This window comes from Hyperolius riggenbachi, chromosome 2 (genome assembly GCF_040937935.1).
Source record: "Hyperolius riggenbachi isolate aHypRig1 chromosome 2, aHypRig1.pri, whole genome shotgun sequence".
NCBI classification, from domain to species: Eukaryota; Metazoa; Chordata; class Amphibia; order Anura; family Hyperoliidae; genus Hyperolius; species Hyperolius riggenbachi.
The window spans coordinates 154,176,917-154,321,095 of record NC_090647.1 but is presented as its reverse complement, the minus strand read 5'-3'; the positions used below and the strand labels follow the sequence as shown (position 1 = coordinate 154,321,095).

At 44.5% G+C, this 144,179-nt stretch overlaps 2 protein-coding genes across 4 annotated transcripts in view; one reads left to right on the top strand and one right to left on the bottom strand.

Annotated features, from left to right (window-relative positions):
• The window catches only part of RB1 (RB transcriptional corepressor 1), a 292,700-nt gene extending 252,265 nt beyond the window's left edge, over positions 1-40,435 (top strand). The window contains exons 18-27 of the mRNA XM_068267730.1: positions 7,632-7,750; positions 8,619-8,755; positions 12,838-12,983; positions 13,443-13,547; positions 17,172-17,285; positions 20,264-20,430; positions 24,460-24,490; positions 27,628-27,764; positions 30,694-30,743; positions 40,216-40,435. Coding sequence (XP_068123831.1) covers positions 7,632-7,750; positions 8,619-8,755; positions 12,838-12,983; positions 13,443-13,547; positions 17,172-17,285; positions 20,264-20,430; positions 24,460-24,490; positions 27,628-27,764; positions 30,694-30,743; positions 40,216-40,292 — 1,083 coding nt within the window. The 3' untranslated portion in view covers positions 40,293-40,435. The remainder of the gene's footprint in view (positions 1-7,631; positions 7,751-8,618; positions 8,756-12,837; positions 12,984-13,442; positions 13,548-17,171; positions 17,286-20,263; positions 20,431-24,459; positions 24,491-27,627; positions 27,765-30,693; positions 30,744-40,215) is intronic.
• A 15,624-nt stretch (positions 40,436-56,059) lies between these two features.
• Positions 56,060-131,630, bottom strand: RCBTB2 (RCC1 and BTB domain containing protein 2). 3 transcript variants are annotated; one of them, XM_068267726.1, is made up of 13 exons: positions 131,381-131,629; positions 116,236-116,412; positions 115,075-115,230; positions 110,771-110,921; positions 109,399-109,565; positions 103,436-103,594; positions 83,572-83,679; positions 82,936-83,078; positions 68,188-68,378; positions 66,391-66,517; positions 65,906-66,045; positions 61,150-61,280; positions 56,060-59,211 (listed from the first exon to the last, which is right to left on the bottom strand). In XM_068267726.1, the coding sequence occupies exons 3-13, from the start codon at positions 115,195-115,197 to the stop codon at positions 59,071-59,073; spliced, it is 1,581 nt and encodes a 526-aa protein (XP_068123827.1). In that variant the 5' UTR covers positions 115,198-115,230; positions 116,236-116,412; positions 131,381-131,629; the 3' UTR covers positions 56,060-59,070. The 3 variants fall into 3 exon arrangements, with proteins under 3 accessions (XP_068123827.1, XP_068123829.1, XP_068123830.1); XM_068267728.1 differs by lacking the exon at positions 131,381-131,629 and adding an exon at positions 130,668-130,763; XM_068267729.1 differs by having other exon boundaries at positions 59,125-59,211; positions 61,209-61,280; positions 131,381-131,630.
• Between the last annotated feature and the right edge of the window lie 12,549 nt (positions 131,631-144,179).

Genomic DNA, 144,179 nt, shown 5'->3' with positions numbered 1-144,179 from the left:
TATCTGTTGGGGGGGGGGGGGGCAGGTTTATTTTGCCCTGGGGCCCCATTGTTGCTGAAACCGGCCCTGTCTGGAGGACTCGTACATGCACACGGACAAGGATATTGCTCTCCGGTTGATGGATGCATGTGACTGTGGTGTGTATGGGTCTGGGTGTGTATGGGGGTTGAGGTGCAGTGCTCCATTATTTAGTCAGCTCAGCTTTCCAGGCTACTTTCACACTAGCACGTCGCATCATGGTACTCTCCCCCACTGCAGTGACCATTAATGTCAATGAGACAGGCCACAGTACCCACAGTGTGATGGAAGTGGTTCAAGCAACGGCAGAGGCTTCAGTATATTGCCGATTGGTACTGCACGGCTTATTATTGCTTGAATCCAATTTTTGTATCCAATTAGCTCCATGCTAATTTCTTTGAGGGGTGGGGGGGTCCGCTGTGCTACTTTGAATGGGAAGGCAGTGTGCTGTCTTTCTTTTGCAGCTTGGAAAGATGGTCATTGGATGCTCTCAAAGGCGACCAAAAAGACAGGGAAAGGGGGGAGCGCATTTGGTTTTGAGTTTGACAGCTGTGGCCTAGCATAAGGCATGGTTTTTAAGGTATCAGCATTCTGATTTTTTTTTTTGTGCAATGTAAACGTAACTACTACCTGTATCCATTGTCTTCCTCTGCCACTCATTGAAATATTTTGTAAGATATGGAGTTGGACTTGCCTATGCTTGAATTCCACCAGGAGATAAGTGTACAGATGTCTGAATAGCCCAGGAAACTGTAGGAAGGTTGGACTTTGTTACTTCCGGATTGAGAAATGTAAAGGAGTTTCTCAGACATGAGTGATGGCTCAGGCCTGTGGCCTCTTGCACAACATAGGAATGAAACGCTCTGGAGATCCTCTCTCTGAATTATGGACAGTCCTTGTTATAAGAGCTCATGGGGCACACCAGGGTTCACCACAGAATCCAGTAAGCTAGTTTACTTGCTGCTAGACTGGCTGATCAGACTGATTGCTGTGTTTTGCAGTGAGATCTTTTGATCTACTATAAGCTTTAGGGGCCCTTTCACATTTAGTCCATTGCATTGCTACACACTTATATTTTAATGGGGCTTTCACATTAAGTTGGGAGAACAGGGTTCCGATGCTGTAACACACTGCATGCTGTCTGTGAACTGGGTACGCCTGCATTTACAGTGGCAGTGAGGCATACTTTCATTGTACTGTATGCCTCACTGTATGGTCGCACTGCAACGGGTACCGCACAGAGTGACTATTGTGCTAAGCTGTGCTACGATCTTAACGCAACTTACATAGTGTGAAAGGGTCCTTAACAGGAACTGGAAATTTTATATGCATTTGATAGAACATTGTTTTTCATGAATTATAATTAGTTTTGTAAGGAAAAAAAAAAATATTGCAATTTTTTTCAGACACAAAAACCAAAAACTGCTGCACCATTTTCTAGATTCTCCTTTCCTCCTCGGCAATCTGCAGCTGCATTGCCTCTCCCTGAGTCGGTCTTAAACCATGACAATCAGTAGGGAGCTTACATAATAATTGCTTTTCCCCATTCATGCCCATGTGACTAAGGGTGCATACACACATACAATTTTGATTGGCCGATAACAGACCAATTTAACCACCTCCATGTAGTTTTAGGACCAACAGATTTTGAATGCTATGAGCAGATTATGTAGGTAAACCCTCATACTACATGGATGTGGTAAAATTGACCAATCAAAGATGGATGTGTGTATACACCCTAAAGGAGGTAGTTTTGTGGGCAGATTGGGAGTGAGCAGGCAGCTGTCAGTTCTCATTCCATTTTGCAAAAATTACAGTGCTTTTTACAAAACTTTTTATGCATCATTACATTAACAGGACCTTTTTTTTTATTCAAATTAAAACACTAGTTTTCTCAGGAAATAATTCAGTAGTCTACTAAAAGTTGTTACATTAGATTCTGCTGTTGTAGTTCAGATATCACTATGTAAATGTTTAGGATCTGCATCACATTTTCATGTTGACATCAGATTCACTTTGTGAATTATGAAGCAAATGTTATTATGAATTAAGGGCTTGTTTACACTGCAGGCGTTTGAGGCTTCTTTTCGCCCGCCTGCCGTTTTTAAAAACGCCCCCAGACGGCGTGGACAATGAATGTCTATGTGAAGGTTCATATCAGCGCGGGTCATTGTATTTATTCTTTTCCGGGTCAAAGAGTTCACTTCCTGACTTGTTCAAAACCGCTCGCAAAAAATGCTTAGAAAACCCGCTAAGCACAAAAACGAGTCACCCACCCAAGCACCGGGAATCGAAAACAAAATGCGCGTCAAATGCCCAACGCGGACGGACACACAAATGGAACGCACTTGAATAGGATAGGTGAAGATATGGAGTAATATAAGACTTAATTTTAATAAGAAATTCAAAAGCACTCAGTGACAATAACCTAACAAAAAAGAGGCTCAGAAGTGGTGGAGGATAGCGGATCTGCATTCATTTTGTAGCCAAAAAGCAGATGTTTTTACCTAAATCCAACATGTTTCGCCCCCTGCAGTGGGGGACTGTCAGGGGTGACAGTGCAGGTGCGAAACACACATTAAAAAACAAATCTTTATTTATTTAAAAGTTAGTCGCATATGTATAGCCCTACAGCCACAGATTAGGCTTATGTGTCTGAACTAAGCATGTATTCTCCCCCCTCCCTGTCCACCAACTAGAAAGTTTGACTATCAGTTGCAGACCTTGTGCAGGTTTCATAAACACCTTGCCACTGCAGTCATATAAAGTCAAAGTTCTCTCAATCAGAAAGTGAAAGAATGAAGCTGTTTTATGATGTTTGTTCTTAACAGCAGCTTTGTCATTTCAGCCTCAGGGACAAGTAGGGGAAGTGCAGTATCATACATTTATGAAAACTGATATATCTTGAGGAAAGTCCCACAGGTCATAAAATACAAGGCAACCCAGTTTTCCAGGTCCTTTGAATCATTTTAAATTAATGGTTCAGGTTTGACAGCTCTGATCTATGCAAGTCCTCTCATTTGGTTTAATTAGTGTGGTATTGTTTGGTTGTGTTTGGCCTTCTAAACATTTTATATGTTTAAGAAATGCAGATTTGCTTCCTTCATCTGTCATTTAGAGACTAGATCTGATCCTCTAAGGTTATACTTTTCATTTAAACTTCTGTGTCTGGCATGCTTTTCACATACTGTATGTCAATGCAACACAAAAGAGGGGATTTATTCAGAAGATTTGTTCAATGCTTTTACCGGTATGTTCTTTTGATTTCACATATCTGGTCTATGGATTAAAGAGAACCTGAAGTGAGACGAATACTGAATCTATCATCTTCATTCTGTAATAAACCATGCCATTTGCCTGATCTCTGTGCTGATGCTCTGCTTCAAACTTCTTAAAGAGGAGCTGTCAGCCATACTATGCCAGATAAAACAACGGCATATATAAGTAGATGAATACTAGCTCTACTTGCATAACGTGTATTGCAAGGTCCAAGTGTTGATTTCAGTGAACTTTATAAAATAAAAAAAGATAAAAGGAGAGAATTCTGTTCACTGGCAGGGGCCATCTTTACTCCCTCCAGCTGAAGCCAATGGTGAGGTCATTTCCTCCCTTACTCCCCCCTCCTCCCTACACCAATAGCAAGCGTTGATTGTAAATGCAGGGAATCCCTAAGGAAATGGTAGCAGGGATGGGGGTCCCCATGGATGCGATGCGGTGGTGGCAGCCACTGCCCACATGAATTAGTGGAGATGCCTGTCGGGCTGGAGTGTGGGGAGGGGGCAGGCACGGACAGTCATGGGAGGCAGCCAATCAGAGGAAAAGGAGTGAGAGTGACACAGGCTGCAGCCAATCAGGCTGAACTAGCTATGTGTGCAGAAACTTTATTATGCATTGCCGTTGTGCATTGCCTTTTTAGCATTCCTTTTATATGATCAACAGATAGAAATAGAGAATTGATTTTGTTTTTCATGCCTAACAGTTACTCTTTAAGTCACTGGCCCTGAATGAGCATGCAGGACTGATGCTGGCTACAAGCTTGTTGCAGGTTCAAGCACGTTGCATTCAATAAACAACTTACCAGTAAACAAGCCTTATGTTTTAGTCCATCCCCCTAACAATAGGAGGGAAGGTTTGCAAGGAAAATTGTAGACCAAAAGGTATTCAAACTGCCACTCCAAGGACTATAAAAGTATAAATTGTATTATTGAGCAACTAGTTGTAAAACATTCTTAGATACCTAACCCTTAAAAACAACACCATTGGAAATTTCGTGGAGCGCTCCCACTCACTTCCTGCACACCTGTACTCATCACATTTGCCCACACATACATAGTTTGGAATGATTTTCAATAATGTCCACTCTGCTGAAGTAGCCAAAGCTTAAACCACAGGTTCCGATGACCGTACTCTGTTACCAGCAGCGCAAATGACAAAATGACCATATGCATTGCAGCATTTTGGTAAAGAGGTGATTTTTGCTCCCTTCAACAAGAATTGCAGCACAAGTGACCGTACATGTTGCATGAAGCATTTTGGTAAGGACAATGATGTGGTTCTCATTCCCTTAAACAAGAATCACAAAGTACAATCATCTTTAGCCAGTTCCAGATCCCTGCATCACATGTATACAGCTCTGAAAGCTTCACTTCAGCATCAGGGACGTATACTGTATATACTCAAGTATAAGCCTCATTTTTCAGCACAAAAAATGTGCTGAAAAGTTACCCCCTTGGCTTATATGCGAGTCAGTGGAGCAGAACACATGGTGGAGCAGGTTTTGTTACTGGTCCCTTGCTGTGTCTGTGCCCCCCACACCCTGCAACATGGTGTGCAGAGTGCGCTGCTCAGTACTACCTGTGTCCCCTGGCTTGTGGAGCAGAGCGTGCGAGTAATGTGTCAGCGGTGCAATGATCAGGGATTCTTTGTGTGGCAATCGCTGTGTATCATTTCTATGACACCATGTAGTGGGGCCTTTAGACACAGCTGTATCATGGTTGGGGCACATCTGGCTATGGGGATGGAGGCTGACTTGTACTGGGGGCTCGTCTGGTTACTGTGGAGGGGGCTTATATGTGCTTACATGTGAGTCACGATTTCCTGGTTTCTGGGTGAAAAATGGGTACCTCGGCCTATACTCTGGTCGGTTTATATGAGGGTATATGTGTCCTCTTTTGTTTTGGTGCACTGCATGCGGTGGTGCGCCCCTGACGCCATCCTGTTGGACACTGATTGGTGAATGGGAACGTGTTCACAAAGCCGATTAAAGCAGTAGGATTAGCCATACTATGCCAGGGAAAAAAACACATATATAAGTAGATAAATACTTGATCTACTTACATAACACATGTATTGTACTGTCCACATTTTGATTTCGGTGAATGTTTTATATAGTAAATAAAGAGCATTCTGTTCCTGGTAGGAACCATGTCTTTTGCCCACATTTTAGGTTAAAGCCTGATGTTATTTCTGCCCTTTACTTGTTTTTCTTTTCTCCTCCAATCGCTGAGTCACCTTAGCCTTATTTGTAAACACAAGCAGGGCATCATGTTTCAGATAGGCAGCTGGGCAGGGAAATAAATGGAAGAGGAGGAATATATTCTAGATAAAAAGAACTCCCAGCACGCAACTGTTTGGCACTGACTATTAAAGGGCCAGTGCTCCTTAAAGGGAAGGTTCAGGGTTAGTAAAAAATAAAAATCCACTTACCTGGGGCTTCCTCCAGCCCGTGGCAGGCAGGATGTGGCCTCGGCGCCGCTCCGCAGGCTTCCAGTGGCCGACCTGACCTGGCCAGGCTGGCTGCCAGGTCTGGCTTCTTCTGCGCTCCATTCTGCGTTTCACGCAGGCGCGCTGTTGTCATCAGACATCCTCCGGGCTGTACAGCCCGGAGGTTGTCCGATGATGTCATCACGCCCGCGTGAAACGCAGAATGGAGCGCAGAAGAAGCCCGACCTGGCAGCCAGCCTGGGCAGGTCAGATCGGCCACCGGAGACCACCGGGAGCCTGCGGAGCGGCGCCGAGGGCACATCCTGCCTGCCACGGGCTGGAGGAAGCCCCAGGTAAGTGGATTTTTTTTTTTTTTTTTTTTACTAACCCTGAACCTTCCCTTTAAGTATGTGATGACTCCAAATCATAACAGCAGAAAAAGTAAACCTGTGATTTTAAAATATAAAAAAAAACTGATACTTGCCTCTGGAGAGGGGAAGCCTCTGGATCCTAATGAGGCTTCACCTGTCCTCCTCCTCAGCTAGCCCGGTCCAGCACTGGCAACCCCCGACCACAACAAAAACAGTGGCTCGCACCTGCGCAGTAGAGTGGACCTGTTCGGGTTCTGCTATTTCCACCATGGGGCAAGGGCCCGTGTTCGTGGACATTCAGGGGTCCCAACGCTGGGCAGGGCTTAGGGGAGGATGTGGGAAGCTTCTCTAGAATTCGGAGGCTCTTCCCTCCCAAGGTAAGTACCCACTAGGGGCACTTTTTTCACTTCAGGGCCACTTTAAAGCCACAACACAATATGACAAGATGATCACAGCCTTGTTACTGTGAATATATCCCAATTAAAAGCAGTGTTAATTGAAAGGTAAAGATTATTATTTTTAAATAAGAAAAATAAGAGGTGAATAGTGTATGTGTAAATAGTGAGCTTTGTTTAATGGCAGATACCAAAAAACATTTATCTATAGAAATATGCTTAATTGGGTACGTTTTCATTAACCCTAGTTATTCAAATCGCACACGTTTGGTATCCTAGAAGGAACGTGAGAACATGTCCTAACACTTTCCCTCCCCTAATAATTGGTTTAGTTCGGCTTTAAAACAAACCTGAGCTAAGTTTTCCTCAAATTCATAGTCCGTCCGTATTGTACCAACAGAACTTGGGGCCAGTCCACCTTGCATTTTACCACTGAGGAAAGCGGCAGACAAATGGACATGCAAAAATGCCCATGCTTTCCCACATATTCATTGCAGTACTGTCCATTCAGTCCGCTGCTGAAAATACCAACCTGTACAATTTTACCAGCTAGTGGATTGCCTTACCATTCATCTTATTAATGTCACACCTCTAACAGACTCTGCAACAGACCCTTAGGGCCCTTTTCCACCAGCGCGTTTGCGCTGGCTGAATCGCAAAACCGCAAACCGCTAGCGATTTTACAATCGCTACAGTTTGCTTTTTAACATAGGAATCGCGGTAGGTCATTTCCACTACCGCGATTCGCTTTTGTCGGGAACGCGAACGCGCGGCGGAGCGATAATTGCCGCGATTTTGCTATGCAGTGCATAGCATAGCAAAATCGCGGCCGCAAACGTCGGGGGAATCGCCGGTTTTGCGATTCAGCAATCGCTAGCGTTCAGCATGAACGCTAGCGATTGCAGGTGGAAAAGGGCCCTTACAGTGCATCTGTACAATATAGTACTTTTTTTTTTTTTCTCTTTGGTTCATCTGATAAACAAAGGAAGAGTTACTGGTCAAATTGTTTCACTTTTCTATATAGTCAAGAGAAGCCCAGAGGAAACCGAGAAAGATTTGGAAATTCAATAGAGCGTGTTTGTGCCATGTGACCTATTTATTTTCTTTGCTTAGATTTGCTAAGTGTGAACATTTTCTTTTCTAGGATTCCCCTTTGTTTGAATTGATCAAGCAAACTTGGGATCGCGAAGGATTACCAGATCAGGCAGAAATAGCCAGCACAGCACAACAGCCCTCACAGCACAACCCCACTGCTGCAGATCTGTAAGTCCATAATGTTGTTTTCCTGCTTGACAGTTTAGCCGTTCTTTAGGACAGAAACTACTTTATGAATAGAATGTTAACAGCATTTAGATTTTCCAGTTTTACACTTTAACATTTCGGTTTCTGTAGATATCCTGGCTTTCTATGTATGTTTTTGCTGTCCATTAGCTGAATTCCGGGCTGTGCTTCTGTCTAATTTATGTGGGCATATGTATGAATTCATAATCCTTTTCATTTGTAAAGCATGACAGGGCTGTGCCTGGAATTCGATTTGGCACATACAGGACTCAAAGCAGGAGATGCATAATATACACACTAAACAATATACATTAGAGAGGCAGTCATTCAGTATGACATAGACATAGTTAATCAATAACACCAAAAAGGGGGTTGGGCCTGGAGGTGGGAGGGTGTGGAGAGAGTTCAAGAGGCTGACAGCAGTAGGAAATAGATGTTACTATGACTTGAGGTCTTTGTGGAGATGGTCCAAAACCTCCGGCCTGATGGCAGCCGACTGAGAAAGCCGTGGCCTGGATGTGAGGGGTGATTAGCAATCATCAGCGCTCTGGAGCACAGTCTGGAGTTATAGAGAAGGTCATTTGGGGGAAGAGGTTTCCCAATGATCCTCTCTGGTGATCTGATGACCCTCTGTAGCTTGTATGTGTTGCTAGTGGAGGAGCTGGCGTACCAGACCAGGATGGAAGTACAGAGGACAGACTCTGTAGTGGCGGAGTTGAAGCTTGTCATATTTTGTAAACCTTATGCAGTGCAGTTTGTACTTTTATTTGTGGTGCATGGCCATTGGAAATAACGAACACTTGTTAAACGAAGTAATGTTTCTGAAGTGTCTGTCTGTTTTAATTCTCAGCTATCTGTCACCTTCGAGAGCTACACAGCACGGTGCCGGATCTAATGCACCTGCAGTGGCCAGTACAAATGGACAGACTCCTCCTCCACTCCAGCCCCAGCAGAGGTCTACCTCACTGTCTGTGTTTTACAAGAAAGGTACAAGCATCAGATGAATATGTGAATAGATCCTTTTTTATTTTACCTGTAGCAGCCTGACCGTTCCATTCCTATACCATTAATCCATGCAGAGTTATTTGAGGATTGAATGACATACCTTTTCTCCAGTGACTGTTATTGGAATTGGGCGTCCTATTCAGTCGTTTTTGTAAATGAACTGTTGCATAGGTTAGGAGAGGGCGGGGTTTGAAGATCCTGTGACACTTTGCTTTCCGGTACCGTGGAGACTGTGTGCTGATGGAGATGCTGGCAAAGCCTCTGGAAGTGAACAAAGGCCTAGATGACATCATCACAGTGTGGTTATACTGCATCTTAACTAGGAATGGTGTACTGCACAAGCTCATATGATACCTGCAAGGCAGTTAATCATTTTATTAGGCCTTTTTATAATGCCAGTCCACCCTTGCAGACCTCCAACCTCAAAAGTGACCTAAATTTAGACTTTAGGTCTTTAAAGGAAACCTAAACCGAAAAAAAGTGTTTCACCTACCTGGGGCTTCTACCAGCCCCATGCAGCCATCCTGGGCCCTCGCAGTCACTCATGCCTCTTCCGGTCCCCTGCTGCCAGCTAGTCTAGTTTTTGCCGACTGGGAGTCGGCCGACCGCCATGCATACCTTTTTACTCATTCCCGCTGGTGCAGGAAGCTATCGCGGACATTAACACGTACATTTTTTATGCGTTACGAGTGCCATGCGTAAAATTTTACGCATTGCACCCGTAACACATAAAAATGTATTTGTTATTGTCCGCGATAACATTAATATTTTGTTCACAATGTTCTTCATTGAACAGAAACAAGAAGGAATACAGCCAGATAAAATTCCCAAACGGGATGAACTTTAATCATAGTTTTACATACTTGGCAATTTACCTCTGCATATAACATGTTTTATTTATAAAGTTATCTGCCCATGCTTGTCACAGAACACACAGTAATAGTAAATAATCTAAACTATCAGGTATAAGATCTAAGATCTTCAATTCTTCCCAGTTGAAATTATATTTATGCAACAAATCCTTAATAAAGAGATAAACTGGTCTGTGGGAAGATCCAGCTTCAGCCAGTAAAAGGCAAATTACCGATTTCCCTGCATTAATGAAAAGTATAATTTCTTAAATGCTTTGGGAACTTTGTCATTGGTTGCTCAAAGTTGGGAGCTGTTGTCATTGATAAGCCTGTGGGCTGGTTAAATATGGCCCAGATCACTTACTGTAGAGCAGCCTTTCTCAACCTTTGTACCCTTGAGGAACCGTGCAAACAATTTTTTTATCTCGAGGAACCCTTGCATTTATTTTGCAGTAGGCATGATCTTTAACCACTTGATGACCCACCCTTTACCCCCCCTTAAGGACCAGCGCTGTTTTTACTGATTTGTGCTGGGTGGGCTCTGCAGCCCCCAGCACAGATCAGGTAGCAGGCAGAGAGATCAGATTGCCCCCCTTTTTTTCCCCCCTATGGGGATGATGTGCTGGGGGGGTCTGATCTCTTCTGCCTGCTGGGTGATGCGGGGGGGTGGGCACCTCAAAGCCCCCCTCCGCGGCGAAATTCCCCCCTCCCTCTCCTACCTGCTGCCCCCCCCCCCCCCCCCCCGGCGATCGAGGCTGCACTGGACGCTATCCGTCCTGTGCAGCCAGTGACAGGACGTCCCCTGTCACATGGAGGCGATCCCCGGCCGCTGATTGGCCGGGGATCGCCGATCTGCCTTACGGCGCGTACAAATGTAAACAAAGCGGATTATTTCCGCTTGTGTTTACATTTAGCCTGCGAGCCGCCATCGGCGGCCCGCAGGCTATTCACGGAGCCCCCCGCCGTGAATTGACAGGAAGCAGCCGCTCGCGCGAGCGGCTGCTTCCTGATTAATTAGCCTGCAGCTGGCGACGCAGTACTGCGTCGCTGGTCCTGCAGCTGCCACTTTGCCGACGCACGGTATAAGCGTGCGGTCGGCAAGTGGTTAAAAGTATGTGTGACTGTTTTTCACTACCCCCTATTACACTGCCACTCATTAAGTACAATTTAGTGCTTATTTTGACAGTACTCCCCATTATAATGTGCTCTGTTATACTTCTCCCCCACGATGGGGGAAAATGCCAAGGAACCGCTGCAGAGTCCCCAAGGAACCCTGGTTGAGAAAGCCTGCTGTAGAGTATGTGATTTTCTGCAGTTTCAAAATACATGAAGTAAATCATCTCTGTGTCAAAATCTCAACATTTCAGTAAAAAGTATCCATGTGTGAAGCATTGTTCTTACTTACCTCTGATTACTAAGCTACATTTAAGTACATTAAAGGGCCATGCTTGCTTTTGTACCAGACAGAGCATCTGCAATTAAATTTGGTTTTACAAATGTGCTTAATTGACCAGCAGTTCAGCTTACTGTAAGATGGTTCATACACACGACTGTCTACAAGTATTACAGCCCAGAACTCTGGAAGTCTGAGCTGCAAGAAATGATTAGTGAAGAACTGAATTAAGATGAACCACATTAGGAGCTTACATACAGATAAAAACCAGGGGAACCACCATGTTTTTGAAGTCAGGCTGTACAAATAATTTGAGCCCAAATTTTTTTAGTGTTTCATTTAGGAGATCCTCTATAATTGTGGCCCTCCCAGCTTCATATATAGAGGCGGCCTGACTTTTCCATCTTGGAACCTGATAGTCTTAATGCACTATGGGACCACTACCCTTCCTTGTTTTTGGTGCCAATTTTCTGTGGGAGGGGATTTAAGCTTGTTATATATTTTCTTTTCAAACATGTCTGTCTCTGTCTATGACTGACCGCCTCAGCCATTGTTGCCTGTCCTGCTTTTGACTACTAGGGATGGTCAATGAGATGCAAATGATGTGGAGTTGATGCAGTATTATGCACATTTTGTATGCAGCTTTAAAATGAACCAATCAAATCCTGCTGAGGTAAAATTTGATAGGTCCATTTTCAAGCTGCATTCACCACTTAAGTACCAGCAGTCTCTGCCCCCTTAAGGGCCAGAGACCGTTGGTACAGAAACGTCCAAATGTCGGCGAATTGTCACACATACCCGCCACACGTCGGGACCCTGGGCCACCCACTCTGCCATCTGTATGATGGCATAGTTCCTGTGAGCTGATCAGGAGCCGCTTTTATTGGCTCTTGACCGTGTCTTTCAATGTAAGCCAATGGTAATTGCTTACTTTGAAAGGCACGGCCAGTAGCCAATGAAATCGGCTCCTGACCCACTTATAGGAACTCTGCAGTCATAGAGACTTCAGAGCAGAGTGAGCTGCCATGGGATACGGCGGGGGGAGACAGTGGCAAAAACGGCGGATACGCGCAGCGTCAGTGAGTTGAAATCTATGCTCTGGCAGCCAGATTAGCAGCAAAACAGGGCGTAGATTTCAACTATCTTGGTCCAAAAGTAGTTAATTTGCGCATAAAATTTGCATTATCCTACATCAACTCAACAAAATTATTTGCATCTCATTGACCAATCCCTATTGACTACTAATAAAGAGGGGATTTTTATTGGAGCCATTGGTGTGTTTCAGATTTGCTTCTACTTCCAGTGTGGATCTCCATATAGAGAAAAATATTTGTCTGAACAGCTGTGCCATTTTATGCAGAAAGTCTTGCTTTGTCTCTTGCTTTGATTGCGCTCATGCAGGCCAGTCTTGTTGCAACAAACTGTGTTAAGAATTATATACTTAGAATTTTCTGCAGTCCATAACATTCACAATCTGCCTACACTGATTGTATAGAATATAATGTAATAAAGTATATGAGGCACATATGGCCGGAGGCAGTAAAGTTGCAGTTTGGACGGAGCATTACCATTGCAACATGAGCGTTACCATAGCAATGCGGGCGATGACCTAATGTGCGATGCTAAGGGTTAATGGCCGGTCCTCCCCAAGTGCTAGTAACGTTAAAATTGCCATACGCTCCCTCTGTATGACAACTTTACTGGACTTTACTGCACCAGGCACATCATTTCATGCGTAGTAAAGCTTGCTGCCCAATCACTTATAGCCTTTGTTGTATACTATTGGTGTTGACTGATCTGCAATTTTCTATGTTGTCTAGTGTATCGATTGGCATACTTGAGGTTAAACAGCTTGTGTTCCAGTCTGTTATCTGACCACCCGGAGCTTGAGCAAATTATCTGGACTCTTTTCCAGCATACGTTACAGTATGAATATGAACTGATGCGGGACAGACACTTAGACCAGGTAATGATCTGCAATATCTACAATGCACACACTTCTATACCATAGTATATTAGCTTCTTCTTATTTCTGGTGTATGTCTGCTCAGCACTGCACAATACTGTTGTGTGAGTGTACAAAGTCTAATCAAAATATTCCTTTTATAAACTGCTTTTTTATTTTTATTTATAAATGCCTTTGTATTCTTCCCAGTTGTTTTGACTCGTGTATAGTTTCAGAATTAGATAAGCTGCTTTGTTGCGGTAGCTTCCAGCATTTAGCATACAATCATTGGAAGATATCTTTCGTGTTCCATAAATACATTTGTTCTCTTGAATGTCTCATTTGGCCAGTTGTGTCATATCATCTTTGGATATCTGTATGATTAAATATTTAAAAGAAAAATACTCCAGGCTATTGTTTTCTTTCCAGTTACCATCATGCGATCTGTTAGCACGTTTCATTTGTTCCTTTGTCTTGTAGATCATGATGTGCTCTATGTACGGCATTTGTAAAGCAAAGAACGTTGATCTTCGATTTAAGACTATTGTTACAGCATACAAGCAACTCACAAATACAAACCAAGAGGTAAAACATTTTATGAATTTCCATTTATTTCAACACCTACAGTATATCAATTCTTTGTTGTGATTCCTGAGGATAAATGCATCATTCATCACATACTGAGACTTTTATATTCCGTGCACCAATACAATCTTCTCATGGTTACTGTTAAATAACTGCTTACATCTCCCATAGCCAGCCTTGGAGTCATATCTTATAAAGTACATCAGCTCACTTTTATAGTCATGAGTAGGCTGACTTTATGCATCCTTGTGGAATGTAAACACAATGTGCCCTATTTATTAAATCAGACAACTGATGCTAAGCAGTGTACAGTACATTGATGCCATGGCCTTCCTAGCAAATGGCAGGCTGCAAGGCAGAGCTGCTATCCACTCAGGCCAATTCATAAAACAAAATATACCTGTTTGAGGATTGTATCACAACACAAATTGAAGTCTTTTTCAAGTGTCGTAGTCTGAATGCTCACCCAGATATCACCAGAGCACTGCTCAGGAGGCAATGGATGGCTGCCCCAAGCAAGTGATTGATTCTTTGCTGGTGAGACCATTGGTTCAGTGTCCATGGGATTGTTCCAAGGGAAACTGGGAAGAAGATGGGGAACCCTGCAGTATAGAGAAGTCATAGTAGATGAGAAATCAGGGGTCAGGGCTGGCAGATGACAAGCAGGATGAAGAAGAGTCAAAGGTCTAAGTGGGCAGCAGACTGGCAAGGTCAGGTCAGAAGCTGAGTCTGGTGTCTGAGTAACAGATTGTAGTAAATAGATCGTAATAAAGACCAGCTTGATTTTAAACAGAAGCAGAGATCAGGCATAGTTGAGGAATCATGAGTGATTAACATGAGTGGAGATTAGTAGTCATGAAAACAGTCATTAACAGGAAAATAGATCAAAAGTAGCAAGCTGGGTCATTTACAGGAGTGGAGATCAGGAGAAGCCGTACAAGCCACATCATAGACTGGAATGGAGAAGGTTAGCCAAACAGGCCAGGGTCACAAAAGGAATAAATAATGAGCACAAGGAACAGCGAATAGAGCCCAGTGCTGTCAGAAGGGGGTTTATTTAGTAATCAGACTAGCACTTCTGGCTTCCACACACCTACATGTAAAATCTGATGCAACAATGCACATATGTGTGCACACACCCCCTGTGCCCACATGACCATGCAGTTGATGGTGGAACTCTGCAAGATGTTAAGGATGATAAACCGCTTCTAGGACAGTAGTCCTTTATTTGATAGTATTAGTCTTATTTTTTTTTATTTTTTTAAATCAAAGGTCAAACCTTTAAAAGGAACCTGAGGTGATAGTGATATATTTATTTCGTGTTACCCTCCCTAGCAGTACTGACTGATATACACATCAATACAAAACCTGCTGTGAACAGTATTGACATGCATACACATCAATACTCTCCTGCACTGTATACTAGACCTTTGCTTGACACATTTTGGCAAGTTTCAGGAAAAAATAGTCATGGAAATTAAGTGGATCACTTTTTGCACAGAACTCCTGGGGAAACGCCAGGGAGGTTTAAACAATAACAATTGTGTGCCAGTCCTGCTAATTTTTCTATCATTAGTAGTGTCATATGCTGGATACACACAGTGCGTTCCCGCACTCGATGCGCACATCGATTTGCGTCGACCCGATTATTTCCGAGCACATTTCGATGATTGTTAGGTCGATTTACATGTAAAGTATGCCAAATCGACCTAATGATCCATCGAAACGCGAATCGGACATGTCGGAAATAATCGAGTCGAAGCGAAAATCGACAGGCGCATAGAGTGCGGGAACACACTGTGTGTATCCAGCATTAAACACACATCTTAAACAAGCATGTGGCTAATCCAGTCAGACTTCAGTCAGAGCACCTGATCTGCATGCTTGTTCTGGGTCTATGGATAAGCAGGACATCCAGGTAATGTGCTTTGTTTAAAATAAAATAAATATAGCAGCCTCCGTATACCTCTCACCTCATGTTCCCTTTTAAAGGTAATCATACGTGTATATATTTTTTGTTTATTATGCTTATTTTTATTTAGTATTATAATATGAATTTTAATTTGCTTCATTAGAAACCTATAAAATATTTAAATGGAAGAAAAAAAAATCCCTTTTTATGCTGCTCCTGCCCTCTGTCTACTAAAACATTTAACTTTTATAGTGTTGATTTATGGTTGCAGTAAACAAGTCTCTAACATTACAAGAGCAAATAAGTAGCTCCGGTTCCTTGTAGAGCTACCTTATTGTTAGTGCAGGGCAGCAAAGCAAGGCACCAAGGCTTTGTGCTGATAACAGAACTTGGCAGTCAAACCAGATAGGTGGGATATCACATTTTCATTTGAAGTAATTGTTTTTCTTTATTAAATCTTTTACAAGCCTATTTTTTACTATTAAACCTAATAAATAGAAAACAGATCCCTATACACCACACTTCTTTCTCTAGCTGAGCACAGCTGTGTCACTGGACCAGTTTATTACATTTTTCTTGCATCATTAGGATAAAGCGTTTAAATGACTTCACTCAGACATCCCCCAATTCAGTAAAATACTATTCACTATCCTAGAGCTTGTAACCAGGCCTTTAACATGTTTAAACAGTTTGTCAAAATCTACTTCTAAAAAAGGCAGGGCTGTGGAGTCGGAGTCGGGGCAATTTTGGGTGCCTGGAGTCTGGAAAAAATGCACCGACTCCTAATGAATTTAAACTGTAATTAAAATAGAAAATATGATAAAATGTTCTATTTCTTAGATAATGGTCATCATAAATAATTTATACATACAGTAATAGCTGTGCTTAGTCCACAAAAATGAAATAAACCAATCAAAATCAGTTACTTGTGCTGCTTCAATAAAGTATTTTTAAAGTCAGATATACTGTACACATCTGATTGTGACTGTATATATGATGTGTACACAGGAATCTCTTATATATATAAGAAACAACATCTATGCAGTAAGTATAAAGCCTTTGGTTTGGTGACTACGAATTAAATGGTACCTGAGAAGGATGAAAAGAAAAGTTTCTATACATACCTGGGGCTTCTTCCAGCCCCCTTCAGGCTAATCAGTCCCTCGCTGTCCACCTCCACCACCTGGATCTTCTGCTATGAGTCGTGGTAATTCAGCCAGTCAGCGCAGTCCGGCCGCATGCCTGATAGATGTTCTTTGTTCCGGTTTGTACCTTTTACAAGTACTCTTACCAAGGACTAGTTTTAGTCTATGACTAAAGGGAATAAATATGTCAGTCTCCATATCCTTCTCACTTCAGTTGTCTTTTAAAATTCCTAAGCATTGGCAGTTAAGAGACGAATTTCATGTTACATACTTTCAATCAACAAGATTGTAATATGCTAATTAGAGGAGTCTGAATCAGTGGAATCCTAAACTGAGGAGTCGGAGTCAGTGGATTTTTGTACCGACTCCACAGCTCTGAAAAAAGGTACCTACTGCAGTTATTATCCAGTTTTTGTAGGTCTTCCTCACTTTTGTGATTATATATTTATTTTATATTTATTGTCCAGTAAAACAGAATGTACTGATACTTTATAAATCAAGTTTGATTATAAAGGTTGATGTATGTTGCCAATGGTATTTTACAAAAACAAATGTTTTATTTTACAGACATTCAAGCATGTTTTGATCCGTGAAGGAAAGCATGACTCAATCATAGTGTTCTATAACTTGGTGTTTATGCAGAAGTTAAAAACCAACATTTTGCAGTATGCTTCAACACGGGTGAGAATCAGTTTGTTTACTAGCAGTTTTGTTATTTTGTCTCACTTCTATTGGCTGCTGAGTACCTGATCATTTTTTATGCAGTTATTCCAGTTATGATTTAGATGGTGTTCCTCTGGAGTGCCAAGCATGGTTTTATAGAAAGAAAGCTAGGTTATGTTTTATACCCTTGTTGGCACAAGGCAAATTCTAATAGCAGTTGAAACACACACACACACACACTCACACCCGCCATCGATGTACTCCCAACCTGCCGGCGATCGAGCAAAATCATCTGCACGGACGGATCTACTGGAACGATAGATTTCGGACGGCAATCCATCGTTCTGTCAGCGTTTGCGCAATGATTTCACAGCAGATTCGATCACAGTGATAGAATCTGCTGTATGTCGGCAGGAAAATCGTTAGGTGTATGGGACCCTTAAGATGGAAAAGGCCATCCAAGAGGTTTACAATAGCAGCCAAGGCAATCCCAGAGCAAAAAGATGACCCTGCCCCAAAGACCAAAGCGGGATTGCATTGGCTGTTACTGTAAATACCTCCTTGAATGGCCTTTTCCATGTAGGAGAATTAGTATTATTGTTGGTTCCACTTTACTATTAGGGCTGGTTCAGATGGGCGTTTTTGTGGCGTTTAACGCGGCGTTTCAGACACAGCGTTTTTTGGGATCTACTGCCATCCCATGCAAGTGAATGGGAGCGTTTAGAGCTGGCTTTTGCAGGCTTTCATGAAAGCCTGGCGGTAGATCCCGGGGTTGCGTCTACTCTCGAAAGCAACATGCTGCTTTCAGAGGCGGTAAACGCCAGGAAACAATAGCAGAGACCAGAACTGCTAGCCTTGAACGCTTCCCAAAAGCCTTAAAAAGCCAGCTTTTAAACGCTGGCGTTTGAACGCAAAGCCAAGCGAAAGCTCAGCAGACGCCCGTGTGAACCAGCCCTTAAACAGTTTGTGCTTATAAAAGGGTGAGTGGAGTTCAGTTGACCATCTAATGCATAAAAAAAAAAGACATTCCAGAAGATATCGCTTTTGGTGAAAACTGGGCAGATTTCTTTCAGCCAAGGAGTTAAGGTAGCCATACACTGGTCGATTTGCCATCAGATTCGACCAACAGATAGATCCCTCTCTGATCGAATCTGATCAGAGAGGGATCGTATGGCTACCTTTACTGCAAACAGATTGTGAACCGATTTCAGCCTGAAACCGTTCACAATCTGTGGTGGTGGTGCTGCCGCCGCTCCCCCCGCCCGCATACATTACCTACTCCGCTGGTGCGACTGCCCCCGGTCACCGCTGCTCCGTCTACGCTCTGGTCTCCAGGTCCAGCATGTTTTACTTCTTCCTGCCCGGCAGGAAGTTTAAACAGTAGAGCGCCCTCTACTGTTTAAGCTTCCTACCGGGCAGGAGGAACTGAAGCATGCCGGAGACCAGCGCGGACACGGAGCAGCGGTGACCGGGGGTAGTCGCGCCGGCGGAGCAGGTAATGTATTGCCGCTCTATTGCGCCGGGCGTCGGGCACTCGAACGCCGCTAGCGACGCGCTCCCTACCCGCGGGCGATCGCCGGTAATTTTCCGCACGGAGCGATCGACGGGATCGGACGAAATGGATCGAAATTCGGCGTGTAGCGCGAACGATTGGCAACAGATTCGATCCCAGTGATCGAATCTGCTGTCGAAACGGCGGCAAATCGGGCCAGTGTATGGCCAGCTTTAGTTTATCACTGTATTGGCAGTTGTTCTAGCTGAAACAAATGCAGCGTCTGTGGGATAGTTTGCAGATTGTAGGAGGACCATGCATGCTATGCTTCCGTTTACAGGTATTAAAATGTGAACAGTTTGTTTATACTTTACTGGTGCCTGTGCAGAGGCTGAACAAAGTATGTTTTCTAACATAAGCTTTAAAGAGAACCCGAGGTGTGTTTAAAGAATGTTATCTGCATACAGAGGCTGGATCTGCCTATACAGCCCAGCCTCTGTTGCTATCCCAAACCCCACTAAGGTCCCCCTGCACTCTGCAATCCCTCATAAATCACAGCCATGCTGTGAGGCTGTGTTTACATCTGTAGTGTCAGTCTCAGCTGCTCCCCGCCTCCTGCAGAGCTCCGGTCCCTGCCCCCGTCCCTTCCCTCCAATCAGCAGGGAGGGAAGGGATGCAGGCGGGGACTGGAGTTCTGAAGGAGGCGGGGAGAGCAGCAGACTGACACTATAGAGATAAACACAGCCAGCTCTGACAAGCTGTTTGTCAGCAGCGTGGCTGTGATTTATGAGGGATTGCAGAGTGCAGGGGGACCTTAGGGGGGTTTGGGATAGCAACAGAGGCTGGGCTGTATAGGCAGATCCAGCCTCTGTATGCAGATAATATTCTTCAACCCCACCTCGGGTTATCTTTAAAGGGAAGGTCCAAGCAAAAAAAAAAAATGAGTTTCAATTACCTGGGGCTTCTACCAGCCCCATGTAGCCATCCTGTGCCCTCGTAGTCACTCACTGCTGCTCCAGTCCCCCGCTGGCAGCTTTCTGACCTCAGAGGTCAGGGCCACATTGCATACATTTTTACGCATTCCAGCTAGTGCAGGAACAAAAATTTACGTGTTGCACCACTAACGCACCACTAACGCGTAAAAATGTACGTGTTAATGTTTCTGCACTAGTGGTAATGTGTAAAAATGTACGCAATTCGGCCCTGACCTCCGAGGTCAGAAAGCTGCCAGCGGGGGACTGGAGCAGCAGTGAGTGACTACGAGGGCACAGGATGGCTGCATGGGGCTGGTAGAAGCCCCAGGTAATTGAAACTCATTTTTTTTTTTTGCTTGGACCTTCCCTTTAAACTGACCTTATAAAAGAAGTGTGAAAAACAGGAAGAGAGGGTAGCTGCTGGAATGAATGATTTATGGTAGTCTGGGGAGGAGATTTAACATTACTACCTAAACCTCTTGTACATGTATCCTTTGTGTTGTAATTATTTTTTTTATTTCTTTTTTTAGCCCCCCACCTTGTCTCCAATTCCTCAAATACCACGGAGTCCTTACAGATTTCCTAACTCTCCACTGAGAATCCCTGGAGGAAATAACATCTATGTATCTCCTTTAAAGAGCCCATATAAGTCATCAGAGGGATTGCTGTCTCCAACAAAGATGACCCCACGGTCTAGGTCTGTAGTGATTCACAGATCTCATGCATGCTTGTCACAGAAGGCCCCCCAACATTATACAGGATACTAGAGCTTAGCAGATCATCTGCAGTAACTAAATACACAGAAACAATTATATGCTGTACAGTATTTGTAAATACTTGTTAATGAAGAGGGCCTGTGTCACATTGATACATAAAGAGTTTAGGTAGGTTAGTGAATAGGAATGGCAAAGCTTAGAAGAATTCATGGAGAAGTATGTGATCAGTTTGATCAGCAAATCAGAACCTTACAAATCAGCTGATCAAACTGATCAGATGCTTCTTAACGAGTTCTAAGCACTGCCATCCCTAATCATAACATGTAGAGTACAACGCCTCAAGGATAAGAGCTCTGAGATTAGTTTCAGTGTGTGTACGTGGAAGGGGGGGGGGGGGGGGGGGAGGTGCTACAGGAATCTGAAATCTTCACTCTGCCTGCCATTCCAATCAGTAGCACTTAAAGAAAATCTGCAGAAGTTTTAACCAGTAAATCTAGAAATTCCCTTGGTTAACTGTACTAGTACCTCTTTAACCTCTTAACGTCTGCTCCACGCCGATTGACGCGAGCGTAGCGGCAACCCAAGGACCACTCCACGCCAATTGGCGTGAAGTCCTGGGGCGGGGCTTTGCTGGACATTGCGCGTGCCGATGCACGCTTATATACACTTGAATGACGGAGCGGAGATCTTCCAGCGGAGATTGCTGCTAGGCAAAACTGCCGTCTAATAACACTGTACAGTGCTGCTATCTACGGCAATGCTGTACTGGGGAAAAGCCGTGTGACACGGCTGTCCCTCTGGGCCGCAGGGAAGCGATCCACTGTCATATTCTGAAGCCTATGACAGCAGATCGCAGTCATTGGCTGGCTGTGGGAGGGAGGTGGGATTAGAAAAATAATTATATATAAAAAAAATAGGTTTATTTTTTTTAAAAAAACAATAAATATTTTTACAAAAAAATTAACATCCTGGGAGCATTCATAGCCCACCAACAGAAAGCTCTGGTGGTGGGCAGAAAAGGGGAGGGGGGCATCACTTGTGTGCCGAGTTGTACGGCCCTGCAGCGAGCCCTTAACCACCCTGGCGTTCTATTAAGATCGCCAGCGCGGCTGCGGGAGGGTTTTTTTTAAATAAAAAAAAAACTATTTCATGCAGCCAACTGAAAGTTGGCTGCATGAAAGCCCACTAGATGGCGCTCCGGAGGCGTTCTTCCGATCGCCTCCGGCAGCCAGAAGTAGCACGGAAGGCCGCAATGAGCAGCCTTCCGTGTTTGGCTTCTCCTGTCGCCATGGCGACGAGCGGAGTGATGTCATGGACGTCAGCCGACGTCCTGACGTCAGACGCCTCCGATCCAGCCCTTAGCGCTGGCCGGAACTATTTGTTCCGGCTGCGCAGGGCTCAGGCGGCTGGGGGGACCCTCTTTCGCCGCAGCTCGCGGCGGATCGCCGCAGAGCGGCGGCGATCGGGCAGCACACGCGGCTGGCAAAGTGCCGGCTGCGTGTGCTGCTTTTTATTTGAGCAAAATCGGCCCAGCAGGGCCTGAGCGGCAGCCATCGGCGGTGATGGACGAGCTGAGCTCGTCCATACCGCTAAGGTGGTTAAAGCTGCAGTGGCCCAGTTTGTAAAAAATGGCCTGGTCACTAGGGGGGTTTAATACCGTGGTCCTCAAGTGGTTAAACTGCCTTAAATTTATTTTAATTTGTAGTACCAGTTTTCTGTAGTAGTTTTAAAACTCACAGTCTAACCCATCTGAAGAGAAGGAATGTTGACTTTCACCCAGCTAGTGATATGGCTTCCTGCCGCAAGTGGGCAAGAGAAGCCTCTGTAGTTGGGAAGGGGTAGTGTCCAGCTTCCCATAGGCTTGGTGTACAGAGGCGCCAGAGTAGAATAAAAACGTTTAAAAACCGTCTAAAAGAGGGGGATGTTCAGGTGGACTTACCTCCCTCAAAAATATAAAAGTCAATTGAGTCACAATATATCAATACAATTTTTTTTAATTGAACTCCACTTAGTGCAACGCGTTTCGCAGTGTGATCCTGCTTCATCAGGCAAACAGGAGTATAACTCAATGGGTCTAGATGCAGAAGTGAGCGCCAACATATAAAAAATTATTGTTAAAAAAGTACATGGGATGGCCACCCCGTCATGACTCATCCGTTCACACCTCCAAACACACTGACACGTATACGCCAGTCTCTGAACTAAGTTGAAGCAATATACCAGTTGCAGATTGAATCATATCTGTTGATTAACAGGTAATACGGATTGCTGGGAGCAGTTAGTGGTATATGCTTGTCCCTCAGAAACGCCACAATAGTGCCCTGATATTGTAAATCAACTCGTCTCCAGAAAAGCATTCCTCATGTTATGCAGTTTCAAAGTTCTAAGCACATCAGTATGCAGAAAACAGTGTAAGTAAGCCAGGAGATTGATGAGCAGATTATAGATAGTGTAGCAAGCGGCAGCAATGAGGCAAATGACAATGCAAAGCTGACTCACAGTCCAATCCCAGTTACATCCAGCCAGCGGTGTTAGCACAAACAGGGGTCAGCAATGATGTTAATTTTGTCTCACCAGTTCCAGGCGACAGCTGACTGATCACCAAGCTAGAGAAGGCTGATCATGCCCATAGGGTCCAAGGCGGCGGAGCTCAGCATGTCAGGAGGCGGGAACCCGGGTCCAAGCAGAGGCAGTCAGTCGGCTGAACGGACTGCATGCACGGCAAGGTGGAGATGCCCTTTTACAGACCTGCTAACAGGTTCCGAATGTAACTCAGGGCGGCGTAGCGTCCCATGCAGGAAGCGTACAGCTCCCCCCTGACGTTTCGCCGGCTTCCGGGTTTTCTCAAGGGGGCGTGGTTTTCAACCTCTGTCTAGCCAGTGGGTCTCTCTCTCCCTTTCTAGCAATACTGCATCCCATCCCTTCTACAGTTTTATGTGACAGATTTAAGACAGGATAAGACTGCACAGAAGGGAAAAGGCCACAAGACCTGTATTTTATGTGGTAGCACATTGCACTAGGGTTAGAGGCCATGCAGTAGAAGTGAAAAAGACATGGGTAGTAGGGACTGACACACTGACGGCATGTCCGCTACTGTTTCTGCACCTCATGCTAAATATCAGCATAACTCATTCACACTTTGAGAAGGTCTGATTGAAGCTAAAAGTAACACATGAAACTTGCTTCTAAGGTAAATATAGGTATTCATTATTAAACTGTTATAATGTGAATTTAAACTTTAAATGTCAAGCATTTAGTGTAAAACAAAATGTTGCAGGTAGACAGGAATCCTAGAAGCTATAATAATCAAAGTGTGATACTCCTCACCTATAAGGCAGAGTTAGCTGGATAGTGGTGGGTTTACAATCACTTATGGTGGCCATACATGGTACAATAAAAACGTTCGATTTTCCCATTTATTCGATCTAAATGATCGAATTGAATGAAAGTTGAACTTTTTTTTTTTCGATCAAGAAATTCAAACGATTATCCCGTTTTTTCTGGAAAAATGATCGAACATGCTGGAAAAATCTTTATATTCGATCTAACGGAATAATCAAACTAAATTATCTAATTGAAAAATTGTACCATGTATGGCCACCTTTAGGAAGAGACTGGGAGCCTTCTCTAAAGGTGGCCATACATGGTACAATTTTTCAATTAGATAATTTTAGTTCGATTATTCCGTTAGATCGAATATAAAGATTTTTTCAGCATGTCCGATCATTTTTCCCGAAAAAACGGGATAATCGTTCTAATTTCTTGATCGAAAAAAAAAATAATTTCAAGTTTCATTCAATTCGATCATTTAAATCGAATAAACGGGAAAATCGAACGTTTTTATTGTACCATGTATGGCCACCATTAGTAAAAGGAAAATATCTTATGTTTTTCAAAGGTGTAGTAGACATTACACTGCTCTGTGTCCTATAATGAACTTCCACTGCTGTTTCTCTGCTTTATTACTTCTCTTTTACACTGACATGTTGCCTCTTATTGATTGTTTGCAGAATTCTGGTATCCATTGGCGAATCCTTTGGTGTAAGTTATAATTGTATATATAAATATATACCGGTATTTGTTTTATACATGTAGTTAGTAGTATTATTTACTTTCATTGATTTTTGGATCATTTAGATATTGACATAAACATATCTTTTAATATCAAATGTGCAAAGTTGTCAAAAAAGCATTACGCTTTGTAATTCTAATAGTTTTCCTGAGCAAGGGTCGGTGTGCACTGCAAACGCGCTGCCCGGCAACACAAATCCTTGATCGCATGGCTGGGAATTCTCTGCGCATGCACACTGTGGTGTAGTGTGCCTGCACAGAGTGCTCCCGGCCGGGCAGGGGCGTAGCAATAGGGGATGCAGCGGTAGCGACCGCATCGGGGCCCTTGGGCCAGAGGGGCCCCGAAGGGCCCTCCCTCAACTACAGTATTAGCTCTCTATTGGTCCTGTGCTCATAATAATCACTTCTATATATACATTGAGTAGTGGTAAACATTAACAAGCTCTTCCCCATCCCCTTCTTGCACCTCTGACACTGTAGTTGCCATTGTCAGATTTTGGTGTGCCGTATCAATTGTTATGTATAGAGTGCCTGGGGGGCCCCATTGTAAAACTTGCATCGGGGCCCACAGCTCCTTAGCTACGCCACTGCGGCCGGGGGTGTGCAATTAAGTATGCGCGTCACTGGGCAGCGCCTGCGCAGTGCACATAGACTCTCCCGACCTGAAAGTAGGTTTGCCTCATGACACGCCTCATTTGAGTGACAAAACTTGAGAGCTTTTGTAGAAAATTGGATAAAATGACTGATCAGGAATGGGGAAAACTTAATTTGACCAATTGAACATAAACAGTTGCGTAAATAAGGGGTAGCAGCCCCCGTGGGGAGAGTGGGCCCGGCCTTCTTCCTCCTACACGAGAGCCCCCATCCTGTGCATCCCGGGCTAACTCTGTTCATCCAGACCCACAAATCAGCGACAGTGACAGCCAGGACTCAAATCTTCCACGGTTTAGTCTTTCAGATTCAATGACTGTAGCCACTAGGTGTCCTCTGGTCTCTGCCCCTATCTCGGTGTTCCACACGTCGCGTGAAGTTATGCGATGTGCAGAGAAACTGAATATAGGAAGGGGGCCCTCTAAAAGATTTGCAGCAGGGCCCAGTGAGTCGGTTATAACCCTGAACATTAATCATTTTTCCTGTGTATGGCTGCCTTTAAATATGAGGAACTTGAAGACCAAAGAATAGATGATTCATCAGACCAGGCACTTTCTGCCATTGCCCCATGCTCTGATGCTCATGTGCATGTAGGCTCCTTTGGCAGTGGAGTTGAATCTGACTGGTCTGAGGCTACAAATCCCCATACAGGGCAAGCTGTGATATACTGTGTGATCTTTTCTCTTAAAGCCAGCATATTATGCTTCCCAGAAATTTGTGGTAAATGAGGTCCTACTTGGGACCAAATCAGGTGGGCTAACGTTTGCTCCACCCACATTAATCAATGAACCTAGCTTTCATGACCAATTACTAGTATCTTTTTCTTTTTTTTTTTCCTTTTGTGAATATTAACTGCATTTGACCTCAAGCTATCTATATTTTGCCTTTTTAATCTGTCTCTTCTTCCGTTCAGAGCTCTTTCACATTAGAAGCTGATTCATGCATTTGGACGAATCGCTCCTGGGATGCGGGTAGAAAGGTAACATGAAAGTCTATTTGACTTTCATGCTACCTTTCACATCAGACAAAGCGTTTCAGAGCGTTACATTGTAACACTTCTAGGAGCTTCTGATTGTCCAATGACAGCGTTTTCCCGTCAGTTGAATTAGAACTAGCGCTGCTGATCAGCGTCAAATCGTAACTTCCCGACCTCACGCCATAGGTCATAACACATGCATGAAATCGGTTTGTACACGCGTTATCTAATGTGAAAGAGCCCCCTTACTTGTGTTTAATGCTAGTTCACTACTCCACTTCCAAAATATTTAGCAAACCATTTTGCGGAAGTATTTGAAGTATACATGGTTATACCTTTTACAATAATTTGCATACTTAAAGTCAGACTTTAGGTTCACTTTAATATAAAGACCCTGGAGGGGAGAAGGAGCTGTGCTGCATGGATTAAAATAGTTAAGAAAATGTTATACAGTGTTGTTATCACTTCTATTAGGAATTATTTTCCATTGCAGCAATATGTATAGCGTTGTGGAACTTCCTCCTAGCGGCAATTGTAACACTTCTGTGGCAAGTTCCTATGTTCCAGCAGTGTATTGTGCCACATATCTCCCTACTGATTATTAAGCCTAACACTAAAGTTTCACCCCAGCATCATGCCTAGCACCAATCTACACTAGCCTGACCTTGCCTCCTATTTATGACCAAAAGCGACCAGATTATCCACATGGCAAACCTAGGCAGTTGCCTAGGGCCTGGAGAGACTCTAGGGGCCTGGCGGATGCTAACCCCCACCAACTCTTATTTAAAATAAGCCGGGTCACCATCAGTGGTGGGCAAAAATTGCTATCTTGCCTAAGGCACCATTACACCTTAATCCTTTTCTGACCAAAAGCTTTTGCTGTGGTGCGACCAGTCAAAGGATCTATGCTTGGCCATACATTACACAGAATCACGGCAATGAATGGTTAATGAGCTCTTCCAGTTCTGTAATACATGAAAGGAAAAGCAGACAAGCCTATACATAGAACATTTATATCACGCTTTTCTCCTGGCGGACTCAAAGCACCACTAGAGCGCACTCAGCAGGCAGTAACAGTGTTAAGGAGTCTTGCCCAAGGACTCCTTACTGAATAGGTGCTGGCTTACTGAACTGGAGAAGCCGAGATCCTGTGTCAGACGCAGGGCCCTTAACTAGTACACTATCCAGCCATTCAAATAGTTAACAGCTCAAACCTGTTTTAATCCATTTTGGGCCATTTTCATCTGGGGTTATTTGTTAGAGCTAAAGAATAGATAAAGTGGTGCCTACTAGCGTGCATGTCGGTGCTCAAAAGTGTAAGCAAAGTAAAGGCATTTTTTTCTCTGTGGTTACATTGATGCATTTTTGAATACAGTGGGTCACATTATAATGTTTATTTTGCATCAATCTTTTTGGTAAATCTGCATGGCGTTTTGGCACTGTAGCTCGTTTTACTGATTGCACTTATGTTGGCCTTTAGTCTGCAGAAAAATTTCAAGAAATCAACCAGATGATGAGTAGCATTGATCGGCCTGTGAAGAGGACAGCGCCAGGCGGCACGGCCCCCAAACCACTGAAAATGTTACGCTTCGATGGGCACGATGAGGCAGATGGAAGGTGGGATGAATATCATATACTGATATCTATATGACAGTAGGAACATGACCGCATTTACAAGTTCACATAATCTGTGTTATTTTCATATTTCCTGAATGGTATATTCCTTTTTGGAATTTCCCAGAGTATCGGTGGTTTCATCTAAACCAGCGATGTGAATATACTGTATACTGGGGGTTCTGACTATACTGAACACGTGTCCCCAGAGATGCTCGCACTCTAATGTCCCCATGACAGTTACACACTGTCTGATTTAGTTGGTCACCTGTCACGCTAGCATTGGTATAAGGGAGGAAGCTATAGCACCTGTAGATAACACCTAAACATAAAGCCCTGACTGCCTCCATGCAGATTGGTCTCCTTGGCAGGATTGTAATTCAGGACTCCAGATCTGCAGGGCAGAACCCTTAATCACTTGGTGTATTCTTTATGATAATAGTCCATTACATTCACACAGATTGATCATATGTAATTGTTTTGTCTGCTGGGAGACCATGGTCATTTATGCACCTTCAGCTCACCTAAACAGAATGTTCTGTGCTATGAAGAGGGGAGCATGACTAATATAAATATGTGACACGTTTCCAGTGTGCATCATATATAATGCTGCTATGCATAATGCAGTACACAACAGGAGAGAGAGACCTGCCCAAACTAACTTAAAGGACACCTGAACTGAGAGGGATATGATGGCTGCCATTTTTATTTCTTTAAACTTCTTCAGGACCACAGGCTTTACCCCCCTAAAGACCAGGCTATTTTTCACAAAAATGGCCACTGTAGTTTTAAGGCCAAGCTGCAGGGCCGCACAACTCATCACACAAGTGATTCCCCCCCTTTCTCCCCACCAATAGAGCTCTCTGTTGGTGGAGTCTGATCGGTCCTCCAATGTTTTTGTTTTTTTTTTCAATATTTATTTCTTTATTTTTTAAATATTTTTTTTACCATTTTTTTTCCCCTCTTCCCCCCCCCTCCCCCCTCCCACCACCAGCCAATCAGCGCGATCGGCTGTGGTAGGCTTCAGCCTATCACAGCGGATAGCTTTTGTCCCTCTGCAGGGGACAGCCGAGTGACATGGCTGTCCCCTGTACAGTGCTGCCTTAGATCGCAGCGCTGTACGTACTAAATAGACGTCATGACGCGGCCCTAAAGTGGTTAAACAATTCCAGATGCCTAGCTGTCCTGCTGATTTATTTGGCTGCAGTAGTCTCTGAATCACACCGGAAACAAGCATGCAGCTATTCTTGTCAGATCTGACAATAATGTCAGAAACACCTGTTCTGCTGCATGCTTGTTCAGGGTCTATGACTTAAAGTATACTGCTGGGAATACACGGTACGTTTCTGAGCCATTAAAGAGACACTGAAGCGAGAATAAATCTTGCTTCAGTGCTTATATTCAGCAGGGGCACGCTATCCCGCGGCTAAACGGGGGTCCCTTCACCCCCAAACCCCCCCCCCCCCCCCCCGCAAAATCAAAGACCAAATTGGCCGTAGATTTTGCTGCCGCTGGAGGCAGGGCTAACGGCTGCAGCCCTACCTCACAGCGCGTCTATCAGCGGCGCATCGCCGCCTCTCCCCCGCCCCTCTCAGTGAAGGAAGTCTGAGAGGGGCGGAGGAGAGGCGGAGATACGCGCTGACAGACGCGCGTGGGGCAGGGCTGCGGCGGTTAGCCCTGCCCCAATGCGGAAGCGCTCCCCCGCTGCACGGAGAGGATTTTGAAGGTAAGGGACCCCCGTTTAGCCGCGCAATAGCAGCATTTTAGCAGGGGCACACATGCCCCTGCTAACTATGAGCTCTGAAGCGAGATTTATTCTCGCTTCAGAGTCTCTTTAAAATAGCTCTATTGACAATTTGTAACATGTCCGATCTCCCACCGGATTGATTACGCACTCAATTTTGCATAGGGAACAATGGGAAAAGATAAGGAAAATGAATAGATTAGAAGATAAGAGAATCGAGCGCGGAAAACGATCGGGCGTGAAATCAAGCGCGTAAAACGTGCCGTGTATTCCCAGCATTAGAGGCAGAGGATCAGCAGGATAGCTAGGCAACTGGTAAAGCTTTTAAAAGAGAATAAATAAGTCAGCCTCCATATCCCTCTCATTTCAGTTGCCCTTTAACTACCTAACGACCGTGTCACACCGATGGGCGTGGCCACGGCGGTAGACCCAGGACCGCCTAACGCTGATTGGCGTCAAGTCCTGGAGTTGCAGTTTACCAGGGAATGCGCACATGCGCGATAGTTCCCTGCTGGTTTGTGGAAACAACAAAGATTGCAGCAGCGATCAGAGACCTCCTACAGAGTGTTCCATTAAGGGCAAGAAAAGGAGCTTACATGCATTTGAGTGCTTAGTTGTAGGGCTGTGCCAGCATGCTGCACAGCCCTGTATTGTGAAAAATGGCCTGGTCACTAGGGGGTGTAAGCCTGTGGTCCTGAAGTGGTTAAAGACTGCCTGGCTGATAAAACACAAAACCTCACCAATTTATGATTCTAGTGCTTCAGGCAGAAGTGTTGAATCTTCCTATAAAGATACAGTATAGATTGCTTTGTTTTATAATTTTGTGTTTGTTTTTACATTTATGTCTGATGGCGCATATGGGGTTTTTAAATCCTTTTTCCTTCATAGCAGCAGATGGGATTCCATTTCCAGAGAACGTCATCTTCAGGGCTAACCATCCTGACATTTTCTGTCAAGCGTTGGAAAGTTTGAGGACATGGCTAAATATCCTATAATAAAGCCCTCCTGGTGTAGGCAATCCTCCTGACATATGTAAATAAACAGTCTGCCATGACTAGCTGAATACAGTGCGTCTCTGCACACTGCTCAATTAGACTGATGTCATGTTTACAGATGTTTTGCTTATTTTTTTCCTTTTTTTAGTAAATGAGGTAGTTCACGTGATCTTTGTATTCTTTTTATTTCCAGCAAATCTCTTCCCACTGAATCAAAATTCCAGCAGAAGCTTGCAGAAATGAGTAAGTGTTTTCCATGGATTATAATATAGTATGAGGTGTTTTTAGAGGATTTCATGTCTATCAGCATTTTTGCTAACCACACAGAATAATTGACTTAAAGGGAACCTGAAGTGAGGGGTATATGGAGGCTGCCATGTTTATTTGCTTTTAACCTCCCTAGTGTTCACTTTCTGTTGGATTTCTGAGGAAAAAGTGGTTCAATTGATTTTCATGACATTTTTGAATGGGAATTTACCAAAACGTGCCAGGCATGCGTCCAGTATACATTTTGCGTATAATATAAGTTTCAAACACAAAATCGGGCAAAAAATGTATTTAATTGTCCCTTTCTGTCAGGCACATTTTCCCTATACTTTAGCTTTCTGACAGACAATGTGGTTTTTTTTGTCACATGTGTTTTTCACATTAAAAATGTAGGTTTGTGTGCAAATTTTCACATTCAGGTTTCCAGAGCATGGGGAAATTCACTTAAGAACCCACATTTTAATATGCAAAATGCATGCTGTAAACGGAGCCCTGCCTTAGAACTGCTGGACGAGCCTGACTCATCCATACCATTTTCAGCTATTTTTCCCTAGATGAGTCAGGCTTGTCCACACCACCAGGCAGTCCTGCAGATCTCTTTGGCTGCAGTAGTACCTATATCTCCCCCCCCCCCCGCCCCCTGAGACAAGCATGCAGCTAATCTTCTCAGATCTCTGTATGCTTGTTCAGAGTCTATGACTAAAAGTTGGAGGATCAGCAGAACAGCCAGGCAACTGGTATGGTTTAAAAGAATATCAATATGGCAGCCTCCATATCCGTCTAATTTATGGTTCTCTTCAAGCTCACCTGATCTTTCAGTAAATAAAGCACAGTTAGCTGTGAGAGAAATAGAGCAGTCCTCCCTCTAAGCATGTCCCCATACATGGCTATATGTGGGAGTGGGAGGGGGGGGGGGTTCCTCTTCCTTCTACATTTTACTTTAACCTTCCCAGCGTTCAATTTCCCCAGGATTTCTGTGCAAACAGTGATAAAATTTATTTTTAAAACTTTTTTTTCCCTGTAACTTGCCAAAATGTGTCAAGCAAGGGTCTAGTATACAGTGCAGGAGAGTATTGATGTGTATGCATGTTTATACTGTTCACAGCATGTTTTTTTGAACGGACATTTCTGTCCATACCGCTAGGGAGGTTAAATGTAATTGCACTGATGAGTTTGGTGTATTGAAGACCATACCATATAACTGGGGATTGGTTTCCTGATCACTTCCCATGAGCATTTCACTTGGTATTTTTCAATCCCCATTTAGACCCCACCTGCTTGCAATTAGGCCCCGTTCAGACTATGGCCTCAATTCACGGAGCATTATCAAACACTTTATCAAGCGTTTGATAATTTACCTCATGGGTAAAAACTAATTTTGAATTCACTAAGGTGTTATATTTTAGTAAATCTATAACACCTTAGTGAATTCAAAATTAGATTTTACCCATGAGGTAAATTATCAAACGTTTGATAAAGTGTTTGATAAAGCTTAGTAAATTGAGGCCAATGTGCGTGCCTAGCCGTTTTTACAGAACGCATACGGGCAGACTTTGCGCATAGAAACGGCTACTAATGTTTTCTAATAGCCTCGTTCACATGTATGCGTATGAGACGCATACGTTTCTTATCCGCATTGCTGCACGCAGTTCTGTGCGTCACGCACAGAAACGGACGCAATGAAAGTCTATAGATGCGTATCAAAAACACTTACTATTGCGTTTTTAGCGTACGTTTCACCGCTGCATTTCCCATAATTCTTTTCTGTTTCCTGTGTGACGTGTGTGTGCAAAACGCAATAAAAAATGCATTTGCACGCATAGAAAACGCATGCATTTTTTACCTTGCGTTTCTTTAACCACTTGATGACCCAGCCTTTACCCCCCCCCCCCCCCCCCCCTTAAGGACCAGCGCTGATTTTGCTGATCTGTGCTGGGTGGGCTCTACAGCCCCCAGCGCAGAGCGACCAGATCGCCCCCCCCCCCTTTTTTTTCCCCACTAGGGGGATGATGTGCTGGGGGGGTCTGATCGCTCCTGCCTGCATGTGGCTGGTGGGGGGGGGCACCTCAAAGCCCCCTCCACCGCAGGATTCCCCCTCTCCCTCTCCTCCCTCCCTGCCCCGGAGATCGGAGGCTGCACAGGAACGGATCTGTCCTGTGCAGCCTCTAACAGGCTCCTGCCTGTCATGTGACAGCGATCCCCGGCCGCTGATTGGCCGGGGATCGCTGATCTGGTACGACGCTGCTACTGTTAGCAGCGTTGTACAAATGTAAACAAAGCGGATTATTTCCGCTTGTGTTTACATTTAGCCTGCGAGCCGCGATCGGCGGCCTGCAGGCTATTCACGGAGCCCCCCGCTGTGAATTGACAGGAAGCAGCCGCTCGTGCAAGCGGCAGTTTCCTGATTAATTAGCATGCAGCCGGCGACGCAGATCTGATTCGCTGGTTCTGCAGCTGCCACTTTGCCGACACGCGTTATGAGTGCGCGGTCGGCAAGTGGTTAAATTTATATGCATTCTGCAAACGCTGACAGTCTGAACAGGGCCTGTTTTGATAACGGTTTTTATTTGTCCATTCAAATATGAATTGGCATATTTACTTAGTATGATACAGTTAATAACAGTCTAATTTTGTCAGTTATTGCATTGCACTGTTTGACCTTGATGAAATAAGACGTAATAGAAAAACTGTAGCTGGTTTTGTGCATTAAAGTAAAGCTACTTTAGATAGATTTAGTGCTGTCTGGGGAATAATAAATACTTTGTCCGCTGACCTTGGCTGGAGTAACCCAAACCTCATACCCTGCTACAGGCACTGCACTGAACTCTGGCTACTGCAGGGACTGCACTGTACTCTAGCCACTGCAGGCACTGCACTGTACTCTGGCCAGTGCAGGCAATACACTGAACTTTGTCCACTGCAGGCCATGCACTGAACACTGGCCACTGCAGGCAATGCACTGAACTCTGGCCACTGCAGGCAATGCATTGAACTCTGGCCACTGCAGGCAATGCATTGAACTCTGGCCACTGCAGGCAATGCACTGAACTCTGGCCACTGCAGGCAATGCACTGAACTCTGGCCACTGCAGGCAATGCACTGAACTCTGGCCACTGCAGGCAATGCACTGAACTCTGGCCACTGCAGGCAATGCACTGAACTCTGGCCACTGCAGGCAATGCACTGAACTCTGGCCACGGCAGGCAGTGCACTGAACTCTGGCCACGGCAGGCAGTGCACTGAACTCTGGCCACGGCAGGCAGTGCACTGAACTCTGGCCACGGCAGGCAGTGCACTGAACTCTGGCCACTGCAGGCAGTGCACTGAACTCTGGCCACTGCAGGCAGTGCACTGAACTCTGGCCACTGCAGGCAGTGCACTGAACTCTGGCCACTGCAGGCAGTGCACTGAACTCTGGCCACTGCAGGCAGTGCACTGAACTCTGGACACTGCAGGCAGTGCACTGAACTCTGGCCACTGCAGGCAGTGCACTGAACTCTGGCCACGGCAGGCAGTGCGCTGAACTCTGGCCACGGCAGGCAGTGCGCTGAACTCTGGCCACGGCAGGCAGTGCGCTGAACTCTGGCCACGGCAGGCAGTGCGCTGAACTCTGGCCACGGCAGGCAGTGCACTGAACTCTGGCCACGGCAGGCAGTGCACTGAACTCTGGCCACGGCAGGCAGTGCACTGAACTCTGGCCACGGCAGGCAGTGCACTGAACTCTGGCCAGGTATTGTCATCTGGTGGGTATTGGCACGCGATCCCACAGCACAGCACCCATTATACCCACATAGAGGCACACAGCATACCCCCCATTGTTGTGTGCTGTGGTGCCATGCTGGGTGCTGTGGTGCCTCTACTCTGCCTGGGAGACATCTGGGCCACCCCAGAATAGATAAGGGGCACGTGCCACTGATCTTTGGGGGCTAGCAACGCCCCTGGTTTAAATTTCATGTTTTGCCTTGACTAGTCATTCCAAGTGATGGTTAAATTAATGATAATGTAAAATCCGCTAATAGTAAACCTCAAGGGATATGGCCAAATAGTTTACTATATCAAAATTTGCATACGTTGTAGGTAGACTTATACAGGTATTACTAGATTGTTGGTTTGAATGAGAGGACAAGGGTGGTATAAAGATCATGCTCTTATCAGTATAGTCATGAGGCTGATCTCCCCACAGCTCTGCAGGTGCTGCAGGAACAATCCCAGCTCATGCTGAAACTGGACTTGGCTCTTGTGTTGGCTTTCAGATAAGACTTCCTATCTCACTTCTAATATTTATTCCTAAAAGGAACAAGAAAGTCACAGTGCAGAGAAAGATGCCAGATTCATAATTCTCATTATATAACATTTCAAAGGTCCAAGGTAATCCCCAAAACGTCCAAACTCTGCTAGGCACACAGGGTGACTTTTTCTGCATCCTTGCTCTTTAATGCTGACTGAAGGGCAGCCTGTGTACTGGAGCATTACACTCAGGTTACAGCTGTAGATTGTTCCTGGTGTATTATATATGACAATACATACATGATGTGGCTTCTCCTGAGAGTCATTAGGCATGGTATGCAAATCCTTAACTGTGGCTGGTGATAAGGAGGCAGCTGAATTTTGGCAGCCCCTTCCACAGCTTGCTTGTCTGCTTGCTCTATCCCCTCCCAATTCAGACTTTTTACAAAAAAAGCGCACTGAACTGTGCACAGTTACTCACTTCTGTGGCTGCACATTGGAGGCTTTTGTATAGTTCATAGCATACGTTTTCTTCTGGATTTATTAGCATAAAACTATTGTGGCTGAGAGTAAGGGATCTGCTTAACTGCAGAGGGTAATGTGTCAGCTGGTTTTCTGCCTAAAGACCAATGGGATGTTAAAGCATACGTGAAACAAAAAATAAAAATATTGGATCCTTACCTTTGTAGTAGGGAATCCTCTGGAAAGTCCAGGATCCTTGTAGAGACCATTTTTCCAATGCTGGGTCCCTCTACACCCATTTGACAACCGTATCCAGACTGGGCATGTGTGATTAAGGTTCGCACATGCCCAGTAGAGCAAAGTGGTCATGCAGGGAGGAAAATGCTGGGCAAGAGCGGATCTAACTCCTGCATGCCTAGTCCGGATGCACTTGTATATGGTCAGGAGCACGGCCACAAGAAAAAGATCCGTGCAAGAACAGTGGGCCTAAAGACGATATGGGTTGTCTCTTTACCATCCAGAGGTTTCACACTACTGGGGTAAGTATCTAAATGTACTCTCCGCCTACCCATTACAGGTTTACTTTAATCCAGTCCTGGTAGTACAAGTATCTGAATGTGCCTTCTTCAGTCCTCTGAGTGGCAGTATGAAGAGTGAGAGAAAGCACACCAGTAGAGTTTGCCAATCTCGGAGCAGCATACAGGAGGGGAGACCACATGGCTGACATCTCTGTGCCGGTAATTGGTGCAGTCTACTGACAGAGAAGACTGAGGCCAATGTATTGCATCTGCTTGTTTAGCTTTTGGCTGACAGTTCAATGTTCTCCCCAGGCTCTTTTAGCCGGGTGCTCTACCCGGCTAGTTTTGGTGAGTACCCGGCTGTCATCGGCACACCTCCTCCTATGCTGTAAGCAGAGTTGCACAAAGCAGCACCAGCCTTGCATTCTCTCATCTTGCTCCACCCGGCTACTTTTACATGCCACCCGGCTGGAAAAAAAATCTGGGGAGAACACTGCAGTTTTTAATTCATATAAACTATAGCAATGTTATGGAGTTACCATATATCCTCAAGATACAAGGACAATAGCAGGTTCAAGGTATAATTTTAGGCAGGCATGGTTGGCTTTTGCTGACATTAAAACCCAAGCAATGGAAGAGACTTTCTACTTCTAGGTAAGTGGTCATTTATATACCACATGTTGGAATGCAACCAGGGACGGCACCCATGCAGATCCATCCAACATATCAGTACTTGTGTAGCTCCTCCAGTGTCTGGGGCTACCACCATAAGATTGTGACCTGCATGTAAGTAGTTGTCACATCACAGGGGCAGGTCTGTGTGGACTAAGGTAAAGGCCAATGTTATTGTTGCTGCCCACCCTCTGCATTTATGTAGACTGCATCGCCACTCAATTTAGTCATGGTACTGTGGGTTACACAATAAGGGTATAAGAGGCGCCCTGGTGTAATAAAAGCATCTAAAAGCAGTTTAAAAACGGGAAATAAATTTGAGGTAGCTTACCTCAGTGACGAAAAAATCTTTGTATTTTACAAAGGTTTTTATTAGTAGCACAGGCAACGCGTTTCGCGGGTCAGAGCCCGCTTCCTCAGGCCAATAACAGTGCCTACATCCGTAAAATAAAGGCTCCTTAGCATACCAGAATATTACAATATACATATATATACATATATACAACATAACATTATTATCACATGAATTGCATATTTACATACTTTCATATCCACTTGTGCACACCTACAATGGTGGTCCATATATATATATTATCATTAATTGGGAGTATTGACAACTGATAGTTATTAGTATTCAGGAGGCGTGCATTTTTACTAGAGGGTGTTTTTGACACCCACATCCCACTACATGGTACTGCGGGTGTTACCATACGTGTTCACATGGTTGTGTACCAGATGTGACAGTTTTTTTATTAATTGGAGGGTAATGCTGGGATGTACAAAGGGTGTCTCCAGTGTAGTTGGAAATTTGTTCAGTATTGAAGTATAGGAAAAGGGCCTTGAAGAAGTTCCTCAAGAGGTCCACCATGTTTTGTAGAACAGCCCTTTGGTTCATATGAGTTTCAGGTAAACTAGTGAGATTGGTAGAAAAGCGAATACATTTTTATACAGTATAAGGTGGCTATATTGCCTTTATTATGCAAGCAACTTGAAACGGTGTGCTGCCAGTGTGTGTATAGCTTGTATCTACTACCTTGAGCTGTAATCGCTGCTGGACTGCACAGCTTGCTAATTTCTGTATTACACCTTTTAGAGTTACATTTTGCAGCCGAATAAAAGTAAGATTTTACATTGGTGCCGGATCCGTTGGTTTTTGCTACTTAAACATTTAATATCTCATCCCTGACGCCGGGGTGCCGGTGTCCGGGCTCGTCTGGCACGCGGCGCCGGTGTCCGGGCTCGTCTGGCACGCGGCGCCGGTGTCCGGGCTCGTCTGGCACGCGGCGCCGGTGTCCGGGCTCGTCTGACACGCGGCGCCGGTGTCCGGGCTCGTCTGGCACGCGGCGCCGGTGTCCGGGCTCGTCTGGCACGCGGCGCCGGTCCGACTTCTGTTTTGTATTTAAAGAAGCGGTCCCTCTAACATATAAGCAGCAGTTCTCATCTTATTTTACATTTGTTTCTGGGAAATATTACACATACCTATATATAGGCTGTTGGAAGACACACAGGAAGTCTGCTGTTGCATCTAATAATCATATTGTGCAACACGACTTTCAAGACGTTGTTTTCCTCAGTTCTTGTTTTCCATTCCCTGCATGTCCGTCATTGCACAGTGCTTGTGAAAGGACCGCTTATCTTGACGTGAGAAGACTTCCCATACAACTCTGCTCTCAATTCTCTTATTGAATGTAGTTATATTGTATATGATACAAGTGAACTGTGAAACAGAATATACCTGTGCGCATACAGCTCGGTGTTCAGATTGCCCCATAATGGTAACTGATGATCCCATTCATTCCAGCAAGAGATCTGATAAAATAACAGATTTTCAGGGCACTTTCATTTAATTCTTTGTCTTGCATATGATCAGATTGTGAAATTGTCAGTGCTTTCTAGTTTGATACATTTTCGACTGATTGCTCACAAAACTGGACCTAGCAAGAAGTTTTGAATCAGGAAGATATTTATTGGCCGCCATTTATTACCACTTAAAACTGGGCTTTTTCCCCTCCACTATGCTATAAACTAATGTTCCTGTGCTACGTACTCCATGCTGCAGGTATATTCATGGACAGGTTGCGCTTCCTGTGCCTGCATGCTTTTATGCACTAATCTGTTTGGCTCAATGCAGTTTGCAGCCTCAGCACCATATACTGGCAGCTGCCCTCAGCCACGCATGTGTGGGTCCAGATAGTGGCAGCTGCCCTCAGCCACGTATGTATGGGTCCAGATAGTGGCAGCTGCCCTCAGCCACGCATGTATGGGTCCAGATAGTGGCAGCTGCCCTCAGCCACGCATGTGTGGGTCCAGATAGTGGCAGCTGCCCTCAGCCACGCATGTATGGGTCCAGATAGTGGCAGCTGCCCTCAGCCACGCATGTGTGGGTCCAGATAGTGGCAGCTGCCCTCAGCCACGCATGTGTGGGTCCAGATAGTGGCAGTTGCCCTCAGCCACGCATGTGTGGGTCCAGATAGTGGCAGCTGCCCTCAGCCACGCATGTATGGGTCCAGATAGTGGCAGCTGCCCTCAGCCACGCATGTATGGGTCCAGATAGTGGCAGCTGCCCTCAGCCACGCATGTATGGGTCCAGATAGTGGCAGCTGCCCTCAGCCACGCATGTGTGGGTCCAGATAGTGGCAGTTGCCCTCAGCCACGCATGTGTGGGTCCAGATAGTGGCAGCTGCCCTCAGCCACGCATGTATGGGTCCAGATAGTGGCAGCTGCCCTCAGCCACGCATGTGTGGGTCCAGATAGTGGCAGCTGCCCTCTACCACGCCTGTGTGGGTCCAGATAGTGGCAGCTGCCCTCAGCCATGCATGTGTGGGTCCAGATAGTGGCAGCTGCCCTCAGCCACGTGTGTGTGTGTGTGTGTGTGTGTGTGTGTGTGTGTGTGTGTGTGTGTGTGTGTGTGTGTGTGTGTGTGTGTGTGTGTGTGTGTGTGTGTGTGTGTGTGTGTCCAGATTGTGGCAGCTGCTCTCAGCCACACATGAGTGGGTCCAGATTGTGGCAGCTGCTCTCAGCCACACATGAGTGGGTCCAGATTGTGGCAGCTGCTCTCAGCTACACATGAGTGGGTCCAGATTGTGGCAGCTGCTCTCAGCCACACATGAATGGGTCCAGATTGTGGCAGCTGCTCTTAGCCATGTATGCGTGGGTCAAGATAGTCAGCCACCTGTGTGTTGGTCCAGATAGTGGCAGCTGGCCTCAGCCACGTATGTGTGGATAGATTGAGCCGAATTCTCCATAGTGTAGGATCTATATGAGAGCTGCTCCATCCTCCTCATAAAATGCCAGTTTTCCAGATCGGTAAGCCCACTGGAGTATTTCAGGCCTTACTTTTCTTATATAGGTTTTTCAAAGGTACTCAACAAGTGAAAGTTTCACCTGCTGTCACTGGTGCATGATAAAGTACTAGAAGCAGCAAGAAGTTATTGTAAATCTATAAAGCCATTGTTGTAATTCAGAAAGTGGTGACAACTCATCCAGTATACTGAATGTGAACCTGAATATGATATAAACAGAAATGGTTACGGAGTAAATGTAAAAACTGCATCTTTTCTTCCCCTCAGCTTCAACCAGAACAAGAATCCAGAGACAGAAGTCAGAGGAGTTATCCGACTCCTCTGTGAAGAAAGAAGAGAAGTGAGGAGAGCAGCTCAGGCCTCCCATCACACTACCAGATCTCCACACTCTGCCATCTCTCCTCTTCAGCTATATCTTCTACAGCAAACACTCCTCTCTATTTATATCATTGCACTGAACTTGAAATACTGTAGATCTTGAAATCTCGATCTTGATAAGAAGTTATTGCTTTGTCTAAGGAGTATTTATATGGGGTTTGCACTAATTTTAAAGTGCATTATTTTATTATATTCCTACTTGAATTGTTTTAATTATGTGCACATTTCCACCTGAGCCCAAAGGACAAGTGCGAGTGATCCTAATACTACTGAAGAGGGACGTCCCATTCCTCCCACAGCAGTGTGCTCCGTACTTTCAGGTACACAACCCACGACCGAAACACTGGAAATCATCATGCCTCTTTCATATAGATCACTAGGAGAGGCAGGTTTTATGTGTCCTTACATTGGTAGTGCTTTATCACACACTGGGAACTTCCTCTCTTGTAGCCTCTGTAGGTTGTAACTCTAGGTTCAGCTCAGTCCACCCCCCCCCCCCCCCTTCCTCCAATTAGAATTGGTAGTGACCCTAAGCTATAACTTGATCTCATCACTTCACTGAGTGTTGACCTTGAATTTTTATGTCTCTACATTTAATTAATAGATGTATGTTTATCAGCAGCTTCCATGTGTGGTTTAGAGTGGATATCTGGGTAAATTTAACCTCCGTAAGGAAAATGTTTGCTTCTCTCAGGCAGAAGCAGCTCTTCTTCTGTGACACCAATATGGCCATCCCATCAGGCAAGCAGTCCTATGACAAGTTCAGGCAAGCAGTCCTATGACAAGTTCAGGCAAGCAGTCCTCTGACAAGTTCAGGCAAGCAGTCCTCTGACAAGTATGGTGCCACACCCTTCCATGTACGGCCATTGGGTAGCTGAGAAACACTAGGGGGTAGTGGCTTTGGTTGACAGACCCAACCAGCTTATGTAGAGCAGCCAAGAGGCTGAAATGAGAGGGACACAGCGGCCATATATGGCAGACCCAAACCTCTTGAAGGAAGTGCCATAGCACTGAAGCTGCTGTCAGATGTGCCACTGTCCAATGCCAGGGGAGTTTATTTTTTTCTTACTGCAGGTAAATGTTTACAATTTGCACAGGAAAAAAAATACCCTTGCCTTAGTTGTATTATTAGTCTAATAAGCACATCTTACTTGATTATGTGGCTAAGCTGCTTTCTGTGCGATTGTGTATAATGTTACAAGGGTGTATGTATTGTACTACCACCTATTGTTTGCATGTAGTGGCTGAATGTGGTGAGGACTGAAATCCACGCCTTGGCCATCAGGTCATGAGTGAAGAGTGAGGAGACTGTCTAGTTTGTGACAATTCATCCCATACAACAAGGCTGAATGCTGGCCGAGCTTCTGCCAGTCGCTAGAAACGTTCTCCTGCATCCCAGGCAGTAACGGGCTACTTTATTCTCTATGGCTGGGATGCCAAACCGGTCCTTCGAGGGCCGAGGTTCTCACACATTTTTGACACAGCACAAATTAATTGATGGGTCAGAATCAGGAAAGGTGTGGTCCATCAGGTAGAGCACATTCCCTTTTCTCAGTACATCCTAAACACTGGCATGGATCTGGCCCTCCAGGCCTGGAGTTCAATACTTGTGCGAGTCTATGGGAAGAAAAGAAGGGATTCTGAGTTCATTAACGAGTGCTAGATATACAGTGGCTTGCAAAAGTATTCAGCCCCCTTGAAGTTTTCCACATTTTGTCACATTACTGCCACAATCATGAATCAATTTTATTGGACTTCCACATGAAAGACCAATACAAAGTGGTGTACATGTGAGAAGTGGAACAAAATCATACATGATTCCAAACATTTTTTACAAATCAATAACTGCAAGCTGGAGTGTGAGTAATTATTCAGCCCCCTTTAGTCTGAGTGCAGTCAGTTGCCCATAGACATTGCCTGATGAGTGCTAATGACTAAATAAAGTGCACCTGTGTGTAATCTAATGTCAGTACAAATACGGCTGCTCTGTGACAGCCTCAGAGGTTGTCTAAGAGAATATTGGGAGAAACAACACCATGAAGTCCAAAGAACACACCAGACAGGTCAGGGATAAAGTTATTGAGAAATTTAAAGCAGGCTTAGGCTACAAAAAGATTTCCAAAGCCTTGAACATGCCACGGAGCACTGTTCAAGCGATCAATCAGAAATGGAAGGAGTATGGCACAACTGTAAACCTACCAAGACAAGGCCGTCCACCTAAACTCACAGGCCGAACAAGGAGAGCGCTGATCAGAAATGCAGTCAAGAGGCCCATGGTGACTCTGGACAAGGTGCAGAGATCTACAGCTCAAGTGGGGGAATCTGTCGATAGGACAACTATTAGTCGTGCACTGCACAACGTTGGATCCTATGAAAGAGTGACAAGAAGAAAGCCATTGTTAACAGAAAAGCATAAGAAGTCCCGTTTGCAGTTTGCCACAAGCCCATGTGGGGGACACAGTAAACATGTGGAAGAAGGTGCTCTGGTCAGATGGGACCAAAACTGAACTTTTTGGCCAAAATGCAAAATTGTGTGGCGGAAAACTAACACTGCACATCACTCTGAACACACCATCCCCACTGTCAAATATGGTGGTGGCAGCATCATGCTCTGGGGGTGCTTCTCTTCAGCAGGGACAGGGAAGCTGGTCAGAGTTGATGGGAAGATGGATGGAGCCAAATACAGGGCAAACTTGGAAGAAAACCTCTTGGAGTCTGCAAAAGACTTGAGACTGGGGCAGAGGTTCACCATCCAGCAGTACAACGACCCTAAACATAAAGCCAGGGCAACGATGGAATGGTTTAAAACAAAACATATCCATGTTTTAGAATGGCCCAGTCAAAGTCCAGATCTAAATCCAATTGAGAATCTGTGACAAGATCTGAAAACTGCTGTTCACAAACTCTGTCCATCTAATCTGACTGAGCTGGAGCTGTTTTGCAAAGAAGAATGGGCAAAGGTTTCAGTCTCTAGATGTGCAAAGCTGGTAGAGACATACCCTAAAAGACTGGCAGCTGTAATTCCAGTAAAAGGTGGTTCTACAAAGTATTGACTCAGGAGGCCGAATAATTACGCACACCCCACTTTGTAGTTATTGATTTGTAAAAAATGTTTGGAATGATGTATGATTTTCGATCCACTTCTCACATGTACACCACTTTGTATTGGTCTTTCATGTGGAATTTCAATAAAATTGATGCATGTTTGTGGCAGTAATATGACAAAATGTGGAAAACTTCAAGGGGGCTGAATACTTTTGCAACCCACTGTATGCACTAGATATATAAGGGAAAACCTCCAGGTCACCCCCTGCTCCTATTGGTGGTACAAATTCACAGGCATTGGCTGCATGAATCTACACACATGCATTTTAACCTGCTGAGCGGTCTGGACGAGCTCAGCTCGTCCAACACCGCCAGAGGCTGCCGCTCAGGCCCTGCTGGGCCGATTTTAGTCAAATAAAAAGCAGCACACGCAGCCGGCACTTTGCCAGCCGCGTGTGCTGCCTGATCGCCGCCGCTCTGCGGCGATCCGCCGCGAGCAGCGGCGAAAGAGGGTTCCCCCAGCCGCCTGAGCCCAGCGTAGCCGGAACAAAAAGTTCCGGCCAGCGCTAAGGGCTGGATCGGAGGCGGCTGACGTCAGGACGTCGGCTGACGTCGATGACGTCACTCCGCTCGTCGCTATGGCGACGATATAAGCAAAACAAGGAAGGCCGCTCATTGCGGCCTTCCTTGTTTATCCTGGGCGCCGGAGGCGATCGGAAGATCGCCTCCGGAGCGCCCTCTAGTGGGCTTTCATGCAGCCAACTTTCAGTTGGCTGCATGAAATAGTTTTTTTTTAATTTAAAAAAAACCCTCCCGCAGCCACCCTGGCGATTTAATCAGAACGCCAGGGTGGTTAAACTGTGGGAAGACTTAGAAATGTCCTTTATGCTCAAGCAAAAAAACCCCAAACCCTGAAGCTAATTACACTCACTAGGTTTAATTATCACAAACATTCATTCATGGTTGTCTCAGGTAATAGTCTAGTGTGTGTACAGCTGTTCCCCGACAGTGTTGTTAGTATTCCAGTGTCGGATCACAATACCAGATTGTAACGTAATTCATATGTTGCCCCACGATAAGATGCTGCCTGCTGTTTTGAACCTGCTGAATATGGCGTCAGTGTAATGTCTATGGCACCATTAGACAGTTACTATAGTTTCTTGTCCTAAAAAAGTCATAGGGTTCAGCGATTGCCATAAGCTTTTGGATTTACACTGATTTCTCAATCTGATAAGTATCTTTATTATTGGGCAGTGGATTTGGAATACCTGTGACATCACTTCAACAAAGTGCCCATCAGGGTGATGGGTGGAGCCAGGTCTAAAGAGTGACAGCACTGTGCTGTCATGTGATCAGTTGTCTCTTGCATTAAAGTGGACCTGAACTCAGAACTTCCTCTCTTCTCTAAAAGATAAGCAACAGCAAAATAACCTTTAAAGAAAAAAATGTATTTGTTACAGCTGATGCAAATCCTGCAATAAATCTGCAGTGTGTTTACGTCCTGCTTCCATGGGAGCAGACATAGGGTTAACATCCTGTGTTTGCAAATTAACTGCTCTGCAGAGGCAGCCCAGATTCCTGAGCGGTCACAGCTGAGAGATCAAATTACAACTGGTGATTAGTCACAGATGAGGGGGAATTGAGCGCAACTCTCCGTTTTCCTTCTGTTTCGTGCAAGAGTTCAGGTCCACTTTAAGCGGAATGATGCTCATTACTGTTTATTTCTATATTCTAATATTCATAGTTAAAATATCCGTATTGTGCATACCAAGTTCTTATCTGGTCTGAAAAACACAATCACACTGTGATAAAGGTTTCCATTCTTCAGAATTCCATTTAGGGGTGTGAAAAGTAATATATAGCATGTCTGACAAATGGTAAGTGACCAGGAGAGACTGCTGCAGACCTGTGTACAATTATCCTTCTCTTGTCAAACCTCCCACCCTGTCACTGTGCAGAATCTGAGGGGCGTCAGGAACTAAAAGCTCGCACATGCGCAGTACAGAGCCGCACATCTTAGGGAGGATTCGGGGACACAAGAGGCGGAGTCACTTCACCGGGGGACAGCGCTGGAATAAGGGGACCGAGAGGGGAAAGGGAACGCTCTAGCATCCAGAGCCTTCCCTCTTTATAGGTATTTTCTGCCTTTTTTTAAAGAAAAAAAAATGCTACAAAATTGCTTTAGAGTCAGTGATGATCACCGGATGAAATCCGAATAGGTTTTATTCGGATTTCATCCAGGTAATTAAAGCACTTGTGCGGTTGGGCGAGGGGGGGGTTAAACTTACCCAGCAGGCGTCTTCTATAATCCGTCCCACAGCGCCTCCCACGCTGCGTTCCAAGCAAGTCACGTGACTACAAACACTTCTTCCTTCAACCAGGAAGGAGGAAGTGTTTGTAATCACGTGACCGCGGCTTGGAACGCAGCGTGGGAGGCGCTGTGGGACAGATTATAGTAGATGCCTGCTGGGTAAGTTTAACCTCCCCTCGCCCAACCGCACAAGTGCTTTAATTGTAGCAATGAAAGTGACAAAGGCATGCACCTTCAGTCCAAAGATTTTATTGCCAAAGCATAGACAGTGCTGAAATATTGCAATTGCATTACAGTGCTCAATGTGGTGTTTGGTCAAACAATCACAGCAGAAATGTGGACTTTACGTATCCATAAGATGGTGGGTCATCGGTGGGAGGTGGGCACAAGAGTGGTTGGCGACAGCCGTTTCGCGTCTCCTGACGCTTGGTCACGCACGTACCACAAGTGCTTTGCTAACAAGTGCTTTAATTACCTGGATGAAATCCAAATAAAACCTATTCGGATTTCATCCGGTGATCATCACTGAGTACTGCTGAAGTAAGGGGTATATGGAGGCGGACATATTTATTTCTGTTTAAACAATACCAGTTGCCTGGCGTCCTGCTGATCCTTCATGTTCATTACTGTCTGAAGCAAGCATGTGGCTTGTCTATGGCTAAAAGTATTAGAGGCAGAGGATCAACAGGACAGCCGGGAAATTTGCATAAAAAAGAAACCCCATTATCCCTTCAGGTCTTCTGTAAGGGCTTTTTCACACTAGAGGCTACGGTAGAAAAGGCTAAAACGCTGCCCTTTGCTGTCAGCGGTTTGGTACTTTTAGAAGGCGGTTTTATGCTTTTCAACGCCAATACATAGCTTTTCCATAGCGTTTTCAAAGCGTCTTACAGCTCTGAAAACATAAAAAAAATTTTATTGAATTCTGGGGATTTTTTTCAGCAGTGAAAGGTTTTAAAAAAAGCTGTAGTTTGCGGTTTCCATCGATTATCATTGAAAAACGAAACACCATTGAAAAAGCGCTGGGGAGCTTCAAAACGCAACACTCATAAACGTGGCGTTAAGTGTGAAAGGTAAAATTAAAGTCTATGGACTTTCATTTTACCATGCAAAACGCAAACTATGGCCGTGGCGGTACAATGCCGAAAAAGGCCTCTAGTGTGAAAGAGCCCTTAGACTTTGCAAGATGCTCTGTGTTTGCAGCAGGACAGTCTGAGCTGCTGTCATGTGATAAGCTGCTCCATATACCAGTACAGATCACTGGTGAGATTTCTGGCTCGAGGAATTGGTGCATATAATTTCCACTATTGTATTTATTTTTATCAATGATGGCAATGAAATCTGATGGATTTTTTTCCTTTTTAATGTAATTTTGCTTTAAGGACTGATCAGATGTTCGCTGAAGTAACTCAGTGCCAGGTAGGTGTCCGCAGTTCCTACTGTGGGAGTAACGTTGCTTTACAAAGCTGAAGCTTCTGGAAGTCTGTGTCCACTGGTAGCTTTTCTGTGGACAATCACCTCATAGTTCCTATATAATAACAGTGCTTTCATTTATGCTGCTGCAACAGAACACAAAGCATTACAACAGGGAAGTCGCAACACTAACTGCACTCAGCATGGCAACTACGTTGCGTTGGCACTGCCCATCTTTATCCAGTGATCAGTCCTGGAGTCTGTCAGGATAATATTACTGTAAAACAAGGCCTGTATGAGCTTTCTATGCGGTGTATTGAGTGGGTTTATCAGTGTATGTATTTGTGTTTTGTAGAAAATCTTCCTCTGTTTACAGAATCTGCTACTTCCATTTTATTGTTTTTATTTCCTAATTATATATGGCCCTCTCGGAAAACTGCAGTTGCTGATTTGGTCAATTGTAATTCAGTTTTAAATGAAAACATGAATTTTTTTTTTTTGTTTAGTTTTATACAGGACCAGTTTTCATTCATTTTGAAACACAGAAACCTGTCTTTCTGGTAAATGTATTGCAACTATGATAATGCTATGTAGTTATTTTTAGTCTTTTAAGAATAAAACAAAATCCAGAATGCATTCTTGTTTGTTGCTTCTGTATGCACACTAGGTGTACATCCAATTCACACGTGCAGATGGATAATGGTAATCCAGATCAAGTTGTAACTTGACGTTATTACATTTTTTTATTTTGAAATCCCCATGCAGGTATTCACCATGTCTAGTTATCTACATCTTCTCTTCATTGAAACCGACCATCTTAAAAGTATGGTGCAAAGTTTTTCCTGTTTTGTGCAGCTCATTGTACTGAAAACTAGTACAACTGAGCACAGATTCCAGGCTAGAAAAGTAGTGCAACTTGGGCTTTGTAAGTTTTGCAAATACATGGCTGGCTGCAAATTAAAATACAGTCACTAATAATTAGATGTACAAACATTTCTTCAGCACTATGAGGGCTGTTTCACGCCAAAAAGCACCAGTGATTTTGGAGATTGGATATGTAGCAAGCTGTTTCAAAGTAACTTTTAGGCTCCCTGCACACTGCAAATCCGTTTTCCAATTCGGATTCCGATTTTCCCTGAATACATTCAACAGAAAAACGGATCAAAAAACGCAGCATGCAGTAAAGCTTAACCACTTAACAACCAGCCAACGGCGGCTGGTCGCAGTGGTATTTTCATGGAAACCGCCGTTTAGTTCGAGCGGCTATTCCATGTCAGTTCACGGAGGGAGTCTCCGTGAACAGCCTGCGAGCCTCCGATCGCAGCTCGCAGGCGAAATGTAAACGCCCGGGGAAGAAATCCCCGGTGTTTACGTCGCACAGCGCCATAAAGGAGAACGGCGATCCCCGGCCTCTGATTGGCTGGGGATCGCCGCCGTCTGATAGGCTGAAGCCTATCAGAGGCGGTACAGGACGGATTGCAGTCCTGTACCGCCCACAGTAATGAGGAGAGGGAGGGCGGAATAGTGCTGCGGAGGGGCAGCCCCCTGCACTATATATGAAAAGTTGTACAAGGTATGTGAAAATATAGAACAGGCAGTCAGTTTTTTTCCACACATAAAATTTCATGTGAAAATTTGCATGAAATGGAAACCCATTCACAATGGCTTCAGTTAGCATTCCACATCTACTTGAGCAGGTAATTCGAACTCAAATACAAAGAGGGCTGAAATTGTATACTGGGACATAGTCGCGGGCCAACCTCAATGTCTACTGGCCACCATTTTCCCTTATAAAGTTCCCAGGTGTTCCTCAAACTCCTATACAGTTCCCTAGTGACTAGTGGTCCTCCCTCCCCTATACAGTTCCTGGGTGTCTAGAGGCCCCCACCCTCCCCAATACAGTTTCCTGGTGTCTGGAGGACCCCATCCTCACTAATACAGTTCCTTAGTGTTTAGTGCTTCCCCCCCACCTCCCCATATGGCTTCTCTGGTGATCTAGGGCAAGGCTTTTCAACCCACTGGTGGTACTTTGCCACCTGCAAGGTGGTACGCGCAGCGCTGTCCGCTGCACTGCCTCCCCAGCTCCTGGTGCTGCCCCTGCTTCTCTCCTCCCCACAATACTACCAGATCTCAGATCAGTGGCATAGCAGATGGCACGCACGCTACTTGCGCCTGATGCACTACGAATGTGTAAGTGACGTCATTGGTCACTTCTGCATTCGTAGTACACCAGGTGCAAGTAGTGTGCGAGCTGTCTCTGCTATGTTGCTGATCTATCTGAGACCTGGTAGTATTGTGAGGAGAGTGGGGCTCAGGTAGCGGCAGTGGGGGAGGAATCAACAGCACAGCAGTGACGAGGAGGAGCAGGCGGTCATAGCCGATCTGAGGTCAGTAATGATGGCACAGGCACCCATTGCACTTCGATTCCCCTGTGCACCCTGACCCAGCCTGCACCTTGATCCACCCTGACCTAGTCTGCATCTTGACCCACCCTGCACCTGGTCATTAATCCAGCCAGCACCCTGCACTCCGACTCAGCCTGCACCCTTTAACCTGACCTAGCCAGAACCCTGCACTCTGAATCAGCCAGCACCCTGACCCACCCAGCACACTGTACCCTGAGTCAGCACCCTGCATCCTGACCCACCCTGACACAGCCAGCACCCTGCAACCTAACTCAGCCATTACTCTGACCTAGCCAGCAACCTTTACCCTGACCCAGCCACCTTCCTGTACACTGACTCAGCCAGCACCTTGACTTACCTGGTGCCTTGCAGCCTGACCCAGCTAGCACCCAGCAGCCTGATCCAGGCAACACCCTACCCAGGGTTTTGTTTCATGTTACAGATCCCTCCTGTAACATGAGCCAGCTAAAATGGCAGCAAAAACCAGACTCCTCTAACCATGCGGCGCATCACTATCTGCTAAAAAAAAAATTGTCATGTGATGCAAGTGGTAGGTTATTTTATGGTTGGTGGTTGTTGTTGTTTTATGTGTTCTTTCTGACTAATTGTGGTTGATTCTTGACAGTTGGCTCCTCCTACAGCCTGTCATGATCACACCCATTTTTCCTGTTTTTGCAGAGTCACTGGTGGTACAGTAAAAATGCCATGTGATAAAAGTACTACAATCTGTAAAAAGGTTGAAACGCCCTGATCTAGGGCTTCACCTCCAATATAGCTTCCCTGGTAGTCTAGAGTGGGCCCAAACATAATGCAAAGTGGGGAAACCACTTGAGGGCCAAATTTAATGGCTCCGAGGGCCGGAGTTTGACATGTATACAGTGGAGGAAATAATTATTTGACCCTTCACTGATTTTGTAAGTTTGTCCAATGACAAAGAAATAAAGTCTCAGAACAGTATCATTTCAATGGTAGGTTTATTTTAACAGTGGCAGATAGCACATCAAAAGGAAAATCGAAAAAATAACCTTAAATAAAAGCTAGCAACTGATTTGCATTTCATTGAGTGAAATAAGTTTTTGAACCCTCTAACAATAAAAGACGTAGCCTCCCTGGCGTTCTATTTCCCCAGGATTTCCGTGCAAGAAGTGGTTCAATTAATTTCCAATCATTTTAAACTTTTTTTTTTTTGCAATCATTTTTTTTTTATTTGGTCGGGATCCCCCTGGGGAAGGGGGGTGTCCCTGTCCTTTGCAGGCTGTGGGGTGTCCCCATTCTATGCTGGCTGGTAGTGGCCGGTGGGGACCCCCCTTCTGGGCGGGGGGGGGGGGGGTGTCCCCGTAATTTGTGGGCTGTGGGTGGCCTTTCCCTCCCTCTTCTCATCCCCCGTGCAAGCCCCCCCTTCCCCCTGAACCCCTTCCCTCGGTGTGAGTCCTGTTCTACTCACCCAGGCTGTCTCTAGCGGCGGCGGCGCAGAATCCCTTCTTCCTCCATCCCCGAAGTCTCATGCTCTGTGTAATTACCGCTACGAGGCTTGGTGACGTCACTGAGCCTCGTAGCAGTAACGTCACAGGCCGGAACTTCGGCGTTAGAGAAAGAAGGGATTCTGCTGGCGCCGCTGGAGACAGCCTGGTGAGTAGAACAGGACTCACACCGAGGGAAGGGGTTCAGGGGGAAGGGGGGGCTTGCATGGGAGGGGGGAGGGAAAGGCCACCCACAGCCTGCAAAGGACGGGGACACCCCCCCTCCGCCCAGAAGGGGGGTCCCCGCCGGCCACCCACAGCCTGCAAAGGACCAGGACACCCTCCCGCCCAGAAGGGGGGTCCCCGCCGGCCACTACCAGCCAGCATAGAACGGGACACCCCCCCCTTGCTGCACAGAGGGGATCCCAGCCGGCCACTACCAGCCCGCATAGGGAATCCCCCTGCACAGAGTGGACACCCGTCCGCACACATAGGGGGAATCCTTGCACGCAGCACATTCTCTGCCCCGCCAGCTGCACAGGGATTCCCCAGGGTGGCTGGATGCTTGTTCTGTATGCTGGGGGTAGCACAGATCGCTACCCACAGCGTGCAGTCAGGCATCCAGCCATCCTGGGGAATCCCTCTGATGAGGGAAAATTGCAGCGGGCGGTGCAGAGAAACAGGAAATCTCCCTGGCGGGATTGACGAGCTCAGCTCGTCCAAAACACTTTCAGCAAGTTTTTGCTGGACCAGAACGCTAGGGAGGTTAATACTTAGTGGAAAAACCCTTGTTTGCAAGCACAGAGGTCAAACGTTTCTTGTAATTGATGACCAAGTTTGCACACATTTTAGGAGGAATGTTGGTCCACTCCTCTTTGCAGATCATCTCTAAATCCCTAAGGTTTCGAGGCTGTCTCTGTGCAACTCTGAGCTGGAGCTCCCTCCATAGGTTTTCTATTGGATTAAGGTTCGGAGACTGACTAGGCCACTCCATGACCTTAATGTGCTTCTTCTTGAGCCACTCCTTTGTTGTATGTTTTGGGTCATTGTCGTGCTGGAACACCCATCCACGACCCATTTTCAGTTTCCTGGCAGAGGGAAGGAGGTTGTCGTTCAGGATTTCACGATACATGGCTCCGTCCATTTTCCCGTTAATGCGATTAAGTTGTCCTGTGCCCTTAGCAGAAAAACACCCCCAAAGCAAAATGTTTCCACCCCCATGCTTGACGGTGGGGACTGTGTTTTGGGGGTCATAGGCAGCATTTTTCTTCCTCCAAACACAGCGAGTTGAGTTAATGCCAAAGAGCTCGATTTTGGTCTCATCAGACCACAGCACCTTCTCCCAGTCACTCACAGAATCATTCAGGTGTTCATTGGCAAACTTCAGACGGGCCTGCACATGTGCCTTCTTGAGCAGGGGGACCTTGCGAGCCCTGCAGGATTTTAATCCATTGCGGTGTAATGTGTTTCCAATGGTTTTCTTGGTGACTGTGGTCCCTGCTAATTTGAGGTCATTCACTAACTCCTCCCGTGTAGTTCTAGGATGCTTTTTCACCTTTCTCAGAACCATTGACACCCCACAAGGTGAGATCTTGCGTGGAGCCCCAGAGCTAGGTCGATTGATGGTCATTTTGTGCTCCTTCCATTTTCGAACAATCGCACCAACAGTTGTCATCTTCTCTCCCAGCTTCTTGCTAATGGTTTTGTAGCCCATTCCAGCCTTGTGCAGGTCTACAATTTTGTCTCTGACATCCTTGGACAGCTCTTTGGTCTTTCACATGTTGGAGAGTTTGGAGTCTGCTTGATTGATTGATTCTGTGGACAGGTGTCTTTTATACAGGTGACTAGTTAAGACAGGTGGCCTTAATGAGGGTGACTAATTGAGTAGAAGTGTCTAACCACTCTGTGGGAGCCAGAACTCTTAATGGTTGGTAGGGGTTCAAAAACTTATTTCACTCAATGAAATGCAAATCAGTTGCTATCTTTTATTTAAGGTTATTTTTTCGATTTTCCTTTTGATGTGCTATCTGCCATTGTTAAAATAAACCTACCATTGAAATGATACTGTTCTGAGACTTTTCATTTCTTTGTCATTGGACAAACTTACAAAATCAGTGAGGGGTCAAATAATTATTTCCTCCACTGTATACTAGAGTTATTAAGCTTGTGTGAGGTGTGTAATGCTGGGAATGCATGGTTTGATTCTGAGCTGATAAGATGGTTAGATAGATAATTTCCTACATGTCCGATCACCGTTCGATCGCTTTGCCGCTCAATTTGTCATTAAACTGAATTGAAAAAAAGATAAGAAAAATGAGCAGAAGATAAGAGAATCGAGTGGGCAAAATAATCGGGCCCAGAATCTACCTGTGTATTCCCAGCATTAGGCTAGATTTGCACAATGGTACATTGACAGTGTATCCTGAGGGGATATGTTGTGCCCTGATGAAGCGTCCAGTGAACTGTTCACACTAACCACGGTTATGCATCTGGCCCACTGCTGAGGCCATTTGAGTCCTACGCTCTGCTGATGGGTATGGGGACAAGTGCCAGTAAGCTCATCGCCCAGGCAGAAACAAAGGGCTACCATTGGTTAGTTCAATATGAATCCTACTTAGCAATTTAGTGAACAAATAAAAACCCTCCCTGGTGCTAGGGAGGACTCCTATTGGTCTTTTACAAGCCATTGGTGGATTGGTTGATAGTATGGTTCTGCCAGAACTGTGATACCAGCACTTGTCTCCGAGCCCAGCAGCCGTCAATGCATGTGGAGGACCAGAATGTCGACAGAAGATAGGCAAGTGCATAAGGAACGGAGGGGACACAGTCCGTTCCCATAGGCTTGCACTGATTCAGTGAGCATCTGCAGCATATTCGGGTTTAGAAAAATCATGCCGCTCAGGAACATGTGTTCTGCTCCAGTTCCATTGCTTAACATGGGATCTGCAGTGTGAGCAGGAATGCCGGACAGAGCGGAGGGGGGTAGAGCTGCTCATTGCTGGAGCCTGGAAGGTGAGTAATGGCTGCTGGCTATACTGGGGACACGATGCCTAGCGCTCTATACTGGAGATCCGGCCCATATGTAAAATGTGCTAGTCCTTAAGGCGGGTTAGGCAGCCGATCCCCAGGAGGTTATTAAGGATAACTTAAAGTGAACCTCCGGACTAAAAATCGACTCAGCAGCACTGAAAAGACTTAGAGTTCTGATGCTGTGAAACTGTTAAAGAAACACCGTTTCTCTTATGCAAGCCTCATTTTATAGCTGCACAGAAGAAAACTGCCCGGGCTTTTTTCCCCTGATGCTGTGCAAAGCATGATGGGATTTCTGATGATGTTCTCGTTCTGCTGTTTTGGTGTTTTTTTTTTTACATTTTGAATTTGACATTTGAAGCCTAGCACATGCAGCTGGGAGGGGTTATCAGGACACAGGACAGATGGAACTGTGTTTCCTGCTCCTTGTCACCTCCTTTCAACCAAAAAGATGGCTGTCCCCATGACAAAGATGGCAGCCCCCATGAATCACAAACATTTGCCTGTTCTTTTAAAACAGGGTGGGTAAGAGATTATATTACCTATCTATTCTAATTAACATAACTAATGTAACTTGATGACAGTATGTCTGTTTAGGCTGAAGTTCCCCTTTAAAGGGAACCTTAACTGTAAAAAAAAAAAAAAAATGTACTTACTTGGGGCATTACCAGCCCCCTGCAGCCATCCTGTGCCCTCGCAGTCACTCGTGGGTCCTCTGGTCCCCCGCTGCCAGCTAGTTTCATTTTTGCCGACTGGGAGTTGGCCGGCCACCATGCATACGTTTTTACGCATCCCTGCTGGTGCACCAAGCTATTGCAGACATAAACAAGTACATTTTTACGTGCTATGGGTTCAATGCGTAAAATTTTACGCATTAAACCCATAAAGCGTAAAAGTGTACTTGTTGATGTCTGCAATAGCTTGCTGCACCAGCAGGGATGCGTAAAAACGTACGCATGGCGGCCGGCCAACTCCCAGTCGGCAAAAATGAAACTAGCTGGCAGTGGGGGACCAGAGGACCCACGAGTGACTGCGAGGGCTGGTAGATGCCCCAGGTAAGTAAAATGCTTTTTTTTTTTTTTTTATTACAGTTAAGGTTCCCTTTAAGGAAAGGACAAAACCTTTGCCAGACTGTTTGCGGTCTTTAAAGGGGAACTTCGGCCTAAACAAACGTACTGTCATCAAGTTACAGTAGTTATGTTAATTAGAATAGATAGGTAATATAATCTCTTACCCACCCTGTTTTAAAAGAACAGGTAAATGTTTGTGATTCATGGGGGCTGCCATCTTTGTCATGGGGGCAGCCATCTTTTTGGTTGAAAGGAGGTGACAAGGAGCAGGAGACACAGTTCCAACTATCCTGTGTCCTGATTACCCCTCCCAGCTGCACACACTAGGCTTCAAATGTCAAATTTAAAATGTAAAAAAAAAAAAAAAAAATGCACCAAAACAGCAGAAAGAACAATAAAATCAGAAATCCCATCATGCTTTGCACAGCATCAGGGGAAAAAAGCCCGGGCAGTTTTCTTCTGTGCAGCTAAAAATGAGGTTTGTATAAGAGAAACAAAGTTCTGATGCTGTGAAACTGTTAAAGAAACACAAAGCCTTTTCAGTTCTGCTGAGTCGATTTTTAGTCCGGAGGTTCACTTTAATTCCACTTAAGGGAATTATGCAATTTACTTTTTATCCTAGGAGACAATTTTTCAGCTTCTTTTTAGAATAAATTCATAACTCTGCAATTGAAAAAGTAGCCGAACAAGTACTAGATTTTCTTGCTTGCTGGTAGTTTAAAAGGCATTTTATTGAAAAGTTAGAAAAAACTCAGGAAAAAAAAATTGCATATGGGCCCAAGGGCTCTAGATTGAGCCTGTGTAACAAATTCCACAGCTTTCCCACTGTTGTCACTAGTGACAATTTTACCCCCAGCACTAGTTGTGGCTGGAGCAGAGACTGAACAATGGCTACTCAACAATTCACAGGAACACATCAAAGCGTTGCAGAGGTATAATACATATTCTTTCATCACAAAAAGTTTTTTCAGAAAGCTTTATTAATTACAATACAAACAGAATAAATTAACTTTTGTCTAACAAAGAAGCTAATAATGACCATATACAGATAGACTTTAATGTGATCATTTTATATCACTATTTAAAACGCATTACAAATGCATTGGAAAAAAAAATTTTTCTTCACATCACCATTTTCTGTCCATTAGTCTGGTCCCATTAAAAAAATAAAAATGTAACCATTTGTTTTTTTAGATCACGCTTTGAGTTTATCTGATTGATATAATTTTTGTACAATATATTTTATACAATCTCCAGGCCTAAACGTCTTCCTAGACCACTGAATAGAGATTATTTTTATGAATACAAGCTTCTTGATCAGTTTATGTCAAATAACTTTTAAATTACCTGATCAGGAGGACAGACATTGCTATAGGCTACAGTCTTTTCAGAGAGATTTAGTCTGCATCTTCCTCTTTATGTCTGAACAATGTGATGATGCAATCTGAGCAACACACAGAACCTAAAGGTCACAGTCCATGTACTCTGTTGCGTCTAGTCATGTAATCAAGATATTAGATTATATATTTTGCTGTAGAAGCCTCAATTTACACAAGAAGGTAAGGACATGCACACACAAGGAGAAGTGCAATATTTCAGGAGATTGAATACATTCCAGAAAAACCATTTGATCAATCAGAAAGGAATACCAGACCAAAATCTGCTTGGGTCAGACAGGGACGGCAGATCTGCAATACTCACCCACAACTAGCCAACATCCACCTTACTATTGCTGGGTCCTTACACCACCAGCTGGGCACGGTATAGGACTAGAACAAAACCTGAGTGTTTTGTTAACTCACCCTGGTCGCAGCACCTCCTCACAGTTGGAGGATGTAGGAGGGCATAGAGCGCTGCAACTGGGGTGAGTTGACCTCTCTCTGCCACAGCCCACATAAACATGCATGAATGTATGTTTTGACACAGGCCGAACGCAGTTTCACTTTTGCAAACTCATCCCTATACATACATGGCCAACAAGTCTGATCACAGAACAACCAAAGACATGCTGATTCATCACCTTTATTTGCAGCAGCAATTACAGCTGACCAGTTGCATTTTCATTATTCAACGTTCATCAACTGCAAATAAGCATTGCATCATGGGTAGTGGGCTTAACATTGCTGCACTGCATCATGGGTAGTAGGCCTGACATTGCTGCTCTCTGATTACTATGCTGTCAGATAACCTGCTTTCATCTGTGCTGTGGAGGTGAGGTAATGTATGAGGCCATGACACATTCCCTAGAGCCACATGCATGAACTAATCATATTCATCTCATTACAGGTCATAACTAGAGCTTGTCAATGACATGCAAATAATTTCAATAATGTCAAGTTGATGCAAAAGCATCAGTTACGGCATTTGACCAATTCAATTCCAAACGACTTACATTGCATCAGCTCAAAATTACTAGCATCTCGTTACCACTTCTGGTGATAACCTCACAATGCTCACCATTTCACAGTAATGTTATGTGCCCAACATTTAGCTAGCTCTATTCCAATCATACAACAGTGGCTACAGAGACAAGAACTTCCTAGTTGTAAAAGCTTAGCCATGCCCCTTGCCTCCATCATGCCCACACTTGCTTCCTTCCCTCCCTGCAGATCATACACTGGTTGCCATGTGTGCTTCTGCCATCAATTCACTTTCAATCTCTTGATAATGTTATCGTATAGCTCAATTGCATTGAAAGTCAATCAAACTTGCACATTTCATATCTTATGCCTGTGTGAATGTGGCATTGTTGTTTGATATGTTTTACAGCATATAGGTCCAATTTACACAATGATACAGCACCTTGTCCAGCCAGAAGGGATGCACATAATGTCCAGTGAGGGAGGTGGCATATAAGAGATGTTTAGCAATGTGATGGGAATAGGCTGACCCCACTGGAGTGTCCATCTCTGTAGTCACTGCTTATGGGCATCCCTCTATTCCCTGGCTGCTGTCAAAGGAGTGCTTGGTTTGCCGCCGTGCCCGGTGATAGGATGCCGGCAGATTTGGTAAACTGGCAGCGTGGTTGCAGGCAATATTCTTAAAACAATACTGGCCCTTAGCTGCTCCCATGTGATTGAAATAGCAGATATATGACCTGCAAAGACTTTGGCTACAGCTGTAATGTGCAAAACATTGAAATTTTCCTGTAAACATTAAGCTTAGTCCTGTTCCTTCCACCTGTCACGCCTCCTGATTAGTCTTCATTGACTATTAACTTAACTTGCATCCCTTTTACCGTGACTTTGGCTTCAGCAGCACACATGCCAGATTTCCATCATCTACAATCATTTGTGACAGCTTTGGTTGAAACTGGTCTACTTCCGGGACCCGCTAATATAAATATGACGCATCCAACCCTTCTGCTCAACCTCCACTCTCCATAAGACAGAATGGGCTGCTCAGTGCTGGCCACGGTACTCTATGGAGGATGTGTTTTCACATATGATATTGGATTATGTATCTTTTTCTTAATCACGTCAATTTAAATTAGGCAGCTTTGCTTCAAGATAAACGCTGCAGCGCCACTGTTTACTGTGCAAATTATAAAGAATTAGCACTTATTGTACTTCTATTGCTGATGACACCCAATGTAAGTTACAGCCATTTGCCATGGATTATGACTTTTCAGTCATTTTGTACTTATGTGTGGATCACATGGAGGATTTGTATGACCTGTAACCACATCATGTCACTGGCTCAGGGCCTGAAGGGACTGCAGTGGTATGGATCAGTTCCCAGCAAAGAGAAGGTTGTCATATGAAGGACAATCCATTCAAAGCATATCCATATGGCTAGTGCATGTACAAAATATGGCCAGATTTACAAATAATTACCTACTCTGCAAGTCAACAAGTGTATGGCTGCTGTGGTAACCAGTTTTAACCTGTCATCAAAAGATTTGATTTTTTAAAAGTCCATTCATAAAACCATCTGACCAACCAGTAAATACAGTAAGTGCTTTTAACAAATCTCACATTTAACTGTAGAACATTCAGCAGAAGTGGCAACAATTAGTTCTTGAATGCTCCAGCCTTGCTTGCTTTGTTGATAAAGTTTTTCAGAAGATCAGAATCCATGTTGGCGAAGGCATCCGTCTGAGTGACCACTGTCATATGGTTAATGCAGAACCTGAAGCAAAACTCTTCAAGATCCTGAAAACAAGAGGAGACATCTGCTTTTAGAACCACTTAATGCCTTATAAACACACAAGTCAAACGCAACAAGTTACTTCTATGACCAATGCCTTGTAAGCCCTTCAGATAATATTTTAAAGGGATCTGCATAATCAGCAGTGATGCATCATGGGAGACCTTTCTTACTCAATTGAAGCTGATTTATTGCAAATACCTTCAGTTGTTGGAAAGGCAAATTGATATTAAGCATTGTTTCCCCCCCCCCCCCCCCCTTCTCCTTTCCTACTTTCTGTAAGAGGGCTTTTTGGTATTTTGGCTCCCCTTGTACTGTCTTATTGGTTCTTGGTCACCATGAGCTAGGGGGTTAGAGATTTGGTTTATACTGAACCTTCTGCACTCACGTTCACTGTATGCATCTTGTGCAGCACATACTGTATATCACTCATGTATGGCAATGCAGTGTTTAGTAAATCCCCCCCATGTTCCCTATTTGCCTTTTCATGTCTATGGGCCATGCCTGCTTACACATACGGAACTATTTGCAGTGCAGTACCAGACAACACAGTGTGTAAATGCAAACAGCCCATACACAGCAACATGTAGCACGCCACACACACATTTAACAGTAGTGGATTGAAGAGAGAGTGAGTGAGTGAGTGAGTGAGTGAGTGAGTGTGTGTGTGTGTGTGTGTCTCTCTCTATGTGACTGCTAAGTTGAGCATGTGGGGCTAAGTACAGTACACAGGTTATGTTATATGAGAGGAATTATATTGTTTGCTTACTAGGACATGTCTGCTATTTTACGCTATTTGTTACACTGGTTCTGTATAGTTCAGACTGTATGCATATTGTAGGAAAGATATCTGCGAGTTATAATCCTACCTATTAAAGTACAAGTGTCCCTGTGTCCCATGTCCGTGCTTTTGCGCTACTGTGCATGTCCTGCACTGACACAGCCGTTGGGACAGGACGCAGTGGCCAGGAGGCCGGCCGTGTGTGTGTGTGTGTGGTGACAGACCTAGAGCAGTTTTTAAACGGGCTTAGGTCACTAATATAATATAGAAGTATGATTAAGTAATATGCATAGTGTATTGTGGGTTGATGTCAGGGCACAGGAAACAGCATTCATGACTGATGTTTCATGTCTGAGGGTCCAGGGATGTCTGTCTCTACAGAATGCGACTCTTGTGGGAGAATGTCTCTAAGCCTATGAGTATAGTATATGTGTGGGAGGGTGCAGAGCTTAAGGGCTGGTTCAGACGGACGCTTGCGGAGCGTTTACCGCAAGCGTTCGGAACGTCGCGTTAAACGCTCCCATTCAAGTGAATGGGAGCATTTGCACCAAGCTTTTACACGCGTTTACACGAACGCGGCGTTCGGGTCCCAATTTTCACTTGCGTTCGTGTACATGTAGTTTCCAGGGGCGGCCAACCGCGACGGCTAATGTCCCCCTAGGGGAAGAAAAAACGCGACCGCATCCGAACGCGACGCGAAGGCTGCTGAAAGGTTGACCGCGCAGCCGCCGCAACGCCCCCAAACGCGACGCTATGCAGACGTCCGTGTGAACCAGCCCTAAAGATGGCTGCAGACACTGGGGTCACTGTATTCTTCCACTTCCTTTTCCTGTTCTCTCCTCCTTTTGACTACAAGACACAAGATTAGCAGATCGGATTTGAAGCTGGGCTCAAGGGGACACACTCAAGGCATAGGCAGGTTACTGTGCTGACTGACAGTACCCAGTGCCCCTGGCTGGATCAGAGGATAGAAAAATGGCAGCACTCATGACATGGCATCAGTTTCTGTAGGCCTGGACCAGACGATATGCGATTCATATATGTACACACCACAGTAAGGAAGGAATCAGGCAAAATAAAGTACAAGTAAACTTTTATTTAACAATTGGGACGGAAGAGATTTCTACTTTGGCTTGTCTACAATATGTAAGTTTCCTAGTACCTGGGCATCATACTTAACGGCAGCAGACAGCAGTGTGATGGCATTCTCCTCACAGATACCTTGTTTTATGGTTCTCTGGCAAAGCTGCTTCAGCCTCTCCTCTCTGTACAGTGTGGCTAGTTCCAGGAGTCCTGCATAGAAATAGAAAGTTTACAGTCTGTTCACAGATCCCAATATAATCAGGCATTTCCAATCTTCATCCAGGAAAATACAACAAAGAATACAACCTGCACACCCTTGGTCAAAGCCAATAATAATGAATGGAGAGCTCTAGCCTCATTTCAGGGTGGCTGAAGACACCCCCTTTGTTAATCCATAAGAAATTGTGAGGAGGCACTTCCACAAATTATACTTTCATACAGAACACACTAGCCAATGTTTGAGGACACAAGAGTCTCTTTTTCGGGGCATTGAGGTCTTTATTTTTCATTTTAGTTTAGGTTTCCTTTAGAGTTTCACTTACCTGGGGCTTCTCCCAGCCGCCCTGTGCCTGCGCCATCCTGGAACGGTCCTCCGGTCCCCGCCACAGCTAAGTTTTGTTTTGGAGCATCCTCACTTCCGATGCCGGGAGTGTCCTGCACAGATGCAGTACCAGATTTTATCCTACCACGCCTGCGCAAAACAGTCCCAGTGACGTGAGTGAAGACACACATGCGCACTGGCCATCGACTGGCTAGTCGCTTGAAAACAAAACTTAGCAGCAGCGGGGGACTGGAGGATCGTTGATTAACGGTCCAGGCACAGAGTGGCTGCAGGGGGCTGGTAGAAGCCCCAGGTTTTTATTTGTTTTTTTTCCATTTCAGTTGAGGTTCACTTTAAAGTGGATCTGTAAGGGAAGAAAAAAAGCCCTTGGGGGTATTTACCTTGGGAGGGGGAAGCTCCAGGATCCTTAATGAGGCTTCCGTCCTCTTCAGCCACGGAGATCCAACGCTGGCTCCCTTGAATATCCCCGACAAGCTGTGCACAGCAGGCACAGTAGCCTGTGACAATATTTACAATCTGCGCTCTTGCGCAGGCGCAGTATCAGCTTTCTGATCGGTTTAGGCGGTAACAGCCAAGATGCAGGACACCTGTGCAGTAAAACCAACCCCAGACAAGCTCCGTGTTCAAGGGCTGCCAGTGCTGGATCCCGGAGGTTGAAAAGGAGGGGAAACCTCATTAGGATCCAGAGGCTTCCCCTCCCGAGGTAAGTACCCCCAGGGAAAGTTTTATTCATACAGATTTTGTATATCACTCCACTTGCCAGCAAGGGATGTGATTCCCCTGGTGGCTGCAGCACACTGTGAGGAGGTTGATGTAAATACAATGAGGCGCATTTACATCAATGAAGCATGTAGGTATGTTAAACAGAGATGCATGGAAAACAGCAGTTTATGTATTTATACAGCATAAACACAGACCACAAATGCATCAGGCCCAACTTTATACCTGTAATGGCTATAAAGGCAGCTTTATGGGGCAGGTTATATACAATATGATTAAATAGCCCCACTGCAGTCCATCATGAATGTGGCAGCCAGAATTATCCACTCCTCCCATCACTCCACCATGGCGGCTCCCCTCCTAGAATCCCTCCACTGGCTTCCTATCCAGTCCAGAATCCGATTCAAGATACTGTGTCTGACCTACAAATCTGTCCACAAAACCTGACCAACTTACATTTCCGATCTTACTCAGAGGTACACTCCGCTCTTCCAATGAACTTCGCCTGACCGACCCCCGCATCACCCAGTCCCATGCACGCCTCCAGGACTTCTCAAGAGCTACTCCAACACTATGGAACTCCCTACCTTCACCCATTAGGGCAGCCCCCTCCTTCAACATCTTCAAGAAGGCCCTCAAAACTCACCTTTTCACTCTGGCCTATTACCCCTCACAATTGCTCTAAACCCACAGCTGAACTCTGGTCCCCTACCTCTCATGTCCCTACCTCTCCCTCTAGATTGTAAGCCTTTAGGCAGGGTCCTCCTCCTTTTGTGTCCTACCTGTTCATGCACCTCCATTACTGTGAACCCATGCTATGCATCTGAGTGAACCTAATTTGCCTAATCTCCATGCTCCCCTCCAGTGACTAAGCATTACCTTGTACTTATACTGTGCTGTGTGATCTGGTTTTCTTGTATTCCTGTATTGTCATATTGCTATATGTCACCCCTAAATATTGTGTATAACCTAAACAAATGTCCAGCGCTGCGTAATATGTTGGCGCTTTATAAATACAATAAATAAATAAACCTGCCATTTAACTATTTCTGCTGGACGGACGTGAAGCTCACGTCCAGGCGGCTGCTCTGCTGCGGTGCTGCGCTTCCGCGCCCCCATGGTGTCCCCCGATAGCCCTAGGATCAGTAAACGGGAACATGGTTCCCGATCACCGATCCATCTCTCCAGCAGAAAAACCGGAGCACTCTTACAAGAGGCTTCAGTCTTTCTGCCGTAAAAATTTCCGCATCCCCCTTGTGCTTCCGCTTAGTGAGAAGCACAAGGAGGAAAAAAAAATTCAAGGTGGCCATCTTGACGACTGTGCTTAAGAGACGCCTCTTCCTACTCGCAACGTCACGTGACTACATGATGGGCACGAACGGGAAGTAAGCGATCGCGATACTTTGCGCAGAGTCGCCTGGGATCTTAAAGATCCAATCCCCCGTGTACGTCCCCTAACAATGTGTGATCGTTGCAGGGAGGGCAACATCGTTTAGCATGACGTCTGGTAACATAGCTGCAAGTATTGTCCGGTGAGTATGAGGCTTAACAAGAGCTACTAGAATTAACAGATCAATAGCGACCCGGAAGTAGTACAGGGTGAGGTGTTCGCCGATATCTCTATTCAGCAGTGATGTATTGTGGGAGACATCACATACTCAATCCAACCCAATAATCGCAAATGCCTTCTGCTTTTTTTGTTTTGTTTTATAGGGCACTATAAAGAATGGAACACTATGGGGGGGGGGGAGGAGGGGGAAGCACAAAAATGACAGTGTTGTTACAGCAGAAGGGGATAGGAACAGAAGACACTATATGAAGTATATACATATATAAGAAGCACATGAATAGCAGTGTCAGTAAACGTGACGTTTGGTAAAAGCATCCTATTGCCTCATTATGCCTCTCAGTTACATTTCATCTGTTTGTTGCTTTACATGACATTTCAGATGTTTCTGCTCAGCAGTAACAATACTTTAGTATAGTCACCTTGTAATAGGAAATGCTGCATTTAGGTTTATAAAGCTCCCTGAAATCTCATTCACAATTCAAATTCTAAACGGTGTTCAAGATTTTACAGAATATAATTCAATGCCAATGCATGTCTGAGGTAAACTACAAAGGCCTCAGAGCAATAAACTCATGAGAAGAGAAAATCACATTTAACTGTTTCTGAAAAGGGATCTTTGCATTAAAAACCTTCAGATGGCCTTCACATCTGTTATCATTAGCAAATACCTACAAAGCACATAGGATTAGTTAGTGTTAGAGCCCCTCCCATGGGGGATGACTTCTTCGTAGTGGGAGGGACGAGTACCTAATAAGTTGCATGCAAGCTATTACGGACCCAACATCCTCCAATGGTAGACAGGTGCATTTTATTTGAATGCTGGGTGTGTATTTTATCCCACTAGTGGGGCTTGCACTCTCAAGCAGGTAGTCATAAGGATGCAATCTGTTTTTAAGTAGCGCTGTTCCTTTCCCCGCCATGTACAAATGTAAGTAACTCTGGTCAGCTGCTCCCATTTAATAGCATTGCTTATTGATGTTTATGCAGAGCTTCTGTTTGGTTTCAAGGTGCGTTTGTAGTTTCTTGGGGGGGCCCAGCGCACCTCTGATTAGTGGCCATTTGGAGGCGGCTTGGTGATGCGCTGATCCACCTTTGCGCATAGATAAAATGATGTTGAAAAACTTTACATTGAATCTAGGTATTGATTTCCCCCAATCATGTCCTGAGACCTCCCAGCAGCACCCATTCAGTCAAGTGGCGCCCGAAGAACGTCTTTGTGCTCCAGACAGTGAAGCATACCCAGGTGACAACCTGCTGTCCAGTTGAAAAGCAGTGTCACCTGATTCAGAATTGGATTGGAAGCCAGCAAATGATTGCTCACTGGCTTCTACAGTATGTGGATTGGAGGGTGCCAGCACTGCTATTCTATATGCGGGCCGCCAACATTTAAAGGTGCAGTGGGCCACATCTATAAAATATACATTTTGCGTTTGGAGGGGCCAGTGAAAATGCCTTCGGGGCCGCATTTGGCCCACGGGCCGTTGTTTGAGGACCACGGTTCTAGTGGATACTGAAGCCTTCAGGGTTACCGCAGCCGAGCGCTGTAATTACAGCGCAGATTTGGGTGCAGCCGGCGCCACCATAGACCGTAATAGGACGGCTATAGTGGTGCACAGTCAGTAACTTCGGCACCGTCAGAAGACGGAGCTGAAGTTTCTTCTAAAACACTGAAATTCGCCTTCCAACAATAGCTGGAAGCCGAATTACATCATTCCCCACTATCCACGTGGACCTAGAGGGGGAATAGTATTTAACGCCGCCGGGACTTGTGCAGCAGCAGGATAAGCCATACCGGCTGTATCCTGCGCCCAAGTCTCCTGGCGGCCAATTCATATGTATGCACCGCCGCAGGCCTAGCTCTACATTACACCTCAGGGCACAGACTGCATTGGAGGAGAACAGCTTCTGAGAACCACATAGAACTTGTCAATTACTGTATTTGTAACAAGCAGAAAGGAAAACACTACATATGTCCGTCCTTACCAATGGCATCCTCAGGGGAAATGCTGATATTATCGGTATATAAATATTCCAGGAAAGCATGAAATACAGGATAGGAAAACTGATTCATTTCAATGACGTCTTCATTACGATCATGTAAAAATGAACGGAGATATTCACACCTAAAAGCAAAATGAAAAAACACCACATCAATATCATCGTCAGTGCTCATAGCAGACTGCACCCCATGCCAGACATGAGCCAATCAGATTGCAATCTGCCAAGTGACCTGCACATCTGAAGGTAGACAAGCACAGAAAGTTCTGCCAGTCCTTGTTTATATGTGCAAACCTCAGCATACTGAGTGACTCATTCCCGGGAACACTCTGCATGCCCACTGGCTAGATGCACTGCGGTCCCTGCGTGATGAGCACTCGTGCAGCAGCAGATGACAAACAATGTGCCCAAACATGTCTACATTCACCAGTCTGTGATCCTGCCCTCCATTCTGTTCCCAGCTGTCTTACCTGATTTGTACAAGAACTCTGTGCACATAAATGTACTTTTCATCCACTAAAAACTTCAAGTCTGAGGTCTCTGGGTTGTCAAATTCCTTCTTCAGGGACTCTGCTACAGTTAGATGACCATCTGGGTCTTTAAAGGAGAGGGGAAAAAAAGAATGAAACCCAACATAATTCATTCTTCAAACTGTTTAATCAAATAGCTTACTGGCTTTATTGAAATATTCCCTTCCAGAGGTGGTCAGTGAGTCGCTAATAATTTCAAGATGATGCATTTTGATGTTAATGTTATATAAATGTATGCAACTTGGAACTGAACCAATGGAAAGCAGTTGCTGATGATTTTCATTGGATCAGGTAAGTGCAATGCCCAATGCTGCATTCACAGTGTGTGCATTGCATAACACAGATGTTATATGTGAGCTGAAATGGACACTGCACGTTATACATACACGTTGATTCAAAGCCTGCATACAGCACCACCAGGATCCCTCTTCAGCCCTGTCACTGCATAATTGCAGTGCCTGATCTCTATGACGCCCTCTAGTGGTGTCTCATTATGTGCACCTCTGAAGGGTGTCATAGAGATGAGACACTGTGAATAAGACAGTCAGGGCTAAAGAGAGATCCAGGCGGTGCTGACAAGTGAGTCACTGGTGCAAGCATACTCTGCATATGGTGGAGAGGCTACCTAGTACTGGGGGCATATCTGGCTATCTATATTGGGAAGGGGTCTATTAACACTAAAGCCCCGTCTACACTACGAGACGTTGCAGCGATCCGGCGGCTCGATTAGCTGCCGGATCGCCTCTTCCGCGTGCCCGGCGCGTCCCCGCTCGCGCGCCACATTCGATTCCCCGCTCGTCCCCGCTCATCTTCCGCTCGATTCCCTGCCATTGTCCCCTCGCGGGGAGCGAGCAGGGAATCGGCGGTGCGGAGATCCGTCCTGTCGGATCTTATCAATCGAGCCGCTTAAGCGGCTCCATTGATAAGGAGCATCGCGGCCGCATCTACTCGTGTAGATGCGGCTTAAGGGCACATCTGGCAATCTATCCTGGGTTGGGGGCTAACACTGGGGGCACATCTGGCTATTTATACTAGGGAGGGGGGCAATGTTACACTGGGGGCACATCTGGCTAGCTATACTGGGGAGAGGATTGCCTAATACTGGAGGCATATCTGGTTATCTATAACAGGGAGAGGGTTACCTAATACTGGGGTTATATCTGGTTATCTATAATAGGGAGGGGGGCTATGTAATATTGAGGGAACATTTGGCTAGCGATACTGGAGGAAGGGGCTACCCAATACTGGGTGCATATCTGGCTAGCTTCACTGGTGAGGGGGAAACTGGCATTCTTTATAAGGGAATAAGTATGGCAGCCTCCGTATCCCTTTCAATTCAGGTTCCCTTTAATCTTCTGAGAACAAAAGAGGTGACTTGAATACTTTTGCATCCGATGAAGGCCAAAACATTTAAAAAGACATAAATTATGAATATTAAATAATCTCTAATACAAGTAAACTTTGTGGAATTATTCTTTAATGCTACACATGCTGTCATGAGGGTACTACAAACACTCATGTATAATAGACTACAAGTACTCAGCTGGTGTCTTTTTACATAGTTACCAAGTAATAAGTAACATGACATTTGCTCGAACCAACCAAAGCAGCCAATCAGAATTCAGCCATCTGTGATCTTGCAGTAAAGCAATATCTGATTGGTGGTAGTTATGGGATGGTGCACTTGGCGTGTGTCTGTTTCTGCTTGGCAATTTGCATGCTATAGGAGTGACTCACCTACAGAGAGCAGTCTCCACATGATAGCAGGGGTGGAGAAGCAGGCAAACACATCATCCGTGCAGGTGAAGTGGGTGAGATGCGGGGAGACGACAGCTTGTCCTCGGCACTGGCCCCACATGTACACCTGACCACTCTGAGATATGGCAGCCGATGTGTGCGACAAGTGGAAAGCTGCTATTTCTGCCATTCTATTCACACAAACACAAGAACACAGATAAGATACATAAGGCAGCTGTGTAAACACCCTCCTAATATTCAATTTACATTACTCAAAAAGATAATATAATGTTTGTTCCAGGCACTTGTACATTCAGATTGTCACCACTTGTTTCATTGCCAGATGGGCAGGGGTGAGGGTAGGTGAAATATGGCTAAGTAGTGAAAGTAAAGAACACTGACATGCCCACAAGGTTCTGCAAGAAGCATTTGACTGTCCAGTCAGGATCTTTTGTAGACCAGGGCAAACAATATTCCAGCAATTAAGGCAACCAGTACAAGGAATATGTGCTGAAGCAATGCTGACCCCCCCTCCCCCCCAAATAACATTCAAGTCAGAACAACAGAAAGACTTAGACAGGGAAAGCCTTATTCTTTCCAGAATCAGATTTTTACCCCTATCTTAAGACATTCTGTCGTAGAGATCGTCTTAAAGTGAACCCAGGTGGAAAATAAACAGATGAGATTTAAAAAAAATTGTATTTATGCTTCTACTCCTAAAAAATTACTTTTTAGCTATTCCATGGTTTTATTTTATATTTAAACATTTACAAACTAGATTGAATGTTTTGTTGTTTCCTTGCTTCTACTCACTGCCAGCATAAGTTAGAAAAAAGTCAATATTTCATGTATTTTATCTTCGTCTGCTCTCAGAAGTTGTACAGGGTGGGCCATTTATATGGATACACCTTAATAAAATGGGAATGGTTGGTGATATTAAGTTCCTGTTTGTGGCACATTAGTATATGTGAGGGGGGAAACTTTTCAAGATGGGTGGCGACCATGGCGGCCATTTTGAAGTCGGCCATTTTGAATCCAACTTTTGTTTTCTTCAGTAGGAAGCGTGTAAAAGAATAGTTTAAACATTGCAATATCTGGGACAAATGGGCAAATAAAATGTGTGGGTTTTAATTACGGTAGCATTTATTATTTTAAAGCTATAATGGACGAAAACTGAGAAATAATTGATTTTTTTTAAATTTTCTTATTTTCTTAATTCCTTTAAGTGGTTAAAGTGAACCGAGCATCATTTTTAACACCCAGGGCAGCTCTATAGCAAATTAAAAATGCATTCTAAAAATGTGGTTTATTATTAAAAAAAAGTTTCAATTTACCTCATTTGTTTACATCTAAGGGTTAAAATAGCCACTTTGTCCATCCTCAAAGGACTTGCGGGCGCTGAGCAGGAGATTGTGGAACACAGATAAGAAATCACCTCATTAGACTTAACTGACCACAAACAAACCCCCATTGTACTTCAAACAGAAAACATCAGTTACAGTTGAAGAATTTCACACCTAGCCTGGACAATGCTAGTTGTAAAACAGCAGGGGTTGAGCTTCTGAACAATGGCAGCCCTTGCAGCTATTTGAAGCCAGGAGCTGCTTAGTTCACTTTAAAGGGCCAGAGCCTTGTGTTCCAATAGGGGTTAAAAAAACAACCACACAGCAACACACACACACTGTTAAAGAGACACTGAAGCGAAAAAAATATATGATATAATGAATTGGTTGTGTAGTATGGATAATTACTAGAACATAAGTAGCAAAGTGTAACGATTGTGGAACTTTCTCCGTGATCAGCGCACAACGCGTGCGCTGACACGGCGGAAATCCTCCACAAGCGTGTAATTGCAGGCACCCAGCAAAAGGTGCTACGCACCTGTAGAGGGAAATTCCTGTCGGCAGATGACGCTGGGGAGTGCAGAGGAACCAATCCTCTGTACCTCCACAAATGCCAGACAGGAATTGTACGAAGCGCAGAACGCAATCGCAAGAGAGGCGATTGCGAATGAGAACGAGCAAAGGGACAGGTTGTATGTGTGTGCGCCAACCTAGCCGCCACCCCGTGACAGTGCACACACAACAGCAGATATGAAATAGGAACGCGATCGCGAGAGGTGCGATCGCCAGACATGACACAAGGCAGATCAGAACAGAATACGAGGTTAGCAAAGGCACAGCAAATAATACAATAAGAATAACAAGGAAAATAACAAACGCTAACTGAACGCGAACACCGCACTCATTCGCAACAGTGCACGCGTTCGTGCGCGGTCTCCACGTGATAAGCACAATAGAGACAAGCATGCCTAACTAACCAAGACAAGACAAACATGTAACAGAGGACGCGAGCGCTTGCTTAACGGTTACCTCACCGAGCTTCCAGCAAGCGTTCGTAGCAGATAAGACAGACACATGAAAACAGGGACAAGCGAGAGATAGGATCCACAGCACTAGCGAAAGTGGCTAGCGCGATCCAGGTACAGAGTAGCAGAACAGAAGGATCCACAGCACTAGCGGAAAGTGGCTAGCGCGATCCCAGGTGACAGAACAGAAGGATCCACAGCGCTAGCGAAAAGTGGCTAGCGCGATCCCAGGAGACAGAACAGAAGGATCCACAGTGCTGGCGAAAAGTGGCTAGCGCGATCCCAGGAGACAGAACAGAAGGATCCACAGCGCTAGCGAAAAGTGGCTAGCGCGATCCAAGGAGACAGAACAGAAGAGATAGCTGGTAGCAACCGCTGCACCAGCTATACTCCAAGAACAGAGATCAGAACCATTTCCTGTCGACCACCGCTGGGACAGGACAATAGCAACAGAACAAACAAACAGATAAGCAATCCTAACTGCACTAAGGAAACCTGCCTAGTGCAGTTTTCCAGGAATTACTCTAAGCTGATCTTCAAACAAAGAGCATGGCTGACACTCTCCAGAGTGTTTCACAGGAAGACTCCTTATGAACAGCGAAGCATTGTGGGAAACACATAGTACTTATAGTACACGCCTCCAATGAATGTGGCCAGGCAATTTGCATGACAACGTATGCAAATTCCTCAGCAAGCACAAGCTGCAAAACTGACAGAATCCTGGAGCTCAATGGCTCCTTTGCATACATAACAACTGGAAATTCTTAACTCTTCCTGTACTGGAAACCATTATAGACTTATGTATCTGCTCCTAATGTTTTATTCCTTAGTTGTACTACACACAGAAATCATCAGTTTTTTTCGCTTCAGTGTCTCTTTAATTCACCCTTGCAATACAAAAAAAAAAAAAAAAACCAACAACACAAGAATGGACCTAAGAGCAGAAGCAGAACATGGTAAAGTCAAGTTATAAGTTCTAATTGTGTACATTGCTCCTATGCTGGGCAAAATTGTCTTTTAAATTATAAATTTAATTGAACATTTTAAAAGGTTTTGTTAAGAATTTGTGTCTCCACTCCTTTGGGGGAAAAGAAAAGCTAAAGAAAAAGTTAGTGCAGACTTTGTACTGGCAACAGCCTGATATTTGCCTGAAATTCAGCAGAAAAGCTAGTAGGAATGATCATAGTTTACATGAATCGCGCCATTCTGAATACCGCCAGCTGGAGATATGGTCTGTGTTTATACATGCATTGCACGATATGAATAGATAACGGTGTGCTGAAAGTACACAGTGGAAAAACTTGCTTAGACATTCCCAAATTCTGTGATTACCCTTGCATGGACCGGTTTCTCTGTCAGACTAAATAGTCATTGATTTATTATAGATTTTAAGGGAAAACAACAGTCCACTATCAATAAACAGACACTTAGGGCCGGCACTTGCAGTGATGCTACATGCCACATAGTGTATCTCCCAAACGGGAGTACGGATTTCCATCTCTTGTTGAAAGATATTTGCCACATTTCACAAACATGATGCTGATAATAAGGCAAGTGAAAACGAAAATGGCAATTCACCAAAAAACCTGCCCTTATTAACGTTTTGTGATAAGTTTGCACAACAAGAGTGTTCCATTATCACGCCAATCCTTAACTACTTCCGTACCAGCAGTCTCTGCCCTCTGAAGGACCAGAGACTGCTGGTACAGCGCCTACTGACAAATTGCTGCAATAATCCGCCACTCCAACCGCTCTGTCCCTGCCGTCCCTATCACGGCAGAGCTGTGAAAAAAGGTCAGGAGATTCTTTCATTGGCTTCTGACGCTGTCAATCAATGTAAGCCAATGAGATTTGCTTACAGCGATGACAGGGTCAGGAGCAAATGAAATCGGCTCTTGACCGGGTCACACAGCTCTGCGGTCATATAGACACCAGGGTGAGTGATCTGCGGTGGGGAGACAGTGGCGCGATCGGCGGAACCGTGCAGCGACGATGTTTGACATCTACATCCAGGAGGATCCGAGCGAGACTGCGTGAGCACGGGACAGCTGCAGGGGGCTGGTAGAAGCCCAAAGTGAGTAAAACTTTTTTTTGACTTAAGTGTCCCTTTAAAGTAAACCCGAGGCGAAAATAAACTGATGAGATAAACAATTGTATTTATCCTGCTACTCCAAAAAATGGCTTTTTGTTTGGATATCCCATGGTTTTATTTCACATTTTAAAGGGAACCTAAACTGAGAAGGATATTATTATTATTATGTTTTATTTATATAGCGCCAACATATTCCGCAGTGCTTTACAAAGCACAATAAGACGACAAGGGGAACATAGATACAACTAACAAATGTACAGCAGAGTTCCAAGCAGCACAAATATTGTTACAAAAACAGTAAACATTAGGTGGATGACCCTGCCCTTGCGAGCTTACAATTTAATGGCTAGTGGGGGACACACTAAGTAAGGGGGTGAAGGATGGATGAGGCATTGACCCTTTGCCTCTGATTACATTGCGACAGATAAGTAAATAAGGGCTATAGAATGTTATAAGCTTGTCTGAAAAGGTGTGTTTTAAAGCAGTAGGATCAGCCATACTATGCCAGGGAAAACAACACATATATACGGTAAGTACTTGATCTACTTATATAACACATGTATTGTACTGTCCATGTTATGATTTCAGTGAATGTTATATAGTAAATGACGATAATTCTGCTCCTGGTGGGGGCCATGTATTTTGCCCATAGTTAAGGCTAACTCGTGATCTAATTTCTGCCCTTTACTTTTTTTTCTTGTCTCCTCCAATCGCTGAGTCACCTCAGCCTTGCTTGTAAACACAAGTGAGTAGGGTATCAAGTTTCAGATAAGCAGCAGGCAGGGAAATAAAGGGAAGAGGAGGAATACATTATAGATAAAAAGAACCCCCAGCATGCATTTCTTTGGCACCGACTACTAAAGAGCCAGTGCTCCTAAGGTATATAACTCCAAATCATAACAGCAGAACATTTTTTGAAAGTTTTGAATGCAGGATTAGCATCTTTATCACTTAATACAATCAGGCCAGTTACTGTTGAAATTTGATTTTTATGGTGACACTCCCGCTTTAAGAGTGCGTTTGAAGATGTCCAGGTTTGGAGCATGACGTACAGGCTGTGGAAGAGAGTTCTAGATAACGGATGATGCCCGTGTAAAGTCCTGGATGCGAGCATGAGAGGAGGTGATCAGCTTAGAGGCCAGGAGAATTTCTTGGGAGGAGCGAAGGTTGCGGGAGGGACTATATCTAGAGATTAGTGAGATGTATGGAGGAGACAACTCGTGGAGGGCTTTGTATGCTAGAGGCAGGAGTTTGAACTGGATCCTCTGGGTAATGGGTAACCAGTGGAGAGAATGGCACAGTGGGGCTTTATCGGATATGGATTTTTCCTTTTAAAATACCAGTTGCCTGACTCTCCTGCTGATCCTGTGTCTCTAATACTTTTAGCCTCAGCCCCTCAACAAGCAGATCAGGTGCTCTGACTGAAGTCAGACTGGTATAGCTGCATGCTTGTTTCAGGTGTGTGACTCAGCCACAACCTCAGCCAAAGAGATCAGCATGACTGCCAAGCAACTGGTATTGTTTAACCACTTCAGCCTTCAGTCGTTTTCACTTTATGCATCCAAGCAATTTTTACCTCCCATTCATTAGCCTATAACTTTATCACTACTTATCACAATGAACTGATCTATATCTTGTTTTTTCTGCCACCAATTAAACTTTCTTGTTTGTTTACATGACGTCACATGACGTCACTCTAAGCGTAACATACGCTTAGAGCGACAGCCAGAAAAAGCACAGCTTCCGAGAGAAGCTGTCGCTTTTTCAGTGGGGGTGAGCAATCAGTGATCGGGCACCATAGCCCGATTCACTGATTGCCAGGCTAACGAATCGCGGCTGGAGCGCGCGTGCAATCGGCCGCGGGAGCGCGCAGACGCGCACATTGCCTCCTGAGCGTAGCTACTACGTCCAGGAGGCCAAAGTAGTTAAAAGGAAACATCCATATCCCTCTCAGTTAAGGTTCCCTTTAACATTTACACGGTAGAATGAATGTTTTGTTGTCTTTGCTCAGTGGCAGCCAATATTAAGTGTCCCTAAATGAAAATACATGAACTATTGACCTTTTTCTATCTCATTCTGCTATTAGAAGTTGTATTCTGCCAGGAAAACTGTTATAGCCGTAATTTGCTTATCAGTGATGTGTACTATATTCCGGACAAGCTACCGACAAGACAGCAGTAGTCACTTCCATGCCTAAAAATTCACTCTTTCAGTCAGCAAAATACAACAAGTAAAATGGCCTGGTTATTAGTATGTTTTGCACTGTGCATACACATATTTATCTAATCGTGTCACATCGGGTACACTAAGTTATCACCTCTACCCTAATCCCTTCCTGGGTGACAGATAGGTAGGAAAGATGCAAACACAGGCAAAATGCTTCTCTCTCTCTCACGTATCTTTTCAGGGTCTCCTTCTGCATAAAATGCTAGAAAAAGCTCAAAATTCTCCATCTTAAGGCGTTCATCGAAGACACAATCTTGAATTTAGAAACTTGCCACATCATACTACCTGATGTATAAGTACAAAGCCCATTAGTTTACCCTCACGTTACATAGATGTGGCAAGTTTGTATCAGCGACACCATTGCACAGCAATCTCTAGTAACGAATATCTAATATCTAAGGCCAGATGATAACTCCCCACACACAAATTTACTTTTCCACACATTTTATCCTTAAAGTGAATGTTTACCGAATTAAAAAAGAAAAAGTCAGATACTCACCTAAGGAGAGGGAAGGCTCGGTCCTAATGAGCCTTCCCCTCTCCTCTCCCGGTGCCCGGTCCCGCGCAGGATCCCCCGTGGCAGTATTCGACCAGTTCGGTCAAATACTGCCACTTCCGCATGCCTTCGGGAGCTTTCGGAAGCCTTCGGGAGCACTCGGGCTCCCGATGACGTGGCCGCTCCATACTACGCATGCGCGAGCGCCCTCTGTGACGTCTTCGGAAGCCCGAGTGCTCCCGAAGACCTCCGAAGTCCCTGCGGCGGCGGACGCGAACGGGGGAGCCAGCGCAGCACCAAGGGCACCGGGAGAGGAGAGGGAAGGCTCTTTAGGACCGAGCCTTCCCTCTCCTCAGGTGAGTATCTGACTTTTTCTTTTTTAGTCCGGTACCCATTGGCTTTAAAGGGAACCTAAACTGAGAAGGATATGGATTTTTCCTTTTAAAAAATACGAGTTGCCTCGCAGCCCTGCTGATCTCTTTAGCCGCAGTAGTGGCTGAATCACACACCTGAAACAACAGCAGCAGCAGGACACAGAGACATGTCATTGTGCACAGAACATGCCTTTGTGTCCTATTAAGACTTAAAAAAAAAACCGCCTCAGGTTCTCTCTTAAAGCAGCAGGAACAACCATACTATCCCAGGAAAAAAAAAATGATTATATATATATATATATATATATATATATATATATATATATATATATATATATATATATATATATATATATATATATATATATATATATATATATATATATTATATACATACATATACACTTGTTCTATGTACATAACAGATGTATTGTACTGTCCACATTTTGATTTCAGTGAATTTTATATAGTAAATAAAAGAATTCTGTTCCTGGCTTTTTCCATCTTAATTCCCTCTGACTGAAGCCAATCCTGATGTCTTTTCCTCCCTTACCTTTTTTTCTCTTAGAAACTGCACTGTCATAGCTAGCTTACTTTGTAAACACATGTGAGCACAGCATAGATCATATTACAGCAGCTCTCTGAACTACCCTCAATCAGTGAGGAGCAGGAATGTGGGAGGGGTAATGACAAGCTTCCTTCTCGTTGGCAATGGCAAAAATAGAACCAGTCTGACTGAGATAAGATGTATTACAGCAGAAACATTTCTGAATAGACTGGAGTGCTTGCAATGCAGGGTAAGGTTGCAGGCTGCATATTAAACACAGAGAAATTTACTGAATGTAACTGTAATGATCTGCTCAGCTGCCTGTGCAGGCAGGCAGCTTTTTGACCATTGTTTGGATTTGCATGCTACAGGACTCTGGAAAGGAGAGCTTCTGTCAGTTTTGCAGCTTGTGTTTGCTGAGGAATTTGCATGCATTGTCATGTAAATTGCCTGGCCACATTCATTGGAGGCGTGTACTATAAGTACTATGTGTTTCCCACAATGCTTGGCTGATCATAAGGATTTAGTCCTGTGTAACACTCCTGGAGGAGTGTCAGCCTTGCTCTCTGATTGAAGATCAGCTTAGAGTAATTCCTGGAAAACTGCACTAGGCAGGTTTCCTTAGTGCAGTTAGATTGCTTATCTGTTTGTTTGTTCTGTTGCGATTGTCCTGTTCCAGCGGTGGTCGACAGGAAATGGTTCTGATCTCTGTTCTTGGAGTATAGCTGTCTCTCTTGGATCACACTAGCATCTTGCGCTAGCGCTGTGGATCCTTCTGTTCTGTCTACCTGGATCGCGCTAGCCACTTTCACTAGTGCTGTGGATCCTTCTGTTCTGCTACTCTGTCTGCCTGGATCGCACTCACCTAGCGCTAGTGCTGTGGATCCTTCTGTTCTGTCTTCCTGGATCGCACTAGCCACTTTCGCTAGTGCTGTGGATCCTATCTCTCACTTGTCCTTGTTTTCGTGTGTCTGTCTTGTCAGCTACGAACGCTTGCTGGAGGCTCGCTGAGGTAACAGTTAAGCAAGCGCTCGCGTCCTCTGTTACATGTTTGTCTGTCGATGGTTAGTTAGGTGTGCTTGTCTCTATTGTGCTTATCACGTGGAGACCGCGCATGAACGCGTGCACTGTTGCGAATGAGTGCGGTGTTCGCGTTCAGTTAGCGTTTGTTATTTTCCGTATCTCCTCATTGTATGATTTGCTGTGCCTTTGCTATCCTCGTATTCTGTTCTGATCTGCCTTGTGTCACTTTTGGCAATCGTCTTTCTTGCGGTTGCGTTTCTGTTTCATATCTGCTGTTGTGTGTGCGCTGTCGCGGGGTGGCGACTAGATTGGCGCACACACATACAACCTGTCCCTTTGCTCGTTCTCATTCGCAATCGCTTCCCTTGCGATTGCGTTCTGCGCTTTGTACAATTCCTGTCTGGCATTTGTGGAGGTACAGAGGATTGGTTCCTCTGCACTCCTCAGCGCCATCTGCTGACAGGAATTTCCCTCTACGGGTGCGTAGCACCTTTTGCTGGGTTCCTGCAATTGCACGCTTGTGGAGGATTTCCGCCGTGTCAGCGCACGTGTTGTGCGCTGATCACGGAGAAAGTTCCACAATCGTTACAGTAACTTATTAAAATTGCTTATATTTTATAATCTTTATAAATTATTTAGTCAGCGTTTGCCCATTGTAAAATCTTTCCTCACTGATTTACATTCTTACATTTATTCCAGATGACAACATCTTCGCTAGAAGATGCAGCAGTAGTGCTGGGACTCTTGCTCATTTCTCCTTCCCATCCAACTGTCATTATCACTGCACTATGCATTCTCTCCCCTTTCACCTCTCCTGTCCCTCCATCTCTCTTACCATGCCCATTGTGTTATCTTCCATTCCATTCATATGTCTAACCTACCCATGTTCTGGGGCTTCTCATCTCTCCTACACTCCTCAGTCACCCCTAACAACCATCATCCACCTTCCCATAATAAAATCATCACCGTCTGTCCATCCTCCCAGTTCCTACTTTCCAAAGTGTGCTCTGACCAATGGGAACATTTTTGCTAGTACACGTACAATTTGCGACGTTAAAAAGGCAGGGCTGGTGAGTGCAAGACAATCATAAAGCACTTTCAGTGAACAGTGTTTATAGTAAAGGAGAACTTGTTCCTTATCAGACATCACCACACCTATGAAATGATTCACACTTCCGCTCCGTAAACCGTCATCACGTCTGGCCAAGCTATTTGTCATGCTTGTGGGTGCTTATCTTTATTACTATTCTAGTACCATGACATAAGATAATCAGAGTTGCGGAAAACAGCTAATGTTGTTAAACCACAGCTTTGCTTTTGTGTTTTCAATGGAAACACAAGTTCTCGGATTAAATAAAGCTGCTGCCTCTGCCGCCACCACTACCACTTGTAAAAAAAAAAAAAAAAAAAAAAAAAAAAAAAAAAAAAAAATACTGGATAATAATTAATAATAGATCAAATCAATGCAATTACCTAAACATGATCACAACAGATTTCAAATGATTTGCAGAATCCAGTAAGAAACACATAGGGCTTGATTCACAAAGCGGTGCTCACAGTTAGCACGCTGGTGAAAAGCCCTTTATCACGCCTAAATTCAGTTTAGGCGTGATAAGTTTAGGCGTGATAAGTTTAGCACCAACTGGGTTAGCACCGCAGTGCACAGCTGATCAAAAGTTTTGCCCTAGCAAAGTCTGGTGCACTTCGCATAGAGTTTAATGGTGCTGCTTTGCGTGCGGGACTTTGCGCGCGATCTAAACTTATCACGGCTAAACTTATCACACCTAAACTGGCTTTTCACCAGCGTGGTGCAGTGGTTATCACGCCTAAAGCCTCTAACTGGGTTAGCACTGCTTTGTGAATCGAGCCCATACTCTCAATCTTGAAAGAATAAAGGTAGCCGTTGTTATGCCATGATCATCACCACTTTGGCTTTGCTCACGCCTATTCCCACACCCTGTACACGCTTTACTCTTTTTTGGTTTTTTTTTGCCAGTGTCAGATGATGCACACATTACTCCACTATCACCCAACACTTCAGAAAGATAGACAAATATATCAATATCAAAGCTAAAACTGTACACAGTTAAAATCCTAGACGAATGTGGGTAACCCTAAACAACAAGGACAATTACCTTAATCTGTTGGGATTGTGTACAGGATAAAATTACTCTGGAAACATACTTTTTAAATAAAAGTTAAAATGTACCACTCCAATAAGACCCAAACTAGAGATTGCATTATTATCTGTAACACCAGGTTCAAAGAATCCTATTAAAAATCCTTAGATACTTTCTCACTGCCTGTTCACAAAACGCAGTAGCCAAATCAGTGAACCAAATCATGAGCATGAGAGAATTATTTTTTCTGCGCATAAAAAACGAGATAGATTCGTCCAATGATCTAGGAGACTTTTGGGATGCTCAAAGATTTAAAGACATGCTTGGTTCTCTATGGAGTTCTGACAAATGTGCATGTAAGGCAAGGCCATTGACCAGCTAATAAAAGCAGAAGACCTTTCTGTTTTATACATTAAGAGTAAATAAGCCCAGGGGACTCACCACTGAGGTCTCCCTTATTCACCTGTTCAATGTCCTCTCGCTTTTTCCTCCTTTTGTTTGATTTACAGTATTTGTTATGTATTCTAATTTTTCAAATAATGTAGAACAAAAATGTGAAGGGTATGCACAAGTAAAGGTGCAGGTGTAGATGTTTCCTACAGAAACTGACAAGTCCAGTTGTGAGATCCCTGTACCATAGAGGGATCCTTCCATGTTAACTGTACTTTACACTGTTTAAAAAAAACCTGATACATATATCTTATGCTTTACAATACAATTGTCAACATTTTTATTAATCATACCAATGATTATAACAAAGTAGATGATAATATATAGAAGCATTAAAACCATGCAGGTAATACAACATGTGTCCATCGTGACCAACATAGAACCGACCTATTGAATAACCCTTAAAACATCTTTCTCGATTAGTGTTCAAGTCTTGTGACTACAGATTTCAGAAACTGTTGCCATTATACTGCATGTAAATTAGATATGCCATAGTTCTATTTATGATACGCAATTTATTGTTTGGTCATTATCTGACTTGAAGTCTACTTTACACTTTAACACACCTTTGTGGTTAATTTACAAAAAAGTCTCTACATTAAAGTCAGCATACAGACATGCCTATGTGTAGAAACAGGTCTGATGAGGTGAGATGTACTCAGTTATATTATTCTGACCTTAGGAGTCAATTACTAGAGTACTGACCGTATAACTCAGTAAGACAACTGTAGATGAATAAACTGTAAATTGCTGACACAACACATCATAAACACTGAAGCTTCAAAGCAGCTGAAATTCAGCAGGATCCATCCTCCCGCCGCATTCCCCACATATCTTCACTCCCGTCCGTAATGGACCATTTGGTGTGCAAGAAATAGACAGAATCGCTTCATGAATTCTCAGTTACATAAAGAAATGCATCTTCTTGCTTTCATAAGAATCTGTTCACTGAACCAACATTGCTTATCTTTCTACATAAAACTATGCAGTATCATTGCCAAAGGTTATATATTTAACTATAGCCCAAGCTTTGTGAAAAAGCTGCTGCAGCATTACTATTTATACTATACATTGTTTCCTTATAAGCGAAAAACAGCCAGAGCATGCCCTACAATCTAGTTTTACTGTGAGCAAGCAGAGACAGAGTAGAGCATCTCACATGTACAGAGCAATAGCTACCAAAGGCGTCAATTCATTAGTGTTCGGAGAAGATGCTGTGCGCAGGCAGCGCTAGACAATTTTATACATACTTATACAAAGCACATAACAAGCACAAATAGGGCAACTTCCATCATCTAGGTAATGCTTGCATTGCTAGCCATGTGTGCTTTACCCTACTCGTGTAATGAACGTTGCTAGTGCACCACACTTTAAACAAGAAGCAATAAAGTTGATCCTGAGAATGCATGTATTGCCAGCAATGTGTGTGTCGCTTAGGTAACATGAGTTGCACTATTTGCACAACATGAGTTACATACCTTGCATAAGCATCGGTAAAATTGCTTTGCGTTGATTGCGTATAGAAACTTTACCAAACTTTAGTGAATCGACCACAAATTACTGTGTGTAACACTGTACACAACAAATATAGTACTGATCAGTTACTGTGTAGTCAGTGGAAACTCTGGTGTAATACATTCTCTTCACATGCAAAATGGATTGTAACATGCCATGCCACCTTGTGCCAAATCTACCATTTTTTGATAATCCAAAAAGTTACTCCATTATTCAATTCAGTCCCTAGTTACTATGCACTGGTTTGATAGGATCGCACTCCAGGTTATACCTCCTTCAAGCTCTCTCACTTAGATTGTTGTGTTCAGTATTTTAGCCAACAGTGCTCCACCATGTCTCACCAATGGCCATATGTCATAAAATCACAGTTTCACAATTTCAGCTCAGCCTCCTGAATTATAGGAACACAATATCTGTAGTAGTGTTAGTAAACCGGCGATGGCAGTTGTTATAAAGAGTCTCCTCCGACTGATTATAAACCTGACCTTGTGCAGCATTAAAACGCTTACTATGCAGTTTTCTCCCTAGGCTCTTTTAACCAGGTGCTCCACCCGGCTAGTTTTGGTGAGCACCCAGCTGTCTTCGGATCACCTCCTGCTATGCTGTAAGCAGAGTTGCTCACAGAAGCATGGCCCTGCATTCTCTCATCTCGCCCCACCTGGCTACTTTTTCATGCCACCCGGCTGGAAAAATTTCTGGGGAGAACACGGCTATGGCTGCACTGGGCGATGCTGCCTAAGGCTACGTCACATTTTGTTATCTCAATGACTGACATAAAGGCAGAATCTAGATTTTATCAAACTGCAAACTAACTGAAGGCCAGTACACATGCTAGATTTAAGTCGTCTGATGTGGATCGGAACTCGATCTCCTGGGCAACATGCTGGGCCGAGGCTGATGTACAGTAGAGTCAGCTGTACAGCCACCGACGTGTTGGCTGACAGCATCACAGATGTAATGTCACGCGGTGGGCGGGGTGAGCAAAGGTATCAGCCGTCACTCAGCCAAGTTGATCTGCCTGGTCGGATCGCTTTCCGAACAGTGGTCGGTGGCTACCATACACTTGCCAGATTATCAGCTGAGGCTGTCATTATGAGCAGCCTCAACTGACTTTACCCAAGCGTGTCTACAGGGTTTTACTCATGACAAGCAATATTCCTTACAGGTTTGCTGTTTGGAGTCAGTGAAGCACTAACAGGAAAGTGATGAACGATAGCTTCATAGCTTTGTGATAAAACACATAGTACAGAGCTAGCAGTGGTAGTCCTGTGATCAATATTAAACCAGATATAATACTGAGTGGTGCAACATAGTAGACAAAAAAAAAAAATAAGGCCAATATTGTTTCCCTAATCTACTATAAAATATAGGTTATGGCCAGCTTTTTGTCACTTGGCCTTCACTTCTGGCACTCAAACTCAGGACAGATATGTGAAATATGTTAATTTGATATGTTTTTCAGCACTGTTGTGTGTATGAATTTCTCCCATAATGTTACAGAGCCAAAAAAATGTAAAAGCAAAAAAAGAAAAAATACCTTTCTTTTTCCACACACACTTGCACTGGGTAGGCCTGGTTACTCTTGTTTCCTGTGCCCAACTGACCATAGGAGTTGGCTCCCCAAGCGTACATGCCACCTTCATCTGTAAGTGCTAGTGTATGTGCATAGCCACACACAATCTACAAAGAAGTACAAAAACACATCAAACTTTGTATACGTACTGTACTAGAAAAACAAAAGGACAGTGCGATACCAGCTACTGCTGCCTTTTCATCACTGCCAAAAGTTCAGGGGTCTCACTTGATGTTAGGTGACAGGATATCCTGCAACATAGAGCTCCCCTACTCCTTTGTATTCAGCAGGAAAGGAGTACACAAACACAAGAACAGCAGATTCACAAAATCATTTTGTTAGATTTTCTGTTAGATTTACCTGCTAGATAGATTTTTTTTCCCAACATGTTTGAAAAAAAATCTGGCAGTCAAATCTAACAGAAAATTGTATGGTGTGTACCTAGCATAAGTCATCGTAAACATGAAGTCGCCTGCATTTTATAACACAAGCATTTCACATTTCTAGGTAAGCCCGGATGTGGTTTATTTTCTCCAGGGCTTATCTGTTCTATATTACAACCTCATATTTAGATGGCAGGAAATCGTTGAATAAACACACCTGTTCCACACGGATGCCTTGAAGAGCAGCTACTCTGCACGGTGTTAGCTGGTTGCCACAGTTTCCGAGCCCCAGCTGTCCATTTCCGTTGTAGCCCCACGCATAAACCTTTAACACAATGAAAGCACAATCAATAGAGGGTTAGATTAGGGGGGGGGGGGGGGAGAGAGGGGGGAGGACATCTGAGCAATAGTTGTATTATTTATTATCAAGAATCAAAGAAACATAAAATAAACATTCCAAAAGTGCAGACATTGTTGGCTCATGGAAGTGAACAGCTAATTACTATTACCCAGTGAGTAATTTCCCCATCTTCCTGTACAACATGCAGTCCTACACAGCCTTCCTAATCTTCCAAGTCTTTCTGATGCTTGCTCATGTTAGCGGGATAAGGGAAATGGGATCATGATCTGTCCCCAGCATAAGGGGAAACACAGAGCCATACAACATATCCTGCAGTTCATTCTTCAGTACAAAGGGTCTCGCCAATCCAGACCAGGGAGGCACTTCATAAAGCAACACAGACACAGCAATTATTATTATTTAGTATTTATATAGCGCCAACATCTTCTGCAGCGCTGTACAAAGTATATGGCCATATCACTAACTGTCCCGCAGAGGAGCTCACAATCTAATCCCTACCATAGTCATATGTCCAGTATGTACTGTATATCTACCATAGTCTGGGGCCAATTTTAGGGGGAAGCCTAACTTATCTGTATGGTTTTTGGGATGTGGAAGGAAACCAGAGTGCCTGGAGAAAACCCACACAGACACGGGGAGAACATACAAATTCAGCGCAGATAGTGCAATCATTAAAATAAACCATTTTATGCACTGTACCTGTGATTTGTATAGTCAAAGCCATGGTTTTTATAAACTTGTAATGTTTGGTTTTGAGAGTTGGGCCATAAAGAAGGCTAAGCACTGAAAAATCAACGCCTTCAAATTGTGGTGCTGGAGAAGACTATTGAGAGTCCCTTGTATTGTAAGAGCCAGTCAATCCTTAAAGAAATCACCCTGACTGTTCATTGGAAGGAGCAATGCTGAATTTCAAATACTTTGGACACACGAGACATGATGCACTGACTAGCTGTAGGGAAAGATAGGTCGGCACCATCCAAAGTGAATTATAGCTCTTTTTATTGAAGTGTCATCAAGACAGCCTGTCACAAAGATGCGACGTTTCGAAGAAAATTTCTTTATCAAGCATGTGACAAGCTCAAAGAGGTACACAGAATGCACAGTTTATATACCCCACCTATACACATACCACTCCCATATTGAAATCACCAACCAATCATAGGCCCTTTACATTTCAGCGGACCTGATGGGGAACTATAGTGGTAGGAATGGACCAAAGAATAGAAAGCAGCTCACCTGTAATGGTCTCCCCGCCCCACGTAGCCAAAAACCCACACAGAGGCCAGCGTCCCCATCTGCGGCCTGGCCACGCCCACCACAAGAGGACGCGGCCACCGCATTGGAGCGCAGCTGACATCAGGGCCTCGTGACCTACCCGGAACTGATAGGCCACTCAGCAAGGCAACGCATGGAACGCAAAGGTCGCATGCTACGCAGATGGTAGTGCGTGCATTGCGTACCTCAACGCGTACACGTTACCTTGCAGGCGTCTGTGTAGCAGCACTCCATGGCAACGTCAGCCCCCGTGTGAGCCGGCCCCATGGCAACGGGGAAGCCAACAGTCCAGCAAAGTCTGTAAAAGAAATAGGGCACTGTATGCATAAATAAATGCACCTAGAACAGAGCAAAGTAAAACATAACATAAGGGGACATCATAATACATAAGATATTCATGGAAGCTTGGCAGTATGGCAACACAGCGTCAGACATAGTCACATGTCACAGGAGCGGCAGCAGATCGTATTCTCTATTAAATCCCCTTGGATGCAGGCAATCAAGTGTCCTGATCCAAAAGGCTTCCCTATACAGGAATCTTTTTAATCTACTTCCTCCTCTATTATTTGGTGGGATTGCTTCAATGAACTGGTACTGCAGCTGATTGACACTGTGGCCACATCCGACAAAGTGTGCCGGGACCGCCTGGTCAGTTTGTTCTGAATACCGGATTTGTGGGCTGATATTCTAACTTTGACCTTGGATGTTGTTTGGCCCACATAAACAAGCCCACAAGGGCATTTTAATAAGTAGACAGCATACTGTGTATCACAATTAAAACATCCCCTAATGTAAAACCTTTTACCTGAGTGAGGGTGAACAAAGTATGGAGACCTGATGACTGAGTGACAGTGCACGCTGTTGAGACAAGGGAATGTTCCCCTGCGAGTTAAGGATTCTGGAGGTCTAATAAGTGTCCTCATCTCTGCGTGAACCAACCTGTCACGCAGAGTGGACGCACGTTTGTAAGAAAGCAGAGGAGGCTGTTGAAATTCATTAATTGAGGGGAAGGAGGGTGACAAAGTAGGCCAGTGTTTTGTTTTTTTTTTAAATACCAATGGAGTTACTCCAAATATTAAACCGAGAGACAAAAGTCAGACGGTTGCCTACACTCCTACTCCTCTTATGACCAGCCAAAGATTCGCTCGCCTCGCTGCGTGCTGTCTGCACTAAGTCAAAAGGATACTCACGGGCCAAAAATTTACTGGACATTTCATTAAATCTAGATTCCCGTATCTTGCCATGACCCACTATACGGCCTATTCGCATAAACTGGCTTTTTGGAATAGAACGTTTCATATTGACGGGGTGGAAACTATCGTAAGATAAGATAGCATTCCGATCTGGTGGTTTGATATACAGATCAGTGCGTAGACTCCCCGACTCCAAGTATACCATCGTGTCTAAAAAATTGACACGCTGCTGATCACTATAAACTTTGAGGCAGATGGCCTAGCACTGATGATGTAAATAGGTGACAAATTCATCGAGGGCCGAACGCAGCCCCGCCCACACGCAAAATATATCGTCTATATAGCGAAGCCAAATTTTGGCATATTTTTGAAAAATATGATTAGTATATACAAAACTTTCCTCATAGACGTTCATATATATATTTGCGTAGGACGGAGCCACGTTCGACCCCATTGCCGTACCCCGCAACTGTAAATAAAACTGATCATTAAAGACAAAATAGTTGTACGCAACAGTTCAATCACAAAGTCAACCTGCGTAATATGTTGTTGCTTCATAAATACAATAAATAATAATAATAATAACAACAACCTGTACATCATAAAAATCAGAAGCCACAAATAATGTGTGTCGCACCGCTAGCTGTAATATTGCTGCACAGAGACCGCTACTACCGCAGCAGTGTAATTCTCCAAAGAACCTGCCTTCTCATGATGGCCATGATGCACTAACTAGCGGTAACATTGCTATGCAGAGACAGTGTGTGGCAAGATTACTGGTACTACCGCAGCAGTGTACTGCAAGTTACTCAAATAGCGTGACCATTGCGACAGTATTATTATTGATTTACATAGGGCCAGAATCTTCCATGGTGCTGTACAATAGACTACAGGCTATAGCAATACAAAATAAATAATACACAGTTAAAAATGGTGGACTACAGCTGATGCAGTCATAGTACCTGTTTCCGCATAAGTCTATGTAAAGCCTGGTCTCTGGTCCCTGCCGCGTCAGTCTTTCACCAGCTTGATGATTATTCATCATCGCCGAACCAGTTGCGCCAGTGTGCTTGACGTCATCTGACGAAGGCGCTGAGTGCTGAAACGCGTAATGATGTCACACGCACACAGAGAGTAGGCCCCACCCATCACCTCGCGAGACGAGCTCCCAGGACACCAGAGACCGTGCTGCTGGCCACAGCACGAGTGTAACTGCTGCCGGGGTGATAAGCGGATTGGCCTCACTGCTGATATGCGATTTTAACCTGCAATTGTCTTGTGAATAAAGTGAATTTTTAAGGTAATGCACTATGGAGCGCTCCTTTTCTGTCTAGATTCCTTTGCATCCCTAAGTTGGAGCAGCGCAGTGTATGTTACTGAAAGGAGTGAAAGACTTTGTGGAAGTGTCTGAATTCTGCAGTGGGAGCGCAAGGATTTTGTTTATTTCTGTGGAACCTATACTGCCTAACCTATACTGCAGCACCTATGGCTAGCTAACCTGTACTGGCGCACCCATTTCTGGCTTACGTGTACTGGCGCACCTATTTCTGGCTTACCTGTACTGGGGCACCCATTTCTGGCTTACCTGTACTGGGGCACCCATTTCTGGCTTACCTGTACTGGGACACCCATTTCTGGCTTACCTGTACTGGGGCACCCATTTCTGGCTTACCTGTACTGGGGCACCCATTTCTGGCTTACCTGTACTGGGGCACCCATTTCTGGCTTACCTGTACTGGGGCACCCATTTCTGGCTTACCTGTACTGGGGCACCCATTTCTGACTTGCCTATACTGGGGCACCTATAGCTAGCTAACCTTTACTGGGGCACCTATAGCTAGCTAACCTTTACTCATTGGTGTGCTGATCCATCGTCATGCATCGAAAATTGTGAATCGAATAGAGATTGCACTTTGACAGAAAAATGTCAATTCAATATTTTCCTAAAATTGTTCAGCCAAACTGACGAACGCGGTCTCTGCAAAGCAGTATTTATGCTAGATAGGTGCAGGGCCATAATGAGAAAGCGGGATTCACTGGCGAAGACCAAAGGTTGAGGGCAAAAGGCGGAGAGGACAACAGAGAATGAGATGGCTAGATGGTACCATGGAAGCAACAAACATGAGCTTGAAAAACTTTGAGAGGCAGTGGAGGATGGGGGCCTGGAATGCTATGGTCCAGAGAGTCAGACACAAATAAACAAAAATATAGTGAAAAAAAAAAAAAATCACAAAATTTAAAAACACATATAAAAAGGTACATTTATCCTAGCTCAGTAAAATTATCCTAGCTCAGTAAAATAAACTACCTTTTCCTATGTTGTCACTTACAGTAAGTACAAATCTGATAGATCACCTCCTCAGCAGAAAAACAGAATTACTGTTATGCTTTACAAAAAGCACTCCCTGAAAAGGATCTATGCAAAGTTGTCAGCCAGCTTACCAACTCGTTTGAACACTATTTTGGCATTTAAACTGAACAACTGCAATTCCGTAAGTAAACTTAAAAATGTAATATTTTTACTTTATTAAACTTCAATGCATTGCTGCAGAAAGCTGAATGTCAAAATGTAACTCAGAATTTTGCCCAGAAAGCTGGAACCAAATCCAAAACCAGGATTTTACCACCGCCGATTTCACTGGTTTCTAGTGGCATACACAGTAGCTAAATAAGGGATTATTGCGAAAGAACTGCTCACACTCAGCTAAAGCACGTCATCTCATGAGCAGAAGCCACAAATCTTAGAAAAAAAAAAAAAAAAAAAAAAAAAGCCACACAAAACAACTGTACACTCATATACCATACTCCTAATTTTCATGGACTATACAATTTTTGTATCTTTTGGTCTCATTTTCTGCGTTCATCATTATTTTTTTTAAATGGTGTCTGATTTCAATACAGTTTATATCTAGCTTTGTTTTCTTACACATTATTTTCCCTCCTCTCCCCCCCTTTTTCCAGCAGAGGGCAGCAATCTAACGTGAAAAAGTTTTACTGGAATTCATTTCCTGATCAAATTTAAATAAATGAGTTATTTACTTAATTGTTGAATGTTTGCTAATTGTTCATTTTTTACCATATTTAGAGATTGTTAATTCATAATTGTGTTATGCATCTATGTATTTCACATTCACCGGGTAAATGGCTTAGGGCCCATTTCCACTGAGTGCAAAATCATTATGCAAATTTTCGCATTAACACTGAAACCATTGCAGTAGTTTCTATTGAATGCATTTTTCCAAATGCGTTGCAATGCAGAAAAAATATGGACTTCATGCTGCAGACTATTGCACCACACAGTGTCCTGCATGCAATCATGATTAATCAAAGTCAATGGTCTTGCATGCAAAGTTTTGTGTTTTTCTAAGCGTTTTCTATTTACTAAGTACTCCTTATATCCATATTTGTCTGCAAAAGGCAATCACTTGTTTGTGTATACATTCCACATCCAATAAAGTTCCCTATTTTTATAGTAGAGCCAGGATTACACACTACAATATATACACTTTGTAGCTTCTACCTAGAGCTTGCCACTTGTGACTATAATACCAAGCCCGGATGCTAAATCTGTATCCAAGTGCACAACTCTGTAACTCGGAGCCTCTTCTGCTTTCTTCTTTTGATACATAATCTTTTGGCAAATCTGTATCAAAAATGTGCTCCATACGTTCATGTGGGAACATGAGCACAGAAGGGTAAGCTATGCATCTGCCTCAGTATACAAGGAAACTTATTAGTTAGGGCTGTTTCACACCGAAAGTTGAAATCATGATTTTTTTATGAATGCTGCCAAAGTGCTACATGCAGCGCGTATCACACAAGACTGAAGATATATTCAACAGATGCACCTGCTGCAAAATATGGCCAACTTTCTCAGAGGCCCTGTGAACAATTGTTAAAGCCTGCAACAAGGCGTACCTATTATACAGCTGTTGAGAGATTTGGGCTCTGGGTGAAGCTGATAAACGGCTTACCCTGCTCCTGCACAAGTCCCGGCGGCGTTAATTACTATTCCCCCTCCAGACCACCATGGATACTGGGGGAAAGATGTAATTTGGCTTCCAGCTATTGCTGGTGGCCGAATTACAGTATTTTTGTAGTAATTTGAGCTCCGTCTTTTGATGGCGCCCAAATTACTAACTGAGCACCGCTACAGCCGTAATTCCCATTACGGCTTATGGTGGTGGCGCTGCCTGAACACAAATCTCCTGTGCTGTTTTCACAGCACTCCGCAACTGGAGCCTTTTTAATGGCAAGAAGAGATCAACCGCATGGTCTGGCTTGCAAGTGTCGTCACATGTACTCTACAGCCTTGCGTGTACTCCTGGGATATCTAGCCACAAAATTAAATCGGAAGCATCCAATGAAAATATATCTTCATGTTTGTTTGCCAGTTACCTAGTTTACCCTGTCAAAGACATTTACAATAACCCTTTAAATCAGTCTCTTTGTGACAGTTTTCTAAATAACTCATCGTCAGCAATACTGTATTTCAGGTTTCTCAAGACCTTGTTTGTGAATGTTATACTGTGCTTTTATTGTGAGGTAATTTTAGCTTTTTATGTGATTAAAAAATGCTTTTAGTTTACATGCCTATATCACTCATATATGCACTGGGCTAAATGCTGCATTCATAAGCTTTGACTTGTATAAAGTCACTTTATAGCACCTGCCCAAAAGATATAACTTTATCACACTGTTGCTTTGTAGTTAAAGAGAACCAGAGACCAAGCACCCTCATGTATTTTATTACATTTATCAGTGAGAACATGACAGTAAACACCTACCCTGCTTTTAGTTTCATTGTTATCTGCTTAGTCTATTAGCAACTGTGATAAGAATCCACCGACTATTCAGTCGAGGTTTATAGCTAAGTCACTCTTCTGTGATGTCTTTTCAAGCCCAAGCCTTCCCCTCTCCTGGCTTAGATTTCCTGCTTTGCATACTGAGAGCTGTGATGACTGGGAGGGGCTGCACTGCTGAGAGAGAAGCTCTGTGGCTGTAATATGATCCCTGTGTGCTCTGTGTGCACTAGATACTGACTGCAGTTTCATTCCTATGAGAGACACTTCTTACAGTACATCATACCAAAATGAAAGCACACAGATGAGCCTTTCTCATATAGCCTAGATAGCAGCCTAGTCTCATATAGCATAGACAGCACATCCAGAACAACTCATATAACCCGGAAGGAGAAGGGATATGAGCCGGCGGCCATATTTGATTTTTCCTGGAGCAATAATGGATAAAAAAAACACTAAAAAAGGCACACCAGAGCGGCGAAATTATCAGGTAGAGCATTTATTCTTTACAAGCTATCAACTGATATGTTTATTTTGTGTGAAACGTTCATCTCTGGTTCCCTTTAAACAGTTTAATTTGTATGACACATGCATGCCCATAAGGCACCTTATTTGCACAGATGTATTTTACAGCACATGGAGATATGGCGATGACCACGCAGGGCACCATATGTGAAATGGTTACACAGATTTTATACAATCACAGGGCAGCTCAAATAAATGCTAGGGGAGAATAACTAAAAAGGCCTCTAAGGGCTCAGACACACTATGAGCTTGATTCACTAAGACAAATAGCACGCCTTATCAAAGTTAACACGCCTTATCAGAGTAGCATAGCAAGCGCTACGAACCCGCAGAGGCTCAGGGCAGGACGAGTGGAGCTCTCGTCATTGCCAATTACCAGGCAGAAGTTTGCTATGCTAGTCTGATAAGGCATGCTATTTGTCTTAGTGAATCAAGCCCTATAAGCACTTTTCTGAGTGCTTTTACACTCTCATTGACTTATATGAAAATCACTGTAAAATCCAGGGCTGTGGAGTCGGTACAAAAATCATCCGACTTCAACTCTGACTTCGCAGTTTATGAAACCACCGACTCCAACTCCGACTCCAGGTACCCAAAATTGCTCAGACTCCTTAGTCTAATACTTACCAGGGATGCGGATTTTGTACAAAAATCATCTGGCTCCGACTCCAACTCAGACTCCACAGCCCTGGTAAAAATCACACAATTTTATCCCAATTTTAATGTAAGTCAAGGGGAGCATTTTTTAAAAACCTCTCAGAAAACTCTGATGGCCAAAAAGTGCTCAGAAAAGCGCTTATAGTGTGTCCGAGCCCTTAGGCTACGCCCACAGTGGTGCGGTGCAACATAACGTCTGCTTTGTAATGCTGCTACCTGCACTGCAAAGCACAACCTATGACACATTCACAGTGAGATCAGTGTGTCACTGTATAACGGGATACAGTATGGTAACACGCTCCATGCATACTTTTCATTGACTGTATGCTTTCACTGTACCCAACGCAAGGCGAGCATAACACTCAGCACCACAGGCTATTACAGGGAACGCAATGACCACTGTGAACACTGCCTAACAGGACAGGGCGAGACAGGCAAAAACGGTGCAGAAAATGTGGGCGCACTATGCGCCGCCATAGGCCATAATGTGAAATACAGCTATAGCGGCACTCAGAAAGTATCAACGCTTGCGCTACTTCGCTGCTTGCCGAGCGCATCACGCCGATGGGCGTGGCGGCAGCCCCATGACTGCCTAACGCCGATCGGTGTCCTTGTGGCTCGCAGTGCAGGAGATCGGGTGCATACTGCGCGCGCATCTCCTGTTAGTGGGCGGAGCTGAGCTCCGCCTTCAGTCTACGAGCGGCGATTGCCACTTGGGAGACTGTTAGATGGCGGAATCGCCGTATAATTACATTTGTACTTGGGACAGCCGGTTGTCCCCATAGGACACTAGAGAGCGATCGGCTCTCATAGGCAGAAGCCTATGACAGCCGATCGCCATTATGGCTGGCTGTGGGGTGGGAGGGAGAGAGGTAGGGGGAAAAAAAAAATACAAAAAATAGGCAGATTTATTAAAAAAATATAGAACATAAATATTTACACAAAAACAAACAAACATTTGTGGGGATGGGGGGGGGGGGGGGGGGGTCGGATCAAACCCCACCAACAGAGAGCTCTGTTGGTGGGGAGAAAAGGGTGGAGGAATCACTGGTGTGCTGTGTTGTGCGTCCCTGCAGCTTGGCCTTAAAGCCAGGGCTGTGGAGTCGGAGTCGTGGAGTCGGGCAATTTTGGGTGCCTGGAGTCGGAGTCGGGAAAAAATGCACCGACTCCTAATGAATTTGTAACTGTAATTAAAATAGAAAATATGATAAAATGTTCTATTTCTCAGATAATAGTCATTAAAGATAATGTATATATACAGTATATAAACAGTAATAGCTGTGCTTAGTCCACAAAAATGAAATAAACCAATCAAAATTAGTTACTTGTGCTGCTTCAATAAAGCAGTCCCCGTATTTTTAAGGTCAGATATACAGATCTGATTGTGACTGTATATATCATGTGTACACAGGAATCTCTTATATATACTAAATAACATCTATGCTGTAAGAATAAAGCCTGATGTGTAGCTGTGTCACTAATATATGGTCAATGAGATGGAAATAATTCTGCATTGATGCTGATTTATGCAAATGTATGCACTCCCTTTGCTGATGAAATCAAATAATTTGATATGTTGTTAAAATTTGGTTTGGTGACTACTTTTTATCCATCTCAGGTACCCTTTAGTTTGTAAAGTTTTATACATACCTGGGGCTTCCTCCAGCCCCCTTCAGGCTAATCAGTCCCTCGCTGTCCTCCACCACCCGGATCTTCTGCTATGAGTCCTGGTAATTCAGCCAGTCAGCGCTGTCCGGCCGCATGCCGCTCCCACAGCCAGGAACATTCTGCACCTGCGCAATAGTGCTGCACAGGTGTAGTATGCTCCTGGCGGTGGAGTGTGTGCATGCGCACTACGCCCGACTGGCTCAAGTACCTGGACTAATAGCAGAAGATCCAGGTGGTGGAGGAGGATGACGAGGGACTGATTATCCTGAAGGTGACTGGAGGAAGCCCCAGGTCTGTATAAAACTTAATTTCATCTGTCTCAGGTTTACTTTGTTACATAGTAGTACTATACTCTACATATGCACTCCCCACAGAGCTGCAGGGAATCCACTGAGAATGCTGTGCACATTGAACACAGAGGTGTTATCTGTCACCCATAAACCTTGTTCAGATTGTGCATGAAGAATGTGTAAGAGGAAGAATCTCCTCATTCCCCTGCAGAGTACCTGCACATCATTCTTACATGTACCCACACTTACATTGCCTAGGGCCTGATAGATGTTCTTTGTTCCGGTTTGTACCTTTTACAAGTACTCTTACCAAGGACTAGTTTTAGTCTAAAGGGAATAAATATAGCAGTCTACATATCCTCCTCACTTCAGTTGTCTTGTAAAATTCCTAAGCGTTGGCAGGTAAGAGACGAATTTCATGTTACATACTTTTAATCAAGAGAATTGTAATATGCAAATTAGAGGAGTCGGAGTCGAGGAGTCAGAGTCGGAGTCGGTGGAATCCTAAACTGAGGAGTCGGAGTCGGTGGATTTTTGGACCGACTCTACAGCCCTGCTTAAAGCTGCAGTGGCATTTTTTGACAAAAATAGCCTGGTCTTTAGGAGGGGTAAAGCCCATGGTCCTCAAGAGGTTAAGTACAGTAGGTTGCGCTAATAGCATAATGTATAGTATAATGCTGCCAATAGTAACTGTATTGGGCACAGCAATATTACTGCACTTTAGTGCATCAACCCCTTAACCACCCTGGCGGTCAATTAAAACCGCCAGGGGGCAGCGCAGCAGTTTATTTTTTTAAATCATGTAGCTAGCCTAGAGCTAGCTACATGACAGCCACTGTGCAGCGGCATCCCCCCACCCCTCCGATTGCCTCCGGGGATCAGGCTTGTCAGGATATCCCGTTCTGAACGGGATTTCCATTAGGGCTTCCCCGTCGCCATGGCGACAAGTGCGATTACGTCACCAACATCATGGGAGTCCCGATCCACCCCTCATCGCTGCCTGGCACTGATTGGCCAGGCTGCGCAGGGGTCTAGGGGCGGGGGGACGACACCCTCTAATGCAGCGAGCGGCGGTGAATCGGCGGGGAGCGGCGGCAATCGGTGAGTTCATGCAGCTAGCAAAGTGCTAGATGCGTGCAACTACAAAAAAAAATTACAAAAATCGGCCCAGCAGGGCCTGAGAAATAGTCCTGCGCAGCATAGCACGAGCTCAGCTCGGGCTTACCACCAGGAAGGTTAATGAGGTACTTACTGACAACAGTTAGATTTATTTTGTTTTCCACCATTTACCAGGAACTTCCGGATAAGTATTTGGAACATGGTACAAGAAGAACTCATGTCCGAGGGGGGCTGAAAAAGCACTACTAAAGGGAAAGTCAGCAAGGATTTACTTAATACCCCATTAGAAGCTCACATCTTAAAGAGAATCTGTATTGTTAAAATCGCACAAAAGTAAACATACCAGTGCGTTAGGGGACATCTCCTATTACCCTCTGTCACAATTTCGCCGCTCCCCGCCGCATTAAAAGTGGTTAAAAACAGTTTTAAAAAGTTTGTTTATAAACAAACAAAATGGCCACCAAAACAGGAAGTAGGTTGATGTACAGTATGTCCACACATAGAAAATACATCCATACACAAGCAGGCTGTATACAACATTCCTTTTGAATCTCAAGAGATCATTTGTGTGTTTCTTTCCCCCCTGAGGGGGGAGTGCATAGCAGAACCACAACACTGAAGAACTTGGCAGCCTTCCAGACACAGGCTGACAAGTCTGACAAGGGAAAGATACATTGATTTATTACAGAGACTGTGATAGTACAAAGTGCTGCAGTAAGCCAGAACACATTAGAATAGCTTTTGGAACTTGTAGGATGATAAAAAACAGGATGCAATTTTTGTTACGGAGTCTCTTTAAGATCCGCAGATACATTTATAAAAAAAACATTTTTGGTTCATGCACTAATACAAGTCAGGCTGTCCTGTGATTAATGTACAGCGTTTATCAACCTAAAAAGAATGAGCAGACTTCTGCTTTATCACACTTACCAATAATTAATATACAAATTAAATTCTATATCACTCAACCTAATTCACTGCATACTAACAAAATGGCTCTCCACAGAGAATAGGTATTTCATCTGATATACAGACCAAACATTTGACAATAAAAGTACATTGACACTAACAGTAAAGTTATTCAAACACTAATTTGCATGATAACCTATTGCAAAATAAAATTCCTTATAATAATCTCAAAGCAACTGTATTTGCATTCATCCACTAGAGGTCACTCCTTCACAGTTTTTGACAATTAAGAATCTCTTTGGAAAAAAGTGTATGTACAATAATGGCTTGAAGCAATACAATACATGTATTTTTGTGATTTAACAAGGAAACAGACAGGAGTCTTGATGTAGAATGCCTGGTACACACAATGGCCTCAATTCTGGTAGCTATGTGAGGTAAATATTTTTTTGTTGGTAAAATACCTCATACGGTATTCTCCTCTATTTTTAGCAATCCTGAAAGAGTTTTCCACATTTCCTAACATGCGGTAAAACGTGTGGTAAATGCATAAAGTGGGGTGAAATGTATTTAATCGGTAAGCATGCTGAAGAGAAATAATAGTAGTCTTTAATTGTCTTCCGTAAGTAAGAATAATCTTTGAAAGATTTTTTTTTTTTTTTTTTGAGAGGAGGGGGAAGATGTATTTGACCATGTTGCAACCTTTGAAAAGTGTATTTATACGCATCCCCTATAAAAAAAAAATCCAGGAAATATTTGAGTTGTATTTCTACCATTCTTCTCTAATTAGAGAGCCTGAGTATGAACGCCACTAAAACAGCAATAGGAACTCCACTAAAAACTGCAAAATGCATACAAATTGACTTTACCACCAGGTACAGGCAAGTCTTAAAGAGACGCTGAAATTCTCTTTATTAACTTATATTCATTTGAGTAACAATAATTCCTGCTAAACCGCCGCTATCCCGCGGCAAAATGAGGGGTTTATACCCCCCAAATCCCCTCTGCAAAATCCACGACTTTCTTGGTCGTGGATTTTGCTGCTCATGGAGGCAGAGCTTTGAGCTGCAGCTCTGCCTCCATGCGCATAAATCTGCCGGCGGACCTCCGCCTCTCCCCCGCCCCTCTCTGTGAAGGAAGAGTGAAAGAGGCGGGGAGAGGCGGCAATCAGCAGGGATTGACGCGCCAGGAGGCAGAGCTACAGCCATAAGCTCTGCCTCAAGCAGGAAGCGCTCCCCGGACACAGGAGAGGGGATTTGGGGGGTATAAATCCCTCGTTTTGCCGCGGGATAGCGGTGGTTTAGCAGGAATTATGGTTACTCAAATGAATATAAGTTAATAAAGAGAATTTAGACTCGCTTCAGAGTCTCTTTAAACTGATTGGTAAATTATTTGCTGCCCCCTAATTCCCATGAGAATAACGATTTTCAGTAGGGATGGGACGAATCCACAATTTCTTCGAATCCGAATCCGGATCCGAATCTAAAAAGGTTCTCGAATATCTCGAACCTTTCGAATCCCGAATCTAACGAATCCTGCACATAAAAATTGTGCGATCCGTGGTATAGTTGCCCGTAGTATAGGTACCCAGGCATAGGTAGCGAGGTAAAGGTGCCTTCAGTATAGCTAGTTAGGTATGGGTGCCTTCAATATTGGTAGCTTTCAGTATAGGTAGCAAGGTATAGGGGCCTTCAGTATAGGTAGCAAGGTATATGGGCCTTCAGTATAGGTAGCAGGGTATATGGGCCTTCAGTATAGGTAGCAGGGTATATGGGCCTTCAGTATAGGTAGCAGGGTATAGGGGCCTTCAGTATAGGTAGCAAGGTATATGGGCCTTCAGTATAGGTAGCAGGGTATATGGGCCTTCAGTATAGGTAGCAGGGTATATGGGCCTTCAGTATAGGTAGCAGGGTATAGGGGCCTTCAGTATAGGTAGCAGGGTATATGGGCCTTCAGTATAGGTAGCAAGGTATATGGGCCTTCAGTATAGGTAGCAGGGTATATGGGCCTTCAGTATAGGTAGCAGGGTATATGGGCCTTCAGTATAGGTAGCAGGGTATAGGGGCCTTCAGTATAGGTAGCAGGGTATAGGGGCCTTCAGTATAGGTAGCAGGGTATATGGGCCTTCAGTATAGGTAGCAGGGTATATGGGCCTTCAGTATAGGTAGCAGGGTATATGGGCCTTCAGTATAGGTAGCAGGGTATATGGGCCTTCAGTATAGGTAGCAGGGTATATGGGCCTTCAGTATAGGTAGAAGGGTATATGGGCCTTCAGTATAGGTAGAAGGGTATATGGGCCTTCAGTATAGGTAGCAGGGTATATGGGCCTTCAGTATAGGTAGCAGGGTATATGGGCCTTCAGTATAGGTATGTAGCAGGGTATAGAGGCCTTCAGTATCGGTAGCAAGGTACATGTGCCTTCAGTATCGGTAGCAAGGTATAGGGGCCTTCAGTATAGGTAGCACAGTACATGTACTTTCAGTATTGGTAGGTAACTAGGTATAGGGGCCTTCAGTATAGGTAGCAGGGTATATGTGCCTTCAGTATAGGTAGCAGGGTATATGTGCCTTCAGTATAGGTAGGTAGCTAGGTATAGGGGCCTTCAGTATAGGTAGTAAGGTACATGTGCCTTCAGTGTAGGTAGGTAGGTAGGTAAAGGGACCTTCAGTATAGGTAGCAGGGTATAGGGCCTTAAGTATAGGTAGGTATGTAGGTAGGTAGGTATAGGGGCCTTTAGGTAGGTAGGTACGTATAGGGGGCCTGTAGGTAGGTAGGTAGGTAGGTAGGTATTGAGGCCTGTAGGTAGGTATAGTGGCCTGTAGGTAGGTAGGTAGGTATAGGGGCCTTTAGGTAGGTAGGTAGGTACGTATAGGGGGCCTTTAGGTAGGTATAGGGGCCTTTAGGTAGGTATAGGGGGCCTTTAGGTAGGTAGGTATAGCGGCCTGTAGGTAGGTAGGTAAGGATAGTGGCCGGTAGGTAGGTAGGTATAGTGGCCTGTAGGTAGGTATAGTTGCCTGTAGGTAGGTAGGTAATAATGTCCGGTAGGTAGGTATAGGTGCCTTTAGGTAGGTAGGTATGTATAGGGGGCCTGTAGGTAGGTGAGTAGGTAGGTAGGTATTGAGGCCTGTAGGTAGGTATAGTGGCCTGTAGGTAGGTAGGTAGGTATAGGGGCCTTTAGGTAGGTAGGTAGATAGATAGGTATAGGGGCCTTTAGGTAGGCAGGTAGGTACGTATAGGGGGCCTTTAGGTAGGTATAGGGGCCTGTAGGTAGGTATAGGGGCCTGTAGGTAGGTATAGGGGCCTGTAGGTAGGTATAGGGGCCTGTAGGTAGGTAGGTTTAGCGGCCTGTTGGTAGGTAGGTATAGCGGCCTGTAGGTAGGTAGGTATAGCGGCCTGTAGGTAGGTAGGTAGGTACAGCGGCCTGTAGGTAGGTAGGTACAGCGGCCTGTAGGTAGGTAGGTAGGTAGGTACAGCGGCCTGTAGGTAGGTAGGTAGGGATAGTGTTAGGTAGGTAGATGGGTAGATAGGTAGGTAGGTAGGTAGAAATCCCCCCCCCGCCCGCCCCCCCACGGCCGCCTCCGTCCCCCGTGCCTCCTCCGTTCACTCCTGCATAAGAATCTACTCACCTTTCCCGTGGAGCGCAGAGCGGCAGACCTCTTCGTTACTTCTTTGTTCCCTCTAGTGGCCGGACCGGCTCTTACTGATGACGTCATTGTAAGAGCCGGTCACTAGGGGGAACCAGGAAGTCGGCGAGAGGTCTGCCGCTCTACGCTCCGCTATGGATAGGTGAGTGGATGGAAACTATGCGGGCAGGGGGGGCGAGCGGAGGAGGCGCGGGGGGGGGTCGGAGGAGGACCAATGCGAGCGGCGGATGCGCGGCGATGGGATTCGGCGGATTCGTATAATGGAAAATGGCGTCGGGATTCGAATCCACGAATCTCGAATATTTCCTAATATTCGAGGGATTCGTGGATTCGCAGGATTCGTCGTCCCACCCCTAATTTTCAGTAAAAGTAATGCAAATTACCGCAGAAATTACCACATGCGGTAATTCAGGACTAAAATTTACTGCATGAGGTAAAGACTAAAACTTACCATAATTGCTAAAGGTCATTACCGCATGCGGTAAACTACCATACATGCAGTAATTTACTCGAAAACCCTACCAGAATTGAGGCGAATTAGATTTTCTGGCAGATTTACTGCCAGATCGAATATTTCCGACATGTCCGATCTGATTTCTGAACGATTTTCCATTCATTCTTATGGGAAAAAAAAAAAAAAAAAAAAAAAAAAAAAAAAAAAAATCGATCGTAAAATCAATCAGATATCAGATTAAACATGTTGGAAATCGATCTGGCAGTAAATCTGCCAGAAAACCTCATTGTGTGTACCAGGCATTACAGGGGCAGAATACCAGTAGGTAATCAGTAACAAAGTCCCGAGCAATGTGTACAAAAAAAGCTCACAATAGCGGCCTCATAAATATTGTGCTTAACCCCCTTGCCGTTACAATTCTGGCGGCAAGGGGGCAGCGCAGCACTTTTTTTTTTAATTTTATTTTTTTTAAATCATGTAGCGAGCCCAGGGCGAATCGGCGGCGATCGCGTACCACACGCAGCTAGCAAAGTGATAGCTGCATGTAGGGAAAAACATTTTTGAAAATCGGCCCAGCGGGGCCTGAGAAATCCTCCTACGCAGGTTACCCCGAGCAGAGCTCGGGATAACCGGCAAGGAGGTTAAAGGGAATCTGAAGTGAAAATAAACCTAGAAGATAATTGTATGTAGTACAGCCAAGAAATAGAACATAAGTAGCACAGAAACCAGTTTTCTTTGGTTTCCAGTACAGGAAGAGTTAAGAAACTTCACTAGTTATCTATGCAAAAGAGATTCTCTGAGCTCTCCAGCTAATTTAGTTGGCTACAGTAATGTTGTCTGAGGCACTTATACTTAAAAGAAACAGTGACAGGCAGCTTCAGATAAGATTTTTACTGCAGGGAACTTTAAAGGGTCACTACCTCTGCTCTGTTTCATAGTTTAAAATACAGTGTGGTTTGTAAATTGCAAATATGATAGAATGATGCAATTCTATGAAAAAAAGCTATATAGCTAAATAAAAATATGAGACTCTTTTCTTTGCTACTAATGTTCTATTAATTACCTGTACTACACATGCAATTCATTATATTATCAGGGTTTTTTTCGCTTCAGTGTCACCCTGTCCGGAAGCTGCCATTTATGTATAGTGATATCTGCATTTCTTTGTATTACTGTACTCATGTAACCAAAGGTGACTGCTACTTTGTGGGTTTACAAAAAAAGCCTCCTGGGGAACGTGAATCTGAAGATCCTGTAAAGTTGGCCATATCAGGCGACTTGGCAGCCGATTGACCATCCGATTCAATTATTATAATCAGAAGAAAAAAAATCGGTGCCACCAAGTGCATGCCCAATCAATAATGCAACCAATTTCGGGCTGAAATTGTTCGCATGAATCGGGCGGACATGCTGCAAGATATAGAGCCGATTTGCTCGATCGTATGCGTTTTGGTAACGTTGTGCGCTATCGGGAGGAGCTACAAGCACCGTCTCCCCTAATTTGTAATGCGCCCCCCGGTGCCCAGTGCACTATACATTACCTGTCTGTGGCCGTGGCTTGTCCACTGCTGGCTCTGGGCACACTCCTTGATCCTTTTATATAACCCCATGTGGTTGCTGGAGTAACGATGCCATGTGTGATTTTACACAAGTGCCCGCATGTACGCCAGCAGCCACCTGGGGCAGGTGAATGGAGCAAGGAGTTTGCGTGGAGCCAGTAGCGGACAAGCAGCAGACAGGCAATGTCTATAGCACAGGGGTGGGGGTTGGGGGCGGGCTCATTACACATTAGGGGGGAGGGCAAGGCAGCAAAGGTGGCACACAAGGCCGATTCCTGATCAATTTCAGCATGAAATTGATCGGGAATCGGCCTGCGGTGAATGGGCAGCCGACAGATCTCTCTCTAATCAGATTTGATTACAGAAAAATTTGTCTCTTGGTAGAATCTGTCTCATACATCACTGCTAGATGTATGGCTTCCTTAAAGAGTAACTGTCAGGCTGCAGAAGCTAATTTAAACCTCTATTCTCCTGTGTTAAACAGTTTAGAAGGAAGCCCAAAAGCAATTAGTGAAGATAAAAATCTCAGTTACCTTTCATGTGTGCTTATCAGCAAGTCTGTTATTCTTAAGAAGACGCAAGCCGCATATCATACTGCAAAGCATTCTGGGGCTCTCCCCTCGGCTGCTAATGAGAAGTTACAGCAGTTTGTAATCCCGTAGCACTGATAAATCTCGGGCAGACTACACTGCAGGAGTCAGCTATTGTTCCTAGCCACATGGCTCATTAATATTCACTGCACAGTGTGTTATTTAGTACAAGCTTATCTGTGATCAGGAAGCAAGCAGGACATGACGACACATTTGACAGACAAACATGGAGCCTGCCATGAGCTGTCAGGAGCATCATTCTCTGCATATACTATATACAAATTCTGTGAAATCCAAACGTGGACAGTGAAATGCATATGTAATGTAAGTACAGCCAATCTTTAGCTACTGATATATGTGTTTATTTTCTCTGAGACCTTATACCTAACAGCTCCTCTTTAACACCACAAAAAAAGGGTGCTTTCCAGACTAGAACTCATTAAAGAGAACCTGTAAAAAAAAAAAAAGTTCCCCTGGGGGGTACTCACCTCGAGATGGGGAAGCCTCATTGGGACCCTGCAGGCAGTCCAGTGCTGGCTCCCCCGAAGTGTCCCGGAATCCTCCCTCGACAAGCCTGACAAGTGCTTATATGCGCTGATTTATTGATCTTTCCTGGCTCCAGCGGGGGCGCTATTGCAGCTATCCGCACGGAGATAGGCGAAAATAGCCGATCTCTGTCGGGTCCGCTGTACTGCGCAGGCGCAGGAGACTTGCACCTACGCAGTAGAGCGACTCAACAGCGATCAGCTATTTCCTCCTATCTCCGAGTGGAGAGCCGATACAGCGCCTGCGCTGGAGCCGGGAAGGTAAATATTTACATCCCCGCTGTTCGGGGAGCTTTATCGCTGCCGCAGTAGGACCAAGGAGGATGGGGAAAACCTCAATAGGATCCGGAGGCTTCCCCCACCCCAGGTGAGTACCCCCCAGGGGAGCTTCTTCTCATTACAGGTTTTCTTTAATACATGACAGTTTCAGATAGTTGAAAGTCACTGCAGGACTATTTCTGCAGCAATAAAATGAATTCAGGCAACTCACCTCTCCATTGTCTACAACAGCCATGGAGCTCATCTGACCACAGGAAGTACTAGTAGCAAACTTGTTCTGCAGGCAGCTAGTAACCCTTCTTGGTATGGGCTGGTTAGCTGTAGAGCCAGAGCCAATTTGCCCAGCATTATTGTAGCCCCACGCATACACCTGTTGCAAAGCAGGAAGACAAACCGAACAAATCATTATTGTTCATATCAATATAACATTCAGCCAACTGATAATAGAGGTTTTATCTCTGGGCACAGGAGCCGCATCACAGAAGTACAGAGTTACTAAGCACATTCGTTTTTTTTAATAATTCCCTTTATTGACGACAAGTAAAAGGTACAGGTTCAAGATTACATAGTTAGTACAGACGTAGCAATGCATCTCATATCAGAATAGGAAGGTAAACAGTCCTCCGCATAGTCATGGACGAAATTATTGACACCCCAGACATTTTTCCAGGAATTCAAGTACATCTCACAGAAAAGTATTGCAGTAACACGTGTTTTGCTATACAGGTTTATTCCCTTTGTGTGTATTGGAACAAAACAAAAAAAAAAAAAGGGGAGGAAAAACCAAAACAAAAAAAACAAATAGGACATAATGTTACACAAAACTCCAAAAATGGGCTGGACAAAATTATTGGCAAGCTTAACTTAATATTTGGTTGCACACCCTCTGTAAAAAAAATAGCTGAGAGCAGTCGCTTCATATAACCATCAATAAGCTTCTTACACCTCTCACCCGGAATTTTGGACCACTCTAACTTTGCAAACTGCTCCAGGTCTCTCATATTGGAAGGATACCTTTTCCCAAAAGCAATTTTAATCTCTCCACAGGTGTTCAATGGGATTTAGATTTGGATTCATTGCTGGCCACTTGAGAACTCTCCTTTGCTTTGTTGCCATCCATTCCAGATTTACAATCAATCAGATTAATGGGTTAACCATGCCTAGACACACCTGCAGTCTATTCAAAACAAGAGAGTCTACAACCTCAGGCATTGCCACCCATTTTCCCCATTTTTTTTCAAAACTGGGTTGATGGGCATACACATATCACTCTAGTTTTAAGTATCCGTTTCTAGGTTGAACAGAGGTGAAAGTGGGAGGGGATTTAATACTATGTACATCCTTAACCAAAAATTAATAGGTGACCCTTTCTTTCAGGATGACTAATTACTAAAAAGGTTAACAGATCTTTTAAGAAAAATGTTTGGAAACATTTAGTTGAAGACCTTTAACCATATGAAAAGACAAAAAACAGAAGATGTCTGAATAGATAAACTTATCTTTTTTGGATGTGTTACATTTTCAGTAACAAGTATAGTGTACATACAGATTCCATAAGATTTTTGGTCGGTTTAGCAAGAGTGACACAAAATGACCATTGCAGTTGGATCCACAAAAAGGATCGCCTTTCTTAAAAATGGAAGGTAGTGGTAATTGTATAGAGAGTCAGTTCTTCTAGTTGGAAATTGAACTCCTCTAATGTCCCTTGACTTTTACTTATTTTCCCTTCAGGACAGTGGGTAGAGCTACTCAACCCACTGCTATTTACTTAATAGGATCATCATCATACAATATATACAAATGAAGCTAGGCTAGAATTAGGCAAAGTTGCTTAGAATGGAACTGTTGTCCCCTTATTTCAGGCTATGGTATCTATCATAGTTGATACTTCATACTGCAGAGATTTGGTCAACCTATGCACATTATTAAAGGGATGTTATCAGGGCTGGCTCTCTCATGAAGCAAGGTGAAACATTTGCATCAGGAGCAAAGATTACATGGGCAGCATTTTTGTAACAGCAAAGCAGTCAGATTAGGAGGAGAAGAGAGGAGAGCAAGGTGAAGAGGTCATTATTAGGGAAAAGCAGCTTTTTGTGCTGTGTGAGGAGTCTGGCAGTGAGTGGGGAGGCAGAAGAACAGCAGTGTTTCATTAGACTTTCACAGCAGAAGGGAGAAGTTGGCACCGTTGTCCTGACTGAGTAGAAGGCACATCCTCACAAGTTTGCCTCAGGCAGAAAAAGTCTAGAACCGGCCCTGTATGTTATATACAGTGCTGCCCATAATTTTTCATACCTCTGGCACATTTTGACTTAAAGTTACTTTTATGCAACCAGCAAGTAATTTGACAGGAAATGACATAGGTGTCTCCCAAAAGATAAGAAAACAATGTACAAGAGGCATTATTGTGGAAAGAAAAACATTTCTCAGCTTTTATTTACATTTAAGCAAAAAGTGTCCAGTGCAAAATTATTCATACCCTTCTCAGTAAGCAGTAGAAAAGCCTTTATTGGCTATTACAGCAAACGCTTCCTATAATTGCAGACCAGCTTTTTGCATGTCTCCACGGGTGTTTTTGCACATTCATCTTTAGCAATGAGCTCCAAATTTTTCAGGTTGGAGGGTCTTCTTGTCATCACCCTGATCTTTAGCTCCCTTCACAGATTCTCGATTCTCTGGACTCAAGTCAGGACTCTGGCTGGGCCACTTCAAAACATTATGGTTGTCTGCTAACCATTTCTTCACCACTTTTGCTGTGCGTTTAGGTAATTGTCATGCTGAAATGTCCACTCGTGCCCAAGGCCAAGTTTCTCAACAGACTGCCAGAGGTGGTCGTTGAGAATCCTCATGTATTGCTCTTTTTCATGGTGGCGTTTACTGTGATTAGGTTCCCTGGTCCATTGGCTGAAAAACACCACCAAAGCATTAGGTTCCCACCACCATGTTTGACAGTGCATAGCAGATAATAAAGCTGGCACTCCATCTGGTTCTGGGTGCTTGATGATGTGACAAGGCAGTGTCACTCAAATCATAAAGCAGTAGGATACATCAGCACACCAGTCTGGTGGCTGGATAGTGTAATGGTTAAGGGCGACCTGGGTTCGAATCTCGGCTCTGCCTGTTCAGTAAGCCAGCACCTATTCAGTAGGAGACCTTGGGCAAGTCTCCCTAACACTACGACTGCCTATAGAGCGCGTCCCAGTGGCCGCAGCTCTGGCGCTTTGAGTCCGCCAGGAGAAAAGCGTGATATAAATGTTCTGTGTCGGTCTGTCAGTCTTGATTATTATGCAACGCACATTTATTGTGCACGATTCCACAGGTAACCGACAATTGTTTCGGGGGCCTCACAGGGTCCCCCTTTCTCAAGGCATGTGGCATAATGCGAACATACAAAACATTTTATATACCAAACAAGTATCACCAAGTACCACCCCCAAATCAAACAGATCGTGACATCATAATTGGCAGATTCCTCCCAGAATGTTTATAAACAATCCATAAATCAGGATTATACTCGTGATCAAAACCATATATAATGTACATATGGGTCTCAGTACATTATCACTGTACATCATAGATTCGGCAAGATAATCCTTTTCAGTGGTCCGCAGATTGGCAGCGTCTGCATGCGATCTAATGGTCAATCGCGAGGAGTTGTCATGGCAACACGCAATGTATGACTTGTGCAGGGAAGTCGGCAAATTTGATTCCCATCGCTGCCCTATACACAGAACTTTATGCACATCAAAAAATTGAACAAGGGAGACGTAGTCCGTGTCTCCCATCTGTGTTCAGCATAGATATATTCTCTAGCTGGCCAAAAAACCGAAATTAAAGGCACCGTATGTAATTAGCAAGTTGACTTCAGGAGCATCAAATACACATGTAAAAATGTTTTTTGATGTACAGTGATAGATAATGTACTGAGACCCATATGTACTTTATATATGGTTTTGATCATGAGCATAATCCTGATTTATGGCTTGTTTATAAACATTCTGGGAGGAATCTGATCTGTTTGATTTGGGGGTGGTACTATGTGGAATAGTGCACAATAAATGTGCGTTGCATAATAATCCAGACTGGTGTGCTGATGTATCCTACTGCTTTATGTTTGACAGTGGGGATGGTGTTTTTTGGGTTGAAGGCTTCTCCGTTTTTACGCCAAATGAAGGTAATATCGTGACCAAACAATTCAATTTTTGTTTCATCTGACCATAACACAGATGACCAGAAGACTTCTTTGTCCAGATGAGCATTTGCAGAGGCCAAGCGAGATTTTATGTGCCTTATCTGGAGAAGTGGCGTCCTCCTTGGTCTGCATCTGTAGAACCCAGCAGTGTGCAGTGTCCGTTGGATTGTCTGCCTTGAGACATTGCCACCAACAGAGCCCAAATCACCAGTATTGCCTTGGTGGTGATCCTTGGGATTCTTTTTCACCTCTCTCACTATCCTCATGGCCAGCACAGGTGTCACTTTTGGCTTCTCACCACGTCCTCTGAGATTTCCCACAGTGCGGAACATCTTGTATTTTTTAATAATACTTTGCACTGTAGCCACTGGAACTTTGTACAGCAGAAGGAAATGGCAGCGCTTCCAAACAGACGCTGCACCTGAATTGGCTAATTGGAAGCGCTGCCATTTCCTTCTGCTGTACAAAACTTAAAGGGATACTGTAGGGGGTCGGGGGAAAATGAGCTGAACTTACCCGGGGCTTCTAATGGTCCCCCGCAGACATCCTGTGCCCGCACAGCCACTCACCGATGCTCTGGCCCCGCCTCCGGTTCACTTCTGGAATTTCTGACTTTAAAGTCAGAAAACCACTGCGCCTGCGTCGCCGTGTCCTCGATCCCGCTGATGTCATCAAGAGCGCACAGCGCAGGCCCAGTATGGTCTGTGTCTGCGCAGTACACTCCAGGTGACATCAGCGGGAGCGAGGACACGGCAACGCAGGCGCAGTGGTTTTCTGACTTTAAAGTCAGAAATTCCAGAAGTGAACCGGAGGCGGGGCCGGAGCATCGGTTAGTGGCTGCGCGGGCACAGGATGTCTGCAGGGGACCATTAGAAGCCCCAGGTAACTTCAACTCATTTTCCCCGACCCCCCTACAGTATTCCTTTAAGTATGCTTCAGGCTAGCTGCCTCCAGGGGTGTCAGCTTGCATTCAAATTTTAGAATTTAGATTAGTGTTAGCACATAATTTGCATCTGATTTGTATTCAAGGTGTGTATTTAGCCCTAAGGGGCTGGGCATATCTCTGGAGCTTTCACTTCACTTGCAGCCTGTGAGCGCTGCCCATTGCTTGCTATCTTTTGAACAAATGTGTAAGCCACTGGAACTTGAAAACAGGTAGAAATGGTATTTTACTGACTTGTGAGCAGCCACAATGCGCAGCCGCAGATCCTCACTGAGCTCCTTGTCTTTAGCTATGACAGTCCACAAATCAACAGCTGTTCCCAATTTATCAGTGAAATTAGGATGCTTTGGAAGGGCAATGTAGGATAAATGGACCAACTGGAATGGTAGAGAACTTTGGATTTTCCCAAAGACTGTTACAGTTTGTGAAGGGTATGAACAATTTTGGACTGGACACTTTTTGCTCAAATGTAAATAAAAGCTGAGAAATTATTTTTTTTTCCCACAATAATGCCTCTTGTACATCGTCTAATTATCTTTTAGGAGACACCTATGTAATTTCCCGTCAAACATTACTTGCTGGTTGAATAAAAGTAACTTCAAGTCAAAATTTGCCAGGGGTATGAATAATTATGGGCAGCACTGTATAAGGCAAGACTTTTAAAAACCGTTAGTGTAACATGACAAGTGAGCTTTTGTGCTGCTGTTCTATGTAAACAATGGGGTTCTGCTGTCGGCTAATATTTCCTTATAGAACAGAATTCAACAAAGCTAAAATGTGTGTTATTGATCAGGACTTCATTTAAAGCTCTCTATGATGAAAATTTTAAAAGCACAGTTATACTTTCATATAAAGAATATCCTATTACAGCTCATGATAAAACTTTGCTAAAAGTATTGTAGGCAATAAACGGGCTGTACAAGGTGGCAGTTTAATTTTTTATACCCATTTTATTAATACAATAAAATCCATATTCCAGAAAGTATGCATTAGGCGTTTGCGAGAAGGAGACATAAAGCTTATCCTAGTTATATTTGCCTACCTCTCCATCAGATGTAGTTGCCAGTGAATGGTGAGAGCCACAAGCCACACTTATGACCTTCTTATTTATCAAGTTCGTTGACACAGGGCCTGGAATTAATGCTTGGTTTGTAGATCCATTGCCAAGTTGACTGTAGGCATTATGGCCCCAGCTATATACCTCTCCATCTGCAGAAGAGTAAATGATAATTAGCACCTACTTATCGCTTTCTACTACATATTTCTTTAGTAGTATTGTGCAAGACAAACATTTTGGCTCTTTTTATAATCTTTAACCATTTACCGCCATCCTAACGTATTAAAACGTCATGCTTACCGCTATTAACAGCAACATGACGTTTTAATACGTCGCGCATTCCCGCCGCTGCTACCGCCGTGTGTCCGCCGCTACCGCCGCCATTACCGTCGGGATCCTGTGCTGGGCGATTGGGGAAGAGGACTGAACAGTCCTCTACCCAATCGCAGTGCCTGGAGTGAATGGATGTGACCGCGAACAGCGGCTACACGTCCATTCACATAAACAGGAAATGTAACAGTTTAATAAAGTGTGTAAAAAAAAAAAAAAAAAAAAAAAGTGAACACGTCCTATGAGTGTTCACTAGCGCCATCTTGTGGCCAAAAAGTATATTACATCTACAAAATACATACATTTTCAAGTATATACACATCATTAATAAAATTACACTTCCAACCCTCCCCCCCAAAAAAAACACTTGTAAAAAAAAAAATCAGCTTAAAAAAAAAAAAAAAAAAAAAAAAAATAGTTGCCTTAGGGACTCAGCTTTTTTTTATTCTATATTTTATGGGGGAAAATTAATTTTAATTTATTACATAGGGGCTTGTAATTATGGCCAGAACAAACAGAAAAATAACCACTTATATTTCAAAATAATATACTGTCGCCATACATTGTGGTAGGGACATAATCTAAACGGTTTAATTATCGGGACCACTGGGCAAATAAAACGTGTTTGTTTTATCCACAGGAGAATGTTTAATTTTAAAACTATAAAGGCTGAACACTGAGAAATAATGATTTTTTTTTATTTTTTTTCTGTTTTTCTCATTAAAATGCATTTAGAATAAAAAAAATTCTTAGCAAAATGTACTATCCACAGAAAGCCTAATTGGTGGCGAAAAAAAACGAGGTATGGATCATTTTCTCTGTGATAAGTAGTAATAAAGTTATTAGGGAATAAAAGGGAGGAGCGCTGACAACTGAAAATTGCTCTGGTCCGTTAGGATAAAAACCCTTGGGGGTGAACTGGTTAATCTATATGCAAAGGCAAAACTTCAAAATCCCAGTCGCCGTAGTGAAACTTTGATGAAACCAGCCCACCACAAATTATATACCGTACGTTTGCCTGACCCACCTGAAGTAACAATTACTACATGTGGGCCACTTCCACAGCTGAGGCTGATTATCTTCTTCCCAGAAAGACTCTCCAGACATCTTGGTTCAATTGTACTCTGAGAATCTCCTGTGCCTAGGCAGCCACTGCTGTTTGTGCCAATCACAAATACCTGCAATTGTGAAGACAGCAAATAAGCACACAACAGAAATGTTATATAAATGTTGCTAAAAGTGTATATCTGCATTATGCTGGGAATACACGGTTCATTTCTGCCTCTCAACTGTTTTTTCCGCTCGTTAAGCCGCGGGATAGCAGTGTTTTAGCAGGGGCACACATGCCCCTGCTATCTATGAGGTCTGAAGCGAGATTTATTCTCTCTTCAGACTCTCTTTAAGGCTGGTTTCACACCAGGACGTTGCGTTTTATGGGACGTTATGGTCGCATAACGTGCCCCTAACGCAACGCCTGGTGCTGTCTAATGTGGACGTCAGAGTGAGCCGCGTTGTGCAGCTCACTCTGGCCGTCGTGATGCGTACTCTTGGACGCATGCGGCATCACGTGGTCCCGCCCGGCCAATGGCCGCACAGAGCGGCCGCTCCAGGAAGTAAACACTGCACGTCATTGAGTGCAGTGAATATTAATTAGCCATGTGCCTGGCCGCTCTCCGCTCCTCCCCAACATTACTGAGCATGTGCAAGCAGTAAAAAGTATAAAGTACTGCATGCAGTACGTTGTCTAATGGCGCAGCGTTACTAAGTAACGCAACGTGGGCACTGTGAACAGCCCATTGATTTTTCATTGCTGTGCGGTTGGGTGCGTTACAGGCTGCTCTAACGTGCGCCTGTAACGTCCCACTGTGAAACCAGCCTTATTTTGTTAGGACTCTAGTTATGATAAAATGAATCAGGATAATAATTAAAATGTAATACGCATATTTATTGTAACAATCAATAATTCTAAGTAGCATAAAATAGCATGATTAGCACATCTGACATAAGACAAGTTACTGTAATTCCCCTGATGCAGGCCCTGAAGCAAAAACCCCTGGGCTGGGAAAGATGTTTGATGTGCCAATAAACATGTTTTAATCAAGTGAATATTCCTGTATCTTGCATGACACCAACTACTGGCACATTTCCCTCAGTGTGAGCTGCTGGCCCACCTTTGAATGTGACATAGGAGGAAGGAGAACAGCGCTGTGGTGGAGAGCACTCTGGGACTGCATGCAACTATTTTACTTAACCGCAGCACGCAAATCCCACCTGGGCTGACTGGCAGTGTGGGATTCGCTGCAGTGGAGGGGAGTGGACAGTGTCTATCTATACGCGCTGGACGGCAGTAAGACTGTTGCATTTAAAGCCCCGGGATAACCCTATTTTCTTGTACTATAAAACAAATTAAAACAATGTATAGCGCTGCATCATCATCAATGTGACTTGCTGCAACGACATCACTACCAGAAAGTTACCTATGACTGGGCCATGCGAGGAGAAGAGCGAAAGAGCCGCTACCACCCTAGCCGTCAGTCACATTTTGCCATCAGACGAGACACCAGCCACAGGACACACTATAGCCCACATCAGCAGCCAGGTCTGAGGCTTCATCTAGCACTGCCACAGCCAAGGCAGTGTTTTCCCCAGGCTCTTTTAGCCGGGTGCTCCACCCGGCTAGTTTTGGTGAGCACCCGGCTGTTATCAGCTCACCTCCTCCTATGCTGTTAGCAGAATTGCTCAAAGAAGCAACGGCTCTGCATTCTCTCATTACGCCCCACCCGGCTACTTTTTCATGCCACCAGGCTACTTTTTCATGCCACCCAGCTGGAAAAAAATTCTGGGGAGAACACTGCAAGGGATATCAATAGGTGCAGACCGGCCGATATTACCAGCATCAAGGGTCACGTGAGTTGTCTGGCTTTTCAAGCCGTAACTGCATAGTACTTGCCACACACTCTGATTCTTTACAAGCCCAGTGGAAGGTACACTTTGATGTTTACACGCTGCAGACAGAACTTTGTTTGCAATTCACCCCAGGCAGATACCACTGCTGTATCTATGTCTATACACACTGTAGTGATCATTGCCAGCTATTCATCGACAAGTAAATTTTCTATCAATAAAATACTGTGAATACAGCAACATCTGAACATTAGGTGAAAGGTTCGCCGAATAGAAGACTGGTGAATGGAGAACTTCATCATAGATGTCCACACACCATAATTCAATTGCAAATGTCTCCTTTCCATGAAAATGCTGCAGTGTGTTTAAGTGAGAAGTGAAACCTTTTCAAGGCAATAAGGGCCAAAAAGGGGTTACAGCGCAGGTAAGTTAACACTGTATACAGTTAAAGGGAACCTGAAGTGAAGTGATATATGGAGGCTGCCATTTTTATTTCCTTTTAACTACGTCGGGATCCGGCCACCTAACCCCCCTTAACCACCTTAGCGGTATGGACGAGCTCAGCTCGTCCATTACCGCCAGAGGGTGCCGCTCAGGCCCTGCTGGGCCGATTTTGCTGAAATAAAAAGCAGCACACGCAGTCGGCACTTTGCCAGCCGCGTGTGCTGCCTGATCGCCGCCACGAGCAGCGGCGAAAGAGGGGTCCCCCCCAGCCGCCTGAGCCCTGCGCAGCCGGAACAAATAGTTCCGGGCCAGCGCTAAGGGCTGGATCGGAGGCGGCGGACGTCAGGACATTGGCTGACGTCCATGACGTCTCTCCACTCGTCGCCATGGCGACGAAGTAAGCAAAACACGGAAGGCCGCTCATTGCGGCCTTCCGTGTTACTTCTGGCCGCCGGAGGCGATCAGAAGAACGCCTCTGGAGCGCCCTCTAGTGGGCTTTCATGCAGCCAACTTTCAGTTGGCTGCATGAAATAGTTTTTTTTTTTATTTAAAAAAAAAAACCCTCCCGCAGCCGCCCTGGCGATCTTAATAGAACGCCAGGGTGGTTAAGAGCCAGGGCAATTTGCATGGAGGGGGGGGGGGGGGGGGGGGGGGGGGGGAGGTCGGGCGGCCGGATCCCGTCTGTGGCTGGCTGGGCATGGTGTCCCCCATGGAGGCAGTTGTCCCCCTGTAGCTGGCAGCCATCACTCACCTTCCAGGCTCCAGCGATGAGCCGCAGTAGCCACCTCTTCTCCAGCCGGCATCTCCGCTCCAAATGACGCTCAGGTCCGGGTCGTGGCTTGATGACGTCATCAAGCCGGGACCCGGCGCTGACGTCAGACGGAGCAGAGATGCCGGCCAGAGCAGAGGGGGGGGCGTCGATCGTCGCTGGAATGGCAGGGAGGTGAGTGGATCCTCTTCTTTCCCCTCTGCCGCTGTCAATGTGATCACTACGATCCGCTGGCGATCGTAGTGATCATGTGATCAGCAGCCATACGTGATGGCTGCTGATCACTCGGAAGAGATGCCAGCTGTCATTTGACAGCTTAATCTCCCCCTCCTGGTGCGCACGATCGCGTCGGGACGGTTTGTTAGCGCGGACGTTGAATCAACGTCCAGTCAGAACGGTAGCACCATCTGCTGGACGTTGATTCAACGTACCTGGTCTGCAAGTGGTTAAACAATACCAGTTGTCTGGTAGCTTTGCTGATGTGTTTTGGCTGCAGTAGTGTCTGAATCACACCAGAAGAAAGCATACAGCTAATCATGTCACATCTGACAATAACGTCAGAAACACCTGATCTGCTGCATGCTTGTTCAGGATCTATGGCTGAAAGTATTAGAGGCAGAGGATCAACAGGACAGCCGGGTAACTGGTAAAAAGGAAATAAAAATGGCAGCCTCTATACCCCTCTCACTTCACGTGTCCTTTAAGGAAAAATAAGAATCCTGTTAGAATCTAGATAACCTCTCTTTTGGTGAATGCTGGTGTTTATAAGGGCTCAGCCAGACTATAAGCGCTTTTCTGAGCGCTTGTGATTGATTAGTACTTTGAGTGCCTTTCAAAAATCGCTCCCATTCATCACTTTCATTAAAATCGCGGTAAAAATTGTGATTTTTCACGTACAAGATCGCATCGATTTTTACGCGATTCTAATGAAAGTTAATGGGCACGATTTTCAAAAAGCGCGAATCAAATGGCAAAGAGCTCAGAAAAGTGCTTATAGTGTGGCTGAGCCCTTACCTCTTCCCACATCTGCATACTTTACATACCACCAGGGAAGTGATGTTTAGAGCTGGAGAATGAATATACACTCCTTTTTGTAGCTCTTACAGATCCTTTGTATAGATTTATGAAGTTTACACACCTGGGATGTTAAGTTAAGATGGGGAGAGAGAAATCTTAACTACACTCTTTTCTAGGACAAGTTGTTTTTAACTTACCTCATCTTTTTTTGTCACATATAAGACTTCATTTCCTGAGCCAAATACATAAGCCTGCTGGATGGATTTCAAGTCTTCCTGAGGGCAAAGTGCAAGAATTGGCCATTTTCCCACATCGACCATTGTCAGCACAAACAGAATCTAGACCTGCACTGTCTGAAGACATAAGAACACATTAACATTGGGAAACGTGAAATAACGGAATATCTCTGTGAATGTAAACAGAGCTGATATTTAGATTAGAGATTCTGAAAGTAAAGATCAATCATTGCAGAGAATTATAAAGCAAGGAAAACTACACATACACATATACTGTAACATCGTCATATGTGGAATTGGTCACATGTGCAATTGACTTTCTGGTTTTATTTGGATATGTTTGTGCATAATATAAATAACATGCTAAAAAAAAATCAGTTTTACCTTTTTCTTATAAGCAGCACATTTTCCAGTTCCTGAAGTCCTGCAGGACTGGCCACTCTGAACCTGACCCCTATATGAATGGTGTTCTTCATCAAACTATCATGAACCTACCCTCTGCACTGGTGAAACTGCTTATAATCACTTCCCCACTACCAAAGTCTGTACACCGTATAGAGAATGCCGTAGCTGCCGATAGCTTCTGTGCTTCTTCTGCCCACCAAACTCCACAAAAGTTTCCAAATAGTGCTTACACTGTCTGATATGAATCCCATGCTGGTAAATGACAATCTGCATGTTAGTTCTGATATACACACAAAGAAAAGTCAATTCATCAACATCTGGGTTTTGGTAGTAAGGTGCTGTCTGCAGTGGTCACCCCCCCCCCCCCCCCCCCTTCCCGAGAGGAGGTAATATTGTACCTCTGGTCACCGGTCATGGAGGCAAGTTGAAGGCAGTACTGACTCTTACCAGTAAGTGTTTTCTACGCTTGCTATGAAATGTACTACTTTGGGAAAGAGGGAGTAACTTGATTGAAATTCTGTCTCTGACATAAATGGAGATTTTATTTATGTGCATTTTGCATGTGCGTGCGTGTTTTATATTTTAAATGTTTTCTGGACAGTGGTCCTTTAGATACATTTAAACAAAAATGGGGACATATCCTGTCACTGTACACATAAGAAAAGAATAAATGAGGAAGCAAAGAACAGGAAGTGCAGAGTACACATGGTTACACACCAGTCAGTTCAGAGGGTGTCTGTGCAGCGCTTGGCTTCTCTTTCAGGTGGAGACAACACTTGAGGGAGAGGATCACATCGGTGAATGACACCTTTCAGAGCACTGCTCCATCCATCTCTCATTGTATGCTATGCATCCATTCACAAAGACAGTAGCAGCTATTATCTGCAGAAGCGCCTATAAAATGGTAAAAAAAAAAAAAAAAAATTATGCAAACTATTTGTATTTAATGGCAAACATCACAAATACAGATAGGACCTGATCCAATTTAATTTTTCTCCTAAGTTTTCTCCTAGGTAATATCACATCCTCTATAATAAAACCACTGTGTGCCTGCGTAACACTGTCCCTGTGTAGCTGGGTCCGTGCTTTTTGCTACTGCGCATGTGCGCAGCATGGACCCAGCCTCACAGAGACAGGAGAACGGGGCCAGGGAGCTGGGCGGGCGTGTGAGCAGGCGGCCAGGTGTGCAGCGAGTGCGCACGCATGCGCAGTAACAGGCTAGTCTGCTAGTTATAAATAAAATGCCTTTTTCGACAGCACTTTTTCACCTATTTTTTTGGTATTTTTTAATCATAAAGTGCAAAAGTTATTTGAAAACAGAAGATTAAAAAAAAAAAAAAAATCTCCTAGGAGAAAATAGGAGAAAAAGTGAATTGGATCAGGCCCATAGTATTTATTTGCAATATTTAAGTTAATATTGTATTTTGGTGTCTAATAAGTTTTAAGATTTTCCACTCCTTTTAGCAAGTCGCCACACTTTTCTAATAATCTAAGCAAAGTAAGATCTCAGCCTTCTACTTTTGCCCAGTATTGGTAGTTTAGCTTTAATGCCCACATAAAATGTTCACATATTTTTGAATGCTAAGCTTATGGGCTAAAGATAAGATAAGTGATGTTCTTTGTTGGAGAACTTATTGTTTTTTCTTTGCGTTTTTTTTTTAAGTTTAAAAATATCATCAAGTTGTTCACATTAAAAAAAAGTTACATCTGTATCATAAGTTTTGTTCTACATAGGCCTGCTTTGATTTTAAAATTATATTCAGTGAGACATTTTCTTTCCCAGATTTTAGATCACAGTATTTTCCATGTTTATATTTAGGCCCCTTGCACACTGACCATGTTGCATCACTCCGTGCTACTTTCCCCCGCCGTAGCTCGTCGCAAGGGAGATGCAAGTCTATGGAGGTGTGCACAGTTAACGTGATGCAACTAAAGTATCCAAATCGCTGCAATGCTGTCGTAAAGGCTACAGCGTGTTACTGCATGAACTACACTTACCACACAGATCATACAGTAATGCAAGTCAATGGGCGATGCAGGCAGTGTGGCAGACGACAGCGTGGTGCAGCACGCATGCACAGACTGACTGGAATCCCAGTGACATACTTTCTGCCCAGCAGGGAGTACGTCACTAACCAAAGGGCGGTCCTTTGCTTATGACCTTGTTGATGCACCATGGCGCAGGGTCATATGAAGCCCTATTTCCAGGGCTGTGGGGTCGGAGTCTGAGTCAAGGGGTCGGAGCTATTTTGGGTAACTGGAGTCGAAGGTTTCAATAAACTGAGGAGTCTGAGTCAGATGTTGTTTTAACCAAATTCATAGCCTTTGTGAAAATTAGATTGAGTCGGAGCAATTTTGGGTACCTGGAGTCGGTGGTTTCATAAACTGAGGAGTTGGAGTATTTTTGCACCAACTCCACAGCCCTGTTTATCTGCACACAGTAAGTGTAAAAGCATACTGTACATGGCCACCTTTCCTTTTTGACTTAAGTCACCTAACTATATTACATTGCTTTGCTTAAATTAAGCACTTAAAGAGACTCCGTAACAAAAATTGCATCCTGTTTTTTATCATCCTACAAGTTCCAAAAGCTATTCTAATGTGTTCTGGCTTACTGCAGCATTTTATACTATCACAGTCTCTGTAATAAATCAATGTATCTTTCCCCTGTCAGACTTGTCGGCCTGTGTCTGGAAGGCTGCCAAGTTCTTCAGTGTTGTGGTTCTGCTATGAACTCCCCCTTTCAGGCCCCTCTCTGCACACTGCCTGTGTGATATTTAGATTAGTGCAGCTTCTCTCTGCTCTCGTATCTTTTACAAGCTGGATAAAGTGTCCTCTGAGCTGGCTGGGCTTTCACATACTGAGGAAATTCAGACAAGGGCAAAGCTGTTTGCAGAAAGAAAAGAGCAGCCTGAAACTTCAGTGCATGAGAGCAGAAGGGGGAAAGAAACACACAAATGATCTCTTGAGATTCAAAAGGAAGGGTGTATACAGCCTGCTTGTGTATGGATGTATTTTGTATGTGTGGACATACTGTACATCAACCTACTTCCTGTTTTGGTGGCCATTTTGTTTGTTTATAAACAAACTTTTTAAAACTGTTTTTAACCACTTTTAATGCGGCAGGGAGCGGCGAAATTGTGACAGAGGGTAATAGGAGATGTCCCCTAACGCACTGGTATGTTTACTTTTGTGCGATTTTAACAATACAGATTCTCTTTAAAGAGGAACTCCAGTGAAAATAATGTAATTAAAAAAGTGCTTCAATTTCACAATAATTATGTATAAATGATTTAGTCAGTGTTTGCCCATTGTAAAATATTTTAAATCCCTGATTTATATTCTGACATTTATCACATGGTGACATTTTTACTGCTGGCAAGTGATGTAGCTGCAGCTTGCTGTTATGGCAGTTGGAAACAGCTGTAAACAGCTATTTCCCACAATGCAACAGGGTTCAGACAGGAAAGGCCAGGAGTACGTACTTAGAGTTTCTTGTGGGAGGGGTTTCACCACAATATCAGCCATACAGCACCCCCTGATGGTCTGTTTGTGAAAAGGAATAGATTTCTCATGTAAAAGGGGGTTTCAGCTACTGATTGGGATAAAGTTCAATTCTTGGTCGGAGCTTCTCTTTAAATGAAGCAATTAAGCTCTAAATTCAACCACTAACTGACATAAATGCCAGCCACAGTACAGTCCTTACCGTGGCTGGCATTAATATCAGTTAACTTTGTTCACATCTAAAATCGAAATCGCTGACGGCCGCATTTTGCGATTTTGAGAGTAATTTTTTCCCCCTTCTGACGCTTACCTGCGCGCTACGGTTTTGTGTAAAGCACTTTTGCAGAGCAATTTCTTTTTTCATTTCCTGACGCAAGTCATGAAGTGAACTCTTTGACCCGAAAAGAATAATTACAACGTATTTATTTTTAAAAGCGCAAGCGTAATCGCCGCACAAATTAATTTTGTAAGCGTTTTGCATTTTTCCTATACCTTCCATTGTAGCAAAATCGCCCTAAAAATTGTACAGATAGCGCTTTGCTGAGTGGATCAAACGCCCTAGGTGTGAACAAGCCCTTAGCGGTGGAATATTTTACCTAGAAGCCCACCCACTGTCAACACATCTCCTAATCGTGCACATGCACACCAAAATGAATATGGTTCTTCTGTACAGACAGATTAGCTTAATATTGCATAGAAAGAGTTGCAAAGTTCGAGCAAAATCTTCAAAACTCAAAGGCATATAAAGACAAAAAGGCATATTACAGCACAAAACATTTCTCATATGAGTAAATGTTAGTAAATCATGCAATGTGTAACTAAAAATAGGTCAACAGATAAGATTCTAAAGACAGATTCAACAAGTTTTTTAATGATATTTTACCTTGTTTTCAGTATGTGTTGAAACATCACTAATAATATACTGCTTGGGTCATGTTGTGGGTTTAGGCAGGCTTAAAGTCACCAATGAAAAACAATTTCTTTCCATCACAACTTATTGTTATTTCAGAAGCTGACTCTGTTGTATCCTGAACTGTCAAACAAGTATTTCAACAAGCCAGTTTAATTTTCAAAGGTTGGGTCTGAGAGCTGATTACAAAGACAACTTACGGCATTTAAAAAAAAAAAAAAATCAAACTTATCAAAAGCTTCGGAAGGACAAAAATAATTTTGATATTAAATTACAAAAATCGTATTTTTATTCACCAACCAGTCCACTGAAACTTGATGGCATTCCTCCCCTTTGACAGTTACTGCGTTGGGTCAACCGCCACATCCCGAAAAGTAGCGATAGCCCTATGGGGCTTTTACACTGTATGTGTTGCGTCATCTTTCGGCGGGTCCTGTCGTGCCACCACAAGAGTAGAGTTTGCGATGGTGCGGTAACACAGGAAGTGTGGCAAAGTATGCCTCACTGTTTGTTTTTTTTGTGGTTGCAAACTTCTTCCCTGCAGTGTTGTGTGATCATTCAAAATCGCACCAAGTGTAAAAGGACCATACAGTAAAAACCCAGTGCAAAAACTTGATGATAAAAAGCGTTATCAGCCTCCTCAGTCTAGTTTAATCCAGTGTGTATGGGCCTTTAGTGTAATAGGGCTTGAATAATATGTATTGTATGTGATAGTTTTATGGGAAAACAGTCATTTAAAGCGCATTTTACTCAGAAACAGAAGTACACCTTATGTGTATGTGTACACATGTATCTTACGTTTAAATGTTTTCATGGTAGTGGTCCTGTAATAATAATAATAATAATAATAATCTCATAATGAGTACATCAGTCAAACGTACTATTAACCATTACTGTTCAGCTTGTCTCATGAAAGCATATTCTGTTATTTGTAAGCACACAAATAGCTTACAGCAGTTACCATGGTGTCAAAATAAACAATATTTAAAAGCATGTTCTGTGACACAGGATATCCTATTTAAAAGCTAGACTATGGACCAATATTTGTCTTTGTTCCTGCAGCGACATTCCCAGCATACACAGGAAAATCTCTGAAACCACTGGCACCAGGTTTATTAAGGAGTCATAACAGTAAGGTCACAATAGGCGTATTCTACACAACATACGAGCAAAAACAACTTAACTATGTAGCAAATAATGGTCTGAGTTGTCTACTGTAGACTTGCATTCACAAAAATGAGAAAATTAAGCAAATACGGATAATAAAGTAGCTAGAATTGTGTCATGCTGTAGGTCATTGCTAAAAAAAAAGGAAAAAAAAACTGTTGGTTGGGTAGATCTACATGAAAATATTTTTAAAACTACTTTTTTTTCCTGCTAAATTTACTCCTCCTTTTTTGGGTTTTGTAGTAGAACTCCAGGTACAGTCCAAATTTTCAACAAGTAGACCATCCCTATAACACAACTCCCCTGCTGTTACTACTGCAGCGTGCCACAGTTCTAACCACTACTTGATCAAGTCAGTATGTACCATCATCATCATTCAAAATGCAAGTAGGGGGTTTGGCACGTGCCAAAAGCTACTGACTTGGGGCTTGCTCAGGAAGGGCTGGTGCACACCAGAGCGGTTCTGGAGCGTTTTTTTAAAACCCTTGCAGGGGGAAAACCGCTTGGCTAATGAAAGTAAATGAAATGGTGCACACCAGAGCGGTTAATTTTTCCCTCCAAACGCAAACTCCTGTCCTGCAGCATTTTTTAGATTTCTGAGGCGTTTCTGCATCAATGTTAAGTATAGTAAAGTGGAAAACCGCTCTGAAAAACGTTAGATCAGAGCAGTTTTCCAAGCGTTTTTGTTACAGAAGCTGTTCAGTAACAGCTTTACTGTAACAAAATATGACACCTGCTACACAAAAACGCTCCAAAAACCGCTAGGCATGTTTAGAAAACATCTCTAAACATGCCTAGAATTGCTCTGAAAATCTGCTTCAAACACCTCTAGCGTTTTGCGGATCTGCTAGAGGTTTTTGGTGTGCACTGGCCCAAATACTTGGCTGGACCTGAGGCCCAAATCGCAGCCACTCATCCAGATAGTGGAACATCCTAAAATGGCCTGCAGGCAAGGAAATTACTCATCTGAAGGACTTACTGACAATGTGTAGCAATCTAATCAGTGAAAAACTTTTCAATAAGTCCAGATAACCACTCCCACTGGTCTCTCACTCTTCTCCACCCACCCCTGCCCTCCTGAGACGCTTGACAGCCTGTCAATCTGTAGCTCTAAGTTTACAATGCACAGTTGTACAGCCTGCAGTTCGATTCATCCTGCTCAACCCTGCCAAACTATGCACGCAAACTCTGGGACTCCACTGAAGATGGACTGCATGCAGTTCTCATTTCACGGACCACAGATAATCTTCAAAGCAGCTCAGACACATACAGAGCAGCCAAGACTGGATTCACATCATTTAAAGGACAACTTTAATGAGAAGGTATATGGAGGCTGCTATATTTATTTCCTTTTATACCAATACCAGTTGCCTGCCCGTCCTGCTGATCTATTTGGCTGCAGTAGTATCTGAATCACACCAGAAACAAGCATGCAGATAATCTTGTCAGATCTGACAATAATGTCAGAAACACTTGATCTGCTGCATGGTTGTTCAGGGTTTATGGCTAAAACTATTAGAGGCAGAGGATCAGCAGGATAGGCAGGCAACTGATATTGCTTAAAAGGAAATAAATATGGCAGCCTCCATATGCCTCACATAACAGTTGTCCTGTTGTGTGTGACTAATACTAATAATAGTAGTCTGGCGTGACGTTTGCAGCCTACAAGAAGAAGTAAACAGTGCTGAGTCTGTATTCTCACTCCCTGATGTCCCATCATGACTTGTCAACCATAGCATCTCCCCATGTGATAGCTGCCCAGCCTAGTATTCATGAGTTCATGAGGAGGCAAAGCAACTATTTCACCAGGGGAAAAGGAGGGTGTGTAGCGATTATGAAAGGACTAGGGTTGCCGCGATATACCGGTATTACGATATATCGCGGTTTGATTGTGCACGGTAACCATACCATGCACAATTTCGTTTTACCGGTTTTAGGGGCGGGGCGACGTAGCGGTGGGGATGCGACGCAGCGACGAGCGCACGAACAGCAGCGGGGATACAAATACACTTGCGAGAAGCCAGCTCCGTCCTTCACGATGTACCCAGGCTTCATTGTACTTCCTGTTCTTGTATCACATTTCCTACATTTTTGACATACAGCCTAGCTTGAGAAAGGAGTTGGTTACTCTAAAACGTTGCAATTATGGCTGTAATGGGAATTGAAGAATAAAAGAGCATTTATAGTGGATGGTGCCGGCTACCTCTTTCCTTGCATCACATTTCCTTGAAACAGCGCTCCCTGGGTGCTATTACAAGATGATGCAAGAACATGAAGTACAATGAAAGCCTGTACATCGGTGAAGGACCTGGCTGGCGCCATGTGAGTATTTATCCCTCCTGCTGCGTCCCCTCTCCCTCTCCCCGGCTCTCTGTGCTGCAGCCACCTGTTTCTGACTACACCCATCCCTGGCTACCTATGCTGCGAGCACCTTCTACTGGCTACACCCATCCCTGGCTACCTATTCTGCGAGCACCTACTACTGGCTACACCCATCCCTGGCTACCTATCCTGCGAGCTCCTACTACTGGCTACACCCATCCCTTAGCTACCTATCCTGCGAGCTCCTACTACTGACTACACCTATCCCTGGCTACCTATGCTGCAAGCACCTACTACTGGCTACACCTAACCCTGGCTACCTATCTTGCGAGCACCTACTACTGACTACACCCTGTCCCTGGCTACCTACGCTGCTAGCACCTTCTACTGACTACACCTATCTCTGGCTACCTACAGTGGCTTGAAAAAGTATTCGTCCCTCTTGAAGTTTTCCACATTTTGTCATATTACTGCCACAAACATGAATCAATTTTATTGGAATTCCACGTGAAAGACCAATACAAAAGTGGTGTACACATGAGAAGTGTAATGAAAATCATACATGATTCCAAACATATTTTACAAATCAATAACTGCAAAGTGGGGTGTGCGTAATTATTCAGCCCTCTGAGTCAATACTTTGTAAAACCACCTTTTGCTGCAATTACAGTTGCTACTCTTTTAGGGTATGTCTCTACCAGCTTTGCACATCTAGAGACTGAAATCCTTGCCCATTCTTCTTTGCAAAACAGCTCCAGCTCAGTCAGATTAGATGGACAGTGTTTGTGAACAGCAGTTTTCAGATCTTGCCACAGATTATCAATTGGATTTAGATCTGGACTTTGACTGGGCCATTCTAACACATGGATATGTTTTGTTTTAAACCATTCCATTGTTGCCCTGGCTTTATGTTAGGGTCGTTGTCCTGCTGGAAGGTGAACCTCTGCCCCAGTCTCAAGTCTTTTGCAGTCTCCAAGAGGTTTTCTTCCAAGATTGCCCTGTATTTGGCTCCATCCATCTTCCCATCAACTCTGACCAGCTTCCCTGTCCCTGCTGAAGAGATGCACCCCCCGAGCATGATACTGCCACCACCATATTTGACAGTGGGGATGGTGTATTCAGAGTGATGTGCAGTGTTAGTTTTCCGCCACACATAGCGTTTTGCATTTTGGACAAAAAGTTCCATTTTGGTCTCACCTGACCAGAGCACCTTCTTCCACATGTTTGCTGTGTCCCCCACATGGCTTGTGGCAAACTGCAAACGGGACTTCTGATGCTTTCTGTTAACAATGCCTTTCTTCTTGCCGCTCTTCCATAAAGGACAATTTTGTGCAGTGCATGACTAATAGTTGTCCTATGGACAGATTCCCCCACCTGAGCTGTAGATCTCTGCAGTTTGTCCAGAGTCACCATGGGCCTCTTGACTGCATTTCTGATCAGTGCTCTCCTTGTTCGGCCTGTGAGTTTAGGTGGACGACCTTGTCTTGGTAGGTGTACAGTTGTGCCATACTCCTTCCATTTCTGAATGATCGCTTGAACAGTGCTCCGTGGGATGTTCAAGGCTTTGGAAATCTTTTTGTAGTCTAAGCCTGCTTTAAATTTCTCAATAACTTTATCCCTGACCTGTCTGGTGTGTTCTTTGGACTTCATGGTGTTGTTTCTCCCAATATTCTCTTAGACAACCTCTGAGGTTGTCACAGAGCAGCTGTATTTATACTGACATTAGATTACACACAGGTGCACTCTATTTAGTCATTAGCACTCATCAGGCAATGTCTATGGGCAACTGACTGCACTCAGACCAAAGGGGGCTGAATAATTACGCACACCCCACTTTACAGTTATTGATTTGTAAAAAATGTTTGGAATCATGTATGATTTTCGTTCCACTTCTCACGTGTACACCACTTTGTATTGGTCTTTCATGTGGAATTCCAATAAAATTGATTCATGTTCGTGGCAGTAATGTGACAAAATGTGTAAAACTTCAAGGGGGCCGAATACTTTTGCAAGCCACTGTATGCTGCGAGCGCCTACTACTGACTACACCTGTCACTGGCTACCTATGCTGAAAGCACCTACTACTGGCTACCTATGCTGTGAGCACCTACTACTGGCCACACCCATCACTGGCCATCTATGCTGCGAGCACCTACTACTGCTACACCCATCACTGGCTACCTATGCTGCGAGCACCTACTACTGGCAACACTTGTCCCTGGCTACCTATGCTGCGAGCACCTACTACTGACTACACCTGTCACTGGCTACCTATGCTGCGAGCACCTACTACTGACTACACCTGTCACTGGCTACCTATGCTGCGGGCCACCTACTACTGGCTACACCTGTCTCTGGCTACCTATGCTGCAAGCACCTACTACTGGCTACACCCATCACTGGCTACCTATGCTGCAAGCACCTACTACTGGCTACACCCATCACTGGCTACCTATGCTGCGAGCACCTACTACTGACTACACCTATCACTTACTACCTATACTGCGGCCACCTATCGCTGGCCACCTATACTGCGGTCACCTATTGCTGGCTACACCTATCCCTGGCTACCTATGCTGCGGCCACCTACTACTGGTTACACCTATCCCTGGCTACTTATGCTGCGGCCAGCTACTACTGGCTACGGGGGGGTCCAAATAATTGTACAATACCGTATACCGTAATACCGTCATACCTTTGTATTTTTTTTTACGGTTATCATACCGTGCATTAAAGATCGCAAACGACCCCTCGCACCCAGGCTACCGCTTCTTTAATCAGCTCCCCTCGAGCCGGAAGCTTCGGTTCCGATCCATCTACACCAGGACCACAAGACACAAGAACAGCTTCTTTCCCTCAGCTGTCAACCTCCTGAACTCTCTCCATGGGAATGCCCATCCCCACCCTACAATACCATGACGCACTGTAGCACTCTGCACATAGACGGCGCTCCAGCTCAAGCATACCATTCGGTTGTTTCTTTGTATTGTAACTTATGCCACATTGTCTTCCTCTGCATAAATGTTATATAATGTTCTGTATTCTGTAAGTTCTGTTCCTACTGCATGTCCTGTCCTGTATCTGTAACTATATTGTGTATCAGTACCCTGTACGTGCCAAGCCCAATTCCGGGCACGACCCAGTCGTGCTTGGCGAAATAAAGATTCTGATTCTGATTTTCATACCGTTGCAACACTAGAAAGGACCATGGCCAGGGGCAGTAAGAGATATGACCAGAGGTGGGAGTGGCATGGCTAGGCTTCTGAAACCTGGAAGTACTATACAGCCAAACACTGTAGCTCAGCAATGCCTCATTGTGCTATTAAAGCTCACCCTTCCAGACAAGTATATAACATAACCTCTGTCATTCTCTTCATACAACCTATTTGCAAATGTTAACAGCATGCAAGTGCCTTAACCTTCCTGGCGGTAACCCCGCGCAGGAGGTTTTCTCAGGCCCTGCTCGGCGGATTTTCGTAATTTTTTTTTGCTGGATGCAGCTAGCACTTTGCTAGCTGCGCCAGCACACCGATCGCCGCCGCCCCGCACCCGATCGCCGCTATCCGGCACGGCGCGCCCCCCCCCCCCCCAGACCCCGTGCGCTGCCTGGCCAATCAGTGCCAGGCAGCGCCGAGGGGTGGATCGGGACTCCCAATGACGTCACGACGTCGCTGACATCATCCCGCCCTCCAGGAAATCCCGTTCTTTGAACAGGATTTCCTGATCGCCTATCGCCGGAGGCGATCGAAGCGGGGGGATGCCGCTGAGCAGCGGCTATCATGAAGCGAGCCCTGGGCTCTCTACATGATATAAGAAAAAACAAAACAAAAAAAAAACTGCTGCGCTGCCTCCTGGCGGAATTTTTCATACCGCCAGGAGGGTTAAAGAGTAACTCCAGTGAAAATAATGTAATAAAAAAAGTGCTTAATTTTTACAATAATTATGTATAAATGATTTAGTCAGTGTTTGCCCATTGTAAAATCTTTCCTTTCCCTGATTTACATTCAGACATTTTTCACATGGTGACATTTTTACTGCTGGCAGGTGATGTCACTGGAAGGAGATGCTGCTTTTTTGGCAGTTGGAAACAGCTGTTATTTCCCACAATGCAACAAGGCTCCCACAGTGTGATGCCCCAAAAAACACTAGGCATGTATGTTGACATACAGTCAATGTAACTAAGACCAATATTCATCCTAAACCATTCACCTCACGATTTTTCCGATGATTTTCCTGACAACTGGCTTTTTTTGAGAGACGAGAGAGCATGTAGGCCATCTACCGACCTAGGTTCAGGCGCACGATCACGCGAACCTCAATTAGTTTCGCACAGCATTAACAACAGTCATGGTGGGTAAGATGGTTAGGACCCCCAATAACTCCCGTGCAAAATACCGCTATAATTTGAAGTCTCATTGCACCCGTCGTGTAACATTGCGCATACTCACCAGCCAGAAGATGGATCGGGGGAGCGCTTGTCATCAGGGAGACGTCGCTGAATCCATCTCCCTGTATCACACGATGAGTACATAGCTTAAAAGAATGACAAGTCCTGAAAGCGCTGGTATTGCCTGCACTGAAGTCTGATTTCAAACATCATTAACTGTGTCTGGGATTACATGAAGAGACTGGAGGATATGAGGTGGCACACATCCACATAATATGCAAGTTAATTCTGCAAAATGTCTGGACAATCTACCTGTCAATTTTCTTCAGAAATTGTGTGCAAGTGTATCAAAATCTGATGCGTTTTGAAGGCAAAAGGATGATCATACCAAACATTGCTTCAATTGAGATTTCTCTTCTGCTCATAAACTATGCATGGTAAAAATAAACTATTGACACTTCAATTTGTGACTGCATTTTTCAGCCTTGTACATAATGGCTATCATTCATAAAAGGCTGTGCGGTAAAAAAAAAAAATCTGGTCGGGAATATACCGCATTCGGTATTTTAGACTGTTGAGTGCTAATTCCTACAAATCTTTTACAGCTGCGATAGAAGTGCGGGGATTTACCGACGTAAACTGGCGGTAACATGAGAAGAGTAACTGACTGAGTTGTTATATTTCTCTGCAGAGACAACATTACAATAAAAGAGGCATCCCAACTTCACTTTAGATGTACATGTTTTGTTATACTGCCTCTGCTTGCCCTGAATCTGCTCGAATCTGTCTATTTAAGTGATATTTTCTTGATGTTCCCTGCTGGCAGGGCTGTGGAGTCGGTACAAAAATCTTCCGACTCCAACGTTTCTGAAACCACGACTCCGGGTACCCAAAATGGCTCAGACTCCGACTCCTCGACTCCGACTCCTTAGTCTAATACTTAACAGGGCTGTGGATTTTGTACAAGAATCATCCGACTCCGACTCCTAAGTTTATGAAATCAACGACTCCGACTCCAGGTGCCCAAAATTGCCCCGACTCCAACTCCACAGCCCTGCCTGCTGGGTCGCCTAAACTATACCGACACTCTGCCTTTTATTATAATAAAAATAAATAACATTTAGAGTTAAAGGATACCAGAGGGTACTTATCCGTTAGCCGGGCGCTAATTACTATTCCCCCTCCAGGCCGACATGGATAGTAGGGAAAGATGTAACTCTGGTGGAGTTTTGTCGCCACCTAGAGGATGCGCCCGGCTAACGGATAAGTACCTACCAGAGCTCAAAACGTTTGGAGAAATGGGGGGGGGGGGGGGGGAGCAGGAATATACTACCACCTGTCTATATGCCCACTGCTCCCCCCATTCTCCTCTCTGCCCCCTGTAGCTCACCTAAAAGACCACCAGGATCCTCTTCCGGTCAGCAGGGTCAGGACTTACTGTGCAGGCACCGGCCGGGCTCTGCACGTCCTACAGCCCTGACGTCATGCGCATGATGCAGTGATGTCATTCGCATGTGCAGTGTGTTCCCAGCCACAGGCACATCCTGGCTGGTGTAGTGCCGATTTGTCCTACTTTGTCGAAATGTACTACCTAGTCTAATCTGGGAGTGTTAATCGATAGACGTGTCTAAATGTGCAATTTTATCGAGATATGCTACTGGTCTGCCTAACTTAGTCACCCTTCTCCACTCGTAACCCTAACTCTACCCCCTCTCCTATCCTAACACTAACCCTCCCATCTGTTCTCCTAACGCTAACCTCCCTTTTCTACTCCTAACACTAACCTACAACCTCTCCTAACCTGCTCCTATGGGATGCTTAGTAGTAGTTATCGACAAGCCGGCAGAAGGATATCAGGCAAACTGAGCTCAAGTGCTGGTGCACATGCCCAGATCGGATTTCAGCATGTCTCGATAGGAAGCATAAATCGGCATTACACCGGCACCTGCGCAGTAAGTCCCGACCCTGCTGACCGAGAGAGGATCGGGGGGGGGTCAAAGAGAGAAGAACGGGGGAGCGGTGGGCATAAGTATAGGTGGTAGTATATGTAGAGTGACCATATTTTTGTGGGTCCAACCTGGGATGAGGAGGGGGGCGTGGGGGGGGGGTCGAAAAGTGGGGAGGACTGAGCGCGCAGCGGCGAAGGCTGGGGGGGGGGTTGAGGCGCGCATAGCGCGCCGCGCCGAAAAATGGGCGTGGCCATGACATTGTATGGGCGGAGCTAACGTAATGATGTAACAGCGAGGCATAAGAAAGCAGTGTTTACGCCATGATGTGGACAAACGAGACTTTGCATCATGGGTGTGCAGAAACTGTGTGATGCTAATAGTATACCGTAACCACAAAGCAGCAAACATAGCCATCTATGACCATTAAATAATAAATGTAGTAACAGTTACCCCGGACACCAGAAAAACGCAATAGGCAACATGTCAGCACAAAATAGCCGCAATGCGGGCAACATGTCAGTACAAAATAAACGCAATGCGGGCAACATGTCGGTACAAAATAAACGCAATGCGGGCAAACATTTCACCAGAAAAGAAACGCACTGCGGGCAAACATTTCGCTAGAAAAGAAACAATGCGGGCAAACATTTCACCAGAAAAGAAACGCACTGCGGGCAAACATTTCGCTAGAAAAGAAACAATGCGGGCAAACATTTCACCAGAAAAGAAACGCAATGCGGGCAAACATTTCGCTAGAAAAGAAACAATGCAGGCAAACATTTCCCCAGAAAAGAAACGCAATGCGGGCAAACATTTAGCTAGAAAAGAAACAATGCGGGCAAACATTTTACCTGGAAAAGAAACCTAATGCGGGCAAACATTTCACCTGGAAAAGAAAGCATTTACTCACCTGGCAGAAGTGTCCGGCCTCTGGCGCGCTGCTCCGTCCCGGGACCGTCTTGTTCCTCCTGCTCTTCTCTCCCACGCTGACAGGGCTACGGCAAGATGGCGCCCGAAGCCCTGTACTGGAGACACAAATAGGTCTCCAGTACAGGGCTTCGGCAGCCATCTTGCCGTAGCCCTGCTCGCCTGCCGGTGTCGGAAACAGACACCGGAAGAGGAGGCTGGAGCGGGGCTGCAGGCAATGAACTGGCACGGCGTCTATAGACGCCGCTGCCAGTTCATTGAGGAGAGAGTGGCCAGAATCCCGAGGCCGGGACGTCCCGCTGCTGAAAGCGGGACGTTTCCCGGGACCTCATTAAGCCTGGGACAGCGGACCCCGAATCCGGGACGTGTCCCGGGCAATCCGGGACGTCTGGTCACTCTAAGTATATGTCTGCTACCCTCATTACTCAAAACTTTCTGAGCTCTGGTATCCTTTAAGACATAGTAGTTCTGAACTCCTCTGATCCATCCTGTGGGTCCTCAGGATAGAGTTGTCAATGTAACAGCATACTGCAGCACAGGCGCTCACTGACATAGTTCATGTGCTGCTACATTCATTGGCTTCCTGTACTTCACTGACTTCCTGTAGAGGTCCAGCAGTCAGCAGCGCGCACACATACATATACGCATGCATGCATGCATGCTCTCATCCGTCCCAAATACAGAAGCCACGCTCACCTGAAGCTGCATGAGCTGAGCACCTCCGTTCCCGACAACAGCTGTTACTATGACAATAAATGCCTTCGATTCACCGGATAGGCGCCGTTGACGCTAAAACTCCGCCCCCTCGTCCAGCAAGTCAAAAGAACAGAAAAAGATCGCGGCTGTGTCTGGTGACGTCATTTTCCCGCTGAGTTTGTCGCATGTCTCTGCCGTTGGAGGCGGGACTGAGCACTTTCTGTCGATGAGGCCGATGCGTGCTGGCGTTGTTATGAATCTGCGGTTACTGAACTGAGATTATTGCTCGTTCATGCCCTGGTGGTCTGATGGTTGACACCTGTTTTCTCCGCCTGTTTATAGACACATGCTCTATGATCCAGCAACTGTAACACGGAATATTATAGATCGCTTCGGTTGACAGCACAAGCGCTGTACAGACGTGTTCCCAAAGCACATAGCTTTAGCAATGTATTGTGTCCAATGGAGAACAGGGTATGGGGGGATGCTTCAGTCACTTTGCTGGTGAAGCTGTCTTCCGAATTCTTACATGACGAAATACATCTGTGGGAATTTTCTTTATATTCAAAAAAATTATTTCAAATAAATTGTGTGTACCTGATCAGGACAAGATACGGTATTTTTTGACAGCCAATCCTTGCAGTTTAGGCTTTCAGATCAGTAGACTAAAACTCAAAGTGAGAGGGAAATGGAGACTGCATTATTTGTTTCCTTTAAAGAGACTCCGTAACAAAAATTGCATCCTGTTTTTTATCATCCTACAAGTTCCAAAAGCTATTCTAATGTGTTCTGGCTTACTGCAGCACTTTGTACTATCACAGTCTCTGTAATAAATCAACTTATCTCTCTCTTGTCAGCCTGTGTCTGGAAGGCTGCCAAGTTCTTCAGTGTTGTGGTTCTGCTATAAACTCCCCCTTCCAGGCCCATCTATGCACACTGCCTGTGTGTTATTTAGATTAGAGCAGCTTCTCTTTTCTCTTATCTTTTACAAGCTGGATAAGGCCCGGTTCACATTAGCGGTTGTTTGCCAAACGGACCGGATGACCTGACCCGATCCGGATCGGAACCGTACGGTCCGGATCCGGTCAGGTTGCATCAGGTGTCCATCAGGATGCGATCCGGCTCCGTTTGGCAAAAGTTACGTTAAAAACAAAAAAAATGTTGGGGTCTGGGAGGTCAGCAGAAGGGGGACCTGTGGAATCAGGCCCTCCGCTGTTTAGCACTCACCTCCACCTCCGACATGCTGCCGACATCTCCGGATCCGGATCCAGCTGTGCTGCTCCACTCCAAAATGCTTGCCCATGTGTCCCCATCCAATATCGCCGCAACAATCCCCATAGGAAGTGGGGTAGAACATCCGGATTTCTCAGCCAGTGTGTTGTGCGCTCTCCGGTTCCCATTGGTTTGTATTGGCCGGATGGTGCAGTCCGGCTCCGCCCCGGATACGGCTGCCGGAGGAGCCGGATGAAAAAATAGCGCATGTTGGAACGGAGTCCGGATCCGGTCCGGCTCCGGTTCGGCAGAACGGACGCATGTGAACGGACGCATAGGCTTTCATTGCTATGCCGTGCGTCCGTTCCGTCCGTTCTGCAAGCGGTGCGGCTCCGGCACGGCGATTCCGGAGGGCCACCGCAAGTGTGAACCGGGCCTAAATCGTCCTCTGAGCTGGCTGGGCTTTCACATAGTGAGGAATTACAGACAAGGGCAAAGCTGTTTGCAGGAAGAAAAGAGCAGCCTGAAACTTCAGTGCATGAGAGATGCAGGAGGAAAGAAACACACAAATGATCTCTTGAGATTCAAAAGGAAGGCTGTATACAGCCTGCTTGTGTATGGATGTATTTTCTATGTGTGGACCTACTGTACATCAACCTACTTCCTGTTTTGGTGGCCATTTTGTTTGTTTATAAACAAACTTTTTAAAACTGTTTTTAACCACTTTTAATGCGGCGGGGAGCGGCGAAATTGTGACAGAGGGTAATAGGAGATGTCCCCTAACACACTGGTATGTTTACTTTTGTGCGATTTTAACAATACAGATTCTCTTTAAGAAAAAAAAATACCAGTTGCCTGGTAGTCCTGATGCAGCAGATCAGGTACTCTGACTCAGGTTTTACTGGTTTAGCCATATGCTTGTTCCAGGGTTTTGACTCGGACACTACTTATGCCAGAAGATCAACAGGGCTGTCAGGCCACTGGCATGGTTTACACGAAAAAAATATGGCAGCCTCCACAACTCATCTCTGGTTCCATGTCGCCCAGCAAGGATTGGGAGCCAGTCCCATAGTACCCAATTGTCCTTCTTTTGGTGAGCAGTCTGTCTTTTGAAACCAAATCCCCCTGTCCCTCTTTATTCCTTTTTTTTGTCCCTCTTTCAGGACTGATATACAGATCTATGTAAATACATGTATTTTATCACTGTGTTTAAAGGGACCCTGAACACACACAAAAAATAATGGAATCTGGACTTACCTTGGGCTTCCTCCAGCCTGCCATAGCCTACAAGGTCCCTCTACGTCACCTCTGGTCCTGCTGGCAGCTCTGCTAACTCGGTGAGGTCGGCTGAAGTCGTGCATATGTGGTTTGCCCGCACACCCGTTGTTGTAAGCATCCTGTGCATGCATGGTTCAGTCTTTGAAGAACCACGCAGGACATTTACGGCAACTGGCGCTGTGACGCACTGGGTGCATGGACGGACCGCGCACGCAGAACTTCAGCCAAAGTCGCAGGGTTAACGGAGCCGCCTTTAAGACCATGGAGGGGCCTCCGAGCGGGCTACGGGGGGCTGGAGGAAGCCCCATGTAAGTTGAGATTCCATTTATTTTCTGTGTTCTGGGTCTTTTTAACTGACTCTAAACCTTATTCTGTCAATTAAATTGATATATTTCTGATTTACAAATGTTAAAGTGGAATAAAACTCTGACACAACATTCAATAAAAATGTGTTTTCCTACTTTTCATTATCCACTCAGTTACTATATTTGCTTTTGTGCACAAGTAATATTGTCTGTTTACAAATTACAAGGTCCCAAAGTACAGTTTATCTGCTCTGAAAGCTGCCATTGCATTTTTATTCATAGATTTTAATACATAAATACAGCAGCTATCTAGTGAAAACTTCTTATCTGTCTCTGCTTGTCAGCTCAGTATGGTTCCATTTCAGTTCTGTGGCTGGCTGTAACTAATTGTAGCAACAGAGAAATGTAAACAAAAGATAATGTTATCACCTCTTTGAATGCGGATCACAAGCTGAAGGAGCTTTCCACTGCACCACTGCAGAACAGAGTTGTGTTAAACTGTTTAAATGCTGTTTTGCTACATTTTTTTGTGATAGTAGAAATGCTGGGTTTCAGATCATTTTAAAATTAAGAAAAACTAATGATAGAAAGGACCAGCGTGGTTTTTTGCTTTAGAATTGTTTGTGGTATGGGATACTAGGAGTGTAGTGTGGGCGTGGTTAGAGGTGGGGCAGGAGAATATCTTAAAGTGAACCTCCAGACTAAAAATCTACTCAGAAGCACTGAAAAGGCTTGGTGTTTAACAGTTTTTTTTTACACAAGCCTCATTTTTAGCTGCACAGAAGACTGCCCAAGGCATTTTTTACCTGATGCTGTGCAAAGCATGATGGGATTTCTGATGTTGTTCTTGTTCTGCTGTTTTGGCGCAAGTTTTTTTTTTTTCAAATTTGAGATTTGAAGCCTAGTGTTCACAGCTGAAAGGGGTGATCAGGACACAGGACAGTTGGACCTGTGTCTCATGCTCCCTGTCACCTCCTTTCAACCAAAAAGATGGCTGCCCCCATGAAATCACAAACAGTTGCCTGTTCTTTTAAAACAGGGTGGGTAAGATATTATATTACCTATCTATTTTAATTAACATAACTAATGTAACTTAAAGTGAACCTTAAGCCAGGAAAAAAAAGTTTTACTCACCTGGGGCTTCTACCAGCCCACTGCAGCAGTCCTGTGCCCTCGCAGCCACTTACTAATCCTCTGATCCCCTGCTGCCAGCTAGTTTCATTTTTGCCGACTGGCCCGTCAGGACTGGCCACGCGTAGCCGCATATCTATGCGTTCATAATGCGGCAAGGCATATTTTTGTACTTGTTGCCGCAATAGCGCTAATTACAGTCAGGAATGCGGAAAAGGCTACGCGTGACCAGTCCTGACGGGCCTGTCGGCAAAAACGAAACTAGCTGGCAGCGGGGGGACCAGAGGATTAGTGAGTGGCTGCGAGGGCACAGGACTGCTGCAGGGGGCTGGTAGAAGCCCCAGGTGAGTAAAACTCATTTTTTTTTTCTGGCTTAAGTGTCTCTTTAATGACAGTATGTTTGTTTAGGCTGAAGCTCCCCTTTAAAGTGGAACTGAAGATTCCCTAAAAACAAAGAGTTTCACTTACCTGGGGCTTCTGCCAGTCCCTTGTAGCCGTCCTGTCTTGCAATGGTACTCCATGATCCTCCGTTCTCACGCCGCGGTGCAGTTTTATTACCACTGACTTGTAAGTCGATGGCAACTGTGCCTGCGCAGCCCTGGCCACGCGTATACTTCTTTGCGTTCCTGTCTGCAATAGTGTCCTGCAGGATGGGAATGTGAAAAAGGATACATGTTAGTTTCCATCGATATTCCAGCAATTTCAGATAAATACAACCAATGTCCTAGAGGGCTCGTCAGGACTAATCAAAGATCAATGTTTTCCTCTATGAGAGACGTGCAGTGGTGTAGCAATAGGGGGTGCAGAGGTTGTGACCACATTGAGGCTCTTGGGCCTGAGGGGCCTTCCTTCAACTGCAGTATTAGCTCTCTATTGGGTCTGTGCTGGTAATAATCACTTATTAGATGCTATAAAAGGTTGTAATCATTAATAAACTGTTCTCCATCCCCTTCTGGATAGTGGATAGCTGGATAGTGTAATGGTTAAGGGCTCTGCCTCTGACACAGGAGACCAGGGTTCGAATATCGGCTCTGCCTGTTCAGTAAGCCAGCCCCTACTCAGTAGGAGACCTTGGGCAAAACTCCATAACACTGCTACTGCCTATAGAGTGCGTCCTAGTTGCTGCAGCTCTGGTGCTTTGAGTCCGCCAGGAGAAAAGCGCAATATAAATGTTCTGTGTTTGTTCTTGCAACAGGTTTTGGTGCGCCGTATTAATTGCTATGTATAGAGTGCTTGGGGGGGCCCAATGTAAAACTTGCACCGGGGCCCACAGCTCCTTAGCTACGCCTTTGGGGACATGTGTATAACAGGTTTGAGCGGAAGGAACTCCAGTGCTCTCACCTAATTCTATTAGTCAGAGAGCACCATCCAAAATTGCAGATTGGGTATGTTCACTCGCCTTCATAAACCGTTATATGGTAGCATGCAGCTTTGCATATGAAACCAATAGTGTGTAATAATTCAAAGTTTCTGATTGGAGGCTTGAGTGGCAAGAAAGTGTTGTAGCTAAAGGCAAGAATCATGTGCCCAGAAGTTTAAATAAATTAATTGCTCACTCACCACCACAGTAGAAATGGCCCGAACGGTTTGCATGCGAACATCGCTGGTTCACGTTCGAACCTTTTGCGAGTTTGACCCGCCCCCTATAATACATCATTGAGCTAAACTTTGACCCTTTACATCACAGTCAGCAGACACTTGGCAGCCAATCAAGCTGCACTCCCTCCTGGAGACCCCCCCCCCCCCCACACACACACACACACACACCTTTATTAAGGAAAATTGGATACTTACCTGCCTTTAATTTTCCTTTCCAGATGTATCCATGGCAGCACGATAGGGTTAAGTCCCGCCCACTTCACCCCATAGGACACAGTGTATAAATTCATTCCCTATAGACTCCCCCCTCAGTCTTGTAACTTGGAATCACCGAATCTAGGGAGGGAGCCTCATGCTGCCATGGATACATCTGGAAAGGAAAATTACTGGCAGGTAAGTATCCAATTTTCCTTATTCCATATGTCTCCATGGCAGCACGATAGGGAGATAACTAGTCAATAATTAGGGAGGGATGAGGTGCGATTCAGAAGTTTTTTATTGTTCTTATCTCACAAACAATCTTATATTTAGGTTTCTTTTTTTCTTTTTCTTTTTTTATATGCATCACACAGTATTTACAGTTAGTACATTTGTTCCAAATTTAACAGAAGTATTAGCAGCAGGGTCTACCCTGTAATGTTTCATGAATGTATTTAGTGAAGTCCAATTTGCAGCCTGGCAAATTTTTTCAGGTGACACCTTTGTGAATGCTGCCCAGGAAGCAGCCATGCCTCTGGTTGAGTGGGCAGAGATCTGCTTAGGGGGGGCTAGTCCGCCTTTTATAGGCGTCCTAAATGGTTCTAACTAGCCAGCCCGCTATTGTCCTAGATGCGGCTGCTAATCCTTTTCTATAGCCTGAAGTTATAATAAAAAGTCTTTCTGATTTCCTTACATCTCCGGTTCTAGAAACCTACTCTTTTAAAGCGGCTCCTACATCCAAGGGGTGTGGTTCCTCCATACCTTCCTTCCATACAGTGGGTAAAGTCCAGTCCTGATTGAAATGATATAGAGATGCTACTTTTGGAACAAAAGACACTTAGACCGTGTCTAAGACCACCCTGTCTGGGAAGAAGGTCAAATATGGCTCTTCAGAGCTCAAGGCCTGTAGTTCTGAGACTCATCTAGCTGACGAAAAGGCTACCAGGAATGCTGTTTTGTAAGTCAGATGTACCATATTACAGTCTGTAATGGGTGAGAATGGCGGTTCTAATAGGACCTCCAACACAAGGGTCAGATCCCATTTAGGGAAAAAAGTCCTTCTAGGTCTTTGCTTCATCACCCCTTTCAGAAATTGCATTACTAGAGGACACAGAGCCCATCTAGTATCGGTAAGTGCTGACAAAGCTGAAACTTGTACCTTCAATGAGTGATATCCCAGCCCTTTGTCAAAACCGGTCTGTAGGAACTGGAGTATCTCCTTAACCTGTGGTTTAAGTGGATCACATCCCACATTATTTGAAAAAGTTATTAAGTGGTTCCATATCTTTTCATATGCCGTCTTTGTAGATGACTTACGGGCCTTGAGGATGGTGTTAACTACAGAGTCTGAAAACCCTAGTAATTCAAGTTTTTCCCTCTTAATGTCCATACTGTTAACTCTAATCGGTGTGGATTGGAATGATGAATTGGACCCTGATGTAGAAGATTGGAGCAACGAGGTAGTTTCAAGGGCTGGTGCACACTTAGATGCCATAGCAGTGGAAACCAAGGTCCTCTGGGCCAGAAAGGGATCATCGCTATCAAGGTGACTTGTTCCCTGAGCAATCTTAGTAGTAGTCGGTGGATCAGAGGCACTGGAGGGAATACATATCCCAGTTTGAAATTCCAGTCCGCTAGTAGCGCATCGGTTGCTATTGCCCCCTTGGATCTCCACCTGGACATATAAGTTTTGCACTTTGTGTTTTTGGCTGTTGCCATTAAGTCGACTTCTGGCATCCCCAACTTGCTGCATATCTGTAGAAATATGTCGTTGTCCAGAGACCACTCGTTGTTGTCGAGGTGATGTCTGCTCAGATAGTCTGTTTCTGTATTCTCTATTCCCGGAATGTATGCTGCCGATAGATTCAGAAGATGTTTCTCCGCCATCTTGAATATAGGAGTAACCTCCTGTAGTAATTTCCTGGACCTTGTTCCGCCCTGTCTGTTTACGTAGGCCACTGCTGTTCTGTTGTCCATTCGTATTTGAATCTTCCTAGGACCAGGTGTGCGGCCCTGATTTCCAAGATATTTGCTGGGAGATCCGACTCCTGAGGACTCCATGTGCCCTGTGTTACCTCCTTCTGTAGGTAACCCCCCCCCCCCCCCCCCCCATCCTCTCCGACTGGCGTCTGTAGTAATTATGATCGGAGAGGATGGGTAGATTTGCAAAGGTTTTGACAGGTTCTCCCGTTTGATCCACCAGTATAAACTGTCCCTCAGGGGTTGTGAGATTAATATCTGCTGTGACATTCTCCTGCTGTGCCATTGCGCTAGAAAACCCATCTGCCACTCCCTGGAGTGCCATTGGGCCCGCCAGACCATTGGAATTGTCGAAGTCATGGATCCAATTAGACTTAGACTCTGGGTTGCTGTCAGTGAGGATGCACAGATTGTATTCCGTACCCTTTCTATTAATCTGTTCTGTTTCTCTACTGGAAGACTTATCAAGTTCAGCTGCGTCTGGAACATGGCTCCCAAGAAAATAATTTTTCTGGATGGTAACAACTGGCTCTTTTTCAGATTGATCTTCCATCCGAACTTCTCCAATTGTTCCAGTAGCAACTGTCTGTGTAGCAAGATTTGCTCTTTGTTCTGATCCAGAAAAAGTAAGTCGTCCAAGTAATGGAACAACCTGAGGCCTTTCAATCTTAGAGTCTCTACGAACGACAATAGAATTTTCGAAAAAGTCCTTGGAGCAGTGAGGATACCAAATGGTAGGCAGCGAAATTGGTAGTGACGGTCGTCTATGGCAAATCTCAGGAATCTTTGATATCAAGGATGAATCATAATATGGAGATAAGCGTCCTCTAAATCGATTGATAGAGCCCAGTCGTTCTTGAGGAAGACTTTTGTCATAGTCTGTAATGTCTCCATTTTGAATCTCTTTAATTTGATATGTTTGTTTAATCTTCTCAGATCCATCACTGGTCGAATATCTCCCGTTTTCTTTTTGATGAAAAACAAGGGGGAATAGACTCCCCTGCCTCTCTGCCTTTGAGGCACTTCTATAATTGCATTCTTCCTTAACAAGTCCTGTATGTAATCCATAAGCACTTGTCTTTTCTCCTGAGATGTTGGAATATTTGTTGCTGTGAAGATTCGTGGCGGTTTTGAGGTAAACCTCCAACGATGACTGTTTTTCACTGTCTGTACTACCCAGGGGTCCCTGATGTTCGCTGCCCAGACATCCGAAAAAGCGCAAAGCCTCCCGCCTACTGGCAGTGTCTGGATGGTGTGACCATCAAAAAGTCTTTTGCTGACCTGGACCCTGGTTAGCTTTCTTTTGCTTATTAATTCTCTGTAGGGTTGACTGTGAGCTATGCCAGTTGCGTCTGAATGCGCCAGATGTTCTGAACCCTGTAGTTGACCTGTATCTATTTTGCTGATAAGAAGGTCTTTGAGTTGTGGTTGGTCTCTTGCTTCTGCGATCCTGAGGGATCATTCCTGATTTGCCTCCAGTTACCCTGGTTATAGCGGTATCCATTTCCTGTCCAAATAAGTTTCTACCATCGTACGGGATCTTACACCAGTCCTGCTTGGATCCCTGGTCGGCCGACCAATGTTTGAGCCATAATGCTCTTTTAGATACCACCGAACTAAGCATGGATCTCGACGAGCAGCGCAGGATATCCACAGAAGCTTCGCCAATAAAATCAGCTTTCAGCTTGAAGTCATCTAGTGCTGCTATAATGGCCGCTTTATCTGCGTCGGACCTAATAGCTTCCTCGATGTTGTTAGTCCAACTCCTTAATGCTTCTGCAACTGCCGTAAGAGTTACTGCCGGTTTACAGGCGCTTCCTGAATACGTGTATGATTTTCTTAGCTCTGCATCGATTTTACGATCCAACGGATCCGCGAATGAGACCGCATTTTCTCTTGGTAACGTCACGTCTTGCCATGACGGATGCATCTACTTTGGTAGCTTCATCCAGTATATCTGTCTTCCCTTCCTCTAGTGGGTACATCTTGTTCAATTTATTGGCAAGAGATGGTTTCTTCTCCACCTTCTTCCACTCCTCTAATATGACCTCCTGGATTTTCTCGATGAAAGGAAACATCTTAACACTTTTTTTAAGATGAGTGTAATATTCTTTTTGAGTTTGTGAAGAGGTGCTCGGGGTCTCTTCCTCTTGCCATTCCATGGCTTCTCTTACCGAGTTTATATATGGCTGAACTAGTGAAAAATTGAATCCTACCGATGGTTGTTCTAAGTCCCCATCAGGATTTGATATGCAATCTTCGCGAGATTCTGTAACTTCTCGAGAGCTAGGTCCAGTTGGTAAGGATGCAATATATTGTTGCATGGACTCCTAAACCGCTTGCTTGATCATTAAAGATATCTTTCGGTTGCTCGGGCTCCCTAGCCATGGAGTCAAAGCATCTTCTGCATACTAATTTCCCGGGTATGACATCTCTGTCACAGGCCCAGCATCTCCTCCTTGAACTTGAGCGTGAACTCCTACGCCTAGGTGACCTGCTTCTGTCCCTTCTATGTGAAGAGCGCCTTCTGGAGCGAGAACGGGAGCGAGAGCGTGAACGAGTCCTTCTATTTGAAGGTGACCTCCCCTTAGTTGAGTATCCGTAAGATGGACCCTCGTAACCTTCCACTTGATCCAGCTCCAGTACTTGCTCTTGGATCAGTCTGAAACAGACAATAAGATCCGTCTTAGAAAGCTCTCTTTTATAACTATAAATTAGGCCACTTACATACTGCTTCCTACCTTAGGCCATTGTTCTGGTCAGTGTCAGGTAATAGTGCCTCCATAATAACAGCAGCCCTGCTGTAAAGAGATCAATGATCAGAAGTAAGCTGTTGAACTAATTAACCAAAACAAAAATAGGAGTTGCAGTTCTCATGTCCTCATGATCCTGTAGTTTTGCTCATTGTCAGATGGTGAGGTCCGCTTGCTGTCAGTCCACGCTCCTTATGACAATCGGAGTGAGACCCAGCGTGCAGCGTGCAGCTAAATATCCCTCTTCAACCTCCCCCTCCAATCGCAACTAAGGAGGGCGGATTCGCCTCCACCTGACCTCTCGCCGAGCAATCCAGAGCTCGGCGCTAACGGCGGAAGTGACGAGCGAGTGACGTCACCGTTCCCGGAAGTGCTGCCGGACAGTGGAACGCACGCCAAGCCGAGGGCGGAAGCGTCTCCGAGTACACACTGCATAGACCTAACACAGGTTATACCCAGAACGGAGGCACCAACACAGAGCATTGCACTGACAGCCTGACATTTATATGTCAGTATACAGTGTATATATATATATATATATATATATATATATATATATATAAGGAGGTGAAGATAGCTTTGCGGTTGCACCAAACCTTAACCACTTCCCAACTGAGGGGTTTTACCCCTTCAGCATCCGAGCAATTTTCTCCTTTCAGTGCTCCTTACATTCATTCACCTATAACTTTATCATTACTTATCACAATAAAATGAACTATATCTTGTTTTTTTCCACCACCAATTAGGCTTTCTTTAGGTGGGACACTATGCCAAGAATTACTTTATTCTAAATGTGTTTTAATGGGAAAATAGGAAAACAATTGGAAAAAAAAACATTTTTCAGTTTTCCGCCATTATAGTTTTTAAATAATGTATACTACTGTAATTAAAATCCATGAAATGTATTTGCCCATGTGTACCGGTTATAAAACCGTTTAAATTATGTCCCTATCACAATGTTTGGTGCCAATATTTTATTTGGAAATAAAGGTGCAGTTTTTTCAGTTTTGCGTCCATCACTATTTACAAGCCCATAGTTTATAAAGTAACAGTGTTGTACCCTCCTGACATAAATATTTAAAAAGTCCAGTCCATAAGGTAACTATTTATGTATTTTTTTTATTGTAAATTTAAAAAAAAAAAATTTAATTACAAAAAAAATAAATTGGGGAGTGTGGGAGGTAATGAGTTATTTTTTTGTGTAAAAGTAGTATATTTGTATGTGAAAAATGCTTTAGGGTGCAGTAACCTTTTGTTTAATGCAACCTGCAAGCGTCCTTCCGGACGCTTGCAGGAAGTACTAGGAGGCTGAGAGGGTTTTTTTTTTTTCCACAATGATCGCGCTGCTCAGCGGAGAGGCAGCGGATCATTGCGGGGCTTAGATCAACGAACGGGAATGGATTTTCCCGTTCATTGATCTCCGGGTGAGCGTCCAGCAGCGTGTTTACGAGTGGGAGTGTGAGCGGGAGCGCGGACAGTGGCAGCAGCGGCGGGGGGTGCGTATATCTACGGTCCGGGCGGGGAACTGAAGTCCAAAGGAGCGTAGATATACTGTACCCGGGCGGCAAAGTGGTTAACCATGGCCATAAATGGTTGTTTTCTCCAGCCAGCGCCATTTAGTTGCAGGCAGGGAACTTCAGCAGGAGAGGCTGAACCTGCTGGTATGGTAGGAAGCAGACTTAAGGAAAAAACTTCTAACTTGCACCAGTCCCGGGGTGAGGTGATCTCGAGGACAAAAGACTGAGGGGGGAGTCTATAGGGAATTCATTTATACACTGTGTCCTATGGGGTGAAGTGGGTGGGACTTAACCCTATCGTGCTGCCATGGAGACATATGGAAAAAAGGCAGCAGCGTCGGTCATTTTCTCACTCTGCTGCTGATATTAGTGAGAGTAGGGAGAGAGGTTTCTGCAGAGAAAGGGAAAGCTTAGTTAGGCTCTTGTTAGCTTGCTGATACTTATTGCTACAAAGCCCTGGAGTGAGTTGCCTGCGCCTCCCCCCCCCTTCCTTTCTGGAGTGTTGTATGTGAGCCAGCCCTGAGCTCTAAAGCTCAGGGTGACCCATGCTTCACTCCTTTCTCATGTGGTGCCCCAAGTTAATGCGCATGTAGCAGAACGCAATGGACGTTAAGGTAAGTGCCTGTTTTTAATATTGGGAGGTTGGTGCGGACGGCTCTCCCCGGCGCTGGCCACGCTTGGGGGGGGGTCGCCTGTGCCACCCAGCCTCCCCCTCTGGGGTGCTGCTGTGGTTCCCAGGCAGTGAGAGCACCTGGGACCCCGAAGTCCCCCCGGTTGTATGGGGGCATTGGGAAGCCTCCTTGTGGCACTCCTGGATAGTGCTAAT

Bases quoted from the DNA above. Each gene is read 5' to 3' on its own strand.
- RCBTB2 (XM_068267726.1), bottom strand. From the start codon at position 115,197: ATGGTCGATGTGGGAAAATGGCCAATTCTTGCACTTTGCCCTCAGGAA. The intron at 103,595-109,398 runs GTAGGCAAATAT...GCTTTGCAACAG, and splicing joins CAACTACATCTGATGGAGAG to GTGTATGCGTGGGGCTACAA. The intron at 83,079-83,571 runs GTGTGTTTATTC...ACTTCTTTGTAG, and splicing joins AAGGCATCCGTGTGGAACAG to ATTGTGTGTGGCTATGCACA.